This window comes from Vicugna pacos, chromosome 33 (assembly GCF_048564905.1).
Source record: "Vicugna pacos chromosome 33, VicPac4, whole genome shotgun sequence".
In the NCBI taxonomy this organism is placed as follows: domain Eukaryota; kingdom Metazoa; phylum Chordata; class Mammalia; order Artiodactyla; family Camelidae; genus Vicugna; species Vicugna pacos.
The window spans coordinates 10,126,190-10,267,767 of NC_133019.1; the positions used below are offsets into that span (position 1 = coordinate 10,126,190).

The 141,578-nt window shown below is 49.9% G+C and overlaps 3 protein-coding genes and 1 non-coding gene across 13 annotated transcripts; all 4 read right to left on the bottom strand.

The window, feature by feature from the left end:
* Positions 1 to 321: 321 nt before the first annotated feature.
* TLCD5 (TLC domain containing 5) lies at positions 322 to 8,380 on the bottom strand. 5 transcript variants are annotated; one of them, XM_072953941.1, is made up of 3 exons: positions 8,320 to 8,380; positions 5,833 to 5,947; positions 322 to 3,709 (listed from the first exon to the last, which is right to left on the bottom strand). In XM_072953941.1, exon 3 carries the CDS (start codon positions 3,603 to 3,605, stop codon positions 3,171 to 3,173), a length of 435 nt encoding a protein of 144 aa, XP_072810042.1. In that variant the 5' UTR covers positions 3,606 to 3,709; positions 5,833 to 5,947; positions 8,320 to 8,380; the 3' UTR covers positions 322 to 3,170. The 5 variants fall into 5 exon arrangements, with proteins under 5 accessions (XP_072810042.1, XP_072810041.1, XP_072810040.1 ...); XM_072953940.1 differs by having other exon boundaries at positions 8,179 to 8,380; XM_072953939.1 differs by having other exon boundaries at positions 5,833 to 6,007; positions 8,179 to 8,380.
* Positions 4,925 to 5,031, bottom strand: LOC116276791 (U6 spliceosomal RNA). Its single transcript, XR_004186295.1, has one exon. It is a non-coding gene; the product is annotated as a U6 spliceosomal RNA (small nuclear RNA).
* Positions 8,381 to 13,718: 5,338 nt separating the features above from the next.
* POU2F3 (POU class 2 homeobox 3) lies at positions 13,719 to 88,183 on the bottom strand. Of its 6 annotated transcripts, none has more exons than XM_072953760.1 (14): positions 87,955 to 88,183; positions 81,568 to 81,636; positions 59,456 to 59,490; positions 35,132 to 35,197; positions 32,584 to 32,688; positions 31,284 to 31,386; positions 28,951 to 29,033; positions 26,410 to 26,592; positions 25,832 to 25,973; positions 24,041 to 24,177; positions 22,372 to 22,533; positions 17,174 to 17,240; positions 15,921 to 16,056; positions 13,719 to 14,977 (listed from the first exon to the last, which is right to left on the bottom strand). In XM_072953760.1, the coding sequence occupies exons 1-14, from the start codon at positions 87,980 to 87,982 to the stop codon at positions 14,938 to 14,940; spliced, it is 1,356 nt and encodes a 451-aa protein (XP_072809861.1). In that variant the 5' UTR covers positions 87,983 to 88,183; the 3' UTR covers positions 13,719 to 14,937. The 6 variants fall into 6 exon arrangements, with proteins under 6 accessions (XP_072809861.1, XP_072809860.1, XP_072809863.1 ...); XM_072953759.1 differs by having other exon boundaries at positions 23,996 to 24,177; XM_072953762.1 differs by lacking the exon at positions 35,132 to 35,197.
* A 9,969-nt stretch (positions 88,184 to 98,152) lies between these two features.
* On the bottom strand, positions 98,153 to 115,724 carry OAF (out at first homolog). The gene is made up of 4 exons (XM_006207813.4): positions 114,931 to 115,724; positions 101,405 to 101,539; positions 100,377 to 100,557; positions 98,153 to 99,216 (listed from the first exon to the last, which is right to left on the bottom strand). Exons 1-4 carry the CDS (start codon positions 115,201 to 115,203, stop codon positions 98,951 to 98,953), a joined length of 855 nt encoding a protein of 284 aa, XP_006207875.3. The 5' UTR covers positions 115,204 to 115,724; the 3' UTR covers positions 98,153 to 98,950.
* Positions 115,725 to 141,578: the final 25,854 nt, after the last annotated feature.

Consider the following 141,578-nt stretch of genomic DNA (forward strand, 5'->3'; position numbering starts at 1 on the left):
ACACTGTTCCAGGCATGGGAAGCAGTCTGAAGAGAGCCAAATGCCCTGTCCTCATGGACCAAATGGGACGTCATCAAGGCAACTGCTCAAACAGGTGGCAGAATATGAAAGAAATTAAGTTCTTCCTTCCTCTTTTGGCAAATTTTTTTCTGTAAGTAGACTGTTGCCTCCAAAAGTAAACGGTATTAGGAAGGTGGCTGATAAGGATAGCGAAGTGGTATTTCACTGTAAGTCTAAATATAGGTCAACATTTCTACAGGCCAAAAGCCTTTTTTAAAACTTCTTGGCAGAACTACAAAAATAAAGATATAAAGCCAGACACTGGGTTGATAAAAAGTTGTTTATTTTTTATAAAATTTAGTACAAATCTTATTGAAATATAAATCCTTCTTGAGCAGTGTTAATAATTATTACACAGTAATCTAAATGCAGATGAGTACATTTGTCTGACCATACCACATAGTATTTAGCCCTTCATTTTCCTGTCATGTAAAAACTCAGCATCTGCACTGCTGAGTCACCTTCATTTCACATTTTTCTCTAGCGAGATTCCTTCAGCGTTATCAGCTACAACATCAAGAAAAGCTGAAATGAGGGATTCTCCTTCCCTTACCATTATTAAGGTTTCTCGAAACTCAAAAAAACCTACGTACCTTCCCCTAAAAGAGCAAAATCTGCAATCCCTTCACTTCTGAGGAATAAGGAGAAACGAACTGGTACCAGATTAAGTCTATTCATTTGTCTGGTATGGGACAGGCTGCACTGTGCCAAAACTCAAGAGCTGGCTTTTTCCTTTTCTTTTCTTTTTTCTTTTTTTTTTTTTTTTGTTCCAAGCCACTCCTTTTTTTTTTTTTAAACTAGGGTTTTGCTAAAATCAGCATTCCCCAGCATCCTACTTTGACCACAGTTTTGTTGGAAAGAAGCTAACCCGCATTTCAGGGATACTGATCATAGGGGAAAAAAGATGAGATGCTACTGTCAGATTATTCTCATGTCCAGCAAGTCTCCTTAACCAAATGACAATCATTTTAAAAGACCTATGGTTAACATGCCTTTAAAGCTGCTTTTCCCAGAGAAATGATGACCTCATGCGGTTCCAACCACTCCATCGTGCCTGGCCAATGACATCTATTTTCAAGACTGCTCATTAGGCCAGGATTACCAATGACAGTCAAATGGGCTGACACTTCCTACTGACCTCCAGCCTTGACTTCAACAGCCCCGTACCTTTGCTCATCAACAGAGCTACTGGGTCACCACTGGTCTCAATAACACAATTGAATGAATAAATACTCAACAAACAAACAAACAAATAAATAAATCTTCCCTTTTTCCCATAAAAGCCCTACATTAAAGACCTGCATTAATAAAATGCCATCTAATGTCTCTATGAAAATGCAATGGGGTATTTCCTTTATTGACAACAGGGTTTGAACTGAACCAAGGAGTAAACAAGTGACCTGTCCAAATGATCTGTCAGGTGAGTAGCCAAATTAGTTCAAAGAACCCTGGAATTCCGTCTCAATTCCTAACCTCTTGTTCTACACTTAGCTTTCTTGCTCTTCCTATTTGAGATGAGAGACTATTGCGCTAATAAGTATTTCTTTCCTTCTAAAATTGGCCTTGTCATACTTTGTCCAGAGAGAGTGGCACCTTTTCCAGATTAAAAAGTAGTAACGGGACGAAGATAGAATGTATCTGAAATGGAAAAAAAAAAATGGCCTCTCACCCTGCGGCCAGGACATTTGGTCTTTGGTTCTAGTTTGCAGTATGTATAGCAGCACTGAAACCTGAACTGGCATCTCAAGTCCAGTGGAATCCACATGGTAAGTCCCTATGGAATTCAGTCCCAGCCTCTCATGCCTTGGAGATTAATGCACAAAAGCCCTGAGAACTGGCATAGTTTTCCTGGTAGGACAGAACCCGTACAACAGGACTCGGTAAATCTACCCACAATTCATTCATCTCTCATCCAAAGCTCTAGCTCTATGGTTTTTGTGCAGGAAGGAGTTAACATAGCAGGCCTGAACTGCTGTCCGTGGAAGGGGCTGTTTGCAAGGTTGGCCCAAGGCCAACATCTGGAGACTTAGATGCCATCGGGAGGGCATTAACTCTAACATTAACTGATAAGACTGGCTCACTGGGCCTAAACTGTTTGTGCAAATGGTATGGTTCATGCTGAACACCTCCTTTCCTTCTTGGAGTCAGGGTAAGGCTGACTTCTCCATACCGGGCAAAGGCTGTCTACATGACCAGCCCCCCAGTTAAAACCTTGGGCACTAAGTGACTAATGAGCTTCCTTGGTAGACATTTCACATATACTGTGAACAAATCATTGCTAGAGGAAATAAGCACATCCTGCGTGATGCCAGTGGAAGAGGGCTCTAGAAGCTTGGGCCTGGTGTCCCCTGTACTCTGCTCCACGTGCCTTTTCTCTTTGCTGATCTTTCGTTATACACTTTTACTATAATAAATCAAAGCTATGAGCACGACCAGGTGCTGAGTCCTGCGAGTCCTCCTCGTGAAGCACCAAGCCTGAGGGTGGTCCTGGGAGTCCTGTATGATATATACAAAGTACATGGTGCAGGGAGGCTCAGTAAGTAACCCCCCAACACTTCCACAGTTTCACCCCCATCCTTGTCTTATCTGTTTATCCCCCCATCCAATTCCCTGAGCCAATGCTCAGAATGCCAAAGGCATGTATCTTCCTGAGAGTTCCTCACTTTAGAGTAAATGGAGTGCATGTCTTTAAGCTGCTACATGAAAGCAGGAATAAGCGTTTGTTGAAGGAGCCCCTTCTCAAAGGAATGAGGAAGAAACAGCACTAATCTTTTCTGAGTTCCTGTCTAAGCTGTCTGATTGTCAAGCCTCCCGGGGACCAGAGGAGCCAGGATCACCACAAACTAAAAGGAATGCAGCGTGCTCACCTCACAGTTCTGACTTATTCACAACTACTGCTGGGTAGCCTCACTTTCTACAACTGCACCACTGTAGAAATTCGTGTCTTAACACTGGAATGTGCTCTGCTCGAAGACCGACCAAACTGATCGATAAATGTAGCCCTTTTCTGAAACCTAAGTTTGTTATAAGCATGATTCCATAACAGCCATATGTCCAACCTGGTTCCCAAGGCTGACTTCACCCAGTCACTGGTCTGGAGTAAGCCTTGGCTAGTGCGTCTTGAGATGTCCATTATGTTTCAGCTGCCACTCCTCATTCCTCCTGCTTCTCCAGGCATGGTACTTCTTGATGCTTTTCCTCCACGCAAAGCGCCAGATGCTAAACATGAAACACCAAGACACACCATACATCGCCACTCCCCCAACCTTCACAAACCACTTGGGCTTGGGTGAGACCATTTCACAGAAAAGGAGGCGAGCCCCTACACCAATCCTCACTCCAGTGAACAGAGCCACAAAGAGGAAGTCCACCACGTCTCCAGTGAAACTGTGGTAACGGCCTGTTTCACGGAGAAACCAGCGCATCTGTAGCAAGGGGTTGGTGATCTCACTTCCGAAGAGGACTGCATTGACCTCTGTGCCTGACTCTCCGAGCACCAGGGCCAGGATGATGCCCAGGATACTCAGTGTGTGGTGAGCCAGCATCAGGGCACCCTCAGACTGGAAGTAGATGCACCAGCCCAAGTCGAAGATGAAGTAGCCCAAGGTGAGACACAGAACGTGCACTTGGAGAGGTGTGTTGGGCGAGCCTGAAATAAACCAAGACAGAAGCAAATTGAGTGGCTGGGAATTATGCCACCTTACACAGGGATCCTATGTTGCTGTTTCTCAAACCTTTCTTGAATCACTGAAAACAAACACAATGGCAGACACATACTTTTTAAAGATAACTTAAAAAAAAAGACTTAAATCTAAACCTTTGGTCTATCAACCCCCAACAATGTTACAGGCCCCAGGAAATGCTGTTCTGATGAATCAGATCTTAATGAATGATTCGAGCATCCACAATTATCTCAAGTGTCCTCTCTGTGTGGCAACATAAAATCAAATTATTTTGTTCTTTCAATTAAAATCTTACACAATCTCTGTCTTTTCTTTTCTTTTTTTTTTTTTACCAGCTAAAGATCTATTTCTAGACTCCTTTAGTTATTCTGTCCCAAATGTCAGATTAATTTCTTAGCTTAATGGGTGAGGTTATTGGACACTGGTGGCCCTAGCCTGTCTTGAAAGTGGACTCTGGAAAGAACCCCAGAAGTTAGTATGTTCCCAAGTCCAAAAATATAGGGTGCAAGGACCCGACAGGTTAAGAATCTTCATATGAATCATAAGGCTTAAGAGTTGCTTCCTATCAGTTTGACAGTTTGAGGGAAAATTCAGAAGCTCAATATGGGAATTTAAGGAAACAAACAAAAAAAGGTTCTAAGGGATTTTTAAAAACATCACAGTCTAATAGAAGGGACTTATGGACTGAATCATGTCCCCCCTCAAATTCATATGTTGAACCCTTAAACCCCAGTACCTCAAAATGTGACTGGGTTTGGAGACAGGGCCTTTGAAGAGGAAATTAAGTCAAAATAGGTTGTTAAGGTAGTGTCCTTATAAAAGAAGATTAGGACACATGCACAAAGGAAAGGCCATGTGAAGACACAGCAAGAAGGTAGCTAGCTGCAAGCAAAGGAGCAAAGCCTCAGAAGAAATCAAAGCCAACATCACCTTGATCTTGGACTTCCAACCTCTAGAACTGTGAGCAAATCAATCTCTGTTTTTTAAGCTACCCAGTCTGTAATATTTTGTTATTATTATAGCTCAAGCAAACTAATTCAAGGGGATACAGCTTTTGTATTGTAAAGAAGTTAACACTTGTACATCTAGCAGCTTAAACAAAGAAAACCAACTTATTTTTTTAAACATTTTTTATTGATTTATAATCATTTTACAATGTTGTGTCAAATTCCAGTGTTCAAAAAAATATGGAACGCTTCATGAATTTGCGTGTCATCCTTGCGCAGGGGCCATGCTAATCTTCTCTGTATCGTTCCAATTTTAATATGTGTGCTGCTGAAGCGAGCACTAAAAAAACAACTTACGCTTACCAAGGGGGAGGGCGGTGGGAAGGGATACAGTGGGAGACTGAGATTTGCAGATACTAACTAATATATATAAAATAGATAAACAGCAAGTTCATACTGTATAGCACAGGGAACTATATTCAATATCTTACAGTAACTTCCTGTGAAAAAGAATATGAAAATGAATATATATGTATGTTCATGTATGAATGAAGCATTATGCTGTATACTAGAAATGGACACAACGTTGTAAACTGATTATACTTCAATAAAAAATATATATATAAATTTTTAAAAGTTAATATAGCTGCCCCAAATAATGAAGCATCAGGTAAATAAAGGATGGTAAATACATACAACACAGTATTATATAACAATTGAAAAGAATAAGGAAGATCTACATGGACATGGAAAGATGATGTCCTTTGAATATATAATCAAGTAAAAATTGCAGGTTACCAAAAATATGCATAATACAGTCCACTTGTGTCTGTTGCAGGGGTAGGGGTGGAAGATGGTAATATTGGCTTTATATTTTATACATTTCAATCAACTGAACTGTAAGAAGCAATTAAAATTTGTTTTAAAAATAGAGAGTTATGAAAAGCAGAAACAATAAGTGACACATACAGTATCAGAGTTAACAATGAAAATGAATAAAGACTCCCAATATACATTGTAATAGTAATTACGGTTAAATATTCTTCAGTATTGTCCAAATTCTGTGGAAGAGTCCCATCCTTCTAAGGCTGCCCCCAAACCATAAATCCCTAAGGGAAAATCCTCTAAGGTCTCCCACCTACCTGGGTGGGTAAAAGGCCAAGGGCCATCAATGAAGCCAATATAAGCTGAGAAACCGATCGAGAGGACTCCATGGGTGAACGTAACCAGTCGGCAGCTCCACTCATAGCTTCGGTGCTTATTCAGGTGGCAGAAAGAAACGTAGAGTGAGAGCCAGCCCCCCAGGCTGCACAGCACCTGCAGACACAGAGCTAAGGCCATCCTACGATGAAAAGACCAAAACCAGAAAAACACAAAGGATGCACCCCAAGAAAATAGCATTGGGTCATTTTATGTATATGTCTTCATTTCTACGATTAAAACAGTACAAAAATATTGCCTTCACAGAAACACTTCTTTCTTATCTACATAACCAAGACTCTTCTACTCAAGTATGGCAGTATTTCTGATGCCGTGTTCCTTTGAGATAACTGGTAAAAGCTGTAAATTGAAAAGCAGAAACTGCATTCTGAGTTAGTAGACAGTCTATATAACATGTTGTTATGATGAGTGAGTGTCAATAACCTCCCAGTGATGCCTGACCTTGGACTTCAATACACAAATAATATATGTATTAGATAATGTGTAAGTATTTCAAAAATCCCAATAAGAAGCTCTCACAGAAAAACATCTCCACCACTTGTGGTTTCTGCTCAAAGTCATATGACACATAGAAGTTTCATGTGGTTTTAAGCTGATACTAAACTCAACTGAAGTTTGGGTTTGGATCACGGGTTTATCAGTCAAACTCAAAACTTGAGGTAAACCTAAAGAGAACTAAACAAAGAGCTCAGATATTTTGGAAGGGAAAAAAAGAAAAAACAAACAAACAAAAAAAACTCCTAGGTCTACTTAGTTCTGAAATCCAACTCAAAGACTGACCAAGGGGGGAAGCAGAAGGATTTTGAGGTACAAGTGGGGAGTTTTTGTTGAGCTATAAAAATATCTTTAAGGCAGTTATTTAATAAAAAATGAAACAACATCAAAAAGCTACACTTGGGAATTTTTACTGGTGATAAATATAGCAGGATGAGAATGAGTCAATATAACCAGACAGGACTAAAATCTGAAAATAACAAAGAAATCCTTATTAATATTCATTAGCTCCTCTACTGAAAGTACAAATAAAAAAAGTAAAAAACATTTCAGATATCTGCCTCATCTCAGCAGGAATTTTCTGCATGGCTACACTTACCACTTAACCCTATTCTGACAAGTGAAATAGTATCTGTGGACTAACACACTTCAATACACAAGCCACTCCCAAGAATGCTATCCAGAGAGGGCCTTAGGAAGGTCAAGTGCTGTGCAACTTTCATCTGAAATCAGATTTCTATTTGAGAAAACAGTAGATGTCAAAAAAAAAAAAAAGAAAAGAAAAGAAAGGAAAAAGAAAACAGTAGGTGTCAATCACTGACCTGAGTTCCAATTCTGTCTCTGCCCCCAGCTAGCTATGAGTGTGGGCAAATAACTTTCACCTCTTGAGCCTCAGTTTAAAAAAAGAAAGAAAGAAAGAGAAAAAGGACAGGGGAAAAAGAAAAGAAAAAAGGATTGAAAAAACTCTATAATCCGGCCTAGTTCTGACAAGGAGTTCTGAGATAATTTTGTAAACCATCTAGGCCAATTTTCAGAGCAAGGGCCAGAAATACAAAGTAGCCAGAGTGAAAAGAACTGTCCTCTCATTTCCTTTTAAAGGCCAGGGTCACCGGCCAGTAATGCGGATCAGCTCATTTGGATATGCCGATTAGTATTTTTAGAGTCCTGTCCCCTGAATCCTAATTCCCTAGCAGAACAGAGGAAACAGTAGCCCATTTACAAACACTTAAATAAAAGAAGTGACATTTGTAAAGGGCAGATACAACTCTGTGACCTTGGGAAAGTCACTCCATCTCTGCGTTTAGGCTTTTTACTCTTGGGTGAAAAAATGGAAGGGTACTTAGATGGCCAATGGCCGTTCCAGCTCAGAATTTCAAGGCTCCGGTCCTCGCTCCTCCCGTTCCAGGACCAGTTTCGGGAGGAGGAGCGCTGGGCGGGCCCACCTGGCTCTGGGCCTCTGAGCAGGCGTGGCTGGAGCGAGCAGCAACCTCGGAGCCTGGCAGGCACCGCGAGCGCATCTTCCCGGGACTTGCCTACCCACTGCGGCCACGCCTGGTCGGGCATACCTGAGCAGGACCGTTACACTAGCATCCCTCCCAGCGCCCGAGCCGGCGCTCAAAGGCCTCCAGCGCCCAAAGGCAGAAAGAGGCTCCCCTCCCCCAGAGGCCAGGCCAGGCCTTCTGTCCGCTTCCTTCCCCTGCAGCTGGCCGGGCCATCCATGTCCAGAGCCCAGCCCGGCCGCGGGAGCTGGGCAGTTCGCGCCGCGCAGTTACCTGGCCGAGCGCCCCGGGAAGCCTCGGGCGCCTTGGCCCCAGAGCTCGGGGCCCGGATCCCGGGAGCAGGAAGCAGCGGAAAGAGGGAGAGAGGGCGAGGCTCTGACGGCTGCAGAGGAGGAGCTGGGGGTCTGGGGGCACCTGCTGGCTGGGAGGACGGAGCGCAGAGCCAGAGCTGGACCGGGGACGTTCTGAAAGCTGGCGGGAGGGTCCTTCTTCTTCCGCGCAGGCTTAGGGGGAAGGGAGGAGGAGTAGGGAGGGTGAGAGGGTGATAATGACCTAGCGGTGACGTGAGACCTGCAGGCTGTTGCCTTAGCTTATTTGTTTGTTTGTTGTCCGTGTGTTTGAACAATTATCCACCCCCACCCACCCAGGATGGGACTGCCCATCCAATAACCAGTTGCAGAACACCAAGTGCTTGCACCCCTACTAGGCACTGTGGGAGACATAAGACCAAGTCCCTGCCCTTATGCATGAGTCTAAGTTGTGAAACAAGCACACAAATAACTAATTTCCAGAAAAGTGCTCAGGCCTGAAAAGTAGAAGCTATGTATTCCTTCTCATGTCAGCCTGGTCACCAACTTGGCAGGAGAGTACAAGGCTTAAGAGTACACCTAGCTTGGTTATTGAGTGTGTATCTTTGGGTAAGTTAGTTAACTTTTCTGTGCCTCTGTTTTCTCATCCATAAAATGGGGATAGAAATAATAGCTGTCTCATAAAGTTATTGAAAGAATTTTACACACTCTACATGTGTAAAGTGCCTACAACAATGGCTGGCACATGGAAGTCATTATATAAATGTTAATTGTCATTGCTGTTACCTCACTTTGGGTAAATCTTTTCTCCTCTCTGGATCTGTTTTAATACCAAGGGAAGTAAGTTCAAAGAGATGACCAAACATAAATGTGGAGGTGGAAATGGGGTGAAGTGGGCATCTAGCTTGATTGATCTGGACAAGCAGTGATGGGGTGCTGAGAGACCCAGACATTCTTAAAAAGAGAAGACCTTGAGCAGCGGTGTGAGCTTTTAGGCCACATCTGGGGAATAATAAATAGTCTAGTTTCTTGCCAACCTCTTAAGAGTAAAGATCACACTATTTTCATCTTTGTTTCCCCAGTAACTCTTTCAGAGGCAGGGGCAATAAATGTTCTCTGGTTGAATGAATGAGAAATCAGCCTGGAAATGTTTATTGGAAGCATATTGGGGTTCCTAAACCTTAATGATCTTCTAGACCATTTGGGGAATGTTTTCAAAATACCCTTTGTACAGGCTGCCGTTTGAAGATTGGACTTTAGTAGGCTTAGTGTGAGGCCCGGGAATCTGGATCTTCTAAAAATCTGCCCATGTATCATTCAAATGATTAGTCACATTTGGAAATCAGGAGGAGGCATCTTATTATATGGATAACAGAAAAGCTGTGATGATATCGGGCAAGGGAATAATTTTATCATGGTCTCCAAGTCCTTGCTACTCAAAGTCTGGTCCAGGGACCAGCAAAATCTGCATCACCTGAGCGTTTGTTAGAACTACATAAAATCTCAGATCCTAACCCCAGATCTACTGAATCAGAATCTGCATTTTAACAAAGTCCCCAGTGATTCTTGTGCACATTTGGGCAGCGGTTCTCAGCCTTGACAGCACAATAAAATCACTTGAGGAACATTAAAAAATCCCGATGCCTGGGCCACATGCCCAGACAAAAGTTATCTGTGTGGGTGTCATTTTAAAAAAATTCCCCAGGTAATTCCACTGTGCAGCCAAAGTTGAGAATCACTGCTATACAGATACTCAGTGAAAATCAGTATAAGATGAATTGGAGAAGACAACCTGTTACAAGTGGGTTGGAATAGACCAGATAAGAGGTAATAATAGCATGAAGGAGGAAGACAAGGAAAGGTTCATTTCACTAAATGAACAGATAGTATGCATATCTCAAACTTTTCCCCATTTGTTTTTGTTGCAGTATATATATTTTTAATCTAGTATCCAAATCTGAAAGTATCTTCTTGCAGCTACGATTTCCCAGGAAAGGACAGAGTATGTATTAAAGACTTCAGGAGTCTTAAGGCTGAGGGGGTAAGGGAAGGTGCTAGTTTTTCTAGTGGAACTTTTATTGGGCCTTTATCCTAGGGTAACAATGATTCCAGTTCAAGTTCCATTACCTAAACTAAATTTTATTCATTTACATCTCTTTGGCCACAAACCTTGTTCTGCCAAATTATATGCTTGTCAACAGTGGCACCCCACCCCATGAAAATTCTGGGCTGTTAGAGAGAGTAGGGGATAAGAAGCTCTCCACCAACTTATTTGAATAACAATGATAATAATAGTCATCATCATCATCATCATCATAACAGATAACACTTATTAATGTGTTAGGCATTGTTCCAAGCACTTTACGTGTATTGAGTCATACAATTGTTATTCCCATTTTATAGGTGAGAAACCGAGGCACAGAGCTGTCAGGGAACTTGCCCAAGATGATGTGATTAGTAGGGGACAGATTTGGGTATGAACCCAGGTAATATGACACTGGAGGTCATGCTCTTAACCACCAAGATAGGCTGCCTCCACTCACCTAGATTCTCCTACAGATGGTACTAAATTTTTCTATATTCACAGCTCCTAAATTCAGTGAAGGGCATTAAAATTGTTGAGAAGTTAAAAGAAAGGATTCAACTTAAAAAAAAATGCATTGCCTGTTATGTACCAGTCATAATGCTAGTCATGGAGATACAGAGAAGAAGAGACAGACCCAGCTACAAGGAGCTCCCCACAGTCTAGCAGGAGAGGCAGAAGAGTCAGCAAATGTAGTGCATGAATACAGCAGGGGATGCAGGGCACACAGCGAGGAGATGCTCTGAGCCTAGGGGCTCAGGACAGGATTCCAAATTTGAGCCTGCAGCTCAACTCATTCTCAGAGTTGGACCAAAAGTCCTTAGTTTTAGGAGCTCACAGCTGGGCCCATCAGTCTTGAGTCAACTAAAGATTGAAGTTTGAAAATACAAAAAGCGAAACAGAAACAGACTGTCAGATTTAGTAAACAATCTAACGCTTAATGGTTAAAGGGGGTGGGAGGGGATAAACTTGGGAGTTTGTGACAAAGCAGCTAAGGCAAATACAATGAAACAAAGAAAGTGTCTTCAACAAATGGAGCTGGAATCACTGGATATCCATGAACCTAGACAGGGACCTTACACATCACAAAAACTAACTCAGAATAGATCACAGACCTAAATGTAAGATGCAAAACTATAAAACTCCTAGAAGATAACATAGGAGAACCCCTAGATGACACTGGGTATGATAATGCCTTTTTAGATACAACACCAAAGACAGCCCATGAAAGTACTAATTAATAAGGTGGACTTCATTAGAATTAAAAATGTCTGCGAAAGACAATATCAAGAGAATGGGAAGAGAAGTCACAGACTGGGAGCAAATATTTGCAACAGACACATCTGATAAAGGGCTGTTATCCAGAATATACAAAGAAGACTTAAAACTCAACAATTAAAGAAAAAAACAGAAAACAACAACAAAAAACTTGATTAAAAAGTGAGCCAAAGACCTTAATAGACATCTCGGCAAAGAAGATACACAGATGGTAAATAAGTGTGTAAACAGCTACTCCACATCATGTCACCAGGGAAATGCAAATTAAAACAACAACGAGCTACCACTACACACCTCTTAGGATGGTCAAAATTCTGAACTCTGACAACAAAGGCTGACAAGGATGTGGAGCAACAGGGACTCTCACAACATTGTTAGTGGAAATGCAAAGTGGTACAGCCACTTTGGAAGACAGTTTGGCTGTTTCTCACAAAAACTAAATATACTTTTACCATACAATCCAGCAATCACACTCCTTGGTATTTACCCAAAGGAACTGAAAACTTATGTTCACACAAAAACCTGCATGCAGATGTTTATAGCAGCTTTATTCATAATTGCCAAAATTTGGAAGTAACCAAGATGTCCTTCAGTAGGTAAATGAATAAATAAACTGTGGTACATCCAGACAATAGAATATTATTCAGCATTAAAAAGAAATGAGCTATCAAGTCATGAAAAGATATGAAGTGCTTATTACTGAGTGAATTAAGTCAACCTGGAAAGGTTATATACTATATGATTCCAGCATGTGACATTCTGGAAAATGCAACACTATGGAGACAGTAAAACAAGAATAATATCAGTCGTTGTAAAGGTGTAGCAGGGATAGAGATGAATAGGTAGAGATTATTGTCAGGGCAGTGAAAATATTCTGTATGATACTATAATGATGAATAGACATCATTATAATTTGTCTAAACCTGTAGAATGTACAACACCAAGAGTGAACTGTAAGGTAAACTATGGACTTGAGGGGACTGTGATGTGTCAGTGTAGGTTCATTCTTGGTAAAAAAAAAAAATTACTTTCTGGTGGGTGATATTGGTAATGGGGAAGGCAAGGAATGTATAGGGGCAGGAGGTATCTGGGAAATCTCTGTAGCTTCCTCTTAATTTTGTTGTAAACCCAAAACTGCTCTTAAAAAATAAAATATTTTTAAAGGGTCAAATGGATGAAAAACAGCATCACAGACAACGCAGGACATCAGCTTTTAGCACTCACCTGAACAAGATGTCAAGGTCGCCAGGACTGCTGCAGGAATGCGTCAGCTCTGATGCCCATTAGCATACAAGGAATGGTGCACAGAAGGCCTCATGGGTGGCAGAATAGTTTCTTTATACGTTAAATTATTGCTGAAGGCTCCTCTTGTTGTCTCTGCCACATACCCTTTTCAACTAGATCTTTTCTTGAGAAAGTAACCACTACCAATAGGCTTCCTTCCACTTCATGACATGAAATATTATTCTTAATGTGAGCCCCATCCAAGCATCAGAAACAGTTAACTCTTGGTTCTTTAGGCATAGATTTACCCCTTGGATATTATTATTTGCAACAAATATTTAATGCCAAATTTAGAGGGTTCCCTCCCTCCCACTTCAGTCACTACATTTTTATCCCCCACAGGTCAATGTTTGCCTCAAGAATGGTAAGTAGTTAAATTTTTATTAGCCCAAGAGAAACCACAAGGATAGCTTCCTTGCTCCTCAATCCCCTCATCAAAAGTCACAGAGCAATCTGAAGCCAAATATGTTTGATTTTTGAATTACCCCTTTTCTTAAATATGTATCGCTTTCCATTGTGAGTAATGAACAATTGACCTTCAGGATGTCTGAGATAGGTATTAGCCTCAGCCTCCATCTCTTAAGTCTCTGAATGACTTGACCTTAAACATTTACCATTCTCCCACTTACAAAATGAGGAAACCCACCTCTTGCTTACTCTGTCCTCCAAGTTGTCCTGTCAAAAAGAGTAGAAACCCTGAACTCTTAAGAGCCCTGCATTAATCTATGTCATCTTTAGCATTGATTTGGGGAGTAATAGACTTAATCCATCAATGAAACATTTTCTCCACCCCGTTTCATCATATACACTCACATCCCCCCTCCCCACGACAACAAAAGACACAGAATAATCTAAACCTCTTCTTATCAATAGTGAAATACTTTATATAATCACTATACAAATTTATTTAGGAACAGAGAGATTCCTTTGAATCTCAACATTTTCTTGGATATGCAGTCTTAAAAAAAAGTTACCATTTCTGGAATGGCTTCATGTTACATGTCTACACACTGGCCCACAAAGAAGGAGACTCAAGAGAAACTGTTCCCGCAGAAGTCAACAAGGATTCCCAGCCCGTGTGGGAACTCCCGTGGAAGCTAGCACAGTATTTCACACTTTGGTATTTTTTCCTTTCTTTTTTGTTAAAGAAGATAAAATATTACAGAGACGTTTTCAAAATTCACACCTGAGTTGAACATTTTGCTGGAAAATTCCACATTAAAGAGAGAAGAACATAATACAAAAACAGGAAAGGGCTATCCATAGGAATTTTGCCAGCATAATCATTGTCTGTTTGCTTTTGTGTTCTTCCTTCTGCACCAGGAGAAGGGAGAGAGGACAAGAGAAGGAGAAAAACACAAGGAAGGAGAGAAGGGACAAGTGTTGTTCCTAAACTCTGGGGCAGATGGAGCAGAGGAATGTGCCCAGGGGACTGAGGATGGCTCAGTCTTCTGCAAAGAGGCGGGAACTTGGAGAACGCAATCACCAATAGAGTTGGTTCTAGGAAAGGGGGCGGGGCTAAAGAGAAAATGGAGTGAAATGAAGATTCAGTCAGAAAACCACTGAACAGAGAAAAACACCAAGGCTTTGGTGGAGACATCAGATTTAAATCTTTTCACAGAGTCCAGAATCAGTTCAAAGATCGTGACTAAGTTCAGAGTCCAAACCATTATCTCCCCTCTGGTAGTTTGGCACCAGGCAAATGGCTGTGCCCAGAATGAGCTGGAGATGCGCTGGCGAACAACGGCGAGAGGTCCTTTCTCTGAAGGACCACTGCCGCACTGAAGCCGTCTGAAATAGTAAGGATTAGACGATAAGGGCACAGGCAAGGAAGGTAAAAATGGTAAACTCCTTGGAGGGGTGTGCATTTCAAGAAAGAGCACAGGATCCTCAAAGGATTCAATCACAGTTTGGATCCCCAAAGGCTCTTGTTCCTGAAGAAGGCGAGAGTTTGGGCTCATTGATAGTGGGGATTCTCTTCCATCTCCTGAAAGCAGTCTGTCCGTACAGAGAAGTCATGACTCCCTTCCTTCCAGTGGGGAATACAGGGCCAGGCGGAGTAGGAGAAACTTTTTGGTCTCAGTGGAGGTAGGTGGGATGATTCCATCGGTACCAAGATCTAGACGGGAGAAAGAAACAAGTCAGTCGGACGGCTTCTAAAGATGAGGGAGGATGGGAAAGGGCAGTGAGTGTTAGCAGGTATGTCTAGGGTTTCTTTCTGGGGTGATGAAAATGTTCCGGAATGAGATGATGGTGACAGTTGCACAACCTTGTGAAATACCAAAATGCACTGACTTGTACACTTTAAAATGGTCAATTTTGTGGAATGTGAATTATATCTCAAAACAATTATTAAAAATGTACGTTATATGGCTTTCTCTCTTTTTCTGATGAGGAGGTTGAGAAGCTGTACAGTAACTGGCCCAGAAGAGCAGACTGCCTTGCTGAATGGTCTGGGTTTGAGCAAGTGGATTCATTTCTAACAAGTTCAGGTCTTTAACCAATCGCCTAACTTTCAAATCTCTGTTTTGTTCTGAATGGGGGAAGACTCTCTCAAGGCATCCGCATTGCAAACACTTTTTAGAGTAGATTCTTTGGTTTGTAAATCAAGGCTCCAGAGGCTACTTTTCCCATTGGACCCCTGGTGGGAGCACCCCTTCCCTCTCTCAGGGTTTCAGTCATGCTGGAAGCTCGGGCTGGGTGGAACACCCTGAGAAAAGGAGAACCGGCATGGAGGGGAGATCTCCTAAACCCAGTGAAGGACCTGGCTCTTTCTAACAGGAGTGTTTGGAAATTTCCACCCTCCCAGTGAGGATGGAAATTTTGGCTTTGTTGACATCAGTTCCTTGCCAGAACTGCTCACTGGCTGCAGCTTCTCTTTTAAATCCCACTCCCTAGGGATAGAGTCCAGTCTGGCTCTGCACCCTGTCCCTTCCCTGCCACCCCAGTCCCCTTTTCCAACCCCGGGACAAGCTTTCTTTCCCAAGATACTGACGCAGACGCAGCTTCTCAGTGCCCCTCGGGCCTGCTGGGGTGTCATTGTGTTCTCCCCTCCACCTTACCCTGAAGAGTTAAAACTGGAGGAGGAGTTCACGGCTGCTTTGGAGTTATTTTGAGATGCAGTGGGGCTGCTGGCGTGGAGTCCTGCGCCAGGAGACGAAGGCCTGCTGTTGTTCCCAGGGGAACAGGATGACGTTACTGAGAACCAGGAGCGGCAAAAACAAGGGGGAAACAATGAGGCTGGGTCCTGGGACCTCGTGACATTCGGGCATGTCTCCCCCAAGGGGTCTCACCCTCTCCCCATCCCCCACCCATCTGCCCACCTCCTACCATGTTAGCATCAGCACCCAGCCCCAGAGAGGGGCCCTCCTCATAAATGTTCTCCTCAGCCCAGGCCCTGGAGAGTGGCATGGCTGGTTCTGCAAGTCCAAGACTTGCCAAATGCAGGAAGGACAGATGCCAAAATCATCCTACTCCGGGACACACCCTGGGCTGGGCATATGCAACCCCAGACCAAGAGGCAGGGTGAGAAAAAGAACAAGAAGCCTCAGAACGGAAAAGAGGAGGAAAGAAAGAAAAGTGCACAGGGAGAAAAAGAGAAGCTGAGAGCACAGTTAGGTTTTGCCAGCCTCTCTGGTGTTCCCATCTCCAAGTACGTGGTCTTCCAGAAAGAGCACAACCAGGAGTGGGGAGTCCCAGGCCGTTCACTCAAAGCTCTGTGGCCTGTGGCAACTTGCTTCACTTCTCTGAAACTCCTTTTTGACCTCTGTAATATGGCAGCTTTGGATTAAACTGAACGCCTGTATTTGGGTTTCCCAAACAGCGTTCCGTGGGTAAGGTGACATACATTTCACCATCCAAGCTAGGGTACTTTGAAAGGTGGAAGGCAGTGGTATTGACAATTATGTCAGGACAAGAGGCAGACACTGGGACCGTCCTGGGCCAATCCAGACATACAGTCACCCTATCCAGTCCTTTGAAATGCTGTAGGTACTTTTTGGAAAAATAGAGTGCTGTAAAAACTTAGTTTGGAAGACCTTTCCTTCCACACAGCTCATTTGTATGTATAATGCATTTGAGGGCTGAGAAGTGTGGCAATTAAAACAAAACAAAAACAAACACTTGTTCAGACTTTGCTTACTTGGCATTTCCCAAACTGAGTTGATCATGGAAGTCTTTTTCTCTTAGCACAGATTTTAATATCCTTTGAAATCCATTTTGGGAATGCTAACTTAGGTAGGTACCCTTCAGTTCTCATATTCCATTATTTAAAAGAATTCTGATATTATTCAGAAACCTCCTTTTTAGAGCTTACCTGTTCCAGGCATGGTGCTGTGGATGGGAGGGACAGAGAGGGGGCCCAGAGACCCAGAGGGAGACACCTGAAAGGCAACAGAAGCTTGTAAATATCTGCTTCCGCCTTCTTCTCCAATCTCTGGTGCTTCTCCCAGGATGCTGGGCCCCAGACTCTGCAGAGACCAGGGCTCAGCTTCCTGGATGACTTCCAAACCCCAAACCTACACTCTGTGCCCTGTTTCATAGGTAGGCCTCTGGACCACATACAGCATCCAGCTCCAGCCTTGCCCTGCTCCCACAGCTCCCTGCTGCTGACACCAGGCCCTGCCCTCCTCACTGTGTGTCCCCTGGCAAGGTCTCTCGGGCACGGTCAGGTGGAAGCTGCCTTGCTCGAGTGCCCTGGCGATGAGAGGAGCGTGCCTCCAGGGCTCTGCTGTGGCTGACACTGCTGGTTGCTTGCCTATTTTCCAATCCCCCCTTTTTCCTTCTTAAAAGACTCCTGCTCTTGCTCAGGGCAGCAGGGAGCCAACCCTCATCACCCTGGTTCAGGATTCCGATCCCAATGCATGAGTGGACCCTCCCCTCCCCGGAGGTAACTGGAGGAGATGAACTTCGGTCTCTGAAGCTTTTCTTCTTGCCCTGGAAACCTCACAGCATCATCGACCCTGAGTTTGGAAGGGGCCTGAGATAATTTAGTTTAGCCTCCCACACGGTTCAGGAATCTGTCCCTCAGTATTACTATCCTAGCACAACCAGGAACAAGATGTAATGGGAAGAATGGACACTGGGGCCCAGCAGATGCGGGGGTGAGGCCTGGCTCCGCCACTATCTGTGTGACTGGGACAAGTGACCTAGCCCTGCTGCGACTGGGTTTTCTCATCCGTAAAATAGCAGTAATACCTCCTTCATATTTTCTTTTAATTAAGATTTAATGAGATAACGTCCACAAAGCTTCCAACTCAGTGCCTGGCAAAGAGCGCCAGGCTTGTTAAATACCAGTTCCCTTCCTTCCTGCAGGAAGCTGTCAACTCCTGCGTGGCTCTAGAAGCTGTTTACTTCTTCATTTGAGCTGAACTCTGCATATTTCCCACACCCACCCACCTCCCCATTCTCCTCATCCTGACCTGGGACACTCAGATCCACTTTTTCAAAGGACATTGAAAGGAAGTCCTGCTCAGGGAGCTGTGATCGGCTACACCTCCCCTCCCCAGCCTGGAACATCCCATCCCGACAGGACGCAGCATGTACTCATTTCCTAATTCATCAGCAATGGTTCTTCTGCTTTTATTACCTGCCCATTTACAAGGAGCTTCCTCAGTAGGCTGGGGGCCCACGAAGGGTGGAGACAGGTGTGGGGCAGCGTGGTAGGAGATGTTATCAATAATCTCCCTCCCTCTTCTCCTCCACCCCTCCCAGCTGACACACCCCAAGAAATTTGTTGTTGTTTTAAAATAAATATTTAGTCACTGTCACCAGCTTCTTCTGTTTCCTCCTAGAGACAGGCTATCTATACACAAGCAGACGCAGATACGGTTCCCCTCCCTTTAAATGTTTTATATAAATGGTAGCATTCTGTCCACACTGGTCAGAAGAAACTATGTCCTAGTCCCAAAGAGACTGCCCCGGTGAGACGGAGAAGGCAGGATCAGAACATTTTCACTAGCCTTTCCTTCAGGACGTCTCAAGTATTAATGTGATTATTTATTTAGCGTCTTTCTCCCCAAGTAGGCTGTAGATTTCATCGGGACAGAGTGATGCCCGTGTGGTCCACTGTGTTGTCCTCAGTGTCTACTACAGTGTCTGGAACTTCGCAGGTGCTCAGTACACATGTGTTGAATGTATGATGAGAACGAATGACACACTTTCATGGCTCCTCCGTGCCTCCCACCACTTTCCTCCAGGATGTTGGTGTCCTGGGTTGGGACTGAACCAAACTGATAACCTAATTCTCATCTATTCTAAACAAAGCCTCATCTTGAAAAATTCCAGCTCTCTTATGACATGGTTCAGTTTCCTTAATGTGGCCTACAACGCCCTACATGATCCAGCCCCCGCCTACCAATCCCAGTCCAGCCTCTTCATTCACACAGTGTAACTTCCCCGGTCCCATTCCAGCCCTCTGGGCTTCCTCTCCCACCCATCCCAACTGCAGGGCCTTTCTACACTGTTTCCTCTGCATAGAATGTTCTTCACAACTCTCTCGCCCCTACTCTCCAACTCAGACTTTTCCCCCATCCATGTCTACTCTTTCTTCTGCTGTCAGTTACAGCACCCTTCCTCAGAGAAGCCCCTGACACCCTGGACTAGGCTAGGTCCCTCAAGTACCCATACATCTTCTCTGCAGGCTTCATCACAAACTGCATTTGTTTAATGTCTGTTTCCTTCACTGGACTGAAAGCAGGGATCACAAGGATCCTGTGCACCACCGTGTCCCAGTGCCAAACAGTGGATTTTCAATAAATATTTAAGAAAGGAATGACTATCACGTTGCCCCAGCTGCAAATTTTCAATGGTTCCTCATAGCTTTCAGGGTAATTAGCACCCAGGGCCCACCATGAGCTAGCTCTCATCAGCCTCTCTGTCCTAGTCCTAAACCCTTAGCTCCAGCTGGACCAAAATGCTTGTGATTCTCCCAATGCATCATGCTGTTTTGTAATTCCATGCCTCTCACAGACTGTGTCTTCTGCCTGCTATGCTGTTCTTTTTGCTAACTCCTAATCTGTTCCCCACACAAATTAGGGGCTCAACCCTCCCACACCCCATTCTGATTTGGTGCCTTTCATCTGTGTTCCCATAGCACTCTGGCAGGGCTCCTCATATCTGCTTCAACCCTCACACTTACTTCACTGCAATCTCTTGCCATCTCTGGTTCCTCCTTCTCAGTTTCTTCCCTTGCCCATCCCTCAAATGCTGGTGTTCCCAGGGCTGAGATCTAGACTTTCCTCTTTGCTTCCTCTGTACAAACTCCATAGGTGAGCTCCTCCCTATTCAGGATCCTGCATGCATATGACTCCCCAATCTGTCTCTATCCTGGCCTTCCTTCCTGACCTCCAGACCCATTATTCCAAGTGCCTAGGGAAATCCCACAGGCCTCCCTGTATATCATAGTGATGCAAAGAACTGAAGTCATCACTTTTTCCTACTCCTCAGTGAGCCCCTCCCGCTGTTTGACTGATCCATCAATGGTACCATCACCTACTCAATCAGCCCAGCCTGAATGCTGAGTCATCCCAGAGTATTCCCTTTCCTTTATCACTCTCCCTGCCCCAACCCAATTTTCAGTTCACTGAGACCTAAGAATTCTACCGTCTAATTATCTCCTCTCTCTCATCCCCCTCATTCTTACCAAATGGGTTTGCTTCACCCCTCTTCATGTCTCTGCTGGATAAATGCAGTCACATCTCCCTGAAACCAAATTTTGTGCCTCTCAAACCACCCTTTATAACTGCAGTCGGAGTGATCATTCTAAAAAGCAAGTCTGACAGTGCCAATGTCCTGCTTCAAATCCTTCAGCGACTCCCCACGCCTTCACGTTCCTTAGCACTGCACACAATCCCTTCGGTCTGGCCTTCGCTGAACTATCCAGCCTCATCTTTCAACATTCCTCCACATGGAAGCACCTGCAGTTCCATGAATGTGCCCTGTTCTCCCTGCTCCACACCGCTGTTCTCCCTGCTCCACACCGCTGTTCTCCTGCTGCCCCTTTGTGGGAACCCCCTCCCCCCTTATTTGCCTCTTCACTCCTTGTCTTTTTAGACTTAGCTCAGGTATTAATTATCTCCTTGGGGAAGCCTTCCATAACCACCGCCTCCCAAGGTGTTGTTAGCTGCTACTCCTAAGTTCTAGAGCAATCATCATGTTGTTTATCATTTGTTTATTTGTCTGTCTCCTCTGCTAGGCAGTAAGATCCTCTGGGACAGGGGACAAATATTACTTCTTCGTGCCTCCCCAGGACTCAGCACAAAGACCAATATGTTATAGATGGCCAACGAATGTTTGGTGAAGGAACAAACAATAGTATAGTTTTATGAAATAGGCATGCCCTACCCAAGACAAGGCTGAATTTTACCCATCCTTAAGTGCTAAAATATGTGAGGACACACCACTATCCCTAACTCCACTGACCTTCAACCATCACCATCCCCAGCAACGGAGAAGAAACTTCTCATGCCCACCTTCCCGGCAGACCTCTCCCCTGGATGGAGAGGACACCTCCTGCACTCCAGACTTCCCAGTCTGCCTGAACTTCAAGTTATTCCCAGCCCTGACTTCTCCCCTGGACGCCAGAATGACAGATGCAACTGTCTACGTGATGCTTCCTCTTGGATGCCTAGGAGGTAAGTCTAACTTAATATGACCAGCTCCAAGTTCTTAGTATATTTTCCCCCCTCAAACCTGTTCCTCCTGCAGATTTCATCATCTCAAAAAATGGCAGCCCCTTCCAACCAGTTGCTGAGGTTAGAACACTTGAAGTCATCTTGGCCTCATTTCTCATACTCCTTATCTGAGCTAACGGCGCATCTTGTTGGCTCCATGGTTGAAATACATTCAGAATCAAACCACTTCTCCTCATCCACCAAGGCTACCACCTTAACCCAAGTGGCTACCACTCTCAGCCTGATTACTGTCATTCTCACAGCTGATAACCTGCCTCTACACTGATTATTCTCCATACAGCAGCCCATGTCAGCCAGCTCAGGTTTCTCTGCCAGAAACCTCCAGAAGTTTCTTATTTCACTCAGACTAAAAGCCAAGGTCCTTTCAATGGCCACCAAGACCTTGGTGAATGGCTCCCTGTTTTCTCTGACTTACTCTCCCACTTCTTGCCTCCTTCCTTGCTCTTCCCTGGCTACACTGGTTTCCTTGCTGTATGTCAAACCTCTTGTTGCCTGGTCCCTCTACCTGGAACACTCCTTCCCCCAGGTATTTCATTCCCTTGAAATATTTAGAACTTTGCTCAAATGTCACCTTATTTGAGAGGTCTTCTCTCACCCCTCTATTAAAAAAGCATCTCCCTGAATCACTTTGCTGTACACCTGAAACTAACACAAAATTGTAAATTAACTATACTTCAATTAAAAAAAAGAAAAAGAAAAAAATGGGCAAAAGGTCTGAACAGACATATCACCAAACCTACACACAGATGGGGAAACTCTTTGCCCTCCAGGCTTTATCTCCCCCGGTGCTTGGCAGGCAGCTTGGCTCCTGGCCACTCACCAGCCGGGAACCGTACATGGGTGATTTGATGGGCGTGGCCACCGGGCAGTTGATTCGCTTCTCCTTTTGGCGTCGGTTGCAGAACCAGACCCTCACCACCTCCTTCTCCATGGACAACTGCTCTGCAATCATGGAGATCTCCTCTGAGCTGGGCTTGGGGTTCTACAGGAAGTGAAGGGGTAGAGTTGTCAGGAGGAGGAGGAAACAGGATCAAGAATTGCTGGTGGGGGACAGATGACCCAAGGAAGCAGGACAGAACGACAGATGGATGGAAAGCTTTAGAGTTAGACCTAGGATGGAGTACTGTCTTTAGCACTTCTGTGGCTTTGGGAGACTTTCTGAACCTCTCTGAGCCTCAGTCTTAACGTCTTTGAAAGGAGAGTAATAATGCCAACCGTATAGGGATTACTGAGAATATTAAATGAGAAAATGTGTGTCAGCTGCCATGCACAGGCCCTGACACAGAGGGGAGGCTTTTCTCCCACTCCTCCAGAAGTTCTGAGAAGAGGAGCCCAGTGCTGAGTGATGTGGGCAGGCAGACTCCCCAGATCCCATGCTCCATCCTGTTCTTTCCTCATCATCTGACGTCCTTCTCTCATGTCATTTCTTCCTGTCTATATCAAAATGGGAAATGATAAAGTTAAAACAAGGGGACTCATCAGGACTACAGAGGGGATATATATATATATATACCTATATATACTTATTCAAATATATATTCATCACTCCTTTGTTCTGACCCTTCCCATCCCCAACCCAGTCTGTGATCTTAGCCCCTTTCTCTCCCTTCTACACCCTCCCTTACTCTTGCTGCTCTAAGAGACTTAATCAGAAGGAAAAGCCAGCTCTTGTCATCCTGCCAGCAGGATGGAGCCATCAAATTCTGAGTCAGAGGCACTGGATGATGTGCTAGAGGGGCAGATTGTCCTGGAGACCTGGGGCCTGCAAGGGGAACTAGGCCACCGGCCCATCCTTTGGGACCTCTGTGGTGCGGATGGAAGCTCTGGAGGCTGGTACCTAAGGGATCCTGATTAGAAGCTGCTCAGACCACACCTGTTTATTTCTGATCTCTCCCTCAGCTCCCAAGGGGCACAAAGCTGGTCTTCTTAGCTTCCGCATCCTGACTCAAGAATATGTTTTTGCTGCAAGTTCAAAAAAATGTACGTATGTAATATGATCACAAGTATTTAGATGTGCGTAGGAGAAGGAAATAGAAGGTACATATTCAGACGGCATTTGACGGTGGACGTTTTTCCTACTTCCCTATATTTTCCAAATTGTTTGCAATGAGCATTTGTTTCATTTACAGTTTGAAAAGCACAAAACAATGCAAAAAAAAAAAATTTACATACAGTGTCCTGGGTTTGCTCCCTTTATCTCAGCTGGACACAGAGATAAGCTGTCTTCTGAGACTCTATACCCCATTCTTTGAATCTCCCCACGGGAGGGACAATGGGCCCCAAATAGATGTCAGGGCAAGAAGGGTCAGTGGGGGAGGAAATTGCTGGAACCCAGCCTTTCACTCAGACACTGGGCACCTAGAGAGGGAGTGGGTCTCTGCTTTCTACCCTCTCCCAGGGCAGGTGTATGGTGCCAAGGGGCCTGTGTGCACCTGCTCACCCACCTGTGCAAGTCGGCCTGCCCACTCCGACCCAGAGGAGCCACTCACATCTTGAAATCTCTTCTCCAGAGTCAGGCGGATGTTGGTCTCGATGCTGGTGCGCTTCTTCCTCTTCCTCCCAAACACTTCACTGAGGGTGGGGTAAGAGCTGGGGGCGCTCACCGAGGGGTCTGATGGAGAGGATTCTGTAGGGAGGTGAAAGAGCAGAGGAGGCTCAGAGAAGGGAAGGGAACCAGCTCAGGCTCTGCCTTGTCGGACCTGAGGTCCAACGACCCTTCCCAGTGGGTTCTGCAGTGCCGTTGTCAGGACCAGCCCCCTCCCTGCCGCAGGGGAGCCAGGACAGACCAGGAATCCTGCTTCTCCTCGTTGCTCTGGGCAAAGGTCCTCCATGCCTCCCACAGCAGTGCCTCCAGTGTTTGCGGTCATGGTTCAGGGACACCCAGACATCAGCGGCATGTGTGGGTGTGAGGGGGTGCAGGCAGAGCTCCTACAAGCAACACTCATGAGTCTGTCTTTTACAAGTATGCCTGGACGTGAGTAGCGAGGAAAAGGGGAACTGGTATTCTGAGCTAAAAGCGATGGCACTTGGGGGCCGAATGTTGGTGTAGAAGCCACTTCCTTTCCCATGTTAGTGTCGGAGCTGACACTGTCAGACGGATAGGGAGGGATGACCCTCAGGAAGGATTGAGGCACAGATAGGGGACCGCACTAGAAATGACCTGAAAGGTCCTTTCCCAAAGATTGGAAGACCCTCTGATCATCCTTTTCACTTCAGAGCTCCAGTAAAAGCTGCCTAAGGGACAGTCGGCTGAGGGGAGCTTCCTCACCCCTCCCCTGTTTCCACGTGGAGGGACTTCCCAGAGAGACACACCCTTGACCAGCTGCCCCCGCTTCCCTCCTTCTCCACAGTAACCACTAACCCACATGTATGTCCTGACTAGAGCCCAGCCCTGGCCCTGGCTCTGCTCCCTCCCTCTCCACCTAGACCAGTGGTTCTCCACCAGGGGCCATTCTGTACTCCCATCACTCCTCCAGGGGACATTTGGCAGTATCTGGAGACATTTTTGCATGTCTCAACAGGGGACAAGCACTACTGGCATTAAGTGGGTAGAGACCGAGGATGCTGCTAAAATCCTGCAAGTCATAGGCCCTCCACCTTCAACAAAGCATCGTCTGGCCCAGGACACTGAGAACACCGTGGTTGAGAAACCCTGTCCCGTGCTATTCCATGACACCAAACTCTTTCACTCATTATTCCAAACGTTTTGCCCTTGGCTTTGCCCCTTGACCTCCTGGCCAGGCCCCCACACCTGACTGAATCCTCCTGCAGACCCCACTCCTGCTGTAAGCCTTTCCAGCCAGCCTAGCTCACAGTAATTCCCTGCCCTCTGAAAACGTCCTCAAGAATTAGCCAGATAAAGATCTTGTGTTGTGCCTGTGACTGCTCCTTCCGGCCATGAGACCCTAGAGAACCCACTTTCCTATCCCCTTTACCTAGATCTAGTCTAGACAGCTACCTGGGTGAGTGGGTTTGCTTTGCAGACCCAACCTTGTCTCTGGCGAGCTGTCCAAAGGTCTGGGCTGGGTGGGTCTGGCGTAAGGTAGGAAAGGGGAAGGTCTTCATGGCCACGGTGTAAAGCCATGTCCTCCATGGTGTTACCAGTAGTGGAGCTGATACTCTCGTCTCCACTTGCTTGTCTCCTGTGTCTTATTCTCAGTGGGTTCCAGACTCAGGAGGAGAAGAAAGGGGGTTATGTGTTGACAGCCTAAAGCCCCAACACAGACAGGTCACCAGGCCCTTCCCTGCAGACCCTCCACCCTTGTGTCGCTGAGGCCCACCTGCATCATTCAGCCACTTCTCCAGTAGTGGCTTCAGCTTGCACATGTTCTTGAAGCTCAGATTGAGGGCCTCAAATCTCGAGATGGTCGTCTGGCTGAAGTCATTGCCATAGAGCTTTCCCATCGCCAGCCCCACGTCCCCCTGCGCGTGGGGGTGGAGAGGGAGGAACTTGAGAGGCAGGCTCCTTCTCTTCTTTGTCCACATCCCCCACCACCCTAGCACCTATCACACACCCAGCGAACCTTTGAGCACCTGACCATCACCCTGGCTCCCGTCCTGGTTTTTTCTCTCTAAGATCAGCATTGGTTTCTTTCTCTCCCTAGACTCTGCATGGGCTCTGAGTGGGCTGTGCCCATGTGCCTAGCACCTCGCCTGGTTCTCATTCCTCTCCTCTCTGCCAGCAGTGTCCCTGGTCTCCCTACCAATGGCAACTGTACCTTATCCTCAGGGACCACAGGAACACGATGAGCTTGCCCCAAACACAGTCAGTCTTACTTGCTCTTGAAACCTACACTCAGGAATCCCAGTCTCTACTCACTCAACCCGATCTCTTCCATCTCCTGGCCCCAAACCAGACCTGTGTGAAGCCCAGCTTAATGCGCCGCTGCTTGAAGGTCTTAGCAAACTTCTCCAGCTCCTCCAGGTCGCTGGGCTCATCCGCCCCTCCAGAGCTGGGGAGGTGCTTGGGCACTGGGAGATGCTGGGACGCTTCCAGATGGGGTTCTAAAGAGGATCCTGGCAGCCCAGGGCGCCCAACTGCCTAAGAAGGGACACACCAGGGAAATCCACAAACAGTCAACAGATCAAATGGCAATTTCTGATATTTTGTACCAATAGGCCCACTTAGAGGATGACAGATTAGATACATTGGGTTCCTATTATTTCAATGGTGTGAAAGTGGAAATTGGATTTTCTATGAAGGGACTAGCCAATAGCTAGAAAAGCTGGGGTAGAAACAGTAGGAGTGTGGGACAGGGAGGTGGTGGCCTCTCTGGGTTTTAGTCTATGACTCACTGTTTGACTCTGAGCAGGTAACTTCCTCCTTTCGTTTTCCACCATAAAAGGAGCTAGCAGGCTTGTTTACAAAGATCCCCAAAACAAATTTCAGAATGGGATGAGGAAAAGGTTGTTTGTCTTGTCTGTTCTTTTCCACAAAGCAAAGTAGCTGAGGTGTTCAACGGGCATTAACTGAAGATAACAGAGGACATCTGAGGCTCACTACATTCGTAGAATTCCATAAAATTCCAGACTCTGTGACTGCCACTTTACTTTCTAAACCATCGTTTTCCTTCATGTGAGCATTTTGTCTTTTTTTTAATAATCAAAGCTATTCCAGTGCTACCTAAGCTCACCTTGATCTCATTTGTGGTAGTCAGGAGATAGTCTTTCTTTAGTTTATTTTCATAGGGAAACAGACCCTTCCACCTGGGATCCCCGTTGTGCCCATTTGGGGTCAGGAGTAACTCCAGCTCATCAACAAAGAAGGAACGGAACCCAGGCATGGGGTCCTAATGGACACTGTGTCCGGTGCAGGGGCCGCTGCTCAGGTGGATAATGTGACCTAAGTCCACCTCCTCTCTCCTTCCCAGTTTACTCTTTTCCTAGCCTGGGATTAACTTTATTCCCCTCTTCCAAGATACTCAGGCTTACCATTCAGACAGGCAGCCTCGTGATGACCAGGGAGGAGTTAGAGACTCTTTTTCCCCAGTGGAAGGCCTTTTAGAACAGAAGGATTTGAAACCATTAGGATTTGATCCTGTTTGGTGCGGAGTGGGCAGCACAGACCAGGCCCTTAGGACAAAGCCTCCGTCCTCTCTGAGGCTTCCTTTCACGAATCCTTTTGCTCTTGTGTCTGACAAATATTTATTGGATTCTTTGCTAGCCATTCTCCCTCCCCACTACACATTCAATCAGGTGCCACATTGCATTGAGTCAACCTCCCCAAACATCCCTCAGTCACCCCCTCCTCCCTATCCTCATGGCCACAGCCCTAAGCCGGTCCCTTTACTACTGCCCACGATGATCTCCATACCCTTCTGAACAGTGTCTCTGCTTCTAGCCTCGCCCGGGCTCTCATGTTACAAGACGCGAGAGTTGATCTTCAGCTCTAAGATCTCTTCCAGGTCTAAGTCTATGAGGATGAGACTCTGAGGAGAGCAGTCAGGAGGAAGTCCAGGAGCTCAGGACTCTGGCGTCCCCATTTCTAATAGCCACTAGATGGCACCCTCCCCTCTTCCAGAGGCCTTCAGTGGCCTCTCTAGCCCTGTAAAGCCAGGGTCCTTAGTGGTCCGTGGGGATCTTAGCACAGAGAAGGGACATTTGGATGCCTGTAGTCATTCCCAGCTCTCCTACACATCCGTTTCTGCAGAGCCAGCTCATGCAGCGATGCAGGTTATTAACTGCACGGGGGGCACCGAGATGAGGGGAGGGGCAGCAGCTACAATACAGCTCCTGCTGCTCTGGCCAAGCCACGGTCTCTGGCAAGAGGCCACATCTGGCCAGAAGAAGAGGTGCCTTTTTTTTCTAATTGGCAAACAGGTGCTGTGTGGCACCCTGGGGTTCTGCAAAACTCTGCTAATGGCCCTCTTGCAGACCTCAGTCCTCCTGACCCACACACGTGTCCCTGCAGGAGGCAGTCTAGAACAGTGGTTCTTGAGAGAGGCCCAGAGAGACCCTGGCTTTGAGTTCTTGGGACAGCAGGCCTACTGGATGGTGGTCTCCCACTTAGGGCTCGAGAGCACCTGGGCAGGGCTGGTGGTCACCATGGCATCCCTGGAAAGCTGGCTGAGCCCTGGTTCTAAGAGGAGTGACGCTAGGGTCTGATCAGGGCTGGAGTACTCGGAGTGCCTGCGTTACAGAGCAGGCTAGCCCGGGAGCTGGTATCTCTGGGTTTTATTCTGGCTCCACCACTGGTACCAGGTCAGTCATTTCCCCTGGCTATGTTTGAATTTCCCCATGTGCCAACAGGGATAATCCTCTGCTATCCCCTCCTCCCAGAGGGGTAGGCACACCACTGAGGAGGTGGGAAGAAACCAAGGAGGTGGAAGAAACCAAGGAGCTTAACTCCATCAAGAGCGGAGACATTCCTAGAGGAGACAGGAAGAACACGGGTGTTTACCTGGGACGTCAGGCCAGGCCCAGTCTGCGGGAGGAGGAGCGAGTTTTGCTGCTGTGGAAAGGGGAGAAGATTTGGCTGCAGACCTGGGTGAAAGGGGAGGAACAAAGGAACAACTAAAATCCAGGCCAGTTGAAAGACATGCTCTAGAGCTTCGGAGCCACAATACCTGTCCCCACCCCCCCACCTAATCAGGTCCCTCCAACCCACCTCGAGCCCTGTAGAGAGGCCCCCACGGGCACTGGCAGGATTGCCACACAGAGGTGGAGGTGAAACAGACACTGAGACAAACAGGTGTAAACACTGGTCCCCAGACCAGTCCTTCCGCCTGCCTGGAGTGGTGCAAAGGCTGAGGAGGGTCAGGGCAGCTTGCTCTGGGATCTGATAACTGGGGCTGAAGAAATCCAAGAGGGAAGGAGATATGGGGTGACTCCTAAGAATTCAAGCTGGAGCTGAGGGTTTCCGTTTTGCCTGCAGAAGTAGCTGGGATGGCTACAAAGGTCTTGCCAAATCTGCAGGGTGATCAGATCAAGGAGATGGTGCCATTCAGCTCCAAAGGGCAGTGGACAGATGCTGGGGACTCTGGGCAGAACCCAGACATTTTACACTTGGGAGGAAGGGCGGAGAGAGAAGGGAGGAGCGGGGCCAAGTCTCTGGAAACTTGAGCTGGTGGTATGGACTATACTTGCTCGTTGCACTGCCTCAGGACCGCTTTCTCCACCCCTCTCCAGGAAAACTGCCCTTGAAGGGCTCTGCCTGGTTGGTGGTCGTGACAGTGGCCCCGCTCTGGGAAGAGCCACAGCCAGGAATTCTCCCTGTCACTGTGGGAATGGGGCCATCACACTACCAGAGCAGACACGGGGGCAGATCACCCCAACCACGTGGCACAGAGCAGCACCCCGGGGTCTCTGTTGTCCCTAAGCTGTTCTGGGTCACTGATGTGCAGCCCCTACTGATGCAGTCATGCTCCTCAGTCTAAAACAGCCAAGGCTTAATTTTTCCTCATTAAAGTACGTAGGCAAGAAAGCTCTGTAAGGAGCCCTGTACCGGGAGTCGGAGGCTTCAACACTAATAGTAATTGAACGTTCACACTGCATTTTGAAATGGACAAAAGCCCTTTGCACGCATGATTTCCAATAACCCTCAGTAACCTTGTGAGGTAGAATTTCACAATAATTCCATTGTTAGGGAGAAAACAGAACCTCAGAGAGATTAGATAAGTTTCCCAAAGACACACAGCCAGTACATGACTTTTTTTTTTTCTTAGCCAATGAGTTTTTCTGATTCCAAACATTAAACTGCTTTCTCCCCCGTGTGTCATACACTGATCTCATTGGTTATATGCCTGGGCAATTTTCACATCACCAACTTTTTAAAAAGAAATAGAATGAACTGTTATCTTCCCTTTCTCACCCCAGGAATATGCTATATATTGTGTAGCTAACGTAGATGCTTAAAGGTTCACATATGTTCTCATTCATCACAATCATAACACTCCAGGGTGCCTTGGAAGCTACGGATAACTATAATTTGGGCAGGTGCGAAGGACAGAAGGCAGAGCTGCCTTTTATTTAGATCCTGGATTTCCGAAGTGTCTACTTGGGATGTGTATGATGGAGAGAGGCTTCTATTTCCCGCATCATTTTCAGCCCGAGTTGGTGGAGAGGCAGCGCTTCTAGGTGAACCCAGGCGCTGAGAACGTGGGTTTTTGACAGTCACGGAACTTTCTAGTAGGTCACCGGAGACATAATGTGACCACCTACTACGCAAGGTTATTTTGAAAGATGTCAGAAAACCACTCAGAAGAGCTCCTGGCATATCACGCTCAAGAAATGTTAGCTCTTGTTATGAGTATTGTAATCTGCTCTTGGCTAAGGAGATCTCTGGTAGTAACGTCCCCGCTAAAGAAAACCTGAAAACCCTCTCCACGGCCTGTGGGTGGCACTGCCACTCTACCCAAGTAGAATTCCAGGCAAGCTTCCCCAGGTTAAAAGTCTGAATCCGCATTCTCGTCCTGGGAAGGTTTCCAAGGAACTGGGACTTCTCTGGACTACATTTCCCAAGGAGCCTCTCCTTCCTTGTTCTGCCCCAGGCCCTGCCTCCCTGGCAGCACCTTCTGTCTCAACTGATAATGGCTTTGAGGAAGATGGGAGAGGGAAGCAGAGGAGGCTCAGCCTGGAGGGGCAGGACCAGGTCCCGCCCCTGGGCCCTGAGGTGGACAAGCTGCTCATAATACCAGAGGGTGAGCCACTCACCCACGCCCCACACTTGGGTCCCAGCATGCAGAGCAGTACTTTTCTGCACTTGGTCTAGGTGGAAAGCCCCAGGGTTCTTACCTTGCTGCCCAGGTTGGGTCTGAGATAGCAGGAACTGGGAAACAGACTGGAGGTGTCCCGGAACCAGCACGAGCTGCTGGAGTGGATGGAGGGAAGGCACGTCCTGTCCAGAGAGGGGCAGGGAAGGGGGAAATACGCACATCACAGAATTTACAAGCCGGGAGTTGAAGCTCCATCTGCCCGCTGCCCATCTGTCCCATGGGGCTCCGGACTCTGACAGTTTGCTGCAGGGACCTTGCCCTGAGCCTCTGGGTATCCCTGGGTACCCCCTGGCACACAGTAGCTGCCGCATGAATGCTGGTGGTGTTACTGCTCCTGCACTCAGCCAAGCGTGCCTTGCAACCTGTTGTCACTTAAACCTTGCCTTGCTGTTTAGCATTCGTGTGTGTCAGTCCTGTCTCCCAACTAGTCTGTAAATGCCCCGAGGGCACAGACTATGGATATTACCCTTCTCTTAGAGGTTTACCCTAGAAATGACATGCAATCTTAATTGTCCGATTAAAAAAAAAAAAAACTCATGTCACTTGATTATGCTAAAAGCCATGTCCTAGCCATTTCCTGGGCCTGAACCTTTCCTGGAAGAAGGGGCAAGTTACTGGTTTTTAATAAAACCAATCTGGTTAAACAGAAAGTCCATTTCCCCTGGGTTCCTACCACTAGTCCCTCAGAGAGTAATATCACTCTCAATACTTGGGGGACCTGGGAATCCTCTGTGATCTAGATTCCCAGGGTTCTGGGACCCCACAGGGCTGTACACAAAGAAAAGGCTTGGTAAACCCTTGGTGAACAAAGAAGTGAAGAAATAATGCATTCCAGGGAAGGCTCTTTCTTGCCCGGGGAATCCAGACAAGAAAAGGGCTCTCTGCGTGGACACCGGCCCTCAGACATCTGTTGTTACTGTTCCAGGTGCCTCTTTATTCCCCCACCAGCACTCCGCTCTAGTTTGGCAAAACCTTGGGGGAGGAGAGTGGGCTCACTGAGGACAGAAACGCTGTAACTGCAGCGGAGCAGTCATCACGGGGCTCCCCTGTACGTGGCTGGAAGACGCCAGCCCGTGAGCTGCTAGCGCCATCATTTTGGCACAACTGGCTCCTTTTTCTCCCAGAGAGGTAGAGGATGATTCTGTAACCCCCACCGCAGGACTCTGAGTCTCTTTTTCACAGTCCCTGCAGGGGGTTCTTTAGCCCAATGTGGAGTCACTGAGACCTAGGTCTAGAGTCAAGCATTTTGCAGGAGGCTTGACCTACACTCACTGGCCCACTGAGACTAGTGGGGCTCCCTGACACAGGCTGGCATTTACCCCAGACATTTGGTTCCCAGGCATCATGGCAGGTCCTTGACTCAGGTGGCATGGCCGATGAGAGAGGGTCTGCTGCAGGGAGTCACTGAGGTCCTCAGTTTTAATCTGTGAGCGGAGGCAGGAGGAGAGCATTAGTTCTGGGTCATCCCAGGCAGACTGGGACGGAAACTCGGGGAGGACCGAGGCGGGAATGAGTGACAAGCCCAGGGTGTAAAGAACTAGCTCCGTGCCTGCCGGGCTGCAGCTTGACTTCCCTGCCTGCGGTGCCCTTTGGGCCAGGGCAGCTTGCGAGAGACAGAGGTGGGAGGTGCTCTGGAGCAACCGTCTTCAAGATGGGGACTCCACCTGGATCCCTAGTTCCCGAACACCATTCCGGGGCCTGTGCTGGTACATAGCACAGTCTATGCTCTTCCACATTGAAATCCAAAAAGATAAGGATATTGTAGTGACTTTAAACATTTCTTTGAAATTCTGAGGTGACGGTCTTTTTTTCTTGTGTGTGGGGGGGGCAGTGGTGTGTTAGAATTTCTTTTACAAAATGATGGTGATCTTAAATGATATTTTCAAAACTCCCCAGCTCACAAAGTAAAAATAAAATTGTCAACCCTTTACCAATCTCTCTTATATTCTGTTTTTGTTTTGTTTTGTTTTGTTTTAATTTTCCTGGACCATGAAATCCCAAAGTCTGGGAACCAGTTTCACCTCCATCTTCCTTGTTTTCCTCACTTTTCTGTCCTCTGGGTGCTGAGCTGCCTTTGCAGCTAGCCTCTTTGCCCATGTGGCTTGGTGACAGTCCTCGCCTATCTTCCTACAGGCGGGGACATGTCTTCTCCACAGTCACTGCTGTAACTGCAGCCTGAGGGGCCTGTGGTGGTTTCTAAACTCTCTCCAGCCTCTACCACCCTTCAGTGACAGCACCAGCCACCCACCTGTGGGTTTTCCAGGTGTCCAAGGGCAGGGCAGGAAGCATTACTTGTGCCCACCCCTCCTCCCACCCTGAGAACAACCACCCTCCTGCAGCTTTTCAGGAAGTTCATTGTGGGGGGGGGGAATAGGGAGTATACAAGTGCCTTTGAATTCATATAATATGGCAGGAAGCATGGGATCTAGACCATACTTTATTAAAAAAGCAGTGGGGAGCCCTTTGATGGAAACTCGTGGCCATAGGGACCCTGGTTTAAACCATTTTCTTGGTCTATATGACATCCTAGAATTACTCCTGTCTGCATTAGTCTAACCCAATTAAAAGTTCTGACTAACAACACTACAAATGCTTAATCACTGTGGAAAAATGGTTCTTTGCGTAACTAAAGAAAGTGTTCTCTTGGGGTGGGGAGTTAGGAAGATTCTGTCGAGTGACAGAGAAAGAGGAGGGAGCAAAAGTCCTAAATGCCTTGTACCCAGTAGGAATGAACGCGTGTTACTTGAGTAAAACACACAAATACAGTCCATCTCCCCATCCTCTGGTGGGGAAATACACAAGGATCCAGTGAGAAAAACAGTGAACAGGGAGCTAGAACTCATTTCCAGTCCTAACTCTGACTCTAAATTATGATGTAACCTTGAGTAATCATTTTATCTCTATGAGACTTGGTTTCCCCAGCTGTTACATGATGCTGCATGATTTCTCTCCCTTTCAGTCCTAAAGTGGAATTATAAATTCCAACTCCATAGTGCATTGGGCAGACTTGGCTAGTCCAGGTTGCTGCGGAGTTCTTAGATAAGGCAGATCTAAACAGCACCAGGAAGTCCTGGTGGCACCAAAACTGGGAAGAGGACACTTCTTTTAGGGACAATCTTTACAAATCACTCCTCTCTTCTCTCAGCTAAGTAGACAATTCTGGAGGAAGGGAGGGTGACGGGGGTAGCATGGTGAGGGGCAGAGTTAGACATTCTGAAAACTTGAAAGGTATTGCCACCCAGGACTGCTCTCCAGTGCCCCATCTCTACTCCCAGTGCCCTTCAGCTCTTCCACCCACGCTTGGCATGTCCAGATAAGAAGCTCTGGTGTCCTAGTTCTTCCCCCAGAAATTAGAGTTTTCACATCCTAGATTCTGGCGGAACATTTGTTAGCAGGTTTCAAAAAGCTAGAAATAGATGATAAACTACTTATTTCAAACCACCACCAAGCTGAAGGTTTGCTCTGGGAGGAGATCTCGCTCAGGCAGAGAGCCTCTTTGTCCAGCCTCCCTTCCCCACATTTCCCCTCTGTAGCCCCCTCCTGCCCCCGGGGCATCCCTCATCCCTGACCAGGGACAGGTGAGGCAGGATGGAGGAAGGGGGACAGAGAGAGAACACGGAAAACTGGAGCTGAAGCACGCTGGTGGAACCACCGCAGGCAGCCTGGCTCAGCTCCAGCTAGGAGGCAAGTGGCAGGGTTCCTTTATAGACTCATTATGCGCAATGGGGAGATAAGGAGGTGCAGCTATGACGGAGCTGGAAAACATGTGCTTTGCCTCCAACCTGAGTGCTATCTGTTAGAATCTGTGCCAGGTCTTCCTGCAACACTTAATTTCAGAAACCAGAGCCATCATAAAAGAAAACTCACCCTTTCATCTGCTTCTCGGATCAATTGCCCTCCGAAGTCTTGCAGGGGCACTGCCGACCTCCATTTCTGAAAATGAAGTGCCTGATAGCCCCCAGATTCCCCTGGGTGTTAGCCTGGCATGTTCGGACCACTCTGTGCGTTATTCTTGGGAGTTTTTTGCTTTATCGACCTCTTACTCTATAATTCCTCACCCCTTGGCTGTGAGCTGCTGACGGTAACCCCCGAAGAAGACGACCCTAAGCAAACAAATCTGAAAGGCAATAAAGCAGACGACTTTTTCTGTGACAAGTTCTGACATCTCTGCTTCGGTCGGTGGGTCTCCGAAAGAGCAGAGCTGGACTGGGAAGGGAAGAAGACACATCAGGAACTCTTCCTGCCTCCGGGACACTTCGACAATTCTCTGAGAGTTCAGGGGCTAAGCAGCTAAGAAATTAAGAAATAAAGTCCCTTCCAAATCCAAAAAAATCTCTTTCACAGCTGTCGAATGGGTAAGATTGGAGCCTTTCCAGGCAACTGGGTGTTGGCTGTGGATGGGGAAGATGAGAGATAGAGAGCATTCTGTTGGATCCCACTGACTTCAATGTGAGAACCGGAGGCAAGTTGGATGAAAACCCAATTTCCCCTGTACTTGTGAAAACCCAACCAAACCCACAGCCTGCCTGGAATCGTGAGGAGTGTCTCCAGGGTCCCTTTGGTGCTTCTTCTCGTGCAAGTGGAATTTTTCTCCAGGCCCTGTTTGAGACGGACTAACCCCTGGGGTCATGGGCCGCCCCAGAGGGCTCTGCCCGGTCACAGCCGTCTATTATCCTGCCCATCTATTAGACATGATCCTTCAGCTTAGGATCGTTTCCACCCACTGCCTGTGCAAAGGTGTTACATTGAGTCTTGGGCAGTGATCAGGAAGGTAAAAAGGTATCAAGGGTGATTATCTTCTCTAATCCCAGCGAACTCCCTGACATCACCTGCTTTATAAAGCAACTGCCTCCTTCTGGGAAGAGAGAGCCCCTTCTGAGGAACTGGAAACCTTTCATACACTCCCACCTTGGCTTCACCTCCCAGCCAGGAGGTGAGGGGACAAGTGTTTATCTTCACATTTCACAGAGACCAGGAGTGCTTCAGAGATAGGTGTGAAGCTACGTAACAAGACACGAGCAAAAGCCCGACAAGGGGACGGCCCTCTGGCTGTCCCTGGGTGCTCTTTCTACAAAATAATACTACAAACACCCCAGGGATGGGAGAGAGAACAGACCACAGGTGACGGAAAAGGCGATGTTCGGGCCCAGACACCCACTTGGACCTCCTTATTAACCATCTGTTTGGGGTCACGTGATGGGGCTTGGGGGGCTGGGGTACTCAGCCTTAGCCGCCTCCCCACGACATTTCAAATGGCCCTCTCTCAGGGGGGAAGACAGCCCAACACTAATGAATGTATCGCTGGCGAGGAAAATGATCAAAGCTGTAGTTCCAGTTGCATAACTCGTTTGTGGAAAGTGTTTCATAAACATTTCACAAGAAGGAGAATTTCAAAGCATGAACGTCTCCCAACCTGCCTTCAATTACAGGCAAGATTTTTTTTTTCTTTCTCCCCTACTTCTATACTTCTCTTTAGCAGTGAAGAAGAGCTTCTGTTTTGTAACTGATTTATAAAGGGTTGGCAAACATATTGTTCATGAAAAGATCCTAAAAATATATTCCAAGCAGTGGAATGAGGCAGGCAAGTAACTCATCTCAGGTGAGTAAGGCTGAGAGTCCCTTAAGAGATACCGGCTGTATTTTCGCTTGGGGTCTCTCCTTTCTCCATGGCTCTTGGTATATCTTTGGACGTCTCTGGAATGTACCTGGGGAGATGGCCTCGTCCAGTCCCTGGTCTCTAGTCAGACCTACACAGACCAGCCTAGACGTATCTTTGCCCACACGCACGGGGACCTTCTCCCCGACAGCATCAAACTTCTAGACAAAGGAGCGATGGAAGCCAGGACACATGGGTCTCTGGGGCCATGCTGAGTTGCTCCTTCCCCAAAAGCTTTCCAAAGAGGCATCCTTGTTTTTCCTGCTTGCACCTTCTCTGGAAATGCAACAAGCTTATCAGGGATGTTATTTAATACTTTGTCTTCAGTTCTCAGGACACAGCATTACTAGTGCTGACACAGGTCTGAAAAAACCCCATCATTTTAAGCCCATAAAACTTTTCCTCTCCCTCTGGCGTATAGGTCTGCGAATTCGAGTTTAAAGACTCTAGGAAGGGGCTGTGCTGTCTTTGAGGACACATCCTCACAGGTGTCTTATGGTGCCCAGGGCTTAAACAGCTTTAACCATTGTACCGCTCTGCAGTCGTCTAGAGACGCCAGTGGCATCTGCTTCCGGTGGTGAGCTGGATGGATGGCAGCTCTCTTTTTTGACCTTGTTCTCCTGGTCGTCTGCCTGGTAGACGAGAGCACAGAGCTGCCCTCTCTGGTTCTTTGGCTGGGAAGGAGCAGATTACTGTTGATTTGCTCGCATAGGCGACTGTTCTGCCCCCCAGTAAGTGGAGTGGCAGGAGGGAGGGGTGGGGTGGGGTGCGGTGGGGGGAGAAAGGCTGAGCATGGTCTCTGAACCAAACTCTGCAAACTGTTTGCCAGGGGCTATTCTTGGGAATCCTCTGGTGTGTGGATGCTGGTTGCCATCACTCTGGGTTCTCCTGCACACCTCCGGACTGCCTATCCTGGGAGGACTTTGCAAGCTTTTTCAGAGCAGAGACATGTGGGGAGAAATAAGACATCCAGGAAATAAGCACAAGGCTCAGAATCAACCAGGAGACCTGACTTCTGGCTCCATCCCTGCCTCTGAAGACCTGCACGATCTAATATTTAGTTACTTCACTCACCTCTCAAGGCCTAGATTATTCCTCCACAAAAGTAAACTAGCTGGAACCTACTTAAGAAATATATAATGTATAAAAGAGAGAAGGGGAGTAGGTGTGTGAGCAAATGAGTAGGTACATTGTGTCAACAGACCCATTTTACAGATGAAAAGACAGAGGCTTGGAACTACTAAGAACCTTGTTTAAAGTTACACTGGTGGTAAATAATAGATCGGGGATTTCAGTCCAAGTGTATCTGATTCCATAGTTCTTCCACATAAACTTGACCTCTGTGTGTGAGAGACTCATTGAATCACAGACTCTTCAAGGTAGCTTAGTGCAGATCATGCCAGGTGCGTGGCAGACATTCAACGAGTGTTGGGTCCCACCTTTCCCCATTAGAACTGGAAGGAAATGTAGTATCATCTGGACCAAATGGCTCGTTTTACAGCTATGACTCCTAAAGTCCAGAGAGGAGAAATCACCTGCTCAGGGCAACACACTAGAGTTGCAGCCAAGCCAGGCCTGGAGACTAAGCCAGGGCCCAAAAAGACAGGTCTCCTATCTCCCCACCCTGCACTCGGTCTGTTCCACAGCCCTGCGGCATGGCTTTGTCTTCTATTTCTATTAGCTAATGATTTTGCCTCTTTTGCCTCCTGTAGTAACTGAGTAGTAACCCTAATCCCATCGTGCTAATAAGATTTAATCTCACTCCTGATTCAGAGCTCTCAATTACTCCACAGGGTAAAGTTTATATACAGATAAAGCACACATCTACTTGATGTGTAACCTAATACGCTGGGTTTGGGAGCTAGCATTCTGTGTTCCCTTGACTCTCACATGTACGACTTAACTCCAGGGCACTGATATTTGCTCTTTCCCTCCCTCACCATGAGAAAGAGAGGTAGACAGGGCAAAGAGAAGGCTCAGTCATGCCATATAATCCCCATACCAGGGTACATTTCACTCTGAGGTCCAAAATAGACTACTGAAAGGAAGGACCGATGCTGGCTTGTCCTGGACACACATGCACACGAGCACACACAGCACCGACTTCTCCTTGTGAAGCACCGCACAGATTAATTCCAGAAAAAGTGACATTTTAAAAGCACTTTTGAGACTAAAAAGCACCTTCAAATGTATTTTCATATATTCTTCATGATAATTCAATGAGGGAAATAATCTTGTCAAATCATTTTTACAGATGCACAAAACGGGACTAGGAGACTTTAAGTAACATGTCCCATCACACAGCCAGGCAGAGCAAGAGCCTGACTTTCTATTTGGGTCTTTAGCCTCTAGGTCCCCCTCTCTTGCCTATACCACTCAAGACAGCCCCAGTGTATTCCCACCCAGAACTTTCCACCTGAAAATGAGCTTGTTTTCCTCTGTCTGACTTACTTCACTTAGTCTGATAATCTCACTTATATGCGGAATCTAAAGAAAAAGACACAGGTGAACTTATTTACAAAACAGAAACAGACTCACAGACATAGAAAACAAACTTATGGAAAAGAGGGGGAGGGATACATTAGGCATTTGGATTAGCAGATATAAACTGCTATATATACAATAGATAAACAACAACGTCTGACTGTATAGCACAGGGAGCTATATTCAAAAGCTTGTAATAACCTATAATAACCTATATATATATCTGAATCATTTTGCTGTACACCAGAAACTAACACATTTAAATCAACTCTACTTCAATTTAAAAGCAAAACGAGCTTGTTGACCTCTGCCTCCCCTGCAGGCCATGCTGCTTTCATGTGCGGTGCACAGTTGGTGAAACATTCCCACAAGTGTAGCCTGGGACTTGTACATGTATGTGGGACCTACATAGTTATTGAAAGTAAACTTTGAATGGGATTCTTTTTGGCATTCTCTGGGTGACTGCCTGTGACCTGGAAGCCTATCTCTGAAAGCCTGAGCACTGGCCTTAAATGCATGTCAATGGTTTTCCCTGGTAACTTTCATAATTGAGAATAATCTTCTAAGTAAGGTTGAGGTCCCTGGCTCTTGCATTCCTGGGGCACCCTAAACAGAGCGAGGCGCCTCTGTGGCCCTCTGACAACAGTTCTGCTCCAACAGCAGTGGAGAAGACGGTCTTCCATGTAGCATGCTTTAAACAGAGGTTTTCCTGTCCCCTAAAGTTCCCCTTACTCGGTTTAGTTCAATAAAATTTAACATGCACCTATTGTACACCAAGAGGAACTGGGACACAAAGATAAATAGGGACCTCTTGGACTAATTAGGAGGCAGCAACTAAAGAAAGCAATCACCTACAGTGCAGTACTTATAGCAGTGAGAAGGAGCTCTGGTGGTCTCATGGAGAGGCTGGGATTGGCTTTGTCAGGGCAGAGGATCGCTAGACAGAGGGCAATGAGGTAGGAAGGCTCCACAGAAGCCAAGTCCCTCTGAGCAGCCCTGAAGGATGAAGAGGGGTTCACCAGGAGAAGGTAAAGAAGGGTGCGCCAGCAAGTGGCAGCAGTGTGTCCAAAGTCACAGATGGTGGAACAGGGCTTTCTTTTCAGGAGCCACAAACAATGCAGCGCGACAGCAGCGGGGGGGTGGGAGAGACCTGGGCCAGCAGCCGGGGCCTGCCGACAGAGCCCCTGAGGGTCATGCGAAAGAGTTGAGGCTGGACTCGGGAAAAGCGTAACTCGAGTAAAGGGCAGTGATGTGGCGAGATTTTTGTTTAGTTCGATTATGCTAACAACTATATGGAATACAGATTTGAAAAGAGGACAACTGTAAGCCGGGCAACTAGTGAAAAAGCTGTTGATTTTAATACTCTAGGTAAGAATAGATGAGGACATGCCTGAGGCCAAAACAGCAAGAAGAGAGAGGAGGAGGCAGTAGGGAGAGTTTTTAGGAAAAAAAATCAATTTCCACCACTAAAGGTTTATCCCTTACAACAAAGGACTATTTCAGGAATTCTCTGCTGAATGCCTGTAGGACTGAAAGAACTAACACAGAAAAACTTCTGAAAGACCGTAGCCACTCCAGCTGCTAATAAAAGGTGGAGTGGAAGGTAGTTAGGGCTCCAGAAGGGATCCGCTTTCTAAAGCAAATATTTCCGCAAGGTTCACAATGTTAAAGGTAAATGCTATTTTAAATCAGAAAAAAAATTAAGATTAAATACAGGCACTCAAAATTTCCTAAGTCTGTATAGAAGTTTTTAGCTTAGGAGGTATTCGTGTTAGTTATAGTTTCCTCTTTCACCCAGTGAAAGGGAAGTCTTGAAAGGTTTAGGGGCACATTATCTAAATAAACACACATAAATGCAGAGATGCATGCTGTGTGTGTGTGAATTTTTTTTTCAGCAGTAATGGGGAATCCATCTCCTTCCACCACATTTTGAGTCATTGTCGCCCAGCAGGCAACACCTGGATGTGGCGTACAGACCTCACTTACACCCTTCCATGATATTCTACAGTTTACAAAGTACTTTCAATCACATCATTTTGGCTGATTTTCAGAATATTCCCATGAGATTGAAAAGGCAGGTGATGTTATTCCTGTTTTACGGCTGAGAAGAACAAAGTTTATGAAAGGTAAGTGATTCAGCCAAGGAACTTGAACTGGTTAGCAGCAGGAGAGCTATGACTTGAACTCAAGTTATCTGATTTAAAATTCAACACATTTTTCAAATTCCCAGGATTTTCTGAGGAAGCCTTCCTAAATGTTACAAAGATATCACAAAAAGAAATTTATAAGTCAATATTTACTGATGAACATAGATGCAAAAATCCTCAATAAAATATTAGCAAACCAAATCCAACAATACACTAAAAAGATCACACGGCACAAATCAAGACTTATCCCAGGGATGCAAGGATCATTCAATATCCACAAGTTAATCAATGTGATACACCACATTAACAAACTGGAGAATAGAAAGAATCATATGATTATTTCAATAGATACAGAAAATGCTTTTGACAAAAGTCCACGTTCACTTATGATAGAAACTCTCCACACAATGGGCATAGAGGGAACATACTTTAACATAATAAAGTCTATATATGACAAGCCCATATCTAACATCATACTCAGTGACAAAAAGCTGAAGGCATCTCCTCTAAGATCAGGAACAAGACAGGATGCCCACTCTCATCACTTTTATTCAACATAGTATTGGAAGTCCTAGCAGCAGCAACGAGACAAGAAAAATAAATGACATATCCAAATTGTAAAGGAAGAAGTAAAACTGTCACTGTTTGCAGATGACAAAATACTATACATAGAAAATCCTAAACACACCACAAAAACCTGCTTGAGTTCATCAATGAATTCGGTAGAGCTGCAGGATAAAAAAATTAACATACAGAAATATGTTGCTTTTTTATACACTAACAACAAACTATCAGAAGGAGTAATTAAAACAATCCCATTTAAAATCACATCAAAAAGAATAAAATATCTAGTAAAAGACCTAAGGAGGTAAAAGACATGTACTTAGAAATTATAAGATACTGATCAAAGAAATTGAAGACAATGCAAACAGATGGTAAGATATACTATGTACATGGATTGAATGAATATTGTTAAAACGACCAAGGCAATCTACAGATGCAGTGCAATCCCTATCAAAACATCAAAAGCTTTTTTTCACAGAACTTGAAGAAATAATTTTAAAATTTGTATGAAAACACAAAAGACCCTGAATAGCCAAAATAATCTTAAGAAAGAAGCATAAGCTGGAAATAGCATGCTCCTTGACTTCAGACTATACTACAAAGCTACGTAATCAAAACAGTATGGTACTGGCACAAAAACAGAAAAATATATCAATGGAACAGAATAGAGAGTCCAGAAATAAACTCACACACTTATGGTCATTCAATCTATGACAAAGGAGACAAGACTATACAATGGGGAAAAGATAGTCTCTTTAATAAATAGCGCTGGGAAAACTGGACAGCTACATTTAAAAGAAATTAGAACATTTTCTCATCATGTATAAAAATAAACTCAAAATGGATTAAACACCTAAGTGTAAAACTGAAAACAATAAAATTCCTAGAAGAAAACAGAGGCAGAACACCCATTAACAAATCGTAGCAATGTTTTTTGGATTGTCTCCAAATGCAAAACAACAAAATACCCAAATCAAAACAAACAAAAAATAAACAAATGAGACTGAATAGAACTTAAAAGATTTTGCACAGCAAAGGACACCATCAACAAAACAAAAAGACAACCTACTGAATGGAAGAAGACATTTGCAAGTGATATGACTGATAAGGGGTTAATATCCAAAATATGTGAACAGCTCATACAACTCAATATTAAAAAAAAAATCCAAAAAACCTGATTAAAAGAAGAAGGCCTGAATAGACATTTTTCCAAAGAAGACATACTGATGGTGAACAGGCACATGAAAAGATGTTCAACATTGCTAATCATCAGAGAAATGCGAACCAAACCACCTGTGAGATATCACCTCACACCTGTCAGAATGACTATCATCAAAAAGGCCACAAATAACAAATACTGGTGAGGATGTGGACAAAAGGCAACCCTCATACACTACTGGTGGGAGTGTAAATTGGTGCAGTCATTGTGGAAAATAGTATAGAGATTCCTCAAAAGAACTAAAAATAGAACTACTATATGATCCAGGAATTTCCCTCTTGGGTATACATTGGAAGAAAATGAAAACACTAATTCAAAAAGATACATGCACCTCAATGTTCATAGCAGCAATATTTATAATAGCCAAGATATGGAAGCAACTGAGGTGTTCTTCAAACAGATGAATGGGTAAAGAAGATGTGGTGTGTGTGTGTGTGTGTAGTATATATATATATATATACTACACACACACAGACACACACATGATGGAATATTACTCAGCCATAAAAAGAATGAAATGTTGCCATTTGCAACAACATGAATGGACCTGGAGGGTATTATGCTTAGTGAAATAAGTCAGACAAAGAAAGACAAATACCGTATGTTATCACTTATATGTGGAATCTAAAAAAAAAAAAAAAATGAATGAATATAACTAAACAGAAATAGAATTGCAGATATAGAGAACAAACAAGGGTTACCAATGTAGAGGGGGAAGGAGGGAAGGCAAGATAGGAGTAGGGGATTAAGAGGTACAAACTACTGTGTATAAAATAAACATGTATATTGTACAGCACAGGAAATATAGCCAATATTTTATAGCTTTAAATGAAGTATAATTTATAAAAATTGGGAATCACTATGTTATATACCCAAAACTAATATCATATAAATCAATTACACCTCAATAAAAAAAAAAAAACTCAACACATTTTTCAAAATCCTAGGATTTCCTAAGGAAACCTCCCCCAAATAAGTGGATTTTCAGCCACTGAAATCGGTCCCTTGCAGCTCCAAAGCCTTTATTTCAGTTTTGGATAGATACTTACTGTTTTCATTTTTGAAGAGATCTTGCTAAAAAATATTTTATACATCTCTACTTTCCCTTAAAGAGTACCTGGAAGATAATTTAGTCAATGACTCAGTGGTAATTGTGAACTCTTTTTAAAAGCAATCATGCCCTTGGGGACACTGAAGTGTTTGGTCTCTGTTGGCAGTAGCACTAAATGGCCCCGAATTGCTTTTTTTTTTTTTTGTCCCCTGCAGCTCTGCTTTTTTCCAGGATTTTTGCCTCCTTTCTCACAATCAGGTTTTTATCTGCTACTGTTGGTATGCTTATTTCTAGTAGCCCCCTATTCCAGCTCAAATGTGCAACATTTATTTGCTAAGGGCTAGAAAACCCAGATAATTAAGTTTGTTAGAACTGTTCCTAAAATTAAAAGTTGAAGGCTCAGAGAAAGCGTCTGGCTTGAGGTCTCATTTTGCTTCCTTCTTATTCTCAGCTGGGTTCTAAGTAGGCAAGGCTGCTGGCTCTCTGGATAAGTGAGGCACTGCAGTGGCTCTGTGTAGCTCTGCTTGGCATGGGGTTGCCTCTTTGGTTCAATTTTTATTGAGTACATATCTATCCTGTTACCCCTATTAGCCTGGGACAGGGCTCCAGGCACAATCGTTGGTTGAACCCACACAAGTGTGAGTAAATTCTCTAAGGCTGAGGAGTGGTTACCAAACGTGTTACCAAAAGGCTGAGTGAACTTGAGCCAAGGACTTTCCGACAGCCTGTTTCCCTACTTACGAAAGGAAAGTAACCTGTGATTCTTATTCAGGTCTCAAGGATTAAGGCTCACATGTTCATAAAACCTATTCTAAGAAAGACTTTCCATTTTTTTGTTGTTACCAAAACAATACGAAGATAATGATTCTGCAGATTTATCACCTGGGACACCTATCTTGCTGGCCTGTCACTTAGTAAGTGCTTATTAAATACATGAGGAATTGATGCAAAAGTACTTTCGATAATCCTACAATACAGGAAACTGGGTCTCAGAGAAGTCAAAAGAGTTCTCAAAAGCCACACAGCTGGAAAGTGGCAAAGCTGGAATTTGACCCCAGGTCCGACCAGATCCAGAATCAACCCTCTTTCCATCGCGTCACACTGATTTAGAAAGTCCTGCCAAGCTAGGCTCATTTCCCTTTATACAGTGGTCCTAGAGACGAGGATCAGGCGAATGCTATAATTACTGTATGCACACAAGTATCCGGAGGTCAGGATGGGGTCACAAGGGCTGAGATAGGGTTGATTAAGGAATCACTGCCAACCAGGAGGGATGTCTCCAATGGCATGTCATGGGGCTCTGCTCGTGGTCCAGTCCTGCTAAGAATGTTACCAGAACCTTGGATGAAGATGTGCGTAGCCTGCACACTTAATAAATATCTGTATAAGGAGCAGGCTTAGCCAGTTCCTTGCACAAAGACATCAAGGCTTTAAAAAAAAAAAAGTCTTGAAAATGTGCAAGGAAGGGAAGAAAGTAGTATGATAAAACATAAGAACAAATGTAAAAATCCTTTACTTAAAATATGAAGATTGACTGTACAAGTTGAGGAAACAGCCTGTATTTAAAAAGATGTGAGAGGCGTTAACTGACTCTAAGAACATGTAAGCGAAGAGTGTGGTGTAATTATCTTTTTAAAAGTCTGTAGGATAAACTGTACTGTCCTAGTAAAGGAGGACGTGAAGGGAGGCTCCCCTACTTGACCGTCTAAGTTCCATGCGGACAGGCCTGCCACTGCCTTATCTGGGCTTGGAATGACTGGGATCAGGGCACAATAAAGATATAATCAGTGCTCAACTAAATTTTGTCGAATGAGTAAATGGATAAATGAATGAGCTAAGGGTCCCACTGTGCTCTGGCCTAGCCAGATGTCATCAGTATTGCATGTTGTACACTCGTAGATATTATAGGTAAAGAGGGTGATTGGCAGACCCAAACCTATACGGGCAAAGGCATTAAGACACAAACAAGTTCAAGGCATTCATCATAGCCTTGTACAGAAACATCTGAATCAACCTAATGTCCATTGACAGGGCAATGGAACAGTCAAATTACATGGAAACAGTAGAATATTAATATAGTCATTAACAATCATCATGATCAACTCTGTAGGTACTGCCATGAAATAATCCAGTAATCTTATTTTTAAATTTCAAAGAAAGTCACAAAAGAATACATACAGTATAATTTATACAGACATACTTATGTACATATATATGCATTTTTTAAACTCCACAAACATTTGTACATTTCCATTTGTACCCATATCCCTGCAAGTACAGAAGGATGAGGCATTTGTAAACCCCACACGGACAACAGAAATTCCTGCTAGGAAGAGGGCTGAGACTGAACAGGGAGCAAAAGTCTCCTTGTCTGTCTCTGTTATTAAATATTTTTATACGAAAGTACTCATGGACTATGTGCGTAATTGCTTTAAGGAAGGCAATCAGAGACCTGCTCTGTGGAATCGCTGAGGGAACTCTGGATGTTTACACGGAAGGGCAAAGATTTAGGGCTGAGAGCTCTTCTCAGATAGTGAAGGGCTGTCAGGTGAAGGGGATACCCTCAGGCCCTGGACCCGAGGCAGACAGAGTGACGACCACAGGAATGACCATCACAGGGAGGTCGATCGGGGTCTAACAGGAGAAAGAACGACCTAACATTGCAACCTGCTCAGATCTGGAGGGGGTTGCATTCTGGACAGTGAGGAAAGCTTTGGCAGAGATGTGGGGCCAGGGGCCATCTGTCAGGGGTTTCAGAACGTGTGCCCCAGCAGGTGCGTTAGGCTGGAATCACTAGTTCCTAGGCTTCTGCGGTTCCTGACAAGTGAATCTCTCTCTTTTTTTGCAGAGTTCTTAAAATAAAAGACAGTGCTCCTTTATGTTACCAAATAAGATATTAAAGTAACCAGTATCATTTAGTCAGACCATCATTTCATTATATGCCATTCATATTTTAACACCAAAAAATGCAAAATCTAAGACTGCTAAAATTGAATACATTTAGCTTCATAAAAATTTGCTATGTTTTCTTCTTTTAAAATGTCACTGCAGACAGTGAAAACTTAGTGGTAAGATGTTATATTATGAATAAATCAGTGTATCGACACGTAGGATAGGAGGAAGGAAGAAGGGACCCTGGTGTTAGACAGCAGGCATCTACGGATCCCTTCTGGGAACGGGGAACAGGTGACCAAAGGGACGCTTTCTTTAGCTCTAAGAGTCTGTGTGTCTCTGACTCACTCTAGAGTTGGAAGCTCAACCCAAATTTGTCTCCACGGTTGATCTCGGGTGTCTTTGAATATCCCCAATCACACTTTCCATTGAAATGGCCAGGAGAAGGCAGTCTCTGGCGAGCCTCAGTCCTCCCTAAGGGGCTTTGTAAGGGGCCTCTTCTGGCTTGAGATACCTAGCTTGGTGTTGAACTCTCACCCTCAAAGGGTTTAGAAAACTGGGTTGGTCAGAGTCCTGTGTGCAGACGCTGGATCCCTAGAGGGTAGGCCCTAGCACCCAGCACCCACTGAGCAAACAACTGAGATGCCTCGGCCAACAGGTCCCCGGGGCCCAGCCAGCAAGTGGCAGAGTTGGAAAATATTTACCAGAGACGACTGGATGGAACCCACTGCACACTGACACCCAACAAGCTCACCTTCCGGGGAAAAGGGGTGAGTTTTTGTGGCCCACTGGCTGGGAGAAAGGCGAGAGGGAGCAGAGGAGCACGAAGAGCAGAAGTTCCTGAAGGCAGAGATGGGGGTTCACGGCACCCAGGATGGAGGGGTGGGCAGACAGGTTCACTCCAACTGTCCATCAATCCATTTACTTAGGAAACACTTAGCAAATGTCTGCTCTGCGCCAGGCACTGCTCTACTGTAATCAATACAATATAGATCCTTTCCTTACATATTTCTCAGTCTGGTGGAGGAGGGGCAGACCCACACAGATACAGGAGGCAGAGGAAATGGTCCTAGAGGGCTACCTGGAATACAGGACATTTGAGCTGAGTTTGGAAAGATGAATGAGAGCCTGGCAGGTGATGGGGAGGGAGGGTGCAGGTCGGGGCCAGTGTCAGGGCTCAGTCAATATGGAGCGGAGATGCCTCCCTCTTCCTCGGCTCCTCCCTACCTTCAGGACACTTCCATCATTTCAAAGAGGATTTCCATTGCTTCTTATGGGCACCTGGGCAGTACTTGGAAGTGCTTAGGACCTGGGAAGGAAGGGGCCTGGATGGAGGCCTCCTGTGAGGTTGGACTCCCCTAATCTTGTTCCTTCAGGGCCCTCCCCACGCAGGAAGGGGCAGCCCACCCTGAGAATGCCGGGACCCTGCTGAGTGGCCAGATCCTGGGCAAAGTCCCGAAACCCAGCTCCTGCCGCTCCCCACCCCGCTTTATGCCAGAAAACTGTCCATAGCTCCCAGGCCTCGGGCAAGGCCAGGCTTGGGGGAGTGCCCTGCTAGCCAGGAAGCTGTCCTCTGTGCCACCAGGCCAAGAGTAAGGGAAAGCACCAAATCCTCAGAAAGGAAGTTGGTTCTGGTTCTCTCTGAGAGGAAGGGACTCCTTGTCTCTGCGCAGCTGCACTATTTCCCTCTCCCAGTGGTGTTAACCCTTTCTGGCCTGGGGGCTCTTACCCTAGCGGCCATTCCTCTTGGTGAGGAAGGGAAAGAGCAAATATTAACCTCTGGGAGTCAAGTTATCCACGTGAGAGTCAAAGGAACACAGAATACTGGTTCCCAAAGCAGGGGTCGCAGCCCGCGGCTAGGGGCACGGAAGCACTCCGCCACTGGCCCCTGCAGGAATCAACATTACCCCCAGGGACCGAGTGTCCAGGTGTCTCTGGGCCTCGGTTTACCAGCTGCCTGAATGGACTTCAAAACCCATTTCCAAGCCCTCAGATGAATCCATCCACAGGGATGGGGGTAAAGTTTAAGAATTTCCCTGCTAGGATCACCCACTTTCTTTGAGAAGATGTCATCAAGGGGAAAAGTCAAATTAATATATAACTCACTTTCAGCAAACCCTGTGATATTTGACTCCAACTGACCTAAAAGGGCATTCGTTGTTCTCTGAAAACATTCAGTGTAATATTTCTTTAAATAGCAGTCTCTCAGTGAAGAAAAGTTGAGATTTCGTTTATAAAGCTTTAACTTGTGTACGCGGTGTCGGGAACCACCCTTTTAGGTATGGTGAGGCATGCCCGTGTTTACCTGGCACCAGCTGAGTCTGGCATACATTTCTTATTATTCCTCTGGTAATGGGCTGGGTCAGGTTCAAGGGCACAGGGAAGAGCATTCAGAGGAAGGCCAGCAGTTGGAGGGAGTCTGAGCAGAACTGCCACCTGGAAAAAGGTGACGCTCAAGCCTCCAGGGCCTCCCAAGGGCAGAGCTAAGAGGAAGGGCAACCTGGAGCCAGGCTGATGTGAAACAGGACAGCTGGAACCAACACTGCGGCAACAGCAACTGTAGCCCAGTTTATTGAGTGTTTACTGTGTCCCAGACAGTCTACACTCAAGTTCTCACTGACTCCTAATTATTTACTCCTCCTAATATTACTATTAGGTTGGTGTTACTATTTCCGTCCATTTTACAGAGGCAGCAACTGAGGCTTGGGGAGGGTGAGAAACCAGGTTTCACAGCTCCTGTTGGCAGAGCTGAGATTCAAATCCAAGGTCTGCGTGACACCAGAGCCGGACCTCTGAGCACTACACCGTCCTCCAAGCCTAAAACCAGACACCCTGCAGGGGTCCTCGCCAGCAATGTCTGCGGAGAAAATGTTAAAAGATGCCAATGCAGGGGAGGGGCTGCCAAGAAAGAAAAACAAAACAGGATGTGAGCCAGGTAGTTGGGACCAAGGGGATTCTAGCGGCCTCGCAGGGAAGACAGAGGGGAGTCTTGACACTGCATCTGAACACAGAGGCCCAGGGGTGATGCAGACAGCTGCTTAGTGGAACAAGCTGGATTTGGAGACAACAGACGAGGGAGTGCTGGACACAGTGCCCGTCATCAAGTAGGCACTGAATAAAGGTAAACTGAATAAACCCCAGCTCTGCCACTCAGTTGAAATCACTTTCTCATGCTGAGCCTCTGTTCCCTGGTCAAATGAGAATGACAACACTCGCTCTACACAGCTGTTGTGAGAGCTGAAACCTATTGGCTTAACAGGGTCGCCTGTACGTTGTGGAGCAGAAGGGGATGTGAAGTGGGATGTGGCCCGGGAGGGAACCGAGCAGGGACTTAGAAGCAGCTCCTGGGCTCTGAGAGCAGCCTCCAAATCCTGGACTAGGGGAGGGAAGTTTGAGGTGGAAAAGCTGATTTTCCTCTGCAGCTGTGATTCTGAGAGAAGGAGACTCTCCTGGTTCCTGGAGCTGCCTGGACAGCCCTCTGACTGGGGGCAAAGAGAAAGCCAGGTCCCACCCCTGCCCTGCAGGTACACACATATGCAAACACCCCTCTCCTCCCTGCATTCTTCTCACGCACAGGCCCAGGGAGGCGCTTCTCCTCCTGAGGCGAGGGGAACCCTCTGGGTGGGAGCCCTGCTTCACCCCACCCTTTCCCTGGCAGCCTTCCCCGAGCCTGCAGATAGCATCTCTACCGTGCAAGCTGGCAGGCCCCAGCCGTGAGAGGTCTGCGGGAGTCACTGTGAGTGAGAGGGCTCGGGACCTGTGGAAAAGTACCGTGCAGATGTCAGTGAGGGGCTCTGGGCCATTTGCGGTCACACTGATTTGCAGGATCTCTCTGTCTCTCTCAAAAGCAGCCTGCAACAGTGTAGAGTCAGACAGGCCTGTTGTATAGCCGAGCTCCACCTTGGCTAGATTACTTAGCCTCTCTGAGCTACATTCTCCCCAGCTGTAAAATGGGAATAACAATGCTTACCTCACCGGGCTGCCATAAAGATTAAGTAATATCAAATAAGACATGATTCTATGTAAAGTGCCTGGCACACCCCATCATCCTTGGTTTGAATCCTGGTTCCAAGCAAGTCCCTTGAACTTTCGGAGACTTAGTTTCCTCATCTGTAAAATGGCGATTCCAAAAGCTACTCCTCCAGGTTGCTGTAAGGTTTAAATGAGATACTGCATGTGAAGGGTGTGGCCCAGTGCCTTTAAACTCAGGGCTGAATAAATGTTATTAACTTCTGTCACTGGGGCCAAATCCAGTTTCGTTTTCAAGACCCCTGCTCCAAAGAGACTCCTGCATGAGACGGGGGAGAGCTGGCTCTGATTTTAGTCTCACCAGAGTCTATATCCACCAAAGGCAACTCACTGAAATCTCCAAAGAAAACCCGCTTTTGGATCCCTGCAGAATCAGGGAGCGGTCCTGAAGCTTTCCTCTTCCTCTTGTGTCCTCACTGCTCTCTACCCACACCTGAGCGGAGAGGAACGTTCGGTCTCCACTCCCTTTCCAGAGACACCCCCGGGCTTCCGTCTGTATTGGAGCCCGTATGTGCTAGGCCCACACCCCATGCCCCGAGGGGCTTTGTGGTGGTGTGGAGGGCAGTTGGATAAACCAGGGTGTTCTAGGGACAGGAAGAAGCCCCGAGAAGCCCCAGCTGCTCCCGTTCCTAGCTGCTTCTCACAGTCCTGCTCTCAACAAGGTTCAGTCCATCCATTACTGGGGCTGCTGTCCAGACCATACACAGGAGACAACTGACATCTGAGCCTCGGGCCAAAGAGCTGAGCATGGCTGGCAAAGGAGGACAACTTCCCACCTCTTTAAAAGCAAAGATGCTCACCAGTTGCTTCCCACCCGAGCTTGGGGTGGGTGGGGAGGCATAGACTGAGAGATCATAGATCTCAGAACAAAACCACCTTTCTAGTAGCATCCACAGCCCACGTAAACTGTGCAAGCCCAGTGTAGCAACCATCCAGGAAGAGAAGGGGAGGAGAAAATGATGGGTCCTCGTATACCAGACAGTCATGGCAGCTAATACTTACCGGTCGATTACTGTATGTCAGAGCCTGTTCTAAGTTACAGATCTTCACTGTAATTAAACCTTACAACACGCCTGGAAAGTAGGCACTAGGACTGTTCTCATCTTCGGATGAGGAATGTGAGATGCAGAGAGGTTGATCCAATACGGGCAATGGGCTCAACCACTCCTTGGAACCATCTCGTCCAAGATGAGCAGCGCCAAGGAGTGGGACAACCACGGGGGCTGGCAGGCCTGGCTTTAAATTCCCCACTTCTGCACGGAGCGATTGTGGGAAAATTCCTTAAGCCCGCAGTGCCTCAGTTTCCTCATCTATAGAATTGGAATGATCCCAGCTCCCCCGCAGGGCTGCTCTAAGTATTAAATGGAACAGTAAATAATAAGCATGTTGCACACAGGGCCCGCACACAAGCAGGATCTGATAAATATTACTATTGCTATATTATCTTGACTACAATGGGGAGATCACTTTGGAGAAAGGAATCGTTTTTATCTCACCAGTCATCTCCTACCTGAAAATTCTGCTCCACGTCTACCTAGTCACTCAATAAACCCAGATTACTCCCTCCTGAGGCAGTGCGTATCCCTTGTTCTGACATTTTTAGGGATTTTTCAGACCTGTCTCTCTGTTGGGTAGCAAGTAGGTTCTCTGAAGGCAGGTCTGTGTGTGTCATTTGGGGGTGCTTTTTCCCAGTGCCAGGGGACCTCCATTTCCCACAGCCTTGTCTTTCTGAGTGGAAGGACCCTCTCACCCTCTGCCTCCTGGTAGAAGTGACCTATGTCCCCAGAAGGTCTAGGTCAATTGTCCTCAGGAGGGGGGACAGCAAACCTGGAAGTCGCTCTCTGAAATCTGTGGGGTGTTTCTTCCGTGTCAACAATTAGGAGGCTCTATTTGCATTTACCAGGCAGAGGGCAGGAGACAGTACCAAACAAGAGACCCTTGTTCGTGTCCCGCACAACTCTCAGGCGCCCACCGGACATTTGTGTCAGTAAATAGCCTGCCTACAGTCACGTGCGCCTAGGACCCAATGCAGTCCTTATGCAGGCAGCATCTTTCACACACTTTTAATAATATGCACTGACTTTTTCCAAGGATGCCATTTTCTGTGTAAACTGAGGAAAGATTATATTTTATTTTGCTTGGATGTTTACCAAGAGTTGTTTAACGTTTTGGAAAATCATGGTTTTGAGCTGCCAGTATAGCATACTATACCTGTGTCTGTCACGTTCATATAGGGCAAGCATCCTATGATCTCATGAAACTCCCCAGGGGAGTGCGCCCAAGGATGTACTTGTGAAATACATATTATTAAATTTGAAATCATTTTTCATTTTCCTGTTATTCAAATTAGAGTATCTTACCAATTTTCAAATACGGTTTCTATAAATTTCATTCTAGAATATTAAGGGGGCTTTACAGGATCCTTGTTACAAGGGACATCAGATCTGATAAGGCTGAGAAGTGGGTGTGTGTGATCTGGCCCCTTCTGGGACCTGCCTGTTGGCTAGGAGGGTACTTTAAGGTCTGTTCTCCACCAGCTCTACCTGTGCTGGGGTGGATGTATTTAATTCTGGAGCAAGGTCTTTGAAAGTCCATTGTGGCTACACATCAAAACCATGTCCCCACTGCAGCTCTAGGTGTCAGGCTCCTGAATCTATTTTTTTAATTGCTTTGGTACCTTGAAGGGGGAAAAAAGTGGGGTGTTACATACCAACACTCCAAAACTCAATCCCACTTTTTAGGTCTGAGCAAAATGTGGTTTGCTGGCTCGTCAACCTCTTCTCTTAGTCTGCTGGTCCACCCCCAGTAATCCTGCCACCACCTGGAAGTGTAGGACCAGAAGCTGGATCTTGAAGCTGAGGACTGAGAGTTTCGCCAGTCTTAATTCTTACCCTCTACGGTCTTTCACGGGGCCTTTCTCCCTTAGGCTTCCTGCACCACTAACCCTGGCTCTATCCATCTGTCCGGCTTCCTTAGACTCCCTGAACCAGCCCCATGGACATTATTACAGCGCAGGAGCGCTCCCTCTCCTCCGCAGCCTCTGCTGCATTTTCCCAGCAGCTGGGAGTTACTGTGGGCAGGGACCATGTTCTGGCTCCTCACTACCCGGCCAAGCACAGGTTGTGGAACTAAATGGTCAAATGCATCAACTAGTTCCCGCCCTCTGGCGCTCAGCTCCTGCAGTGATGGCTCTCAGGCTGCTCCCTGGGTGCCTGGGGAAGGGGCTCACTCTGCCATCACTGCAGACCCTCACTTGCTGGCTTGAGAGTCTGGTCCTGCCTCCCCTGTGACTCCGTCATGGGTCTCCCTGAAGAAGCCTCCATCATTCAGAATCCTTAGAGACCTTTCCTTAGACTGAATTTCGTTGATTTTAGAGAAGATGCCCTATTGACCTGATTAAACGCTACAATTGATGTGTGCCGGCAGCAACCAGAGAAACAACGTAGTTCGTAGGCAAGAAAACGAGGAAGGAAAATTCCATCTGATTCAAAATTAAATGCTCTGTGGGGGCAAATGGGGCCACTGCTCTGGAGTGGATAGTATGGGTGTCCTGAGAGAGGTACAGGAGAGCCATGTGTCGCGGGAGCAGGTGAGCTGAGAACACTGCTAGGTCTGGGGCAGAGACAGAATCCCAGGCCACTGGCTCTCAGCTTTGCGGGCAGGAAGCTCAGGGACAAAGATACTTGTCAACCTGCCCCAGACTATGAACTGGCCTCAGAGAACTTTTCTGAAGGCTTCTAGCAACACGGAATTCAACAGCATAGATGGAGACATTGCTCTGATGTGTCTGGTGTACACAGCCCTGGGTGACAAAGGGCCCAGAAGTCACCAGGACAGAGCAGGGTGAAGTTCCCCAGCTGTGCATCTGTCATTGTGGGCTCTCCAAGCCCCTTTAAGCCAATTCTACTTTCTAATGTTCTTCTGAAGTTAGCTGTTGGTCCAAAGAGCAGGAAACGGAAACAGAGAAACTCTGTGACCAGGAGGCTCTCCCTGGGGTTCCTGACCTCACTGACAGGGCACTCAGCCCTCCCTGCCTCTCAGAAGAGCCCTTCTCCTCTTCTAGGCTAACCTCTCCACCCCTGTACTCTCTCTTCTGTCTCCTATACAGCATCTCCTACCTCTCCCCAGGCCCGCATCCCACCAGTATCCCTCATCCCCCAAAACCTTCTTCTTACACTTTCTCCATATTAGGCCAACATCTTCATCCCTTTATCATCAAGTTCTCAAGTCCTTGTCTACATCATTCCTTTTTTTTTAATTAAAAAATTTTTTGTTGAAGAGAAATATTTGCAAAATGATGTGACTAACGAAGGTTTAACTTCCAGAATATATAAACAGCTCATACAACTTAATAACAAAAAAACAAACAACCCAATCCCAAAATGGGCAGAAGACCTAAACAAGCAATTCTCCAGTGAAGACACACAAATGGCCAAGAGGCACATGAAAAAATGCTCACTATTGCTAAATTATCAGAGAAATGCAAATCAAAACTACAGTGAGTTATCACCTCACACCAGTCAGAATGGCCATCATTAAAAAGTCCATCAATTCTTAACCTCTCCTCACCCCTCAACTGCATTTGCTCTCACCATGGACACTAGAAATGCTACCATGAGGCCATCACTGCTCATGGCACTGCCAAACCGTGGCCGCTTTCAGCGTGGGCTCCGCAGTATCTCTGCCTGCTCTGATGCTGTCTGCTATCCTCACCTTCATGAAAATCTCTCCTCTGTGTGTGTGGTTCTCCTCCTGTCCCTTTAACTGCTCATTCTTAGTCTCACCTGTGGGTACCCGCTCCCCAGGCTGTCTCTCCCATGTTCCTTCTCCTCCAGGTCCACCCTGGGTTCTCATCCCCAGTCTGCACAGCCTCCCTGTGTGATCTCCCGACCTCCCATCACTTCAGTTAGCACTATTTGACAGTGACTTCTCAGTTTGAGTCCTGACCTGTCTGCTACACTCTAGATTCGAATTTCTCATCGTATATTGAGCATCTATAGCCCATTATCTGTCCTTCCTCCTCCTCCCATCGTCTGGACAAACTGGCTCCACCTCATGTCCTCTTGATCTCTGGCTGCAGTCCCACTAATGCTCAGCATCCAAGCTAGAAATTTAAGAATCATGCCTGACACTTCCCCTTCCTTCTTGTCCATGTCCAACCTGTTGCCAAAATCCTTCTGATCTTATACCAGAAATATCCCTTGAATCTGAGTCTCTCCATGCCTACTGACATAGGAATAATAATGGCAACATAGGAGTCATAACAGCAAATGCCTCTACAGTATGCAGGTTCTCGACATTGTCTTAAAGGTACATGTGTGCACGCGTGCACACACACACACACACACACACACACACACACACACACACACACACTCACAACAGCCCTGTGAGAGATGGACCATTATTCTCTCCACCTTACAAGTGAGGAGATTAAGGAACATAGACGTTGAAAAACTTGCCCAAGGGCCACCAGGTAGTGTTGAGACCAGGATTCAAACCCAGGCTGTCTGGCTGTACGTTTGTGTGCTTAATCCTTCTTCTTGGCATTACCCACTTCCTTCTACCTCAATGGCATTCCATCAGGCCTCTCTTGCATCGGTCCTTCATTCATCCTTCCTCCCTTCCTCACCCAAACCCCCTTCTAATGCTCTTCCATTAAATGAAATTGGTTATGCTTGAAAACACCTAGTGGCTCCCTACTGCCCACAGGATAAAATCCAGGCTTCTTCGCTGGTCATTCCAAGTTCTACGTAATCTGACCTGGCCTCATCTCCACCATCACATCCAGTGCTGATCTTCCCAGAGTTCCCTTTTACAACAGTGGGCTTCACTCCACTGTCTCCTATGCCTGGAATATTCTTGCTGCCTGTTTCTGCCAGTCGAACCCCCTACTCTTCCATTGTCACCCACTTTGGACAACATCTCTTTGGTGGCACTGTCAGGCAGCATCCCAGAGCTTGGTACTCGTATGTCTCTTACGGAATTCCCTGCAGAATGCATTGCAATTTATCTTCTTACAAATGACATGTTCTATCCAGCCCTTAGGAATGACTAAATACTCAAAGAGTGAATGGGTGGCCCCAGATCCAGGCTGCTGAGTCCTTCTGTCTCTGCCCCTTAAATTTCAAAGAGTCCTTTCACTGGATCACACAAGATCATAAAGGCTGGAAAGATTCCATATGACACACTCTTCCTCACTCTCTACAGCTCGGGGTGAAGAAATGGACACTCATCCCCATTTCACTTCAAAGAAAAACATGAAAGGAAAGTGGAAGTCAAACCAAACAGAACACAGCATGAGAAAATTGAAGGGACCGTACCATACACATTGCAGGGAACTTAGAGATGATCTCATGCAAACGTCTTCATGTTACCATAAGCAAACTGAGGCCCAGAAAGGAGAAGAGGATTGTATAGAGTCACAGCAGCACTGGTACACAGGCCTTCTGACTCCCTGTCCAGGGATCTGGGCGTAACTTGTTGCCTCTTAGCTCTGTCTTCTCTTCCCTGGGGACTGAGGGTGGCCCAGCTTCTGGGCTCATGGGTCGCCTCACAGTTATCTCCCAAACAGGCTCAGGCTGCTTTCCTGGGACCAGGAAATGAACAGGCTCAGCATGAAACTTCCTCATGAACCAACTTCCCTTGTTCCTGCAACCTCAGGATGGCAGATCACCCAGAGCCTGACTGCAGTTCCCAACTGCACCCACTGGCTTGGGGCCTTCCAACCCGAGCATCCCCAAGGGCAGCGGCTCATCCTTGGCTCTCCCGTGACTGCCACCCGCTTCTCTGTATCAGACACCGAGGCTGCTCTGATACAACACTCTTTCCTCCCCTCCCCACGCCCTCCACCTCCTATTCCCTCCTAGTTAGTCATGGTGAGGTCACATTCAGCAGCTGGCTCCCAGGCCTCTCCCTAGGGACAGGGGGAGGGAGCTGAGAGATTGCAGAGGAGGGTGCGGCAAGGCATCATGGGAAATGGGAGCTCTGCAGCCAAAGAGATGTGGGTTCAAGTCCTGGCTCTGCCGGGTGACTGATCGTGTGACCTTCGGCAAATTACTTAATATCTCAAACCTGTTGCCAAATAAGGTGGCGCTGCCTGGGAGGCAATTTCCTGACCTGTATAAGGGGGATAGTCATGCTTGGTGTATAGCGAGAAGAAGTAAATGAGATAAACTGCCCAAGCACTGTGCACAGAGCCTGGGGGTCTGCAAACGTGGGTTGGTCTCCCTCGCTATGAAGTGTGAGGGCGTCACTGTCAATGCAGGGGCCTGAGAAGTCCTGGGTGCCCACCTGCAGGCCGGCAGAAACGGGACCCAAACCCAGGCCTTCTGACTCTGTTTCCAATTCTCACCTCTCTGCTGCACTCTAGGGCCCATTGTTGCTTCTTGCTTGTTTCCAGGTAAGACTTCCTTCTCCCCAAAATCCTCCCACTGGCTGCTTCTGACGTCACATCCTTTCCTAGCCTTCAGCCCCCGTCTTCCCATCAGCTGAACTTTCCTCTCCCTCCATCACCCTTCTCTTTACCCATCAACATCCATCCAACCTGCAGTCCACCCAGCATCACCTTCCCCTGCCTTAAGCCCTCTCGGCTAACTTGAACCTCCCAACTTGCTTTCGTTTAAAGGCACCAAGCTTGTGTCTACATTGTCCTACTGAGCTGGTTTTTGCCCTCCTTCCTGAGCTCTTTCTGTTCTGTTTCTCCTGTTTTGTCTTCTCTCTTTTTCTTTTAAATCAGGAGTTCTCTGAGAAACCCAACCCTCCATCCTCTGTACCGCCATCAATTCCTTTACGCACAGCCAGTCCGCGCAAACAGACTTGCCCAAGAGGCTGCTCAGCTTTGATGGGAAAAGAGCTGTTGCCTTAGACTCCGGACCACACCTGGCATACAGCTAGTCCTGCACAGGTGCTGCGTCGCCAGCTCTCTTCTGAGGGCATAGTGAAGAGGTGGCCCCAACATCAGATTATGGGTTGGAGGAGGGGTTGGATGAAAAGGCCCTTGAAAGGCCCCTTCCAATCCTGAAAGCTATGAGTCTATGAACAAGCACCCTTAAATTTGCCTTAATCTTTTTTGTGTCCCCCACACTTGACATAATGTAAGTGACCCCCAAAATCTACAGAATAAAGGCTTTCTTCTGAACGTCCTTACCTGCCTGTTGAAATCTAGGCCGTTTCGATCATTTCCTAGAAGAGATGAAAAAAAGAAAACATTAGCAGCTGGCAGGATTGGAAGAGACTGAAGTTCGAGGAAAATAGGATGCTGGGACGGGCTCATCTCTATTTTGAAAAAGAACACTTGCTTCCTGCCCTGTGGCCAGACTCTTCCTGCTTATCCTGCTGCCTGGAAAAGTCCTTGGAAAATCTCCTTCAGGGAGGTAGGTAACCAGGGAAAGGGGAGACTGACTTGTCCAAGGTCACACGGTGTCTACTGGGATTAGAACTTGCTGCCCCAGAGTGCTTCTGCTGAGCTGCCTCAGACAGAGGCTGTGACACACGCGTTTATGGAAAAGCAAGGAATGACCAGCCATGGATCCTAAAGTAACTATCGAAGGCAAGAAGCCCTTCTGCTATCCCAGCCCTCCAGAGGTGATGACACTTAAACCATGTCAGGTAGAGTAGACAGGTGTCACTCCTGTTTCTATCCCCCTCTCAACTTTCATTCTGTGTTTTGCTCATCTTTTTCCTTTCAGAATAAATGTTGGGTTGAAAAAGTAAGTGTGTGCTTAATAGAGAAAACTGTTTGGTACAGAAAAAGCATAAAGTGGCAAAAAAAAAAAGTCAATCTGTGGAGAGGTAGCTGTAATTAATATTTTTGTATATTTTATGGTCTTTTTTATTCTTGTTTTTCCTCATTCCACCCTATATAGATTTTTATTCTCATTTTTTCAATGAACATCATAAATCTTTCTCCTACACAATTAAGGAGCATCATAAATCTTTCTCCTATGCTTGCAGAGATCATTTTTAATGGCTACATAATATTCCATTTATGGATATACCATAATTTGTTTAAACATATACCTATTATGAGGGAAATTGCTTCCATTCTTTGCTATAATTAAGTTTCCTATTCATACAGCTCTTTAGGGGAGGAGCTGCCAAACAATCTTCCTTTCTGCTCCATGAATTATTGGCTCTAGAATGGCAAGAAAATGATATTGAATACCATACACCCAGAGCCTAGCATGGAGCTTAGCACATAATAGGAGTTCAAATTATATTGGTTGAATGAATGAATACGTGAACATGTGAATGAATTCAGACCCTTCAATCAGAAAATTCTTCTGCTTTCCATTGGTTCTTCAGTAGCTTTGGAATGAAGTCCAACTTTCTCAGTACAACATATAATTCCCTGTGTGACTTGGTTTCTGCCTACCTTCGCTGCTTTGTCTTCTGCTTCTCAGGATCTCACCTCCCTCCCTCCCAGGTACCCTGTGCTCCAGCCTCACGGAATGCTCGCTCATGTCCAAACATGCCACATTCTTGTGTTTCCAGGCCTCCATGCACTGTTCCTTTTTACAAAGTTGATCCCCCTCCCCTCTGGTCCTGAAACCCTCTCTATCAGCCACATGGCATATGTCATGTCACTCCTTATTTGTCTGCACAATTCTTTCTCCCTCTAGTCTATGATCTCCTTGAAAGCCAGAATGATGAAATCCATTTTTGCGTCCTCAGTGGCCACCACAGTTCCTAACATGGGTCGGAGGCTCAAGAAACGCCCGATGGATGAATGAATGGGATCCAAGAGAGTCCTCTGGAGCTTTCACTTAAGCCCCCCTCCCTCTGCTCTGTTCTAAACGATGATGGGTAAGTGTGGCCCACGCCTGCACGATTGGTTGTGAGGCATCCCTAAGAGCAGCTAGGCCAGCAAGGTGGCAAGAGAGACTGAGGGATATGGGCGTCTGAGAAAGAGGAAACTGGAGAGACAGGAAGTCATCTCTGAAGAGCAGCCTGATTTTGAGATGAACTAAGACTAAATATGTAATCGGTGAGGGGAGCTAAAGATGGGAAGGGCCCACAGATTGAAAATAGTTATGTTAGAGGGTAGACTTAAAGATAAAATAAATATTAGCATTTTGGGTCTTCATCTGTCTGGGTTGAGCATGAAGAAGAAACTGCTGCCTCAGGGGCATTTTCAGCACAGCCAGGATTCAGACACTTGTGATACAGACCCCAACACGAGCTGGAGACCCCAACACCACCAGGCTGGGGCGTTGTGTGTGATTTTTACCCAATATCAATGTAAGACTACTGAAGGAGTATTTCTGAATAGTATTGGCTAATGGATTAAGAATTCTGTACAGTGCTAAGGCTTGGTGTGGCTGGAGACCAGGAACAGATTGTCATGAAATGCTGTTTCTTCTTCCTTTTCCTCCTCCAATTCATGCAATGAATGTATTTCCAATACTTAGGTATTATTAAAACAAGTGACGCCTCTTCAGGAGGTATTGTGATCTGTTAGATCAGTTGTCTATACTGCAGTTTGATGTAATACTGCCTGAGAAGGAACCCCCCCCCCGCCATCGGTCCCTTAACGCCTCTTTCTCTGTGACACGGTGAGGCCGCTCCTGTTGAAAGGTTGTAGTTTATAACCCCAGTCAGAGGTGAATAACTGATCTTTTTGCTGTTTCAATGAAATTAATTTATGAGAAAAAAATAAAATATAATAGAAATACAAGATACATATAAAACTGCTTTTATATTTAAAAAAAGTCTGTTCATGACATTGTAAAAGTGACCTAATAAGGAATAATTTTAAAATTTAACAAAAGAGCAAATTCATTCATTCCACAAGGATTTGCTAAATACACTCTCTGTACCAGGCTCTATTCGAGGCACTGAAAACACAACATTGGAAAAGACAGACAGAAGTCCCTGACCACATGGAGCTTTTTTTTCTGGTTGAGGAGGCATAAAGGAATAAGAAACAAATATGTAATTTTATATATATTTTTTAAACTTAAATTTTATTTTGTGGGGGGAGGTAATAAGGTTTAATTAGGTTTATTTACTTACTTATTTTAGAGGAGGTACTGGGGATTGAACCCAGGACTTCATGCATGCTAAGCATGCACTGTACCACTTGAGCTATACCCTCCCCCAACAAATATGTAATTTTATTTAGAAGCAATTACTGTGGGGAATAATGCTACATGATCAAGGTAAGAGTGTGTCAGAGGCTGTTCATAAGCAGGGTCTGGGGAAGCCCATTCCAGACAGCGGGATCTGGACCTGAGTGAGGCGAGAGCAGGCTTGCCTGCAGAGGAACAGCAATGAGGCTGTCACGGGGTGGGGGGGAGAAGTGGATGGGTGTATCTGGGACAGATGATGTGGATCTGGCAGGCAGGTTGTGGTGAAGATGTCAGCTTTCATGCCAAGGACATTGGGAAGTGATCAGAGGGTTCTGAGCAGAGGAGTGACACAGTCTGACCTACGTGCTTACACCTGCAGTGATGAGCTGTAGAGGGGAGAGGTGGGAAGGGAGCACAACCAGGGGGCTATCAGACTGGGTCAGGGGAGGCAGGGCAGTGCCCAGGCTAGAAGGGCAGCCCTGGAGGGGGTGAGAAGGACCTGGATTTAGAATACATTTTGAATAGATAGCCGATAGGACCAGCTGATGGATGGGAGGTGGGGTGTACAGGAAGGAGCGGAATCAAGGATGATTCCTAAGGTTGGACTTTTTCCATAGAGAGAGTGGTGGCACCATCCCCCAAGATGGCGGAGACACAGGGAGGAGCGAGCAGGTGGTAGAAAATCAAAAGCTATGTTTGGGGACGTGTGAAGTGTGAGATGCCAGTTAAATATCTCAGGAGAGGAGAGGAAATGTGTATGGACTCAGGAAAGGTGTCAGGTAGGAAGTACAGGGTGGGTAGTTATCAGCCTAAAGGTGGTATTGAAGGATGTAGGACTTGATGAGTTTACAAAAGAACCGAGTCCAGATGAAGAAGAAGATGAAGGTCAAGGTTGGGAATGATAAGAAGGAGCCAGCAAAGGAGACTGAGAAAGATTGGCTACTCAAGTGGGATGAAGCCCGGGCAAGCATGGTGTCTGGGAGGCAAGAGAAGGTGTTTCCAGAAGGAGGTGATAAGAAACTCTTGAATAAGACCCAGAAAGGAAGAAAAACACTTGGGGGCCAAAACAGCCTGACTTGAAGGTCCTTAGGGCTGTGAACAATTTAAAAAGGTCTTTGCTTCTGATTTCTGTGATGCCATTAGAATGTTGTTTGTGAGAGCCACAAAATGTAAACACGAACAAGCAAGTGTTCAGAGAGTAGGTTTAAAACTCACCAGTCAACAAAAGTAACAATTTCTCTTGCCCAGGAGTGTTTCCATGGCCTTTCCCCAGAGGCCTCTCAGCATGAGGACGCGCCTGCTGCACCTGGAGCCTGAAGCTGGGGTTCCCTGTTCTCTGTATCACTGCACCAATATCACTGTCCAATCTTCCTAGAGTCCCAGGCTGACCACATGGCTGGCCTGGAGGCGCCTGGGCCGGCCAGGGCCTCCCCTGGGGGACCAGCCCCATGACACCCCAGGAGAGCAGAGAGTGGCACTAGCTCAGCGCTGGACACTTCGTAAGGGCTCGGTCCCCCAGAGTGATTTCAGTTCTGACTCTGATTCCACTGCTAAGCAGGTCAGAGTGTTCTCAGGAGACATGGCTTTCCCCAGGGCCTTTGGCCCGTGAGAAGGAGCTCAGAGCATCTGGGGGTCTAGGTGGAGACACGGTGGCATGGTCTAACAGAGGCATTAGCTCATTCCTGTTGAAATTGTTGATTCTCTCTCCAGATCTGGCTGGGGGGAACAGTCTCAATCCTCATTTTACTGCTGCTTCTTCCTGCTTCTCTCCCATGGTCCACGGGACTAGTTCCACCTGGCACCTCTCCCTGCCCAGCCTACAGGGAGGTGGTGCCTGGGAACGCTGGACCAAGATCAGGCTCATAGGGGTTCTGCTGCTGCCCTAAAGCTCTAGGTTGAGAGTTGACTGACGAGCCATTCCTAGGACTCAATTTATTCATCTGTGAAACAGGGAGGAAGGCAACCCTCTCTAGAGAAAGGAAGGGATGCAATTACTATATTGTGGGAAATACTGATCCACTCTTACCAGAAACCTCTGTCCCTTTAAGGTGTGGTGTGGAAGACCAACAGGGCATCCTTGAAACAGTCCTGGACTTGTAGTCGGAGGATTAGGGCTCAAGTCCCAGCTCCATCACTTCCAAGCTGTGTGACCTTGGTCAAAGTAGGAAGCTTCAGAGTGTGGGGCATCTCAAGGGCAAAATAAGGTCACAGTTCCAATCCCACCTACATTCCAGGAATACGATAAAGTTCAGCTGTAAGCTGGACGCACTGTCCAGCAGGGCACTGGGCTCCAGATGTCCTGGCCACTCCTCAGTCAGGCTGAGCCTGCCTCTTTGTCAGGGATTTTGCACATGCTGTTCCCTCTGACTGGAATGCCCTTCCACCCCTTAGAAGGTAAGCCCATCCTCTAAGACCCAACTCAAATGTCACAGCCTCATGAAGCTTATCCAAAGCAAGAAAAGGATTTCCTCATCTGTGTTTGCACATCTTTTACTTATATCTCTTCCAGCATATACCACATATTTTAGAATCAGTGTTTTGTGTGTCTGTTTCCCTCATGAAATTGTGAGCTCCCAGAGATCAGGGTTATTATATCTTATTCCTTTTTGTACCCTAAAAGCCTAACACAGTGTTTCACACCTAGTAGGAGCAGACTGACTGTGTGTTTAACTGACCTAAATTACTAAGGAACCGCTGTGAAAACCAGTCTTTTATTCAGATCTATGAAACCACAGGCACTACCACCTACAGAAACCTGAACACATTCTATTTCCACGTTGTGTCTCCCTCTTTGGAAAATGGCAACCATCTGCAGGAAAAAAAACCCCCAAAACAAACAAACAAACCCAAAAAACAAAGCAGGACAGACACATGGGGCAGGAGCATTATTTTTAGACCTGGAAGGACACTGAAGCCCAGCCTCAGAGGAAAGCACCTTGGGGTGGTCATGCAGCCTCACAGACCCTAAATTGGGACTAAAGCTCTGAAATCTCAACTCTTATACTCACACAATTGTCCCAATAAACCCACTGCATCCAGAGTCCAACACTGAGAAAACCAAGCATTAGATTTTAATCAACAGTTTAAGCAAATAAACAGGGTAGATACTGATCAAATTTGGAAGTGCTTTTAAACAGAGCAGATTAATCCAGGCAACTAGATGATGCAATCAGGTTTAGAGAATATTTTGGTTGATTCTAGTAGGAGCCCCAAACCAACAAGATAAAATGTAACAGGAATAAGTGTAAACCCTGCCTTTAGGTTAAAAAAATCAACTATATGAATAAAAGATAAGGGAGGCTGAACTCTACACTTAGAAATGATTAAGGGGGCAAATTTTGTTTAAAGTTATGTTTTATGTTTAAAATTTATGTTGTATGTTTTTTACCACAAAAAAAAAAGAAAAAAAGAATTTTTTTTAAAATTAGGGAGGTCTGTTTTGACAAATAACTCTAACCCAGAAAGCTACTTTTCTTCTTCATACTGGGTGATCAACTTACGTAGTCAAATTGCACAAAAGCATCCCCTACCTTTAAGACCATCTGCTACATGTGATCTGACAATCCTGCTCTACGTACACATCCAAAGGAAATGAAAACAGGATATCGAAAAGCTATCTTCACTTCCCTGTTCACTGCAGCATCAGTCACTATAGCCAAGATAAGGAACCAACCTGTGTCCATCAGCAGATGAATGGTTTAAAAAAAAAAAGCGATAGAAACACACTGGAATATTATTCAGTCATAAGAAGGAAATCCTGCTATTTGTGACAATGTGGATGGACCTTGAGGGCGTCATGCTAAGTGAAATAAGCTAGACAGAGAAAGAGAAATACTACAAGGTATCACTTATCTGTGCAATCTTAAAAAAAAAAAAAGTCAAACTCATAGAAACGGAGAGTGGTAATGTGGTTGCCAGACTGGGGGTGGGAGTGGGGTGCAGAAATAAGGAAAAGTTGACAAAAAGGGTACAGACTTTCAGCTATAAGATGAATAAGGTCTGAGGATCTAATATATAACACGGTGACTGTAGCCGATAACACTGTATTGTATAATTAAAATTTGCTAATGGAGTAAAACTTAAATGTACTCTCTCACACACAAAAAGATAAATATAGAGGTGATGGATATATTAATTAATTAGACAGTAGGAATTCTTTCACAATATATGCACATATCAAATCACATGATGTACACTGTAAATATCTTGCAGTTTTATTTATCAGTAATACCTCAATAAAGTTTAAAAAAAGACTACGTGCTACAATGTGGAACATACTGAAGTTTTTTCAACAAATACCAATAGCCAACCTCCAGCTAGAAAAACAGAAATAATCTCAGTGAATATATACAGTGATTAAAAATTCAGGTATACACAATTTAAGATATCTGACCATCAAAATATGTATACTCCCTTAAAAAAAAGTTTCTTCTGTACAGCACAGGGAACTATGTTCAATATCTTGTAATAACCTTTAATGAAAAAAACATGAAAATGAATATATGTATGTATATGCATGACTGGCGTATGGTGCTGTACATCAGAACGGATACATTGTAACTAATTGTACTTCAATTAAAAAAAACTGTACTCTATATTTTATATTTTCAAAGAGGTTAAATCTTCTAAAGAAATATAATATACCTCCCTCCCAAAAAAAGAAAAACAAAAACATAAAATGACTCTCATTTCTGTTTATTGGCAGACAGTATTTAGAAATAAACATACTGTAGTTTCTTGTGGGTGGTGGGGGAAAGGTGGGGGGGCGCTGGTGTTAGATATCTCACGTGAAACAGAAACAAAAAAGGGAGAATTTTAGCTGACTGAAGCTCAGTTTTGTCCAGAGTGTGCTGCGTATGTGTGGTGTAGCTTCTTAAAAAGGTGCTGCTAACCTGTGCGTTAACAGACAGGCAGAGCGTTGCAGATCTCTGCTGAAAGCATCACGCCCAGTTCAGGGTACCATTTTTTAAAAGGGACCCTGATGAACTGGGCCATAGAGCATGAGGACCAAGATGGTAGGGGACCTAGATGTCACAGCAAATGAAGGAAGGATGTTTAGCCTAGAGAAGAGAACACTTGCCTTTAGATCAAACCTTCTTCCTAGGATTGCCATGAGAAGTAAATGAGATTCGTTTTGTTAAGTGTGATAATAGAATTGTGGTTAAGAAGGGAAATGTCTCATGTTTTAGAGATGCATACTGCCATATTTAGGATTGAACTGTTATAATTTCTACAATTTACAAGAAAATATTCCAGTGACAGGAGTGGCAGAAATTTGACGGTTGTTGGGAGGGTAGGTAAAGCGTATATGAGGGCTCATTGGTTTAGGGTCTACTTTTGTGTGTGTCTGGGGAAACAGGTTAAAAATCAAATATTTTCCCCCAAAAATGGATGAAACAAATACGGCAAGATGTTAACAATTATTAAATCCAGGTGATGGCTATATGGCTGCTTATTAAGCTGTTTCCTCTCTTTTCTGTATGTCTGAAGTTTTTCAAAATAAAAAATTTTAAGGCAGTTCAATGAGGGAACATTTGAAAACACTTGTCACAGTGCTTGGTGTATAGTAAATGCTTAAGTAAATGTTAGTGGACTTTTCCTTCCTCCCCAAATATTGGCATGGATGTGAAACAGGCTTAGCCTGCAGCTCCAAACAGTAGAACAAGAGCCAGTGGAGGAGGCTATTGGGAAGCCGGCCTCACCTCAGTATAAGAAGGAATTTTGTAAAACGTGGAATTGTCCAGCAGTGAGACCTACCATTTCACATCAGCTGAGCTAGGAATATTCAAGCAGAGTTTGCTTATTTCAGGGATGTTAAAGAAGTGATTTTTGAATTGAGGGGCAATTTGACCACATCACGAGGGGGATCTCAGATGATCTCAGGGGACTGAAAATTCCTTCTGTCTCTGAAGTTCGAGGATTCAATGCAGCTGATTGAAATGCACCAGGGCTTTTCCCTCCCAGAAGCTGATCACCGTCTGCAGCATCTGCAGACAGAGGCACAGGGAGGACCAAAAATCTCTTACCATTTCCCTCTGTCCTGTTTGTTCTGCCTACAGATAAGAGGTAAGAACACAGAGGGAAGGGATGGAGCAGAAAGGGCTCACAAAGGAAGCTTCAGAATCCTTTATTTGGGTGTCTTGGGGACAAATGGGTAAGATCTGTGTTAGGCTGGAAGGGACATCAGCTAAGTTCTCTCCAAGCCTCTTTTCCTTCTCATGGTCTCCTGGGAATCTCTGGGCCAAGAAGCTTCAAGCAATAAAGCAAGAAAGCAAGTGTCTTGGAATTCCGGCTCACAGGACTGGGAGGGACCTCAGGAGATCATCAGGGCATGTTCTCTGCCTTTGGGAAGATGAGCCATTATTATTCACCCCATTTTACAGGTGAGAAAACTGAGTCTCAAAAAGGTTAAGTGATATGTACAACTGACAGAGCTTTAAAGTATGGGCATGTGTATATATAAGCCATAGGGGAAGACAAGAATCCATATTTCCAACCTCACTGTTCTTCCCACTCAAGCATGACTGCACTGTTAAGCATCGCTTAAACTCAGACAATGTCTGAGAGCTCCACCCAAACCCCAGCTTCGATGCTCCAACTCCAGCATCTCCCTGGTCCCACACGGTACCCAGAACTGTTCATCTATACCAAAGAGGTGCTGACAAAGTAAGAGGCTGAGGCTGCAGTTAGAGGAATTTGGGATAAATATGAAGACAACATCCCAGTCCATAGTAAATGGGATTAAGTGACTGAAAGAGAGTAAAAGGCACCTTGAATTGTGCGGGAGCCCCAGGATTCTGCTTAGAATCTCCTCAGGCCAGGATGGCCGTAGTACCCAATGAGGTCCTGACGAGAAAGGCCAAGGATCAGCCTGTCGGAGGCGCCTGGGGGTCAAGAGCAACTCCCACCTCTGCCCCTCCTCCCCTGGCATCTGGTGGGAACCAGGTCAGCAGTGCAAGCCACCTGGCAAGGACCCTTGCCCTATGGTAGACGGGAGGAGCTGGCTCCGGCCCTCTGCTTTCCCACTTCTGAGCTGTGGCCTCGCAGGCCCGCTGATTTGCATGCTTTGGCAGCCCTGGGATGTGAGTTTGCCTGGGGAGCAATTCTCTGGGTGAGGGAGGTGGAAGTACAAGAATGGAGAACTGTTCCAGCAGGATTTTTCACTTCTGCCTGGTAAACATGCAGGGCACAATCTGCAGCGAGGCTGCGCCTCTCCTGTTTCTGGGCTGCTTCTCCTCTCACCAGCTCCGCTCCCAGCAGAACCCAAAGACGTCCAGTGTCACTTTATGTCCCCTTGACAACCTGCAGGCACTTCCCAGATAGCAATGATTAAAGTAACGAGGACCTTGGAAGCACTCCTGGGCCACCAGCCACCAGAGCAAACCAAGAGACTTCCCAGTGAGGTCATTTAAACCAATCAAAACAGTTTTCCCCAGGACCCCACAGATACTATGCCTACCTTTTGAGATTCCTCCAAGGAACTGGGGACTGTTGCCTAATGGTCAGAGTTCTGGACAGAGAACACAAGGTAAACTGAGCTTGAGGGTAACTTCAAAGGCTGTTTTACGTTGGACTTTGGGCAAGTGGCTTAATCTCCATAGCCTTCAATTTCCTTTACATATTAAAACAAAAAATTCTGTCTGTATTCTGGCCACTTTCTTTGTAGGAGCCAAGAAATGCCCAGGAGGACCCTGCGGGTGACCCCTGAAGCCACCTGAAGAACAGGACACAGGAGGACCTTGATGGGCTGTGGGAAGAGCCCCGCCTTAGGGGCTGGGAGATCTGAGCTTCAGTTAGCTAGCTGAGTGTCCTGGGCTGTGGATAGCAGATGCAGAGATGCACCGTGTGTGCGTGGGAACCACGCTCAGGGCAGACATCACTAATGGATTGCCGCAGTCACTTCCTTTTCTTAAACTCAGTGTGTACTGACCACCACCAATGATCAGAAGCAGCTCTCCTGAAGAAAACTGCTTGTTATCCAGGACAGGGTGATCTCACAGCATCCCTCCACCTCTGACTGTCTGTGGATTTGGGGGTTTTCATGATTGAAAGCTTCTTCCTCTCTAGAATGGCAGAGTAAACATGATTGACCTCAGGGCTTCCTTGTGACACAGCTTATGTGAGTGTCCCAGTGGCTTTCCCCACCTGCACGGTCATGAGACTGAACCCTGGAGCCTTGCTCTCTAGCCCCTCCCCACAGATGTCAGGAGCCTGGGGCGGGGTCCCTGTGGACGGAAGGGGCTCTGATGCCACCTTTGCTAAAAGGGCAGCCCAGCATCCTGCAACCTCCCTTTGTTATATGCCATGTCATTCTTTAATAAATGGAGGTCTCCTCCCCAGGCTCTTCTAGTTTTTTAGGAAATATAATCTTCATTTTTCTCTCAGTCTGAGCTGTAAGTGAGACTCTTTGGGGCCCCTGCATTGACACTGCTCTCCCTGCTCGCCACACATTGAGGCCGCAGTCATCACTCGGGGCCCAAAGTGGGCAGCATGGTCAGACTCTAGGCTGAAGGAGCATCTGGGCAGATAGATGTGCCAGGTTCCAGAAAAAGAGGCCAGGAACTCAGGCCGCTGTGGCAAGAAATGGAACCAAATGGCCAGGTTCCCCGCCAAATCTCCTCTCATAATCCCCAATCCTGGAAAACAATAAAAATCCAACTTCAAAGAAAGAATTCTGTTAAATAAAGCCAGGATTCTGGTCGTACCTGAATAAGCACAGGTTAGAGAAGCACCTTGGCTGTTTTTTTTTTTTTTCTATCAGAACTTTTTCACTTTCTAGGGGACCACAGAGAATCCTGGTGCTGCACCCACCATTTACAGGTGAAGAAACTGAGTCCCAGAGAGGACGTGTGGTGAGCAAAAGGTCACACAGGCAACATGTGACAAAGCAGGAACAAAGCAGAGAGCTCCGATGCCCAGACTTGACTCTCCACCACAGCCCAGGGGTTCCTTAAAGGTCACCTCCAGACCAGCCCCCGCTCCCACTCCTCCCTAGCCTTGAGAGAGAAAGGTTCAAAGAGGTTTAAGCTTGCTAAGAGACACTCTGCTGCTCCTTTCCCAGGGCTGAGTGAAGTGGGGATGAGAAAGGCGGGAGGGAAGAGCAGGAGGTACTGGGAAGGGTGTGTGGTCCAGCTCTAGTCTTCACATGGGCACACAGACATCCTTCGTGCGGCTCAGGGGGCATGTGTGCAGGAAGAAAGCTTAGACGGGAGATGCTAACTCGCATTTGTAGAACAGCACACACTTCCAGGAGCTGCCACAGATACACTCTCATGTTATTCATACCTCACAACTCATTTCACAGATAAGGAAACTGAGGCTGGGTCATGGCGGTGCCCAAGCTAGAAGGAACGAACGTGGATCTCAGAGCTCTGGCTGCAGGGCCAGTGCCCCGGCTGATATGCCTGGGGTCTTGGGAACATGTACTATGTTTGTTCCTTTCTGTGCAGGGCATGTTCATATCCAGTCCTTATTTGAGCCTTGCCTGCCTGTGAGGTCTGCAGGGCCAGGAGTCCAGAACTCCTGGTTCACCAGAGAGTAAACAGAGGCTCAGAGAAGCTGGGCTTGTCAATGTCACACAGCAGTCTTCTGCATCGAGACACCATGTCCTTCCCTCACACTGAGTAAAGCCTCTTCCTCTCCTCTGGGGCCTGTGCTCCTGGGGCTGGAGCGGACACTTCTGAGGGAAGGGGGGAGGGGAGAGGGAAGGCTTTGTTCAACAAAACACACACAAGAAAACCAAAGGACAGAGGACTGCCTCTGGGGGTGGGGGGAGGGCTTTTAAAAAGCAGGGATCTCAACCCCCTGCTGTGACCTTGGGAAAACCATTCCCCTTTTCTGACCCCAATTTCTTTCCCCATAAAATAGGAGAATGGGACTAGATCAGAGCATTTTCAAACATTTTTGGCAGGAGAACACTGTTTTCAAATGATAGGGATTAATTAATAGCTGACATTTACTACAAACCAAGCTTTGTATTAAATATTTTATACAGTGGACAGCATTTAATTCTCACAACCATCCTATGAGTAGGTTCTCTTATCCCCATTTTACAGATGAGGAAACTTGAGGCTTAGTGAGGTTAATCAACTTGCCCAAGGTTACTGATTAGTAAATTGCTGAGTAGAAACAAGCCCACGTCTGTCCACCAGCCAAGACTGACCACACCACGGTGTGCTATCTCCAAATGAAAACACACATGCAGTCACCACAGAAACTTGAGCAAAAAAAAAAAAAGACCTTCAGATTTTTCCAGAACTGTAAATGTCATCTAGTCTCCTTGAATCTCTCCCATCTCTAAGCAGTGGATCCTGGGAGGAGGGAGTTTTTCCACCAGCTCCCTCCCTTTCTTCCTGCCTTTTCCTGTTGACCTGGAGTCAGTTCCTTTGGGGGCCCTTTGCTAAGGCAAGCGTCCCTCTCCCAGGCGCAGGTGTCTGTGACAGTGTGTTGGCCATGAGTGAATGAATTCACAGGTCGGTCTACTCAGGACATTTTCATCTTCCTTAACGAGGGTCTCTAGATTGGCTGTTGGGTCACTGCCCCATCCTGTGGATACTTTGTCCTTCTGATACTGGGACTGGCAAATAGCGTTAATCTGTGGCAGGCACTGCTCTAAGTGCTTTACAAATGTTGGCTTATTGCACCCTCACAGCAACACTGAGAGACCTCTCTCTATTATTACCTGCATTTTACAGACTAGGGAACCGAGCAGAGAGACATTAGGTAACCAGCCCAAGGTCACATAACCAGTAAGTAGAGAAGCTGGGATTTAAATACAGACTCTGGCTCCAAAGTCTGTGCTCTCAATGCCGGCACCTCGGGAAGCTGGGGGCAGGGGTGCCCTTCTGAACACATCAGTGGAACTGAGGGGTGCGACAACCCACAGCTTACAAATAATGACTGGTGGGCAGAAAGGGTCAGCGTGTGTTCACAGATCTCAGCATCTTAGAGCTAGAAGTGACCTTAGAGACACTCCAGTCCAGACCCTTCATCCGATGCACAAATTCAGGCCAGAAGATGGAAGTGACCTGTTGGCACAGGTTTGTGGTAGAGAAGAGTCCAGAATCCCTCTCTTCTCACATCTCCCCAGCCAAGCGAGAAGGTACAGGCTGTTTCTCCAGTTTCACTGATAGAAAAACTGAGATGATCAGTCCGTTGTCAGCAGAGGGAGGTAGGCCTGACCTGAGAACTAGAACTCACTCAATGGTCCTCAGGACACCGGAGGGTGGGGGAAGTGGGGTAAACTGATCCTGGGGCAGGAGGGGATGGGGACCCAGTCGGTTCTCCTAGGAGGCAGAGACCACTAAGACCCTGCCTAGCCAACCACCCTCAGGTGTCCAGGGGCCTATGGGGACAGAGACAGGGAGGGAATGGGCCAGTCCAGTGTCGTCTTCCTTTGATACTTTGGAGCCCAGAGCAGACATTTCCCAGCCAGCTTAACCCCTTTAGTCCGTGCTTCCCTCCTCAAGAAAATCTTAATCATTCTCATTTGAATTTCAAATGAACTCTCCCCTCTTCCCTTCCCCGCCCCAGCAGGCTTTGAGGCAGGGATATGGAAATTCACCCTGCAGTATGGAAATCATTGCCCTATGCAAATTGGGCACTGGGACCCCATCGTCATAGCAACCATGGGGTTTTCTCTCCTTTCGGCACCTCTCTGGGCTCTCTGACTCAGATTTTTTGTTCCTCTTCCCAGACCGGATGGGTACGATGGGTAAGCCCCCTACTGGGGGGCCTCAACAGGCAAGTGGGGTGTCCCTCACTGAGGCGCCCCACGGGGCCCAGACCTGCTAGGCCACCTGCCTGCTTCTCTCCTGTGAATCTGGACCCAGCACACCCAAGTGAGACCAACTGCTGGGTTTTTTTTTTTCCCCAATGCTAGCATACTCCAAGGATGGGGTCTTGATGGTGGTGAGGAAGTTCTGGAGTCTGGAGGACCCTGTGGAGATGCCCCTAGAGGGGGAGAGGGGAGAGAGGGATGGGAGGGTGGGCTTTGGTGATGCCAGTGGCAGGAGATGGAAAGCAAGGCACAGAACCTGTATGTAAAATGCCATGCAAATCAACACCTATTATTTTTTGAGTCAACAGCATGGATGCTTTTTGGGAGATGATTGCAGCTCTGTTTCCCATGCTCCTGGCTTAGCACAAAGGCCTGCCCTGAGTCTCCTGGCCCATGCTGTTACCCCGGGAGCTCCCCAGAGTGAGCTCTGGCCCATGCAGGAGCCAGTGAGGGACTTCGAGCTGTCAGTGGCTAAAGTCCCTAGAAATGAAATTCGGCCTCCTTTGAGGGCTCTGGTCCTTCTGTGAGCCTGATCAATCCTGCCCCACCTGACCCTCAGGCTCCAATGAGGGGGACAGCAGCCCCTGCTGGGATATAGCTTCCCTTTTAAGGGAAATTGACTTTCTCCCCTTGGCTGGGCGGTGGGGAGTGGTGAGCGAGGGGATGTAAGGGGAGCTGGACCCGCATCTCCCCTCAGCGTCTCTTCCTAAGGATGGGTATTCTTGGGACCTACTAGCAAATGCTGGTGGAGACTCCAGCTTCGGCCTCCCCTGCCCCTCCTCTAGCTTCACAAACCCCCAGCCACCCCAGCCTGCCTTCAACAGAGCCTTGCCCAGAAATGAAGACTGCCAGTGGTTTCGCTCTGCCCACCTGCCCTGCCCCGAGGGCCTTGGGAGGGGGTTGTGAGACTGTGAGCTGTGTGTGTGTCTGTCTGTGTGCTCGGGGGTGGGGCGGACTGAGTATCACTGCATCTCAGTTGCCTGGATGTGAGCTGCTCTTCCGGCCCCTAACACTTACCCTAATTTGGCTGCCCATTTCTCTTCAAATTCTTTTCCCACTTGTTCAGCACTTTTCCATACCAGGTGTTTATTGCCCTAATTGTTTCTTGAGGAGGAGGGTGGACCCAAAAGACCAAAAGCATTTATGCACAGCTTGTAGGGGAGAAGGGTTGCAATTTGGGTACCTCAGTGGGTACCGCAGCCCGGAAACTGCAGTGGTTCCAGTCTTTGCTGCTCCAGCCCAGGCTCCCAGCCTGTGGGGTGTGGGGGGAGGTGTCATTCTACCCCTGTGAGCAAAGGACACGTGGGACCTGCCTCTTCTGCTAAATCTCCCGACCATCATCCCCATGACAGCCACAATGGGAGTAGGAGGGATGCTAAGAAGGTCATAAAATGTGGCCCTTGGGATGCCAAAGGAAAGGACCATTCTTACACACATTCTCAACCTCTAGGGCAGGGTACCTCCAAGTGTGGTCCAGCACCCAGGCTGGTCTGTGAGCTCTTCATTAAGGTCCAAGACCAGAAGCATTCTAACACAGAGAATAAGAATTTAAAAGTGTCCACAGCACCCCCAAGCATGTGATTAGTGGGCACTCCCTGTGTATGCGGTGTAGACCAGCTTGGGCCCTGCTGAATGTGTGTGGTGGGTACGAACTGCATACCAGTCCTGCAAGGTGGGACCGCAGACTGGTCTGTGACAGACTGGAAGTAAAGTGATTGGTCCTGCAACCCACATTGTTTGAGAAGCAGGGCTCTAAGGAATGACCACTGAGAAAACCAGGCAGCTCTCTGGATGGTAAAAGAGCACACAGATGCCCCCCTGCCCATCAGGCCCCCTCGTTTTGTCCCCTCTTAGGTTGGAGAGAAAAGGAGGTCCGTGTTCTTCCGGGGGCTACAGAGATGGGAGCTGGGGAGGGGCCACTTCCTTAAAGAGACCTCCAAAAGGAAGCGACATCGGTGCCAGGCAGGACTGGCCCAGCTACCCATCATCTGAGCAGCCTGGCCCTGCCCTGTGGGGTTGGGTTTGGGAAGAGATGGGTGAGGAAGTGTCTGTGAGTGTGGGGCATGGCACATGTGTGAGCTGCTATTGTAGCTGTTTTATTTGCTAAGATTCACTGAGTGTTAGAGGCAGATAGATGACTCCTGACACCACCGGCCGCTCAGCTGAGATCTCTGGCACACAGAGCCACAGTATGAAGCCTGGGTGGTGAATTAATATCTTCTAATCTCCTTGCCACAGAAACTGGAAACACGATGAGTTGGAAGCCACTCTGGTTTGAAAAGGCCAGAACGAGAGGCAATGGGCTTAAGCTGCAGCACGAGAGTCGTAGGCAAGAGATAAGAAAGGACTTCCAGGAACTGAGGATTGTGTCCTACAAGAATAGGTGGTCAACAGAAGTGGGGAGGAGTAGTTTTCTTAAGGATGGAGGATAAATGAGGGAAAAATATCTCTAAGAATAATAAATTCTTTTATTTTCCAGGGATGGTTTTGAAATATCTCCAAAGGAAGAAAGAAGCATGGACAAGATATCTTCTCAGAATCCTTACACCCCCAGGAATTCATATTCGTTCCTCCCGGACACCTGGAGGGGCTGTGGCTTCATTTTTCTCCTCCAGAGAGGTATGGGATAGAGTGAGTCCCATCGAGGCACAGGACCAGAGTAACGAGGCTTGCATCCTACAGGTCACCTGGCCCACCTCCTTCATTTTACTCCTGCAGTCCTCTCCTCCCCACATTATGGGACTCCCCACGAGTCTTGGACACAAGCAGACTTGTCCCACATTGCACAGTGACAGAGCTTTGTCTTGTCTCCTGAATGTTTCTGATAATGATCAACCTAATGATGGATTGTATTTGTATGGTGGCGTACACTTTGCAAAGTGCTTTCACACCCACTCTGTCATTTAATCAAAAAAGTGTGTGTGTGTGTGTGTGTGTGTGTGTGTGTGTGTACCCATGTGCCTCATTTAGAAAGGACTGACAATAGGAGACTCTTGCAATTTCCCTCAAGTCTCACCCCAGCCCCGGTACTTCCTAGACTTCTGTCCTCTCTGTCATTGAAAAAATAGTCTTATTCCATAAATATTTGGATAAAAAATATACACATCCCTAAAAAATCTTCTGCCTGCTTCTGTCTGGAACCTCACCTCTTGGTTGCAATGAGAACGGTTTCTTTAGCCTCAGCTTGCTTTCTTGGGGACTCAGGAGGGTGGAGATGGTGAGACCCCAGGAATGAACTGACAGAGAGGGGGTTTCTCATCTTGGGTCTGTAACTCATTCTTTCTTTGGGCCCTTATGAGACACACTAACCTCTCTTGGCTCCCCTATATAATCCTGTCCATTCCTTCTTAAAACCATGCAGAAAGGTCCCAGAGTTCAGTGAAGAGACCCTTAACTCTTCTGCAAAGTGTGCACACACAGCTAACTCCCCTTGATGGTCCTTCTGGAGGGTGGGGCACAGTTGGTGACTTTGCCTCATGGGTAGGCAGTTGAAGCGGAGAAGACGGACAACAGGAGGGGACGACTGACAAAGCCCTGTCCCACCCCTCGCTCACTTCTAGCCCCCCCTTTCCTCCCCTGGGCGCCCCTCATAGAGTCCTTCCTTCCCAGATCTCTGAGCAGGACAAGTGTGCCAAGACATGTGCTTCACTGTCGTCTGGGTCTGCAATCCCCACCCCCGCTGCACCAATGACAACCCAGTCTGCAGATTGCAGGGAGCCGGGGCTGCTGCATTGGTGAGGATGATTTGGGATGAGAGAAGAGATGGAGAAGTTCTCCCTGAGGCTAGATTCTCACCCTCCACAGTTCACCAAAGGGAGCAAGTGGACCCCAGCCCTTTCCCTCTCTTCTTTAACAAATAGTTTTTGCACCAGGCAGGACTTCCGCCTCTTGGATGAGAACAACCCACCAGCAGGGGCTTGGCTCCCCTCCAGCCCCTTTTGCTGGTGCCACCCTCCATAATTTTGTCATCTCCCTGGTGCTGCCACTCTCTTGTGTCCCCTGTCCCTGGTTCCCTATGTTGGTCCCCATCTTTGGGGTAAAAAGTCACTAGAAAGACCCAGGTTCAGTTCTATCATTTGCTGGCAAAATCAGCTAACCAGCCTCAATTTTCTCATCTGCAAAGTGGGCTGGTAACATCTACCTTCATGAGTTGTTTTAAGGGCCAAATATATTAAAGTGTTTGAACGTGCTCCTCCAGACACGAGTTTGACTCCTGTAAGAAGCTGTGTGATCCTGAGCAAGTCAGTTTCTCATTCTGAGCCACAATTTCCTCACTGATAAAAACGGGGATTGTAAGAATTAAATCACATGATGCGTGTAAAGTCGACTACATGTGCGTGGGTGTGGGAGGGAGGCCCCATGAATGTAACTGGCCGTTCCCTCCTTCCTCCCAAGCCCACGGTATTTGTCCTCCCCTGTGTTGAAGGCCACGCTGTGACCAGTCAAAAGTCTTTAGGTTAGCTGCAGGGGTGCTTGAGGGTGGTCAGTTACAGAGCTGGGGGCTTTTGAAATGTGGGTAAGGCTATATTCTTACCAATCGTTCAACTGAGAACAGAAAAAAATGTTGTCAGCCTCAAGAATGAAGGAAAAGTGAAAACAGATAGGGAGATAAAAGGAAGGATAGCAAAGCTGGTAGATCAGAAATCTAGAAACAGCTTGGCTGCAGTCTTCTGGGGAGTGTGGAAATGGCACTGGCCAGGGGATCAGGAACTTTCTCTGGTCCCTAGTGCTGTCACAAACACTCTGTCCTCTGTCCCTCCATGTCTTGGCTTCCTCACAGGCAGAAGGAAAGAGAAGGATGAACTGCCTTGTCTCTGCCAACCAGGAGGTCTGCGTCTGGACCAGGGGACACTCTCCTTTGCAGTCCTGGCAAGTGTGGATGGGGAAATTCACTTCCCTTTCCCAGCTCCTACCTTGTGCCCATTGGGGATTTCACACTACACAGAGGGTGCTCTCAGGGAGCTGGGGATTTTTAGGTCACCTTTGTTTGTAGTTCCTTTAAAACCCAGGGACAAACCATCCCTTAATTCATGCACTGCTGGGAAGGGGAGTCTGCCTATTAAAAATCCAAAGGAAGCCATTAAACCAAGTTGGTAACTACTGTGACTCATAAAAAGGTTTCCTCGGTAAAAAATGAGTCAGAACGACTTTCCAGGAAGTTTGGTTACTTTAATTAGCTACCTCTTTTTTCTTACCCTTAAAAACATGCAGTAATTTGATGATCATGTAAGGGTGGATGCTACCAGCCACCAAGCTGAGCCCCTAGAAGTGCAGGATCGGAGGGTAGAGGCATTCCAGACAGCATGGACTCAAGTGTCTCCTTGGAATCAAGGAGGAACTGCACAAAATGCTTCCCTGAATGGCGCAAGGAGTATAACCAACCTCTGGGGCTGACCCACCTGGTTCGAGAAGGGCACCCCAGCTACCTGCAGCCCCCAAACACTTAGCAGCAAGGCTCACTGTGTATATTACAGAATCACAGAATTTTAATGATGCCGTTAGATGTAATGATGGCCACAGCTGTCATATGCCAACCATGGTGCTAAGGGCTTTAAACATCTCAGTTAACTCTCAACTGACTCTCTAAGATGGACATTAATTGTCCTCTTTAGAAGAGACGAGGCTAAATTAACATATCAGATCACATGACCAGTAAGCGCAGAGCTGTGATTTTTACCCCAGGTCTGTTTGATTCTAAATCCATGCTCTTCAAAGGTCATCTTTTCCTGTCCCCTAGGAAAGCAGAATGGCTGGTCTGAGGTCACATTTTGAATTGGCAGTAACTGGGTTGACAGCCGTATTCTGAAAGTCAAGTTTATGTCCAGATTCTCTCTCCTTCAGCCTAGTCTGTGCAGAGCTCCCCCAGTCCCAGATAGGAGGCCAGGACTTGATGAAATTGTTCGTAACACTTTAACCTTCCTAATCCTCACCCAGGACCTGAACCTCCTCCCTAGCCTGGCTCACTTTTCAAGGTTTTACGTAGCTCCTTTGCACTCCCAGCACAGTTACCGACTCGGTCCCGTAACTAACAGCAGGGCACCCGTGCTAGTCTGCTAAGTGTGGTCTTCCTTCCACGTGGACACTCTCTACCCGGGGCAGTATATCTGGCCCAGGTGAAAAGTGTTGGCTCCAGCCCGCCTGCTACCTGCCGGGAAGAGGTGACCTGACTTCTCCTGAATCATACCTTCTGGTCCTTCTCTAGAGAAGAGTGTCAGAGCAGAGCTATGCCTGTTACTTTTCAGGTGAGCTGATCTGAAAGCCTTGATCGAATTCTAGAGACTAAAGGGAGTTTTCTTCTCAGTTGGGGAAAACAGATGCCCCACTCCATAGACCTTCAGTGAAACACACTCAGCTAATAAATCAGTTGACAAATGGTTGCAACTGGCCCACCTTCTCCTAGCTGTCCCCATACAAAGCAAAATATAAAATCTGTAGCTCAACCTGTGCAAACAGACACTGTTTCAATACTAAATTGGGGGGCAGAAAAGTTTTTGGTAAATGCACCCTGCAGATGCCTCCACAAGACCCCCAGTTATCTTGTCCCTGATCCCGAGTCTTTTAGCTTCAAGAGTGGAACTAGACTGCACCTGAAGGCTTGGGAAAAGATTTTAGCTCTGGGGGACATCGATTCTCTTCCACTTCTAATTTCTACGCCTCTAATGGTCCAGATGAAAGACTAATTGAAGTCTTGTTGGGATGCTATTAAAGTTATTTGGTGGTGTTACAATTTATGCTCATCTTTCTTTAAGTTCTTTTTAATTATATGGAGCTTTCAAAGTAAGGCTTGGACTATGGAGTTAAAAGCAGAGAGCTATGAAACTCTCTTCTCAATTATTTTTTCTATCCTCTTTCTCTTATTCACAAAGCAAAGTCATCACCAGGCACCGAGCCTTCCTTTCTGGGTCTATTTACCACCCACATGCATGTAATTTGGAAGAGGAACACCTGTACAGGGGGCCTCTTTGGTTAGTTCCTTGGGTAGGACTATTGAGAAATCTCTGGTCAAAAGGCCTTAGTCCCCATCTACTAATGACGGGTTCTGCCTTCTGCCGGTCTGTCAGTCAGTTGCAGCTGGGAACACAGCCTGCTGCTTCTAGGGGTGATGGAATGACATATCAAGAAGTGAATCTCCTCCCTAACTTCTTTCTTTTTAAGGGTCTGGCCCTTTCCTAGCCTAGTTCCAGAGGTTTTGTTCCACTGTAGACTAAGGTCTACTGTTTGAAGGCTCCAGGATCCCATCCCCTGTCTCTAGGGAATCCCTTTATGTCTTACGTCTTAGCCTTAAAGACCCAGTGGGTCTGACTGACTGAAAGGCCAACCCAAAAGAGCTACCACACTATTTGACGAATCCCAGGAACTCTCTCCTACCCTGATTTTTCTGTCTCATTCCACAGAAGAGAAGACCCTTACCTGTCTCCACCTGGCTGAGAGCACTTCGAGCATCTGTGGAATCTGCTACATCCCCACTCATCTTGATATCTGCAGGGAAAACACAACTAATTTTAATAACAGGTCACAATTCTTCTTGCTATGACATATGTGGCTTTAACTAAACAGAGAAGATGAATGTGTAATTACAACAACCATCAGACTTCAAATTCCTGATTCCTGAACATACAACCATTAGAATATTCATAAGCTTGGTGCACATATCCCCTCCTCCCAGGCTGGCCTCCTTTCTCCCTTTCTCTAGGGCTACTGCAGGGTCTCCCCCCTTTGCATCATTCATCGCCACTTCCTTCTCACCAGGCTCAGTAGGTAAAAATTTAACAAGGGGAGGGGTACAAAGAGGGTGGGGGATGGGGGGAGAATGCTTCTCAGTCTCCATTCTCATTTCCTTTGGGATTTGGAATGTATGTTATTTTTTTTTAAAGCAGCAATAGAAATGTCCATCTCCTGTCTCCCGTTGTAATAACTCTACCCTGGGAGGGAAGAGTACCCTTGAATCAAGGCTTGCCCTTCTCATCTTTCTTCCCCAATCCTGCCTCTGTTTTCTGTCTGTCTCAGAGATCAGCCCACTGCCTGCGGACTGCTCTAGCTCCTGTGTGGCCTCCTTGGAGATCCTGTCCTTTGGGGACCCTTACCTTCTCTCCTTCTCCTTCAATGTTCTCAGGGAGAAAGGGATGGTGGGCGGGTCAGTGCCCCGCAGAGAGAGAAGACCGACACAAGGCCCCCTGTCTCAGCCCCCAAGTGCTGCCAGTCCGGCCTCTCTGCCCTGCTTCGTTTCAATAAATTAAACATTTACCCACAACAGACAGCAGCCACCACCTAAGAGGCCCCTAAGTCTCCTCCAGTGTCAGCAGAGAGAAGCAAAGAGGCAACTTTGAACTAACTCACTCTGTCGGCTCCTCTCCTTATTAAACCACCCAAATACTGAAGCCGTTAAAGACGAAGAATATTTTATTCAAATTGTGTTGACCGCCCCCCCACCCCCACCCCCACCCTCTTCTCTGGGGCAGCATGTTAACCCTTTCAGACCAGATAAAGTCTTGGTGAGCCAATTTGCATACCCGGCTCCCCAGCCAATCCTGGGTAAGCAGGCAGTCTTAATTTGCATCAGGTAATCAGGCAGTTGGCAGTCTGGACGCCTGATGTCTGGAGATGATCAGGATGAGGGAGAAGGGTGGACCTCCGCCCCAGAAAAAGCGGGAAGAAACCTCCCCCCCCCTTTTTTTTAAGGGCAAAAATGTGTGTGGCTCTGGCAGAGATTTAAACTGGGACCCCTGGGGGTGTAGTGATTGCAATGCAGGAGGGGTGGCTGCCATGCCAAACAAGACAGAGACGATGGGGAGTCCACAGATTCTCCAGCCCTTGGAACACCCCAGAAGCAGTGGAAGGAGTAAGCAACCTTGGGAGCCACTGTAATTTGAGGAATATTTTTGAGACTGGACAAAGTGATGACTTTCAGGCAAATACATGGCGCTCCATAGAACCCTCCCCAGACATCCACACCGTCCTGTCCTGCGTGGTTACAGACCTCTAGGGGAAACCCTGCAACCACACCCACCACCCCTCCCACTGTACTGCATTTGGGAAGGCATTTCTTGAGCTTAACCGAAGTCCTTCCTGCTGCAGTTTGAAACTTTCTGTACAGTCTGTCATGCATAAATATGCAGAATAACTAGTGGGGGCCACCTGGGCACATCTGCAAAGGGCTTCTACAGCTGCTTGGCTGCCGCTCCCATGGGGAAATGGGCTTCGCTTCATCCCACCCATGAAGTCTTACCCTGGAGCTGGGCATCGCCTATTACAGATCAGCTCAACCACATTTCCCCATAGGGATTCTTCAACAGTGCTGATTAAAAATCAGAGGGTGCCTGACGGGAGGGAGCAGGAGAGGGGCGAGTTCTCACCCTTGGCGGGTTTTTTAAACCTGCTTCACTAGTGCCAGGAATTCAGTTCATGGGTTTTGACAGCAGACAGACCTGGATTTAATCCCAGTGCCATCAAAACTAGCAGGGGCACCCTGGCCACATATGTGAACCTCAATTTTCTCAGCTAGAAAAATGGAGAGAAAGATATTTACTTCCCAGGGTTATTGTGAGGAACAAATGAGATGCCTGGCACAGTTCCTGGCGCAAAGGAAGCACGTGATAAATGAATTAACTAAAGAGATACTTAAGCTTCCTTGGTAGTCCCTTCCTCCCATTTCAATAAACAGCTTTGGTTTCCCGTCTCACACTGTTGTAATTTGTCCTTTATGGGAAGCCATCTGCATTCTCCAAATTCTGGTTTCATCGGAAAAATGCTCATGGGGACAGGAAGAGTTTAAGAAGGGGCAAGGCTGGGATGATGATCAGGTATTCTGAACCAATTCATTTCAAACTCCTCATGTTTAAGAAGGATAACGCTTTACCTAAAGCATAATTTTATGCCTCTAAACCACTCTCCTCCAGTCCCCATTCTGTGCACCACCCTTAATCCACCCAAAAGCCGTCTCACTGATCCTTTACGTTAGCATAAAGGTAGTCCTAATCATATCTAAAAAATAACTTTTGAAGGTTGAAGGTCCCACACTCTTCCAGGACATCTACTCTTTTGATGTACCCATTATGGGATCAACATTGTGACACTTCAGGGTTGGATGGTGATTTGAGTCTGAATGGTGAGGCAGGCTAAGATGAACTGTAAAGGCTCTTGGTAAGTCCCATAGGATGCTAAGATACTGAGAACCTGTCCTGTTGGGTAGGAGGCTGAGGCTGATGGGTGGGACGTGCTCTTGGGTCTCAGCCTAAAAATGGGCCAACACCGAAACTCCCTGAGACGCCATAACCCTTCACCTGTCGGACAGCAGTTGCCGCGGGTGAGAGAGGTGCGGGGTGGGGCCAGGCTTCTCTGCTGTTCTTATCTCTGCCGGTGACTGAGTCGGCTCCTTGCCATCACTCCCTCCCCTGAGGAGGCTCAGTTGCTCTGTGTAAGAACCCTGATACCAGACACACAGCCCCTCATTTGCCTCATGGGGGTCACCACACGCTGAAGCTGGGGCGAGATGTTGGCCGCTGGCCTTGCTCTCCCCGTGCCTTGGCATGACCCAGGAGTGGCCCCTCCTTGCACATCTGTGGCCCAGGATGTGTGCAAGGCTGCAGGAGCAAAGTCCAAGAGACAGCACCTTCCCCAGGCTGCAGACGGACAGGGCACAGCGTCTCCACCTCCTGGGCCCAGGCTGTGCCGGAAAGCAGAGCCCTCTCTGCTCTCTCCTACTGTCCATCTCCATCTCTCTGGAAGGGATTGGAGCTCCCTCCTGACTTCTCCCTCCCACACTCCCTGCTGGGGGCACTTCCACCAGAGGGAAAGCAAGGGGCTCACCAGTCCTACTTCTGAGCTAGCCATGCTCCAACTCTCCCCTGGGGGAGACGCCTCTTCAAGAGAACTGCATCTCCTCTCGCAGTGAGACTTTCCACCCCAGTGCTATTCCTGAGCTGTGATGGGTATCATTCTGGGAGACCTGATCCTTCTTCCCCAGCCCTGATGGGGAACAGCTCACAGTGAGGAAACGAGCACAAAAAGAAATGACTTCAGACTAACCAGGTGCCCCCTCTGGCTGGCTCCCCACTGTTTTGTCTCTTCTCACCCTCCTGAGCTCTCTGACTCTTGGCTAACCCCCCGCCTATTCTGGGCCTGGGAGGGGAGGAGCCCCTCCTGGGCTGGGGTGCCCCTGTGTCTGGTGACCCCGCACCTGCTCAGGTGTTTGTGCTCCCTCCTCAACAAAATACAAAGTGTTGAGGCCCCACGGCCGGCACCCAGGTTATCAGAGGGAAAAGATGGGCTGATTCAGGAGCAGCAGTGCTCATGGAACTGTCCGATGGGGGGCCCAGAGCGAGCCTACACCCCACTTTGTGTGCTCCTGTTCCTCCCTCCCCCACCCAGACTGTTCTGGTGAGTCAGTGGAGGAGGAATCCCCAAGGGCCCAGGACTGGGAGTTCGCAGGGGAAGTGCTGTTTATAGAGTCCATTGGATGCAGGATCGCTGGGAAGGGAAAAATAGCGCTTAAAAGAGACCAAATTTCTGCCAAGAGGATCCCAGACTGAGAGACCCTAGAGAGAGTCCCCAAGGAGACACCCCATAGATGGGCCCCACAGCAGGACCCTCACTGAAAGACCCTACAAAGACGGCCCAGAGCAAAAAGTCCACTGAGGAGACCTGGCAAAGGGAGTCCTCACATGGAGACTCAGTCAGAGAAGCGCCACTGAGCGATCCCTTTGAGGTGCCGTTTAAGGAGAACCAGACACCACAGAGGAGCCAGGAAACCTCACAGGGAGGCCAGACAGCCCTGACGGGAGGCTGACTGCAGGAGGGGCTGGGGAGCCATGGCAAGCAGACGCAGACAAATGAATCGATAACCCACCCAAAGTGGATAGGGACCCCACCATGGATTTAGCTCAGTCTCCCTCTTCGTGTCTGCCAATACGGGACAGGGCTGGGTGGGGTGGGGTGGGCTTCTGCAAAGCATCAGCCCAGAGCCAGGCATGGGGGCCTTGGCCCTCTCACCTCAACCTCATCCTCTCTCCTGCTCTTAGCTAGATCCTTGGCTGCCTCCCTGCCAGGTCCCAGCTGTCCCACCTCCTCCCACTTCCCCCAGAGCAGAAGCCTCCACAAGACAATGAGGTGGAAAACCCCCAGGAAGTCTCTGATCTTGGTCCTAAAGAACTTTCCACTGGGGGCCCCTCTTTCTGCAGTCTTACTCCTATGCATACCTAGGCCTTCTTGGTGGTAAGTTAAGAAGGAAAGTCCGGGATCCCCAGCTACAATCGGCTCCATGTTGGTGCCACGGGATCCGGAAAGAGACTTCCCCCAAACATTGGATGATATCCAGTTGGTTGGTTCCCTTGGCATCACCTAGCCCTTCCTGACATGTCCTGGCACCTGGGGATCCACTCACAGTCAACACCTCGCTGTCAGCCTGCTTTCACGCAGCTCTGCCAGGACTGCGGCTGGGGAACTGGGGCCCCTGCGTCTCCTACTGCTGCTTGATTTCAGGACTGGTGGCTCCAGGAAGGACCAAAGCCTCTAGCCTGCTCTGCTCCTTGGGAGATAGGTCAGGAGAACTGCCTCCCCTACTCTTCCTCCAGAAAGGAGAGCAGATAACCAAATTCCCTGTCAATTGACCTGAAGTCCTTAATAAAGGTCATTCATTGGGTGCCGCTTCATTGGAGAGGCAAGCTGCTGGTTTGAAACGGCCAAATCATGCTTATCTGTCTCCACTTTGAGTCCGTCTCTGCTCGAGCGCTCAGACCTCCAGCAAGCCCGCCCTGACACCAAGCCCCCAGGATTAGTAGCTTCTGTCCTTGGCCGGCTGGGGAAGGAGGGATCTGCAGGCTGAATGGAGGGGCCTTGGTTCACTCCACACCCGCAGACCCTTCACTCAGGGAAACCGACTCTGGGCAAAGCATTTCCGTCTCTTAGGTCCCAACCCTTGAGGAGAGGAGGGCTTGGTTTCTGAATCCATGCGACATGGGACATAGGGGACGTATCTTTCCCCACGCCCTCTCGGACACAGGTGGAAGTTCCAATCCCACAGGCCCCTGTGCAGGCTGCTCCTCCTGCAGGGTCCCAGGAACTGTCGCCCAGTACCTGCGCACAGTCTCCCCAGCTCCACCACGCACTGAGCCTACAGCACCACCTGACTCACAGAGCAGGTGAGCAGGTACGCCTTCACAGGCAGGCTCTGCTCCACCTCCTCTCCCAACACACATGAGGACAGGTAGACTCACCTCTGATACACATGGACACATGCTTCCATAGGCCCTAATCAATACATGGGTGGCATGGCACCTGCCCCCGGTGTGCCTCTGTAAATGCCCTGCTCCACTCCTTCTAGGCGCCCCTAGACCTAACAAATGTCCACTTTGTCCTGGCTTCACAAAAATGCCCCGGACACCAAACCAGCAACATGTGGATACATGTATTTCCCTCATTTCTGCACTTGCAGGTCCACACCCCTGGCTGAACGAATGAGCCACCCTTCTGAAATCGGTGAACAGGACAACTTCATGGAGACTACAAGCCGCTCCGCATGCCCACCAGGTCCCACACAGCTGCCGCTCTCCAGATGCCAGGGCTCTCCAGATGCGAGGCGTCGGAAGCCCCCCAACCCCCGCCACTCCGGTAGCCCCCACCTTCATTCTTCCCTAAGGTCCCCCAGACGTTCTGGCGCACGCCTGCTCCCCCGGTGACCCGCTGTCCACACTGCCCCCTCCTGGCCGCTGGGGAACAAGACCCCCCAAGAGCGGTGCCCCTTTCCTCGGCCCTTCCCACGCGCAGTGACACCTGTCAGAGCTCGCGCCCTCCGCCCCTCACCTGGGTGCATGGGTTCCAGATTCACCATCCTGCCCCAGGCGGGGCCAAAGCCAGCGCCCCCCCAGGCCCCGCGCGTCTGCCCCAGCCGGGCCCCCGGGGAAGCCAGGGTCTCCTTCCTCCCGCCCCCGGCCGCCGCCGCCGCGGGAGCCGCTGTCGGAGCCGTCGCCGCCGCCGCCGCCGTCGCGCGCTCCGCCGCTCCCGCCCGGGCAGCACTCGGCGCGGCCGGGATTGCCACACTCCCCAGGTGAGCACGCGGCGCGGCGGGGCGGGGGCCGCGGGCCACGCCCCCTGGCAGGGCCCCCGCGCCTGGCCCCGGGCCCAGGCAAAGCCGCGATTTGCATTCGGGGGAGCTGGGGGCGGGGGGCGGGGGCAGGCGGGGTTGCCGGGGCGGGTCCCGACCCTGCGGAACACCTGTCTGCCCCGGCCAAGCCGTGGGCCTCTCCCCACCGCGCCGGCCCGCCGAGACCCAGGCTCCTGGTCCAGCTCGCCCAGCTGAGGAACCCCTGGCGGGTTATCCGGCGCGGGGCTGAGCTTCCGTCTGGACAGAAGTGTAAGCTCTGCAAGGAGCCTGGGGTATTTGGAGAGGCCGTGCGGGTGTGCTGGAAAGGATCTGGTTTTGGAATCCTGCCTCTCAGCCGCTTACCAGCTGTGAGATGTGAGACAAGGCTCACCACCTCCCTGAACTCAGTTTACTCATCCATAAAATGGGGCAGGCGCTAATCTTAACAGGCATCTCTCTGTATGGAGTTAGCAGGTGGCCAAGCTCACCTAGCCCCCTGTGCATTCTTACCACATCCTGGGATCTAGCTGTCACATTTTCCAGCTGAAGACCCTGCCCCTTGTCCCTCGCACCCAGGTCCCAGGTTGCTGTGAGGCCCTATGAGAGAATGATATGAAAGTTATACCAACGTCAGAGGTTGTGGGAACAAGTGACTTGTCCAAAGGTACATAATTCTCTAGAGATGGAAGGACCCTGGCTGGAATCAGGTCTCTGGACTCCTACTACAGTGCTCTCTGCAGCACCATCAGAGACTCATAATCTGAGCTCCCCCAACCCTTCTTTTCCACTCTCGGTCCTAGTAAGTGGTGGCAAGGCCAAGCAACCACCTGCTTGTAAGCCTGGAAAACCATGTGCCAACAGGAAAGCAGACCTCGCCTTCCTTTCCAGACAGGTCTCCCTATTAACCCTCCCTCACCTTAGTCTCAAGGGCTATTTCCTGCTCATAGAGCAGGTCCTGGACTTTTCTGCTTCTATGCCTTGTTTGCAGTGTTCTTTCCCGCTGGTACTTGCACTCAGCATTCACTCCATCAATCCCCATGTTAATACCGAGCACTTACTGAGCTTTCACTGTGTACCAGGTGCTGTGTTGACCGACACTGGAAAGGCATCCGACCTTATTTAGTCTTGGACTCTTATTATTTCCATTTTACAAATAGGAGGAATGAGGCTTAGAGAGGTTAGCTTGCCCAGTGTTACACAGCCAGTATGTATCAGGGCTCCTGGTCTAAAGCTCCGCAGACTGCTCCCTCCATGCACAGTTCAAATGCCACCTCTTTTCTGAAGCTGGAAGTGATCTGCTGTGTTACTAAATTACTGTAACACTTCAAAGTTCCTAATAGCCCTTGTGGTTGGTTCTGTGGGACTTTTCTTATCCTATCTCTTGGTTGTTAACTGATTGGCTGCCTCCACAACACCAAACAGTGCTGGGGACATAGCAGGTGTCAGAAAGGGCCCAGTGGGTGCCACTGTCCCCCAGGGGAATAGAAAGTGCTTAATAAGTGCTCCTTCTGGTCCATACAAACCACTCTTCCCCAGTCATATCATCCTCTCTTCCTCCCACTCTTGGTAAGAAGGGAGGAGATTTTCTTCCTGTTTCTGACTGGGGGAAGAGGTCAGTAAATGCTTTTTGGAGGCCTAGTGAGCCCAGAGGCCACCCCCTTGGGACACTGCCGGCCTATCCCTTCCTTTCTTCTTCTTTCCCCTCCTTTCCCTCCCCTTTCTCACTTGAGATTTGGTCCCAAACCTGAGGCCATTTCTTATCTACAACTGCACCTCACCCGCCATCATCCTAGAAAAATGCTTGCACATAATTTATAGACCCCCGTTTGCTTGCAATTTCCGTATCTCTATTTGCATAGTATTTGCATGGCCCTGTGCACCAAGGGTCTGATTCTCTGATCACCATTATCTGGAACCGGTTTCTCTTTTCCATGTGCAAAGTTACACACTTTTAGTTTTTCCAGAAGCCAGAGGAGCAGGTACCTATGATTTCCAAGGGTCTTCCAGCTCTAGCAGCCTAGGATTCTGGGGTCCTGGGGGTGGGGTGAGGGTGCAGCTCTTGGGAATGAGTCCTTTTGGGGAAGAGATGGAGCCTTATGGGTTCGTAGTTGGAAGGACAGCTTTGGGTTCCAGATGGGGTGGGAGGGCGGGAGGGCACAGGGAGTAAGGTGGCAGACAGTACTCACCTTCATTCATTTACTCATTCATTCAATAAATACTGATCAAACGCTTCCTACGTGCTAAAAAAGTGCTACAAGCTGGACAGGAACCTTCTTGTTTATTCAGCACACCTTTAAAGGAACATACTGTTTTCAGGTTCCTTTTACAGATGAGGAAACTGAGGTTCTGGGAGGTTCTGCAGCTGGTAGATGGCAGAGTTGGAATTTGGACCAGATCTGCCTGACTCCAAAGCTGGTGCTTATAATCCTGCCCTCCAGGGTTGGAGCCTGAGTCTCCCCTTCTTGTCTCTTCCCTCCCACATTGAGGTGAAAGGACCCTAGATATTCCTACGAGGGACAGAGGCCCACAGGGGGTGGGAACTGCCCAAGGTCACAGGGCAAGTACTGGCAGAGCAGAGACCCTTCTACCCTCTCTGCTCCTCTGTCATATGCTCTTCCTGGACACTCAAAAGTTGGGTGGGTTTGTGGCATGTGTGTCTGTGGGAAGGGGCAGGGTTGGACAATTTTTATTCCTTCCCTCTTTGTCTTGCTTGATAATCATTTCAACTAGATAAACTGGAACAGGAGCACAAAAGACCCCTTTATCCCTTGCCCCTTCGTGGACCCTGTGAGTGCTTCTGTGGAACACTCACAGCCTCCATGAAGTTGGCTCTTTGAGTTCTGGGCAGATGGGAGGTGGTGCGGAAGGTGTCAGCACCCAGGGCCTAAAACTCCCTGTCTCTGTTTAGCCTGGGAGAGGAAAAGCCGTGGGGGAAAAGGAGAGAGATAGGGAGTTAGTTGCCTGGAGGTTAGAAAGGGAAAAAGAAGCAAGGACAGGAATCTTCAGTGCCTTTGGACATCAAAAGAGCCACATGCAAATGACATGCAAATGACATGCAAACAACCCCTGCCTTCCTCCTTACCCCTACTGTCTCTCAACAGCTGGAGGACTTTTCAGAGAGTAGCCAAAGCCTCACTCCAGGATCCTGTTGCCGACAAACTGATCAACTTGAACCCATCCTAGAATCGTTCTGATCCTGCTGGGATGACATCTGATCCCCTTGGCTGCACCTCTAGGAAGTCACTGGCTCTCTAGGCCCCATTTCTACTTGAGCAGGTGCTCACCTTCTTTTGCTTCAAGGACAGAAGCCTCCCCTTTCAGACACATTGCTGGAAATGGGCCTTAGCCCTGGAGAAGGTGCTGGGGAGGGAGGTGGGCCCCCAGGCCTGTTCCCAGCCTCAGCAAAGAGAAGTGGCCTTTTTGGCTGCAGGCCCTTCTGTGTACTCTCATTTCCTGTCATGTCAGCTGGATTGAGTTGTCAGGGCTGGGAGAAGGGCGGAGAGCAAGGCATCCTGGAAGGCCACCAAGCAACAAGTCCCTTCTAGCTCCTTCTGTCTGCCAGATGGGCTGTAGGGCCCGGGGTGTGGGGCTGCGGGGTGGGGGTCAGCTCCCTGCCTTGGGGTGACCACAGGGAACAGATCTCCAAAAGAGCAGATGGAAGGAAGGTAGAGACCAGTGAGAACTTCCAGGCCTCCTTTAAAATCACACCTCAGAGTCAATCCTCCGATGGCACCATTGTCAGGAGGAATATTGCAGAATGCAGGTGGAGGGGGTGAGTGTCTGATGATGGGAGTGAGGTGCTCTGGGAACCAGAATAAAGCAACTGTTCCTGGGAGGTGGACCCAAGAAGACATAGGGGTCAGGACACAACTCTTCCCTGCCCCTGATATCCCTAAGGCTGAGCTCCAACCCCAGACATCCCACCCCACCTGTACTCAGCCCCCGCTCACATCTAGGGGGAGTACACACAAACTCATTGCACATTTCGCACTTAGAAGTTTCAAATACTAGATAATAATATATGTATTTAATTTTAAAACAGCGCAACAACTCTGTCTTCCACTGAACTCTTTTGATCTTGGGGCCAACATCGGGCTGGGGTCCGGCCACTCTAATTACACGTTGGCAGAGTGCTGCCTCAGTGAGCCCTTTCCTGGCTCTCCCTGCCCATCTCTGACCAGGTAAGCCTCCGTGTACGGCAGCACGCTCAAGGCAAGTCTAAGCCCAGGGCGCCCTCTTCTGGTGATGCGAGTGTAACCCTGAATGGAACGCCTCCACCTGCAAGCAAGACTGTTGAAATCTTACCTCTGCAGTGAGAGCCTTTCTGTGGCTCAGGGAAGCCCAGGTGAGGGCCCCAGGTCCAGGTTAGTTGGAGATACTGAATACTAGTTTCAGGGTGCTGTTGGATCTTCTAGTCCACGCTCCCCACCGGAGGCCAGACATTACTATGGAAGCCCAGCTGGAGTCAGCCAGTCAATGCAGGGACAGGAGCCCCCAGCCTTGTCGGGCTGTCCGTCCTGTTGCTGGACAGCTCTGATGGATAAGATGTCCCACCTCCCACACTGCCCTCTGGAGCTTCTGAGCTACATGGCAATCCTACACCCCTACACATAGGAGGTCGGCAACATTTGTCCATCCATCCATTTGACACATGTATTGAGTACCTACTGGAGCTACGCATTGGGCTGGGGCTGGGAATGGAACAGAGACCAGACACTGCCTCTGCCCCCAGGAATCTCATGGTCTAGGGATGCTTGCAGACCAGCGAACAGTAAGTCCCTTATGCGGTGGCCCGTGCTGTACCAAGGAAATAGAGGGGACTGTAGGGGCCCACTGTGGGGCTCGCCTTACCTGAGTCTGGGGGTTCGGCATGAGGAAAGGCTTCTTAGAGGCAGGGGTGTCTAAGAAGAAATCCCCAGCAAAGAGGAAGGAGGAGGAAGGGAGCGTAAGCCATACAAACCAAGGGAACAGTAAATGCCAGAAAGGTGCATGGCACATGGGGGGCCCCACACAGTACAAGCCGGCTAGATCACAGAGCACAAAAGGTGAGACCACAAGTGAGTGAAGGTGATGACATTTGCATGGGAAAGACCTTGAATCAGGCCTAACTTAGGTGGAAATGGTTCACCAGGTTCAGGAGCAGGTGGCTTTTACTGGTTGCCACATGCATAGCCTTGAGTGCCACGGCACGGGGTTGGGAACTGCTGGGGAGGAGGAGGAGTCTGGCAAGAAGTTTGACTATGAGGGAATAAGGAGAAATAGGGCAGAGGTGGAGCGGGACTTGGGTTTGAGGTGCTTTTTATCTTGTTTTTTTAAATGAGAAAGATTTAAACCCTCTCAGGGTACCTGGGCAGGAGGCAGGAAAGAGAGGTGAAAGGGGAAGAGAGGGGACAACTTCTCCAGGAGGAAGGAGTGGGGCTGGGATCCGGAGCCTTGAAGTCAGGAAGAAGGGGCACGTCCCCATCACCAGGACAGGAGGGGGTCCTGAGAGGCAGGTGCAGATGCAGCGGATAGAGAGGTTTCTGCTTCCCGGGATGTAGGAGAGGAGGGGCTGTGAGTGCAGTGTCCCTTCATCCTGCCCTTTCCCCTGGGAGTCAGGACATGTTCCCAGCAGGACACGTGCAGTGGGAGTCGGGCCTAAAAGGTGAGATGGCCACCTCCTCCGGGGAGGCGGAGGCCACTGCCGAAAGGATCTGCAGGCTTGGGTCCTGAGTTGCTTGTGATCCTCCGTTTCTCCCTTGCCTGACTGGAAGCCCCTGAGGTCTGGACCTTCTACCAGGGAGAGAGAACACAGAGTCCCAGCTTCATGGGCTCATGCTGTCCACCTAACTGACCCTCTTTCCCTCCGCTGTCCGTTCTTCTGGGTTGACTGTTGTCGGGATCTCTAGGAAGAGAATCAGCTCGATTCAGAGTGCCTTCTATGAAGGATTGCTTACTCACAGAGGTGTGAGCAGGGGCAAGGGACACTGAGAAGCTAGGGCTGAAGAGGCAAGAGGAGGAGCAGTGATCCTGGTGTCAATTTCATGTGTCCGCTCAGCGGGGCTATGGTGCTACTTGTTTGGTCTAACAATAGTCTAAGTGTTGCTGTGAATGTATTTTGTAGAAGTGATTAAACTCTATAATCAGTTGACTTTAAGTAAAAGGGATGACCCTGGATACTGTGGCTGGGCCCAAGGAGGTCCAGAGCCAGAGCTGTGGTCTTGGGAAGCAAGGGGTGGGGAAGCCAAGCCCTAGTCTCTCTCATCCCACTCTTGGACTGCTGGTGCTTCTCCTCTGTGAGCCAGAGGTGAGGGAGCTAGGTGAGGCCCCTCCAGAGCTTGGTGTTCTGGGGCACAGAGCAGGGCAGAGGAAGGTGGAGAATGCATGAGGGATGGGAGGGGGCACAAATGAGCAGCCAGCACAGCCAGTTACCTGGCTGTAGTCAAAGATTCTTATCCAAGAATAAACCCTAGAATGCTTGGATGTTTCTCACAGTCAAGATGGCCAAGACTTGGTAATAATATAAAGTGATGGCAGGTGTGGTGGTCAATTTTATGTGTCTGCTCAGTGGGGCTATGGTGCTAGTTGTTTTGTCTAACAATAGTCTAAGTGTTGCTGTGAAGGTATTTTGTAGAAATGATTAAACTCTATAATCAGTTGACTTTAAGTGAAGGGGATGTCCCTGGATACTGTGGGTGGGCCTCATCCAATCAGTTGCAGGCCTTAAGAGCGAAAAACTGAGGTTTCCTGAAGAAGGAATTCTGCCTCAAGACTATTATAGAAATCGTGTCTGATTGCCCAGCTGCTGCTGACCTGCCCTACGATTTTCAGACTCAGGACGGTCACACCAACTTTTGCATAACCTGCCAGAATTTGACCGGCTAGATCCCCAATCTCATGAGCTAATTTCTTAAAATCAATCAATCTGTGTGTGTGTGTGTAGGGCTGACTCTTGAACAACATGGCTTTGAACTGCGTGGCCTCATTGATCCATGGATTTTTTCAACAGTAAGTACCATAGTACTACATGATCTGCAGTTGGTTGAATCCGCAGATTCGGAACCGTGGATACTAGGAAGCTGCAGGTATGGAGAGCCAACTATAAATCAGGCTCACACTTTTGACTCTGGAGGGTTGCTCCCCTAATCCTTGCCCTGTTCAAGGACCAACTGTCTATGCGTAGGATCTGTTTCTCTAGAGAGCCCTGGCTGACTGATACAGCAGGAATGTGGGGGAATACGGTCTTTCATACACTGCTAGCGAGGGTGTGAACTTGGACAGTGCCATTTGTCAGTATCTCCCAAGTACCAGGCATTTCAGTTCTTCGTTTTCACCACCCCTGTACAGCGGGGCCCGTAGGAGCCAATCACGGGGAACAATTGAATTGTCCATCAGTAGCTACATGGCTAATAATGTGCACTTACCCAGTGAGTGCCAGCACTGGGGAAGACCTTAGAGATGGGCTAGTGAGGCCCTCTCTCTTAGTGAAGGATGGAACTGGGGACTTATAAGTGGAGGGACTCACCTGAGGTCGCCCAGAGATGGGACAGGGCTGGTACCTACATTCCTTGTATGCGTTGTTAGCCTCAAGCTTTGCTTCTGGGCAGTGGTCCCTGCCCCACTGTCTGCCAGCCTCCTGGGCGGCTCCACTCACCCTATCCAGGTCCCGTGAAGACCCTGGGCAGAGGGGCTCCAACTGTGGGGCCCCACATTCTCCCCACCTAAGATTTCCCTTGACTAACAGATTGCAGGGAGAGGAGCCTGAAGAAAACCCACAGAAAGCACAGGCCCAGGCCAGGTTGGGTGATCTGCCCAGGGCGGCCTGGCACCACTTTAGTTTCCTCTGGCTTGAAGAGACACTGGTGAAGTCTGGGCTCCTGGGCTCCCACCTGAAGGCCTTGCTTACCTTGGCAAGGGGGACAATCAGGAGCCTGTTCCTGCCAACACCAGGTGTAGGGGAGCTTTGGGAACCCCCCATCCAAGTGCTCAATGACGCTACTGCGGGGCGCGGGCCTGCTCTCCTCCCCAGTGAGCGGTGCTGAGGTCCCCGCTGGCCCATCTGAGAAACTCCTTTGGGCTGTGGGTGTGCGTGGAGTAAGAAGGCCGGGGACTGGAGCCCAGCTCTGCTCTCTTTGTCCAACCTTGGGTGGGTCCCACAATTTCATAGGTGAGGGACATCCATAGAATGTCACAGCACTGCTACAAGGGGCCAGGGAGCTCATTTATTTGAAGGCACTTTGCGAACCCTGAAACAAATGAGTGCCGTTGTAGGTGTGGTACCCCTCCCACGTGTTCTCACACGTCCACAAAGGCCTTTTGAGGAAAGGAGCACCTTGTCTCTCAGATAGCTGACCGTCTGCATCTGTTTAACGAGCTCTAAGTGATTCTGCTGCACGTGAACTTGACGTGCCCAGTTGGAGGCACCGTGAAAGAGCCAGAGCTGGGCTGGGGAAGCAAGGGGGTGTCGTTTGGAATGATAAGAGGCGTGGACCTCATCTGAGTCTCAGGGCATCCTCATCCTTATCCACATCCCTAAGAGCAAGTACGAGCCCCAGGCGGGGTGGTCTGAAGTAACAGTGTCCAGAAGCCCCCGGCCTGCAGGGGACAAGTAGGCTTGGAGGGGCTAGTCACTCTGAAGGAAGAGCAGAAAAACACTCCAAGTCTTGAAAACATTACTTATTTTAAAAAATATTATTCTTAGCTACTTGGAAGTAAGTAGGCAAGGTATATGACTGGGGGACCCCCACCTCCAGCAATAGAGGCACACACATAGGGTGGGAGATGCCTTTCCAAGGAGTCCCCTCCCCCACCCGGAGCAGGGGTGGGGCAGGAGGTGAAGGAGGACAAGGCCTGGGGAGCAATGCCTCCCTTCCTTGCCCCCCAGCATGGCTGAAGCTGGTCCCTGAGAACAGGGTCAGAAAGAGCATGCCCACCTGAGAAGGATGTCTTCCCCTCCAACCGCTAACTCGACCCCAGCCAAGCCAGCCTGGCTCCCACCGCAGCCCTCTGGGCAGCACAGTCCAAGGGGCGGCAGCACCTGTTCTGGGGGTGCTGGGGAGCAGAGTAAGGGGGGGCTGCCCTGTAAGCCGCTTCCCTCTCCAAGGCCTGTGAGGAAGGATCTGACTCCAGCCTCCTCCCTCCCAAGAAGTTGGGACCCCTGGGACTTGCCCAGCTCCTGAAACACTTCTGTCTCTGCCCTGTGCTCACACAGTCCCCTCCACCTTGCCAAATTCTTACCATCCTTCAGCCTCTTTCCAGGTCCCAACGCGCCCAGGAAACCTTCCCCACTCAATTCAGCTGCACATCCTTCCCTCCTGGAAGCCCTCCAGCGCCCAGCCCAGCACTTCACACCATAGCCTCTTTGTGCTGGAAGATACCCTTGAAGTGAAGAGGCCTTCACAATGTCTGGTTTAGTTGTGTCCGGTTTCTAGATGAGAAAATGTCTGCTCTCTTCATTCACAGTAACAATACTAATAACAGCCAACACGGTGAGCACGCACTATGCCATGTAGGCGTTCACTGAAGTCTCACAATGAAGCTCATTTTGCGGCTGAGAGAGCTGAGGCACAGAGAGGTCAAGTAACTGACTCAAGGTTGCACAGCAAATAAGAATCATGGTCAGTATTTGAACCCTGGAAGTCTGGTTCTGGAGTTTTCACCTTATCTCTTGCTTCAGTCTATCTCACACTCTTGTAATGCCTGGCTTGCTTACCATCGTATGTCTCATCTTCTCAAGTGCACAAGTTTTGGCGTGTCCTTTCCTGGTACTAACCCCCACTCCCCCATCCTCTCCCACCACACAGGCCAAGCACTCAGCAGGTGCTTTAGAAGTTGTCCCAAGACTGGTCTCTGATTCAGCACAGGGACACTTCTTCTGACACCAGGTGGCAGCATTGGCCAAGAGTTCTCCCAGAACTCCCTGTCTAGAGCTGCTGTCAGTCAAGTAAAAATTTAAACTTTTATTTCTGGTACAAATGATAAATACTTTGCATTAAAAATCTGGAATTCAAGTCTTCCTCATACTTCATGCTCCCTCCCTGCCCCAGAACCTTACAAAAATATTTCTGTTTTAGGGGAGGGGGGAAGCCAACGCCTGCTCCGTGGCAAAGTCCAGGTCTGAGGAAAGGCACATGTGGTCTGTCTCAGGGTGGTGGGGTGGGGGGCACCCACCTGTCCCCCGGAGGGTGTTGGAGGCCAGGAGTGAGAGGGACGCACTGAGATCTGCTGTAGGGGCTGTGGCATCTTCCCGACAGATAGCCCCCTCTCTGGGGCAATGACCCCCTCGTTGCTGGGCAGCGGGAAGGTGGGGGAGGTGCACCTTCCGGATGGTAGGGCGGTGGTGGGTGGGGGTGTGTGGGGAGGTGGGTGTAATCAGCATAGACACCTTCCACGGTCTAAACCTTCAAAGAGTTAAGCAGGAGAGTCACAGGCCATCACATTTTGGTGCTTGAAAGAGAACACTTCAGGCGAGATGAAGGGAGGGCCACACTTGGAGAGCCCCCTTCTCCCTCTGTCCCCAAGGAAGGCACTGGGTGGGGGTGGGGGCTGCCTTCATGAGTTAACCCCTGCCCTGCCACACCCGTTTTCACAGTCGTGAGTGAGGGGGTCAGGGGCTGTGGGACTAGAGGAAGGGCGGAAGAGCAGGAAGGCCTCTTCGGGCTGGCCCCCTCCAGCGGCAGGGGGCGGAGCAGCCGGCCCAGAGCCGTGGCCCCAGGGACCACCGCTCATCCGGCGGGGCTAGGGGTCCTCGTCCCAGAGGCACAGCTGCCTCTGGGGCACGTAGAAGTCGAAGCTGTAGCTCTTCTGGCAGCTGCGGATGCCGCACTTGTAGGGCGCAGGGCGGTCGCGGCTGTGGCAGTACTTGAGCATGCAGGGGTACCAGGCTAGGCTCAGGCCGTAGCGGCACACGCAGGGCTTCCCGCGGTCCCCCGCCTGCCCGCAGCGAGGCAGCCACGTCTGCTCTGAGGCCTTGGGCAGCGCCTCGAACACGGAGCTGTCCACACCTGGGGGAGGAGGCAGAGGTCAGGCAGGGGGCCTCCCTGCAAGGCTCCTTCGGGCATCCCAGCACCCCTGTGAGCTATGTGTTATCATCCCTGGCTTGCAGATGAGAAAACTGGCCCAGAGAGGTTTAACGTCTAGCTGAGGTCACACAGCAAAAGTCAGGACTGGACCCCAGGGCTGTCTGACTCCAAGGCCTCCATTCGCCCATGCTGCCACCCTATAAAACGTCTCTATACTGGGACGTGATGGCATAGAGGTGTGGGGAGAATGAGGAGGTTGTACTGGAGCAGGGCCAGGCCAGGAAGGGCCAGCACAAACATGCTGGGGAATTCAGGGAGGCCAGTGTGCGGGGTATATCGGAGTGTGCACGTGAAGGTTGCTGGGGGGACACAGCAGTGACCTGGCCCCAGGTTTGGCTCAGTGGCCACAGAAGGGACTAGCCTCTGGAGGATGGCATCAGGTTTGCAGCTCGGTTTGGGAGGCAGCCCACTGGGGACAGGGTGTGTGTGGAGGGCATGACCACAGCTCTCCTGGGCATTTCTAAATCCAGCGCTGCCCTGGGAGGGCCAGGCATTTCTCCTATGCTCAGCCAGTTGGGCAGAAGGACCAGGGACCTGGAGTCAGAATGGTGACATCTCCTTGTCCCTTCTACAGAGAGGACCTGAGGACAGTCCTGGGAAAGGTACCCAGAGATGGGCCAGCAATGAGGTCACATGGCCGGAAGCGTAGGGACCATGCAAAGATGGGAGGAGTTCTCAAGGATCCTGGAGGAGAGATGCTGGCACCAAGGAGGGTGTGAAGGGAAGGAGAGGAGCTGATTTCTGAGAGGTGGCAGCAGAGGTAGCTGGTGAAAATGGGTGTTCGGGCTCCATCCAGAGCCTGGTGCCTGTGCCCCTCTCAATGACAGAGGGTCCCATCTGCGTTCTCACTAAGGGCAGAGACGAGGTGGGAGTTGTCTGGGAATTCCCTCCACAGGGTCCAGCAGGGTCTCAGTTCTGTATGTTCCTACCTGGGAATTGGTCCCTTTTATCTGGCTGACTCTTCTCACTAAAGAACCTCACAGGCACCACTTCCTCCAGGAAGCCTTCCCTGAACTCCCATATCACATCATTGCAGCCCATCATATCTGAGATGATACAGCAGTGGGCAGCACCCAGCTGACCTTGCTCCAGCCAGAACCGGACGTCCTCCTGGCGGGTGTAGATGGCATCCGCGGCCTCGGCACACACATTGCGGAGATGGGGGCTCAGCAGGCCCCCCTGGCTGAAGTTGACGGCGACATCCATGTGCAGATGCTCCAGACCCCGCACCTCCTCGGCCTGCCGCACCGCCCGTGGATTTTTCTGTGTAGAGGAGACGAGCCACTCTCACTGGGCCTTGAAGGCTCCCTGCCTGCTCCCTGCCCACTCCCAGGGGAACCCTGGTGGCTGAGAGTCAGACAGGCCCAGGCTGGCTGTCTTCAAATCCTTGGGGCCATCTGCAGGGTGGCAGTCAAGGGGCACCCAGGCCCCCTCCAAATGGGGCCACCCTCTGGGGCCTGATGGAGAATTCTGACATGCTGGGGGTGGTGCAGGAGGCGGGCAGGCTCGGCAAGCTGTCGCAGGGTCAATGACCTCTGGGTCCCATACCTTCCAACATCCAGGGAACTGAGTCTTTCTGGCTAAAGCAGGCAAAAGAGAGGGGCCTAGGACAGGTCCTGTGGATAGCTGAGGATGAGGCTGGGGAGAGGCCCAGGGTCCAGGAAGGGACTGGGAGCAGGGAAACAGGTTGTGGGTTTGCAACACTACACTGAACACTTTACATATTCCATCCCACCCAATCCTCACTATAATGCATCTCTCAGTGCGAAAATAGGGGCTTTGAAGGTGAAGTGACTTGTCCAGTGTCACCTGGATGATGAGTGGTGGTGCTGGGTCTGAAGGCAGATCCGACTTGCTTCCATCATAAGTGGGGGGGAGCTCAGCTTAGGGGACTGGAAGAATCTGGGAGCTGGGGGCTCAATGCAGACTAGAGATCTGGGGCTCTTAGGTCAGGTTTGGCCTGGGACACAATCAGGGAGTTCAGGATGATAGGGCGAGAGGTAGGTGCCAGGGAAAAGGGCTACGGTGGGTCAGGGACTGGGTGGGAGACTGAGGCTGGGGTGGGGTGCAGGCTGGCTGCAGGGGTGGGGGCTCTGGGGTGGGCACTCACCTGTCGGAGCTTGGCCATGGCCTCACTGGGAATGATCTCATTGTGGTGCAGCCGGGTGACAAAGCAGAGGGCCTGGAACTGACTCTGCCCCTTCTCCAGCTCCCCCAGGATCAGGGCCCGGAAGATCTTCACGTCCTGATGGGGAAGGGCAGATGGATGGGGACCAGCTGGAGTGGGTGGGGCCTCCTCACTAGCCACGACCCCAGAGCTCAGCTCAGGCCCTGGAGAGGACACGCCTGGACACTGCCCTGCAGTAGATGCCTCCCTCCTGCTGGCCTGGGAATTTTGATCTTTCCCATTTAAACCCCGTGACTTAAGAGAACACACCCAAGATGTTCCAAAGCCTCCTGGAAAATTCAGAGTGAAAGGCTAGAAAGCTTTTCAAAACAAAACTTTTAAAAGTACAGAACTTCACCTTGAAAGAAACAACAACCCGTTTTGGTACCTGGCTTGTTCACAGCTGATGCCCCCCACTTGGGGGGCACCCCAGATCAGGGTGAGTCAGGGCCCCTACGACCACCTGACCAGGGCATCGCTGGGGAAGGGCAGCACTCTTCACACGTACAGATCCCAGAGTTCCTCTCGCCGACTTTCCGGTTCAGTAGTTCTGGGAGAACGCCCCTGATGCTTCTGGTCAGCCAGGCTCCGAGCCCACCCGCACCCCAGATAGAGGCATTGGGGTCAGGACCGGGTCAAGGGCAGACACAGCCTCAGCTGTTGTGGGCTTCTGGCCTGAGGGAGCCGGGATGGCTCACCTTTCCCCTTCTCTCTCCACTTCCCCTTTCCCCACTGGGGTTACTAACAGGCATTCTCAGCAGGTCAAGGGCTCCTTCCTGTTAGTGACTCACTGCGTGAATCAAGTCAATTGGGAGGCCAGGGGTGGGGGCAGAGGGAGAAGGGAGAGGGATGGGGTCCCTTCCCAGTCGGGCTGCCAGAACCCTGTGTACCTGTGGTGGTCCTTGCTCCCACACATCTCTGTGCCTTGGCTCACTGCTTCCAGTGAGAAGTCAGCAGGTCCCAAGCCTAAATCTGTCAAGACCTCAGCCTGCCCCAGAGGGACCCCAGCCACAAGGATGGCTCTCCTCCAGGAACCCCGATGGCCCTGCACCAGTACAGGGGGCTGGGGGGTGTGGTGTACAGCTCTGCGTAACTTTGCATCCATCAATGTCCACGCCCTGGCCCCACTCACTAAGAGCGCCCCCAGCTACTGAGCACTTACTGTCCATCTGCTGGAGTGCAATGTTCTGAGAACAGGGTCTGAGGGTACCCCCTAGATTCTGGTAATGAGGCAATGAGGGGCCCAGGGTTCCTCTCCAAGTCTGCAGTGTGTTGGCTGGCCCCCAGGCATCTCTCTCAGCTTCTCTAAGCTTCATTCGTAAAATGGGGATGGTGACACTCTTACCTGGCAGGACTGTGGTGACAACTAACTGGGTTAGTGTGGAGGGAACACAGCAGAACCCGCCCGGAGGAAGTGCTCAGCGGTGAAAGCTGTGACCATTATCACCAGGCAGGTGACCAGCAAGTACTGCCGGTGATCTGAAACTGCTGAGTGCTGTCATCCCACAAACCCCCATGCCCTTTGGAAGCCCTCTGACTCTGCAGGGACACTTCCCTACTTCCTGTCGCTGTAAATGCTCTCTGAAACAATGAGATGTGGGAGTGTATGGGGAGATTTTCCACCAATATTTGCAGAAAGGGAAACTAAGGCCCAGCTGGTGAGAAGGGTTCTGTTAGGTTCCTCGTGGCCCCAGACTTGCCAGGAAGGTGAATCAGAGCTCGGGCAACTTTAGCTTCCTCTCAACAGGAAATCCGTCCCGGGGCCACGAGGCTGGAATCTCCTTGCCCAGCCAGCCTGGGCCACACGATCTTCCCCTCCCTCGGGTCAGCTGAGGGGAGAAGGGAGGCCGGTACACTTTGTGCATTTTCCACTCCGGGCTCAGTTCCTGCCAGGTTAGACTTGATACCAGACTTCCGTTCCCTGGGGCTGAGTCAGGCAGATGTCCCTGGCAGGACCCCCAGGCAGGATCCAAAATCCATCCCCTGGATTTTTAGCAATGACTCTTTAAAAGAATCCCATCTGGGACAGTCACAGCATCCTCTCCAATACCACAGGCACGTGCCATAGCCTGTGGTCTGCTGGCCCCGAGTGGCTTCATTGCTTGGACATTACCTTAGCAGGAGACATCCTGCTTGGACCTCCACCATTAGCAGGAGAAAGTATTTGAATTTTTGGAGCAGACCAGGGGTGAAGGAAATCTGTTGGAGACTTTTTTCCCTGCTTCTGTATTAAATACCAATGACAATAACAATGTTGTCAATGACAACAACAAAATGCCACAAAGTGGGACCCTGACTAGGGGTGAAGAGAGGGGCTGACTACTTTTTTGTTGAGATAGATTTCCTCCATATCTCCTATTTGTGTGTGCAGGACAAAAATTTTTGAAGTCTGTAACTTTAAGGGACAAGTCACTGTCACCATGAGTCAAAGAGGATATACCATCCTGTTTAAAATCTTTACAACACAAGGTTGGAACTATGATTATTACCGAGTTTAGAAAGGATAACTTGCTCAAAGTCATGGGACTAAGAGGAAATGTAGCTGGAATTCTAACCCAAGCAGCCCGACTCCGGAATCTGAGTTCTCACAACCACAATGCACAACTGCCTCCTAGGCCAACGAGTCTGGTGTCCCTGATGCCCAGTTAAAGAAACTGAAGCTCAGGCCCAGAGAGTGAGTGTGTTCTGCCTCAGGTCCCACAGCTGGTGAGTGGCTGAGTCAGGATGGGAAAGCAGCACCCTCTTCCAGCCGTGCCCATCTGGCAGTGGTCTGTCTGTCCTCTGCAGACCTGCCCTGGGAGTGCGGCGGCTCCTATTCATGGTTCTGCGTGACTAGTGACTCACAGACAACAAACAGCATCTGACACAAACATGAGGATAAGATGACGCAGGACCACCCTTCTAACCCGCCCGCTTGCCTGCCCAGCCCAGAGCCTCTTTAAACCCTGAATTCTCCAGGCTTCTTAATCCTTTCTTCAGAAAACCACATTCTACATGCTGAGCCCTGGGAGGGAGAGGGCAGCCTGAGTGCCTGGATCATTTTGGCTCCATCATGGCTGGTGTCCTGCCTACCTTCTACTCCACACACCTCAGAACTCACACCTCTGTTTTAGGGACCCCTTTCCCTCCAACACAGAGGGCAGGGCAAGGGCAGAGGTCCCCCTGCTTCAGGGAACCTCTGATCAGATGCTAAGCCCAGGCCAGATGGGAGCCTGGCTCCCAGATTGCCCCCTTGCCCGAGAGTCCTCTGGGATGATTCACTTGGATGTGGCCAAAGGCCCAAGGCAGATGACACAGCGGGGTAAGAGCCCATGGCAGGCTCCTCAGGTCCAGGGCTCAGGTTAGGGCTCCCGAGATGGGCAGTTTCTGTAAGTTTCCTTCTCCCACGAGCTCCCAGGAACCTCCAGCACACCAGGAGCAGGCTGCAAGGGGGAAGTGGACTGTATTGCACCAGGGTTGAAATCTGTACCACGCAGAGCGTGCGACGAGCGTGCAGTGGAGCTAGTGAGTGTCTGCTGAAATCCTTCGTGTGTGGTTTTCAGGAGCAGGCGCAGGCAGGCTCTTGGAGAGCCTGGTAGTTAAGAGCAAAGGTTCTGGAGACCCTGGTAGTTAAGAGCAAAGGTTTTGGAGCGCCTGCTGCCCGCGTTCAAATCCTGGCTTTGCTGATCTGAGCCACGTCACCCTGGGGATTTACCTCACCTCCCTGTATCTTCATTTCCTCATGTGTCAAATGAGTGCAGCTAACAGTGCCTGCACCTCAAAGGATGACTTGGGGGGAAGACGAGTGAAAAGTCTCAGGACAGAGTGGGCTAAACTCTTTAAGTTTCTCTACTATTGTTGTAATCCCTGGCCTTGCTCCAGCTGTGATCTCCTCCGGACCTGCAGAGGCAGGAGTGAAGAACTTTCTCCCAGAGACGCACCTGAGGCCCAGAGAAGACAGGTGACTGCTGGAGGTAATCAGCAAATCAGTGGGAGAGCTCTGATTAGCATACCTGGGGCGGGGCCATCACAGGCATGAGGAGGGGAGGGGCCAGGGCAAGATGAAGGCCAAGGCCCCTGTCTTCAAGGGGCTCATGGGGGAGGCCGACTTACAACTGAAGTCAGGGCCCCATGATAAGGCCTAGGGTCGAGGTTTATGCTAAGTGCTATGGGGCAAAGGATGGATGAGGGAGCGCTTCTGTCCTGTTAGGGATGGGACTGGGAGGGGTGGAGGGAGGGAAGACTTCCTAGAGTGAAGGACATTTCAGTGGTTCCGGATAAAGAATGGGGGGCATTCTAGCAGAGAGGCATTGACAGAAGATAGGGAGGTATGAGGGTCTCTTAATGCCCCCACCCCATGCAACCCTCCACGCTGCTGTCATACGATCTGCCTAATGTCTTGCCGAGGCCCCTTTTGTCCTTGCAAAGTATACCCCCCAGAGGCTGGCATCCAGATCTTTGATGACAGCTCTGAGCTTTGAGCCAAAGAGCAGGCAGTTCCCAGACTGAGCGAGGAAGTGTGTCCTTCCATGAGGTCTGTGCATCACCCCTCAGGATTCAGTTCAAATGCATCCCTCACCCCTGGCCTCACCAACCCTCCAGCAGAGCTGACCAGGCCCGGCCCCTAACCTCCACAACACCAATGCCACTGTGTTTGCAATCATCTCGTCCCTTGTCTTTCCTTCCAGACTCAGCTCTTAGAGGCTGGGATAGTATCTTATTTGCATATTTGCATGTTGTGTATCCCTGTCCCCTAGAACACAGCAGGTGCTCAGTAAGTACCCGGTAATGAATAAGTGAAGGATGGAGGGAACAGACAAGAGCAGGCCAAGGTTCTGGGGAAAGTGAGAGTACCTACTGGGGAGGGGAGGGCAATGAGTGTTGAAGGAAGAGGCTGGCAGGAGGGGCAGGGTACAGGCTCTGAGTGCCCAGCCAAGGAGTCTGAGCTTAATCTAGTAGATCACTGGGAGTCACCGCTGAGTTTTGAGCCTGGATGTGACATGAGTGGAACTCTGGCTTAGAGCTGAATCAGAAACTTGAGCTGTGCTGCGCCAGTGTGCATCTGATCTAAAGGCTTCGGCAGAGGGCTCCTGTCCTCATGTGGCGTCTTCTGTCCAGGCCACAAGTCAGCCAGGCCCTCCGTGCTCTGCTCCTGGCTCGGGACGGCGGCTCCACCTTATTTATGCCATATCCTCAGTGTCTGCCGGAGCACGACACAGAGCCCATTGAACGGATGACCGCTCTGGGGCCTCCATCGCCCCCCCTCCTCCAACAAGAAGACTGCTCTTTCTTCCTGGGCTTCATTGCAGCTGGGCTCCTGTGGGCTGGTAGTCCTACAGCTGCGATTTGGGCTTCTAGAGGTTGAGGGGATCATTTAGTTCATGCTCCAGTGAGGTCCCAGCAGGGGACGTGGCCCTCACAGGTCACACAGCTGCAGAGCCAGGACCAGGAGCCCAGACCTCCTGACTCTCGGTCCCGTGATCTTTATGCGCTTCCAAACTCCCCCGAGCCCTTGTCCAGATAGCTGCTCTTCTCTGCGTCCACTCCCTGCCCTGCTGCTTGTTGATTCTCTGTGTCTCACAGAGAGACGTCGGTCCTGGGAAAAGCAGGGGGCAGCCCTCTGCACTTCAAGAGCAGACACCCTGTGCCAGGCCCTTGATGCTGCCTTCCGGGGGTGCTGGGAACAGGAGGGAACGTGCCCATGCATGCAGAGCACACCGGAGCGCTGATGCCTGTGGCGCTGTCACACCAGCCTCTGGCTGGCGACGTCCAGCCTTGGGTAAGACTGAAAGGGGAAACGAACTTCTCTCTTGCTTCAGCCGCTGTGGGGTTTTATGTTACTAGCAGCCAAGTTGAATCATAACTGTACACACAGACGTACACCTGCTTTCCCCATTCACGGGCCACATGTCCATAATCTTTCACCCAGATCTGCTGATTCTGGAACAATCTCCCAACCCCCCACCCAGCAGCACCCAGGCTTCCCCAGGCCCCCTTCCGCCCGGGCTCGCACTGTGGCTCAGCTGCGCAGTCCCTCCTCCCTCACATGTGTTGCTCATATGAGCACGTTTCCTCCCTCACAGCCTCTCCCCGGGAGCCTCCACCTCACCCCCATTCTCTCAGTCACACAGAGCATCCCTCACAGATAGTCTCGCACGCCTATCTTCTCCCCAGCAGTCTCTCCCACACCCTCCCCACCCTTGAATTCCCCTAAAGCCTCACACTCCACATCTCACAGTCCATCTCGCATACACGACAGTCGAACAGCCTCCGCACACATGCTGTCACCCTCACCTGCCTCCAGCAGTCACACCCTCTCGAGTGCAGCTCTCTTCACACACAGCCCCAACCGGGCCGACCTCCTCTCCTCCTCTGCCTTCCTGGCCACCTTCCCATCACCAGCCCCCCACCCTCCAAGCCCTTCCTCAGTCCCCTTCTCCTCCAGCCCACCCTGGGGAGCGGTGGTGAGGCTCTCCTGCCTCAGGCCTCGCTGCCAGCCCAGCCTTCCGCCACAGGGGAACCGAAAACCAAGAAGGCCAGAGGGCGGAGCTGCCCCTCTCTCAAAGCCTCCCTCCTAGCCCGCCTCTGGACCACGGTGCCCGTGTGGCCCAGGCTGGAGGCCATCTCTCCAGGGTCCCTGTGGGGCACCAGCTCCCCTCTCCTCCTGGCCCTGGGACGGCTGGCGCTGTCTCCTGGGAGTTTCCTCTGCCACTTTGGTTTCTTTCCATTCACACTGGAGTGTGTGACTCTGAGGCCTGGGCTGAGCCAATCCAAATATTTATTGCTCTGCTCCTGGCTGGGGCTGCTTTATGGCTGGAGAAGGGCTGGGGAGGTGAGGAGTCGGCCTGAAGGAGCAGCCAGGGACCAATGCCCTCCTAACCCTGTGCTGGCTGCCCCGGGGCAGACACAGGAGCACCCCTGCGGCTCTGCCCAGGCTCCTTGAGCAGGAACAGAGGTGACTGGAGTTAATCCAAAGCCAGGCCAAGCACATTCCCAGGCCGGTGCCCAGGGACGTAGGCTGCCCCCATCACCAGCTGCCTGCAGACCTTCCAGAGCCTCAGGCCTGGGCCCAGACAGAGGCTTCTTGTTACAGGACATTAGCACAACCACCAGCTGTGGGTAGCGCCCCCTCTCTCCCCCCCACCCCAGTGCCTCCAGCGCCCCGTCAGCCAAATCCCAAAGGTCACCACTGTCCTGACTGCCCCAGAACAATGTGAGACTTTATGTGGATCAAATGCGCCCCAATGTCCCGCTGACTCAGCGCTCCTGAGATGGGGCTCTGTGCTCCCCGCTCACCCACATTCCCAGCCCCCTCGCTCCCTGCCCTTTATCCAAACCCCTAGTGGCAGCGGCTTCAACACTGGCCAACTGAGCCCTAATGAAGCTTTGGTCCCTAGAGAAGGGACAATGTGTATAAGGGCGGCGGCGGCGCCGGCAGCGGGCGCGAGGAAGGAGGGCTGGGGCAGACGGGAGTGGAGTCGGGGCGGGAACTGCGATTTTGCCTCTCACGTGCCTTTGCCGGCCTCTGCTTCGCTAAGGCCCCTTATTCACCTCTCACAGCACGCCTACAAGCATCGCACTGTTGTCCCTGTCGGGTTTGTGTCGTGTCTGAGCCTGGGGCTCAGAGAGGTTAAGGGACTTGTCAAGTCACACAGCTGGTTAAGGGCAGAAGATGTACAGTGAGCGCTCAGGAGTATCTATGAGATCTTCTAAAAGTGGCTCCCTTACCCACTCCGTCTCTCCAGAGGCCATGGCGGGAGGGGAAAGGGGAGCGTCTCAGGCACCAGGCTGTGAAGGGAAGGGGTCAAAACTCAAAATTTACAAAGTGGGGTTGGCAGGGGGTGGAGAGGGTCGTGATGAGCTTGGGGGAGGGGCCCAGCCCATCTCTAATGAGGAGCGTGTCTCTGTAGATTTGTTCCTCTGCACCAGAGCTTTTCTCAGCCTCCTTCTTCCCTTTTCCTTCCCCTTTTCAGGTTTCGCCAGCCTTCTGGAAGGAGCCCATCCAGATGCCGCAGTAGCACAGGCGGTCAGAATGTGGTGGGAGGATCCCTGGGTCCCAATCCTGGACTGTTAGCTGTTGATCTTGTCCAGGTCACTTCATTGTGCTGAGCCTCAGTGTGCACATCTGCATGTGGGATGTAGGGGTGAGGGTCCCAGGAGCCCAGTGTGTGAGGTGAGTGACTGCTCAGTGCATGAAACCCAGGGATACGTGATTCTTAGACAAGGCTGGCCTCTGTACCTTACGGAGCCTCACAGGAAGAACCTCACTTCTGCCTCCCTCCACCTTCCCACCAGGCCACCCACTTGTCCCAGGTGGCGGTATTCACAGCTCCACCTGGGATCTTTGGCTAGGACTTCACCTGGGCATGGGCATTCAGGGATGGGAGATGCTTGCCAGGCTCCAGGGAGCATGTTTGAACTTTAGGGCAGGGCCACTGATCCTTGACTAGGGGAGGAATTCCTTAGACATGGCAGAGGGACCGCTGTTAGACCCGAGGGCCCCGTGGACATGAGCTGGGTCATTCTTCCTGGTGAATTCTCATAAACTCCCATGGGGAAATGCCCTGGACTCCAAAAAGGTCTGGGCCTCTCCTGAAAGCACCTATGCTGCCCTCTGTTCCCTGAGATGTCCTCTCCATCACATGCCTCTAGTCCAAATCACTGAATTGCAGGGACCTGCAGGGACAGAACACAGACAGGGTAGGGGGAGACTGGACCCTGAAGGCTCATCCTGTCTGACATCTGCATGATCTGATATCCTGTTAGAACAAACAGCCTCAGGCAGTAATGTATTTGCAAATTCCACATCTTCCCTGACTACCTCTCACAGTCTGCAGCTGCTCCGCTGACCAAGAAAAGGAGCCCTCAAGGCAGGGAGGCTGGTGCTATCTGGACTGTTCCTTCCTCTGGCTCCCACTCACTCCCCCATCGGGGCCCAGGGCAGGGCTCAAGTTTCCAGTCTCCCTGGGTCCACTGGAGAGATCTTGAGCTGACCCACCCTGCCACAGGGCTTCCCTTAACTTTGGCTCCAGCCCACAGCCCCTCACGACCCCTCCCTCCACAGGTTTGGAGTCTGTGGCTCCTTCCTCCCCTCTCCAGCTGCAGCCAGGATCCCCGCCATGCAGCTGCACATGACTTTCTCTTATCTTTTAGCCCCACCCTCCCCATCCATCTGGTCAGCACCAAACCAAGCACCAAGCCGCTTGAACGTGACTCATCCCTTCCTGCAGCTTTTGGACACTCACAGCGGGGGACAGAGGGGAAAGAGAACTTGGACAGGGACAGCAGCCTGGCGGAGGGGAACCAAGAGGGCAGGCAGACCAAAACCGAGTTAGATACTGGGAATGGTGACACACCTGCTATTAGATATGCCCAGTGAGCATATACATTGGGTATAATTATATATAAAGGATTTGGATTATAAAGAAGAGCATTGCCTATTAAGAGTGTATTATGAATTCGAGTTCTTGCGCTGAGGGCATAGAGAATTAGGCCTCAAGTCTATATATTGCTTAAAACACATTAGGGTTATTGTGGGTGAATGACAGGTTTCAAATAGGTTTGAATAGGAGTTTGGGCTCCATCTTCATTTAACAGTCTAACCTGGTCCCTCCTCCAAGTCCCTCCTTCCCTGGAGCAGTTATGCCAGTGTCTTCCAAACCATGCTGCTTATTGGAATCGCCAGGGGCCCTTTAAGAATAGTGCTGCCTGGCTCCCTCGTCTGATGTTCTGACTTAAGTGGGATGGAGGGCAGCCCAGGTGTGGGGTTTTCTGAGGCTCCCCAGGTAATTCAAATGTGCAGCAAAGGTTGGGAGCCACTGAGCTGCAGCATTTCTTTGAGAGCTGCAGCTTGATCTGCCTGGTGGTCAGCAGCCCTTGGGCAGGGCTTACAGTAAAGTGTGATGGTCAGTTGATAGCTCCAAGCTGTTCATTGTCTCCTTTGCCTGGGCTCCAGCCTATGTGTCCTACAGCAGGATGATTACTATTATTGCTTTGCCAGCTTTGGGTTCAGCGTGGCAGCGTAGGGGAGCCAGGCCACGTTTGAGCCCTGTCTCCCAGCAGAGCCAAACAGAGAGGGTGGGAAGGGCTAAAGAGAGGGGGCTAGAGAGGATGAGACCAGCTGGACAGAGGGCTGCACTGCCCCCAGCACAAGGGGCCGTGTTGCTGCCCTGAGTAGACTGACAGGACAGGGCCGGCTGCTCCCTGCGGAGGGGCTGCCTGGCAGTTTTGGAGTGTGATGGTTAATTTCACTACCACTGGGTGAAGGGAGGCCCACACAGCTGGTAAAATATTATTTCTGGGTGTGCCTGCGAGGGTGGCTTGGGAAAGAAAGCATGTGAATCAGTACGCTGAGCAGAAGGTGGCCCTCACCGAAGTGGGTGAGCATCGCCCCATCCACTGAGGGTGTGAACAGAACAAGAAAGGTGGAAGAAAGGCAAATTTGCTCTCTCTGCGTGAGCCAGGCCATCCATCTTCTCCTGCCCTCAGACAGCAATGCTCCTGGTTCTCAGGCCTTTGGACTCAGGCTGGAATTATACCAGCTTTCCTGGGCCTCCAGCTTGCAGATGACAGACTGTGGGACTTCTGTCTCCATTCTCACGTGAGCCAACGCCTCATAATAAGATCTTTTTCTATTGATTTATACTTCTATCCTGGTATTTCCACTGTGCGGGGGAACTCCGACTGATACATGGAGCTTCAAAGACAAGGTTATGATTTGGGACTAAGGCTTCTCCAGGCTCAGGGCTGATTTTCCGTGTGACTTTGGGTCCGTCACTCAATCTCTTTGACCCTAAGCTTAGCAGGGAGGGTCCATGCTGAAATGCAACGTGAGCCGCGGCTATGAAAGTTAATGGCAACTATTTCTGGAGCGCTTAGCACAGTGGCCGATACACAGTGTGTATGTCATACGCATGATCCTGTTTAGTTCTCACAGTAGGATTGGTACCATTACTATCCCCATTTTACAGATGAAGAAATTAAGGCTTGGAGAGATTGAGTGGCTTGCCCAGGGTTAAACCAAGTTTGTCTCCCAAAGGTGATAAAATGGCCAATGTCATATTCCCAAGTGGAGTAAGGGCTATTTCCAAACCACCCCAAATGTACACAAAACAACAGAAACACAAAGTCCAGAACTTTTTCCTACAGGAAAAGTCTAGATAGAAGCTTCTCGTGGAAATCTGCCAAAGACTTTGAGGCAGAGACTTTGAGGACTGGGTGGGCAATAAGAGAGCCTGGATTCCGTATGAAAGCTGCTTTGGCCAATGTAGACAGTAGACCGGGGTGGGGATTCCAGCTTAGCCTCCCACAGCTCCACCCCGCCCCAGGCTAGCTGAGAAACCCAGAGTTGGAGGGGACCTCGGAAAGCTGGTTCCCTTTCGGTGCCTTCTGCTCCCAATCCCCCCCCCCTCACTTTGCTGATGAAATTGGAGATGCCAGGGGCGGGTGTGAAATGCCAGCTTCTGGGTCAGAGGCTAGCCTGAAAAGCAGACTTTGGAAACCTGGGTGGAGGTGAACTGCTCTGGGGATTAAAATGAGGCTCCTATACTCAGCTCCGAATGTATTCTCTCCCCCACTTTACCCTCAGCCCCAATCCCTAGTCCTCCACCCCACTGCCACCTGGGCTCTCCTCTCCCCTCGCCCTCAGGGTAGAGCAATAAAATCTCATGCTACAGCTAGAGGCTATAAAAGCTGAGCCCTACCTGCTCACTCTTTCACTGAAGTCCTAGCCACAGCCTTGGTTGCTGGAGCGTCCCGGGGTGGGGAAGTCTCTCTAGGGTTCCAGCACAGCCACAGAACAACGGGCAGCTGGCAGGAAGGTGGGAGATGCACAGGCTGGCCTGAGGCTCACTCACAAGGACAAAGGGCTTCGAAGGAAGGTCAGAGGGAAGATTCGATCCCTGCCTCCTGAGGGTTCTAGCCACTACGTGGGTTTTCCAGCAGAAGAACATACTTGACAAAATTCCCATGGAGTTTAGGTGGAGAGGCAGGAGGTGTTCTGACCCTATCAGATTCCCTCTCTCCGCACATAAACTCACCTGCCCCTACCTGAATTTGAAAACCTAGTTTGGGCCTGCTGAGGAAGGGAGGAAGGAAGGAAGGACCACAGAGTCCTGCCAACTGGGACACTCAACCACCCCTGGCCCCATCACCCCCCACCTTCCTGCAACTGGTCTACCTACACCCCTTGTCATGACAACTCAATAGTCCTGGGACTGACCAATAGTCAAGCCCCGCCTCCACTGTCCACTGGATCACCCCCACCTGCCTGGTGCTATGGATGGCAGTTTTGCTGGGTCCCTAGCTGACTCCTCAAACTCTGCTCCAATACCTCTCAAGCTCCCAGTCTCTAAGAGGAAGGAGAGAAGTAGCTCAGGCAACAGTCCCACAGCCCTGGGCTTCCCCAGCTGCCCAGCTATCTAATCGGCCTCACCTCTCCACTTCCCCAGAGACAGCCTCACAGGGCCTCTTTTTATCAAGAGAGGGACTTGGGGAGGGGGGCTTTAGGAGATCAGGAGACTCCCTTTGAGTACCTATAGCTCACCCACTCTTTCCCTCCAGGATTCCTGCTACTGGGTTACCGTTAGTCACTCACGGCCCTTCCAGGCCCACTTCCTGATAAACTCCCAGCACCTCCATTCTCCAACCCCCACCTCCCTGCCGCCATGGTCTTGGGGGCCAGGCCCACCTTTTGGTTCCCTCCACAACATACAGGCACGCTGAGGAGAGGCTGGTCTCTACCCCACACCCTGCAATCTGGGCCAAAACTGGGGGTTGGTAAGGGGTGGCGCCTCTCAGAGCACAGGAATCTCATCTAGGGCCTCTCCCAGGTCCTTCTGCAGCAAGTCTCCCAGACTTCCAGACCAAAGAGGAGAGGTGGCTTCTCCTTTGTTTGGGAGGGACATGGGACAAGCTCTGCCCAGAAGCCCCCTTTCTCAGCCCAGGAAAGTGAAACAAGGAGAGGTGGTTCAGAGACTCCAAGATGTCAGGGCTGGGAGGCCTGGAGTCACCTTTTGTCCTGTATAGGGGTGAGAAAGTTGGCCCAGAGAAGGAAAGGGACTTGCCCTAGGTCACACAGCAAGAACTCAGGTCCTCTGACTCCTGGGCCAGGCCTTTTCCCTGTTAGAGCATGAGGAAATTGCTCCAAATAGGGAGTTGGGGTCGTTAACATCAGCTCCCTTGAAGGTCAGCACCTGGAGGGCTCTGGGAGAGCTGGAAGAGGAAGTGCGGAGCTGGTCTGGGGGCCTGGGTACCCAGAGCAAACAGGCGAATGGCTGGAGTGGTAGTCGGAGGGGCAGCAGAGCAGGGGAGAATGAGGGGCAGGGTCTGGACGCTGGGGAGCCAGGCAAAGAGACGTGGAGAAGAGCTAGGGATGACATTGGTTAAGACGCCTCCCTCTCCTGGCCCAGTCTTTCTGCAGGCCTCGGTGCCACGGGGATCCCGGGGCGCTCAGGCTAGCAGGTCCCCCAGGGCGAGCGAAGGAGCCTCACCTTCCTGAAGTCGGCGGTGAAGGAGACCAGGGTGCCGTCGGGCTTGCGCAGCTCCAGGCTGATGCTGTCGGCGTCGCTGTCCGCCTGCAGGCTCTCCTCGGTCACCTGGCCATCGGGCAGCCGCACGCGGACCCGCAGCTCAGCAGGCGCGCCCGCCCCGGTCCCCGCGCCCACGCCGCGCGGCACCCCCAGCGGCGGCACGAGCAGCGGCAGCAGCAGCAGCAGCAGGGCGGGGGGCGCCGGGGGGACCCCGCGGCGGCCGGGAGGGCGCATCCCCGAAGACCGCTGCCGCTTTCGCGGTGCCCGCGCGCCGCGGGCGGGCGGGGAGCGCAGCGGCCAAACTTCGCTCAAACTTGGAGGCTAGTTCGGGGCGCGCGGGCGCGGCTCCCCGGGGGTCTCAGCCGCGGGGCGCCCGCGACGTGGCGCCCACGCCCGTGGGCTGCCCTCCGCCGTGCGCCCCCCGGCGGCTCCGAGGCGGACACCGCGCTCCCGGGGCCCGTCCGCTCCCCCGACCCCGGCCCAACGCCGCGGCTCCCGCGGCCCCCCGACTCCGGCGCTGCGAGACTCTGTTTTGCACTTTTCATTCAATCCCACCCCCCGTCACTTCCTTCAGAAAACAGAAACCACCAGGACCTGCCTTAAAGAGACCGCGCACCTCTCGGCCCTTAAAGGGCCCGCGGCGGCTCCCCGCGCTCGGCGGCGGCCCGGGCGGGGGCGGGGCGGGCCGAGGGGACCGGCGCGCGGCGGCTTTGTGGGAACAGGGCTTTCTCAATCCACCTCCCTCCCCGCCGCGTCCCGGCAGCGACCGGACTGGGTCAGGAATTGGCTTTCCCGGCAAATCCCTTCCTCCCAGCAGGGGCGGGACGGGTGACTCTTCCCCCGCCCCCCCCTTTTTTTGGCTTGTTCTTGTGCCACGTGGATGAAAGAATCGGGCTTGGTGTTTTAGGGGTTTTGTTTGGTCTTTTAGTTTTTCTCACGTAGGGAATTTCTACAAAGTTTCAGCAAAATCGGACCTCACCTCGCATTCAGCCTTGAATGTCCCAGGTGGGGAGAGAGGGGCTGGGGTTCTGCCCGCGTTTACATGCGTCAGGTGTGAGCTCTTGATCAATCAGGCCGCCCCTCTGGACGAGGCCCTCAAAGCGTCGGCATACTGAGTACTTGTGCAACTTTTCTTTCCAGGCTCGTGGCCCTCACTTCCCCCATTCACGACCTTTCCTGAGTCCTGCCCACCTCCCCAGATTCCCGTTCTCTCTACCAGCAATAGACTCAGCAAAATCAGGGAAATGTGAGATTCCAGGCCATTCTGGAGAATGTCCAGGGACTCAAGATGCGCTTGACCATTAGAGGCTCTCCCGCAAGCCCCAAGAAAATATGAGGGCCATGCCGTGCGCCCCACCAATGATCTGGGTGAGGGCAGGAGGGAGCTGGGTTCCCTCTTCCTCTGAGTAGCAGTGTGCATCGGGCACATTTAAAAACTTCTTTGGATCTAAGTGTGTCCCCCTGGGTATAATGGGAGTTGCTGAGACCTACAACGCGGTCCTGCCAATCCTGTGGAAGAGAAAGCCCCAGGGGCATGCTCAGAACCCATTGTTCACTGATGTTCCCTTCACTTCTGTTTATTCTAGGTCCCCTACTCTTTGGGAGATCTTGATGGCAGGGCATGAATACCCTTCTCTGTTCTGCAGCCTCCTTCCAGTGTAGGCTTTCCCCAGCACAGAGTTCTTATTAGTACCAAAGATGACAGCAGGTACCCAGACACCCAGGCACTGTGAGGGTGCTGATAGCAGAGCCAGAAGCCCTTGAACGGCAGGCGCGGGCCCAGAACCCACCTCCTTACTACCAACCCAGTTCTCTTCTTACTAAGCTCTGTTGCTTGACTTTAAGACGAAAAGGGATTCAAGAGATTATCTAATTCAGTGTTTTCCAAATTTGCCTTATCAAAAGAATCGCCTGGGTACTCGTTAAAAACACAGATACCTGGATCCCTGAATCTAGACAATCAGACTCCCTAGGGAAAAGAACTGAAATTTTGCATTTTAAACAAACACCCCGTATGCTTGATGTTAGGGTTTGATAGCTGGTACTTGACAGAGGGTTAAGCCTAGAGGATCTAAAACAAACAGCAGCTTTCTTGGAGAAAAACCCTGGCTCCTAAGGAGTTTATCTTCTCATTAGGGAGATAAGGCAGGCTGTCAGAGAACAGTGGATTAGCACAAAGACTGCTCCCCTAGGGCCTCCCACCCTGAACTGGCAGGACTGAAGAGGAGAGATGTCCAGGGTCTCAAAACTGGCCTCCTGCCTGACAGGATACTCAACTCAACTCAGGATACTCAACTCTTCCCATGTGAGTCAGCCCACACTGTTGTTAGGGCCTCACCCACATTTCTTAACTTCCTCTATTTCAGGTCCTGTCCCCCATCCATCATCAGCTCTGCCCCCAGCCATGTCCCCTTGTCTGTGAGATCACAGAAGAAGTAAGCAAAGCAGCCCTGTGTGTCTGGTTTCTTTTTTAGGTCCCTCAGGCTGTCTTTGTCTCTATTCAAATTCTGGGTTTGGAAACAGGGATAGAGAAGACCTCATCTCTTTCCACTATTTCTTCCCCATAATCAGTGCCCTTCTTGAGTTCCACCACAGATCAAACTAGATTTTTCTTTTAAGATAGAGAATTTGAAGTCTCACTCCACTCTGTGAGCCCTACCCCGTCCCTGTTCCTTCCTTTTGATTTTACCTGATCGGCTCTCCAAGACCCAGGATAGAACTCCAATTTCCCAGGAAGACTTTCTCAGCTACTGACCTACAGCCCCACATTGTTCTCTCCCCGCTCTGGACTCCAACAATAACAATTATTACAGCAGCTCTCAATTCATTGTATCCTTATCATGTCCAAGTTCTGTGCCAAGCACTTTGCATGTATCATCTTATTTAATTTTCATGGCAACCCTCCAAAGTAGTTTCTATTCTTAGCCTCTTTTTACTGACTAGGAAATGGAGGCTTCCAGAAGTTAAATAACATACAAGGAGGGGAGCCAGCAGGGACTCAAACACAAGGCCACCTGACCACAAAGTTCTCGTTTTTTTAAACCACAGTAGCATCTGTCTGCTTATGGCCTTTGCTATCTTCCAGCACCACTCAGACATACATCCTGTGCTATCTTCTCTTGTCATCTAACGGTTCTGCGTGTGGCAATCTTGAACCCCAGTGAGGTCGTCAGTTAGTTCCAACAGGCCAGCTCCGTGCTGGGAACAGAGAGTGCTTCCGCTTAAGCCAGCCAGGCATGGAAGCATCCCTTCAAGGCCCTCCAAGAAAGAGCTCTAACAAGCCCAATTATTCCGACTACAACCAAACAGCCCTCATTGTCAGAACATTCTTTGTGTCTAATCTCAAGCCCTGTGCCACCCCATAAACTAATTTCCTTCCTTTCTGATCTCTAGCCCTAGGAAAGCAGTTGTGAGTAGTGGTTCAAAGCAAGCGTGTCAGGATCTCAGTCCTGGAGCTTGGCCACTCACGAGCTGTGTGATTCAACGAGCCTGTTTCTTCATCTGTAAAATGGGGGCATACATGCTTACCTCACTGGGTCGTTTTGAAAATTAAATGAAATATTACATACAAACACCTGTTTGGCACACTGTAGAGGCCCAAGAAATAGTGGCTGTTATTATTTAAAACAGATTATTTTCCCCTTTTATATCCAATGTTAATGTCGGTTTGACCTACACGTGCCCCCCTCCTCCCCTGGCCCACCCTCCACACACACTCATGCATGATTCTTTCAGGAACACTTTTTCTGTTTATTCTCTTTTGATCTTCCAGTTTTATGCTGCTGAGATCTCTGAAACTGGGAAGTGGGCTGCCAGACCCTGGCAGGAACCTCCCCTTTGCTTTTCGGTCTTCGTGTGCCACAATTTAGAGGGAAGAGAAATGCCACACCATCTCCCAAACTGTGACTAAGAAAACAGGTGCTGACAGAGCCCTGTAGAAAGGGAAACTGAACAGGTGAGCTCTCTCCGGAGATGGGGAGAATGTGACAGGGCCCCTTCTTTGCAACAGTGGAACGATTTTTCTTTTCATTTCTTTATGTGACTGGCGTTTGGCTTGCGTTACGGTACAGTTCCCAGTGCTGGGCCCTTGCAGATGGGGCTGGCTCCTCATGCTTTGAGTCTGAGGGGGAACTGGGGATGGGGTGGGGTACTCTCCTCTGCCCTCAAGGCCACGGCAAAGCTCCAGTCACTTCCCTACCCAAGCACAAGTGCAAATTAGTTTTACAGCATCACACAATTATTAAGGTACATAAATCCAAGGGCGTGGTGGGAAAGCGGACTGGAGAGGCAGCGGGCTGGGCTAGAGCAGAGAAGACAGACAGAGGGCAGGGACTGCTGAGTGAGCAGCCATTCTCCCCTGGCAGAAAATCAGTCTGAGGGGAAATTTAGATGGAGTTGGGCTGAATCAATGACTTTTAGGAAGGAATAGGAAGACTGAATGATCAGAACTGCAAGAGAAGTTACATCTCCGCTCACTGATTCCAGACCTGTGGCCCTTACAGTTTCCAAACATAACCGTCTTCTTCTCTGTGCTCGCTCTTCCAGGAGGCCTTTCCTGCTCTCTTACCTGGATACTCAATCATCCATCTCTTCATTCATTCATGCATTCATTCATTCATCCAATCTGGCAACCAGTTAGTCATTGGTGAGACACTCTGCTAGACGCTGTGGTCACAGCAGTGGAACGAGGCAGAAACAGCATTTCCTTATCCTGAGATGCAAACTACAGCTGCTAGGGGAGTAGGCCTTACAAAGGCATTAAAAACTGCAGAGATAGATATTTAAATTACAATTATATGGAATACTACTCAGCCATTAAAAATAATAAAATAATGCCATTTGCAGCAACATGGATGGACCTGGAGAATGTCATTCTAAGTGAAGTAAGCCAGAAAGAGAAAGAAAAATACCATATGATATCACTTATATGTGGAATCTACCCCCACCCCAGGAAAACCAAACACACTTATTTACAAAACAGAAACAGACTCACAGACATAGAAAACAAACTTATGGTTACCAGGGGAGGAAGGAGGTGGGAAGAGATAAATTGGGAGTTTGAGATTTGCAGACACTAACTACTATATATAAAATAGATAAACAACAAATTTATACTGTATAGCACAGGGAACTATATTCAATATCTTGTAGTAACTTATGGTTAAAAAGAATATGGGAACGAATATATGTATGTTCCTATATGACTGAAATATTGAGCTGTACACCAGAAGTTGATGCAACATTGTAAACTGACTGTACTTCAATAAATATTTATTAAAAAAATTGCAGTTGTAACTGGAACCATGGAAAATTAGAGGAGACTCTAGCCTAGACCCGCAATATCTAGGCTGACTTAAAAAATGAATCAGGATTGACATGCAAAAATGATACCCTAGGCAGAGGGAACAGCTTGTGTACCGGTCTGAGCCTGGAGGGCTTCTCAGAAACTTTGCCACGTACCTGAGGGGTGATGAGGGGAGGAGAGCTGCCGGAAGTAACTCAGGACCTTGCAGGCAATGTTAGGATGTGAGTTTTGTTTTGTTTTGTTTTCCTAAGAACAAGGGGCAGTCACTGAAAGGTATTATGTAAGGGAGTGACATGATCAGACTTGTATTTTAAAAAGCTCACTCTGGAAGTGGGTGGCAGCCGTTCAGAGAAGAGATAATGGTGGCTTGGACCACGGTGGCGGCAGCAGATGAGAGTGTTGGAGTTCAGCCGCACTTTGGAAGTAGAATTTGGAATCAGAATTTGATGTTTCTTTGGACTCGGGGGTGAGTGAGAGTCAAGGACGACTTCCTGGTTTTGGCTCGGGCTATTGGGTGGCACCATGGACTGAGATTGGAAAGCCTGGGGGAGAAGCCTTGAGGTTACTTTTCGGGTAGCTTTTTAGGTACTTTTTACCCTCTGCCTTTAGTGTTAATGATTTCACAGCATTTGTGTTTGAACCAGAAGTTATGAAAGAACTGAAGCCTGCTGTTAGTGGCACTGCTCAGATTAGAAGCCTGGCACTCTGCAGCCAGCCTTAGCTTCTTCTACGATGCCACATGGGTTTTCCATTTCATGGCTTGGGGTGGGGTGTACTGGGTCTGGCCCATCTTTGTATCCACCTTGAGCCCAACATAGCATCTTGTACACGGAAGGGTTTCAATACGAGGTTTTCTGTAGCCGTGTGTACCTGACACTGTACTGTGCAGGTGAGGACCTGAGGCATAGTGCCTGCCCTCAAGAATCTCATTGGTCATGTGGTCCACAGAGAACAGGGCCCCCCCCTGGGTAGCAGGCTGGGCCACCTCATCAAAATGGAAGACCTTAGCCCATTTGCAGAGGCTGAGGCTGCTCTCTACCTCTGGAAAACCATAAAAGATGTAGCGTATAGCACAGACCATGGGTAATATAGATGTGTGTCCCCAAGAGCGTCCTGACCCCTCATGCACCAGCAATTCCATCACCATGGGGCACTCTTGGAGACCTTGGAGAAGAAGGGCCTTGCCCCTGCTCTGTGGAGCCATGCTCTCAACTCCAGCAGGGACCCTAGACAATAAGCCTGCAGCAAGAGCAGGGGACCTGGCAGGGCTGTATGCCTTGTGTTGATCACATTTTTCTTGAGTAAATGTCCCTTTCTTTATGCAAAGCCCTGAGGAAATTTATTACTAAAAAAAAATTCAGTTAGATTTTTAGCCAAGCTTTTTACTGCTTTTAATAATGAATGTACCTATTATGGCTCGGAATGAGAGGTCCTGCTTCTCATCAGGAAGCTGAGTATGAGCAAGTTGGGCCTGGACAGAGGCCATTTCTGACCTGAGCCATCAGCTTTTCCCATCACAGGTGCTGCTTGGGGCCTTGAGCATCTCTGGTTCTCTGGCTTCTATTAGATGGGAGAGAGGAAGGGTCAGGTCCTAGATGGGGCCGGAAATGGGGGTTACATCTCTTCTTGACACAGTTCACATGTCATTCTTAATAGTTACAGAGCATGCCATTGTCACAGTTGGTAGTTTACTCTAATCATTTGTTATCTTTTTTGTCCTGTATGATCTATCTTGTAGAAAAGATTTCAAAGGAGATATGAATATGATTCTAATATGCATCTCTATAATATAAATAATAACAATGCTCTTTGCAAAGGTTGACTCTCTGGGTATATGCTGTAATTCATGTCTCAAGCCAGGGCCATGTCTAGCAGGCCCTAAAACAGAGTGTCCCATCTCCCTTTTAATGTCTGTGAAGGGAAAGGATCCTACAGTGTCCCGAGGGGACTTATTTACTACCGTGTAAATACAGGAACTTAGCCAGCTTTCAACTAGAAAGTTCTTTCTCATGTACAACACAAATCTCCTTGACTTGAATTAAGCTTTCTGCCTTTTCCTCAGCGAGGACAGTTTCTCAGACCTGCGCATAGCATCCCAATGCAAATCAGAAGAATACGATGGTAATAGGAATCATTTATATGTGCTAATATTCTGCTGGAGAATGTCAGAGACTTTTCGTGAATTTTCATCAAATCCCGAACAACACTTTGAGGTAGATACTATTATGATTTCTACTTAACAGATGAGAAATGAAGATGATTCAATCAACGCCCAGCTTTTAAAAATGGTTTTAAATGTCTCCTCTTTGGAATTTTAAATTACTCCCTCCAAATACCCCACTTACTAAAAATGAAGTGGCAAGAAGCGGTGTGACTGTTCATCGACGGCTTACTGTGAGCCTGGGAGCTTTGGATGCATTTTCTTAATTGTTACAGTATCTCCGGGAGGCAGGTATTATTACTCATTTAATAGGTGACGAAACTGAGGCTTGGAGAAGTGAAGGTACCTGTCCAAATTCATACTGGAAAGGAGTGGGGCTTGACCTGGAACTCCAGTTCAGCTCTGAGGTCTTGGGCTTCATGCTCTGTCCACTGTCTTCCTAAATATCCTGACATCTGTCTCATCTACACAGAAACTAGCTCTTCATTTTGCTTGTAACTTTTTGCTTCCTCCCAGAAATTGGGAATCTGGAAGTCCCTGTGTGTGTGTGTGTGTGTGTGTGTGTGTGTGTGAGTGCGCGCGCGCGTGTTGCCCAAATGCCCTTGAACAAGTCAGAGGAGACTAAGCCAGCCTTCAAACCCAAGACCTTGGGTGGTTGAGGGTGGAGGGACCTGGTCATGTCCATCAGGGCGAAGGCAGAAGGGGAAGAATCTGGTTCTCTCCATCTGTTTGGAACGTCCCTCTCATTTCCTGCAAAAACAGAAGGAAACCTGAAAAAGGACTGTCGGTGGCCACAGAGGACAGAGAGCAGAAACTCTTTCTTGGGAGCAAGTGGGTTTGCAGTTTGAGCCCATCCCAATCCCATGGTTTAGGGGGTTCCCAGCTTTGAAATCTTGGCACTTCCATTTACTGGCTGTATGAAATTGGCCTAGTGGTACCCCGGCCCTGCCCAGTGAGTCTCTGCTCCCTCACTTGTGAAAAGGGGATATTAATTCCTGCTGGCAGGTTATACCGAGGATGATGCTCAGTCAGCCCAGGGCCTACACCAAATGGAGCTCAGTAAAACTTCTTTTCCTCTCCTCTCTTTACTGCCTTCCCTGTCCCTTGCGCCCTGAAGTGTGGAGTCTCACTTTGTGACACTCTTGGGTCACCTCAGTTGCTTCCTGCCCCATGTCTTTCAGACCTCCAGCCCTGGCCCTGCTGTCCGGGCTGCCCTTCAGCTTTCCTGGAGAGCCAGAGAAGGGAGGAAAGAAACCCAGGCCAAACCTTGGCTTCTTGCCCCGGGGGCAGAGCCCTGACTGCCTCTCCCTCTGCCCAGACACTCCTCCGGGTACTTGGCTCACCTTTGTCCAGCTCCCTGCAGTAAAGGATGACTCACAGATCAAGGAATCCTTAACCGCGGATAGCTTCAGGGTCCAGAACTCTGGAAATTATAGGCACACCTTCCTGTGTATTTGCATTTTTCTGAAAATAGAATCTTCAGGGATCCCTGACCTTTTTGGTTAGATTTGAGTGGGAAAAGGACTCAGTGGGGTTCCTTCTGCGGGGACTAGAAATTCCCTTTGAACTTACATGGCCCGTTTGCAACTGGAAGAAGTCTGGTCCCAACCACAAAAGGGAGTGAGCCAGGGATGCAGGGCCCACTCTTCCCTGAGGGAGGGAATTCCTAGAGGAAGGCAGATCTTTGGTCTAGATCCTACAGATATTCTTAGCCTCTTTCTATTCTGCCAACTCACTCACTCATTCACGTTTTTTCATCAATCGGCATTTACTATTGTTGCCTACTGTGTGCCTGGCTTTGCACTAAGTAATACTGGACATACAAATGTCAGACCAGTGTTCCCTAAAGTGTGGTCCTGCAGGCCAGCCTCATTAGCATCCCCTGGGTACTTGTTAAAAATACAGGTCCCTGGACCTCAATGCACGGAAGGCATTGCCTGGGACTATGCATTTCAAACAAACTCCCTGGGCTCATTAAATTAGTTGACAGCCTTTGCCAGAGACTGGCATCCTCACAGCCCTGGGCATTTGTACGTCCGAAGTGCTCGCATCATGGTGGCACTGGGAGTGCTGGTTGGCCAGAGAACATGGTCCTGACCCTTTTTTTTCATAGAAGATAGTAGCTCCGACCCTACCTCTTCCCTGGGTTGCCCTGCCCTTCTCACATGCTGGGCCCCATGAAGATGAGGGAGGGGAGGAGCTGCCTGCCCATCCACCTACTGCCGCTTCTCTGGGGATGAAGTCTTGGACAGATGGTGGACCCCAAGGGCAGGAGCGTTGTCACAGCCCGCACTGCTCCATCCTGACTGGGCAAAGATCTGATGGTACCAATTAACGTCGACAAGTCTCCCTCACTGCCTGGGCCTGTCCCAAGGCTTTGCTAATTAATGCCTCTGTCGTCCCTTGGGTCCCTGGGATGAGAGGTTTGGGGAGATCTGGGAAAACTGCAATGGTTTCATCCAAAAGGATCTTTCTACTTACAATAAACATAAGGAGACTGAAACCAGAATCAGCAGTGGCATGAAAAATGGAATCTAGAACGGTAACAGCTAACATTTCCAGAGCACTCACTACAAAGACTTTAAGTACAGCATCCTGCTTGCACTCCAGGAGATAGGAACTATGCCCTCCCCCTCTTTACAGGGGGGCAATGAGACACGGTGTTCTGTCCAGGGTCACACAGCCAGTGCAGCTGAACTAGGGCCACAGTCAGGCCATCTGATCCAAAGTCTGGGCTCTTTTATGCTCTCCAGGGCCTTTTGCCTTTGCACGGCTTTGGGTCCCACCCGAGCCATGACCTCTTGACCAGGACGAGGTGTTCCCTCTGTGCTGGGTCCCACGTGGGGCAGGCAGGGGTGATGTCCGCGCTGCTGCGGCCCTTGGCTCCTACTCCCAGCTCAGCCTTTGGACCTGATCATGGATTTCCTGTTCCTGGGGAGGATAAGGCAACAAGGAACTGGGGTAGGGCAGGGACAGGCCCTTCCCTCTCCAGGGTCAATGGCCTCTAGGGGAATCTATACCCTGGGTCTTCCTGGACTGCGCAGCCGCCCTCTCTATGGCCACTGGCGAGAAGACCCCATCTCCCAGGAGGGCACAGGGGAGGGCGAAGCGGGCTGGAGCATTCTAACACATGGCCAAGGGCTTGCTTGCCCCTGGGAGCTGGGCTTCAGCATGACTTGGGGGCAATTCTGAGCCAACTTCAGATTTCTAGGAATGGGTGGGCCTTGGGCGAATGCCGTAGCTCCAAAATGGGTACTAGAGCTGGGGCGGTGGAATGAGACTGCCCTGGGTCTGAACCACAGTTCTGCTGTTTTCTAGCTGTGCTGCCTTGGACTAGTGGCTAAACCTCAAAGACTGAGCGCCTCGGTTCTTTGTCAGTAAAATGGACTTGAGAATTCCCATCTCATTGGGTTGATGTGATAGTTAAATGAACTACTGTGTTCAGTGGTAACCCGACCCTCCACCCCTGTCTCGTGGTCAGGGCCTGGCCTTGGCCTCCGCGCTTGGGTCTGTGGCAGAGGTGCTGGGCAGAGGGGAGGTCCACGTAGCTGGAGGCCCAGGCTGCACAGGCAGGGCTACCTGGTAAGTGCTCTCCACACCCTGGCAGTTTTTCCATAGCTGCTTGAGCCATTGGCAACATTGCCTCCTATCTATTAACTGAAGACAGTGGAGGCCAATTTGGGGGGACACTTTTAGAGCCCAATCAGGGGGCACTGAGATCCAGAAATGATTCCAGGGCATCTCTGGTGTTCCTGCCAGGAGTTCTGCTTTCCCAGTTCCCCCTCCTTCACTCCCCTTCTCCCTCCAGGCTGGCTGCCAGGGCCCCTCCCTCCCGCCATCCACATCTGGATTCAACTAGAGAACAACAGGCTTTCTGTGAATGCCTCCACCTTCCTCTGCCCTCGGTCCTCCAGTTCAGAACTGGTTCTCACAGGCGTGGATGGGGGAGAAGGGGCCGGAAAAGCCAAGCGATCTCTTTTCCCAAACCTACAGTGAACACACGGTCCCCCTCCAACCCCCCAGATTCTTAATGTTCCCTGTTGTCTTGATTCTTACTGCTCTCCATTGCTCAGGATCCACCGAGGAGCCTGGAGCCCTGGTTCAGAGCTGGGGCTGGCTGTCCCCAGGCAGGGGGCCGGGGTGGCGGTGGGGCTGGGGCGGGGGCAGCGTTGGGGGAGCTGCAGTCCTCCAGCCTCCAGCCTCCAGCCTCATCCCAGGCCCTAGCCCAGAGCACAGCCGCCCCTCCCTGCCAGGGAGAAGTCCTGCTGGGCTCCTGGAGGCGAGGCCATCAGTCGGAATGCAGCAGTCACAGCTGAAGGCAGCTGCAACTCTCATTAAAGTGACATCAACCCCACCGCAGGAGGATGCTGTAAATCCAGGGAAAGGGGGCATTCATCCAGGAGGAACCGCAGAAGCAAAGAAAAAAAACCATAAATAGAGGAGACGTGGTGTCTGGAACTAATGGTGGGGCCTGGCCCAGGGCCGCGCTGAACTGGGGGTGGGGAGGGACTCCAGGCCAGAGGAGGGCGTGGGGGTCCTGAGGCAGGCGCTCCGCCTCCTGAAGGGTCAGGGCGCAGCTAAAGCCCCTCCCTGCAGTTCTGTCTCCTCTGCCTTCTCTGCACATTCCGGGGCTAGCTCTGGGAGCAGAGCTGGCTCGCGTCCCCGGGAGAACTGCCGGGGACATGTCGCTATTCATGGGCTTTCCCAGGGACAAGAGGAGCTGTAGGCATCAACCATTAAGACTTTTTTCTGCGGGAGAAATCAGCCGTGGGTCAAGCTCTGGGCTCGCAGCTGGCCACCTGGGTCCAAATCTGACTGTGCTACTTACTTCCAAGCTGTGGACCTTGGGAGAGCGGCTTCTCCCTTGGGAGCCTCAATTTCCCTCCATCAGAGCAGCGGACACAGTCACCCCTACCACACAGGCTTGGGTGTGGATAAGCTTGTGACCCTGTCATGTCGTCTGTACGTGCTGTTTGTCGAATGACTGAACAAATCCCTGTAACCTCAGAGGCTGGGGTTTGCTTTCGGATCCATTCCCTCCTGCCTGAGTCTGGGTTCAGCCATTAATTTCTTAGAGACTTCGGACAAGTGACTTGACTGTCCAGGGCTTTGGGATTTTCTCCTGGGAAATGAAGGGGTTGTCAGAGGTGGACTCGGGTGGACGGTGCCACATCAGGCAGTAGTTGTAACTCCCCTTTGCCTGGGGTCTGTGGAGCGGCCCAGGTCTCCAGGCCCCTGTGAGCTTTGGGCTGCATTCCAGAATCTTCCCCCCGGGGTCCTTCTGGACTCCCTTCTCACCAGCTGCACCAGGAACTTTGGACACTCTGCCACGCCCACCTCTGCCCTCTTGTCCTGGTCTCAGTGGCGCTAGTGGCCTGTTCTGCAGAAGGCAGAGGCCAACCACGTTCTCCTGAGCTGGATGAAGGGGGCTCCCGTGTGCCCTGCAGTGGGCGGCCCAGTCACCTGGAGAGCCTGTTCAGTGACAGGTGGCGGGGTCTCCTTCCCCAGGTTCTGTTTCAGCAGGTCTCAGATCGGGCCTGAGAATTTGAACAAGTTCTCAGCTGCTGCTTGCTGCTGCTGCTGGCTAGAGTGGTCTTGCCAGAATTCAGGCTTCCTTTTCTTTATTAAAGCAGCTGAAGCCAACGGGTGGCTTAGGCAGACTCCAAGAGGCCGGTGTGCAGGCTTCCGAGTCGCCTGGGACCCTGTGAGGCCAGCATTCACAGATGCGCAAAGAGCTGGTGTGGGGGATCTTAGTGGAACACTGACTTCACACCTTTAACCAGCTCCTCGTCCACAGAGGGCACTGCTATTGGAAATTCAGTTTCCTTTGATGGCCTCCCTCACTCTTCTCCACCAAAAAGACTTAGAGAAAAAGGGGGTGAGGAGAGAAAAAAGTAGGCATTAAATCGGGTAAAATGGTTTAGGGGGAGGAGTCGCACCAGCGCAATCAGTTGAAAGGAAAAGCAATGCAAGCCATCTTCTGAAACACCCAGAAATGATCCCCAAAGCTGGGCCTGGGGGAGACAATGTGACTCACCTCTGCGGAGGGCCAGACCCACACGGAGCAGGCAGAGGCAGCCTGCTGATTTAAAGGATGCTTCTGGGCACATCTCACCCCAGGGAGGGAGGCTGGTGATGGATGAATGCGGCAGCTGTGACTTCCTAAGGGTCAGGGGCCGACCAGGAGGGCCACCTGCTCCACCACCAGGACGTGGTTTAACAACAAACGAGCCACTCAGAGGAAGCACCCCAGTGCACGGCGTGTGCCGTCTCCAGTCCAGGCACCCCCAACACTGTTCTTCAGCCCGTTGGAAAAGCCAACCCCCTCATCAAAGGTCAGTGCCCTGGGGCTCAGACCCCTGCTGTTGGCACGCCCGCCCCACTTCCGGTCCCGTCACCAGCAGCTCTCTCATTCTGAGGCCCTCTGGGTGGGCCATGGCTAGGGTGATCCATTTTCCTCCCCTCACAAAAGGGACATCCAGCCTGACAGGAAGGAGTGGACTTCTCAGGGCACATAAGGAAACAACTCGAATTAGGGCTGACTTTGCATCGATGGTCTGCATGGGGACCACGCTGTGACAGTCCCACAGGTTTCAGAGTATCTCACCGTTGCATGATGGCCTTCTGAGCTCCTCACAACCCCCTAAGAAAGGCAGAAAAGTGATTAGATCCTATTTAAAAATGAGAAAACGGAGGGTAATGAAATGAAAAAACTTGCCCAACGCCCCACATCTAAGAGTTTGGGCCCAGACAGGAAGGACAGCTTTCTCATTCCCAGTTGGTGTCTCTGTTAGAGTGAATTTAACTCACTTCTTGGAAACTGGTATTAGGCTTGGGGCAGGAGGAGCGAGAGAGGAGAGGTTGTCGTACCGGGTGCTGGGGTACACAGCCCAGAGCCCCCTTCAGGATGGAGGCACTCATCACTGTCCAGAGCGGTGTCTCTGCAGAATTGCCCAAGGTTATGCCCCCTCCTGAGGTTGGGGATAGCTTGCATCCAATGACCGGTTGACGGGGGTACAAGGCTTGGCCCTCTTGGCTCAGTGCAGGACATCTCCAGCTCCAGAGCTCCCGGTGGGGTTGGCCTAGACCTTGGTGGCGACCGCGTTGCAGCCCAGCTTCTCCCTCTGCCCGATCCTGCTTCCCTCTCTCCCCAACCGGCTTCATCCCAAGAGCACCTCAGTCAGGGCATGCCATTCCCTTAGCGTCTGTTTCTTAGGAACTTAAGATGGAAGAAGAAGCAGACAACATCAACGGGGTGCTGTTCTGGTTTTTTTCTTTTTCCAGACTGTCTCATTTGATACAATACATCTGTGAAATGATATTTTTGCTATTTCATTGTTAAGGAAAGGGTGAAAACGTTATAAAGACCAAAGAGTTTGTATTGGGCAATGCTGGGAGTCTAAGCCAGATCCACATGGACCTTGAAAGCGCCCACAGACAGATGCCCTGACCCTGACCTCTGGGGTCTACAGTGGAAAGAGCTGGTTGGCCAAAGACCTGCCTATGGTGCTCAAGTAGGGATGTAAACACTCACGAGAGGGGCGTTCACACCTGGGGTACGACCTAGGGGAGCAAGGTAAGAGGAACAGTGGCCGCACGTGGCCGTCTTGATGGCTAAGGGGGCAGCAGGCAGCTCTGGTGCAGGAAGACTCAGGCTGATTGAGGGTCCTGGAGCCAGAGCCACAAACTCCGCCAAGGTCCTGCCGGTAGCAAACCGCAAACCCCCTCCCCACAGGCTGGGCGTAGTGGGGCCTATTGTCTCTGCACATGGGATTACAAAGAGGGGTCACCAGACCCAGGCCTGATCCTGTCCCAGCCATCTCTGGCATGTCTCTGGCTATTTGATGCTCTACCTGGTCCCTACGCAGCTGAGGACTCCCGCAGCCTGGACTCTGGGGCCGACCTGGTTGTAATCAGGGACAGAAGAGGGAGTCCCAGGTCAGTATGCTGCTGCTGCAACAGGCCTGTCAGAGACTTTCCCTCGGGCCCCAGCCCCTGCGCATTCTGGAGACACAGCGGGTAATGGATCTTCCCCGAACACTTGTCTTTTGAGACCTGGTCCCAACTTTTCTTTTTTTTCTTTTTTGATATATATGTCTTTTATTCTACATTTCATTTCCATATTTCAATGTATCCATATTGTACATAGTTATAAAGCACTTTATTGTGGAGAATCTTGAAAATATACAAAAGTGGCCTGAATAGTATAATGATATTCCACTTCCCAGTTATTTCACTTCTATAATTATCAGCCTGTGATCCATCTTGTTTTATAGAAACCCTCCTTCACTTCCCCCTCTCCTAAATTATTTTTTGAACAAATCCAAGACATTGTATCACTTTATCCATAAATAGTTCAGTTTTTTCAGTTAATAAATTGTGAATATTTTTTCATGTCACTAAAAATTTCCCTATTACTTTATTTTTAATGGCTATGTAGTGTTTCATCATATAATTGCTTCATTATTTATTTGGACAAGCCCCTATTGTTGGACATTAAAGTTGTTATTGGTCCCAACTTTAGAGGGGGGTCTAAAGTGAGAGCCATTCCCTGCGGGACAGCAGGCCTGGAACTGCACCCGGGAGGAGAGCAGGCACCGCGGGGCCGGAGGAGTTTCTTAGCACTCATTGGCAGCTGCTGTCATTTGGCATCTGTCTGGAGAGAGGCTCGTGTGGGCCCATCCAGTTGCCTGGAGATTCTGAACGCTTATTTACAATTCATAGTCATAGAAACAAAAATAACTCGTGTCTCCTCCTATTAACCGGGTCCTTCCACTGTAAACATAAACTGCAGACGACACAGCTCTTCCTGTGTCTGGAAGTGACACCTGCTGAATGCACCCTCAGGAAGTGGAACTTTCTGGTTCCTTCAGTTGCTTGACCCATGCGTGCAGAAGTTCCCCATCACCTCGGGAGCGGAAATGAGTGCCTTGAAACGAGAAGGCACTGGGTCCGGAGCTGCGGTGCGGGATTTGCATGCTGGTCAGTCTGCACCCAGGATGGAGTGGCAGCAAGGCCCTGCCCTGCCCAGCACCGGGCTTTGGTTTTCTCACCTGGTGGGGAATGTGCTTTCAGCCACCGAGGAGGTCTGTTTGTGACTGCTGTCTTTTTCTTTTTTAATCTTTGTGAGGAAAAAGCCCGTGGTGCCCCTTGCTTCCTCTGAGCCGTTTTGTTAGTTGAGGTGTTTGCATACTGAGCTGCACAAACTAATATTTTCCTCTTCAGCAAAACATTCATTATCCCACCCAGTCACCTTTCTCTCGGGCATTTTTTTTTTCACCACCCCTGAGCTGTTGGGCACCGAGCAATTTCTGTATTTTCCCATCATCGCAGCAAGCCGGCTGCTGGTCTGGAGCGAGTTGTCCCATGTGGCTGGGGGCAGGCCCTCCTTGTGCCCCAAGGCACCTGCTGGGGGCTGTTCCCCCAGCCCTTCTGACACCCGGGGAACCGTCTGTTTACATCTTTTGTTTCCCCACACAAGGCTCTGAACGTACTCACTTCTGTATTCCCCATGTCCAGGATGGTGCCTGGCATGTGCCAGGGTAACAAATAAGGTTCCCTTTTGCCATCTGTCCCCCACTTACCTCTCTCGCCCATCTGCACAAGGAGCTCTTGAAGGCTCACTTCTGGTCCTTTGCTGTCCCCTCCCCTGCGTCACCCGCAGCTATTCTCAGCTGCCAGCCAGCCAGCCGGTACCTTCTCTGGGAGCCCAGTCTCCTCTCCACCAGTCTCCCCTTGGCTGAGAACAAGAGAGGACAGAAGGGAGAATTCTGGAGTCTAGGGACGGAGGGATCAGGGGACAAATGCAGACCTTAGCGGTCATCTGGTATGAGCTTCTTCTCTCCTAGTTCAAGGGTAAGGTCTAGAATGCTGAGCTGTCTGGTTCAAGGTTACCTAGCTGGTGAGTGTTGGAGCTGGGACTCAGACCCCGGCAGATGCTGAGAAACAAGAGCCTCCTAATTAACTCTGGGTGCGGGGCCTTCCAGTCCCTCCTGCTACCGCATCCTGTGAGGAAGGGAGGAGGGGGCGGCCTCATCTTCCCCTTGTGTGCAGCACAAACGACTTTCTTCTCCTGTCTCCTTTGACCCACACAGCATCCCTCTGAAGCGGGCAGGGCGGTGATGGTTATCTCCAGGTTACAGATGAGGAAACTGTGGTGCAGAAAGGGGAACTGTCCTGCCCAAGGCAGCAGAACTGGTCAGGGGCAGAGGCGGGCTGAATTTCCTTCTCTGGCAATGACTTCAGGGTCTATGCCCTGACCCACCACTCTGTCAAGTCCGTTCTGCTGCTCTGACCCTTCCCTCCAGGACCCTGGGGCCTCTGAATTGACCTGGCTCCAACAGAGAGGCGAGATGCCCTGCTTCAGAAGGGAGCCCAGGGGGTCAAGACCACAGCCCAGGATCCCTCCTCCCTGCTCAGGGCCAGGCTCTGCAGACAGTGCGGCCTCCCCACACAGTCCTGATGCTCTCGCCTCTAGGATGGGGAGCTGGGGGGCTGGTGAGTCTCTGGTACACAGGACAGCAGCTGAAGGTGCTGAAGGTTCTGAAGGTGCTAAAGGTGCCGTAGGGCACCCCTCCCACACCTCCTGGCCTTCCTGGATATTTGCTGAGATAAAACCTCCCTCCAATGGGAGAGAGTTTGAAGTGAAACTACCCCATAGTATTCATCCTGCCCCGCTAGGGAAAGTGGGCAGGTAGCTCGGGAAAGGATTCTCTCTCAACATCCCCTACCTTTTTGGTTCTAAAATCAAGCTGTTCCCCAGCAAGAGGGAGACCCTGTGTGCTGGTGGTCCACACTCTAAAGGGTGGAAGGGGGCTCCTAGGAAAGGGTGAGTAACTAAGCCACGGTCCTCTCAGGCCTGTAGGACCAAGCGCTCCTCCTGCACTTGGGATGAAGGCAAGCGGATGGCGGCTCCGTATACACATGTTTTCTCCAGGACCGGACTTTCGCATCATAACCCATCTCCACCGAGGACTGATTTCTGTCAGCTGGTCTGAGGGAGACCGCTAAGGAGAGAAGACTGATCTGAGTTTCTTTTGTTTATCTGACGGTCTGTTTCCATCTCACCCCTACAATGTAAGTTATAATGCTTTAATAGGTTTATACAGAAATCTGATGCTAAAGGTCATACTCTTGAATCTTGTACTACACGCAGTTTACCTATCAATTAGCTGCCTCTGAGACCCCGATGCGCCATAGTCAAAAGCATCTTGCACTCTCAGTAGCTGGCTAGGGGCCTGTTCACATCGGTGCCCTGCTCCAAACCTAACGGCTTCCACAGCCTGGCCTCCACGGCCCAGCATTAGCTTCCTCCTTCCTCACTGAGCTTCGTGTCCCGCACCCGGCACGAGGCTCTCTCCTTCCCTATCTACCTTCCTTCCATGACTTAAAACCAGACCCCGTTCTTGCTTTCACTTCGCTAATATGGGGTGGGGTTAGATAAAAACAGATATTCAAATACGCAAGGTAAACCCAGATAAGTGCTATGCATGCGATAAAGCAGGGCGATGTGCTAGAGAGTTCCGTGGGGGCGGAAGTGAGATCAGATTCTTTGACCCACCCCCACGAGGGGCAGAGGTAAATGCGGGGCATTGGGGGAGGCCTGTCCACATGCCACTGCCCCAGGATGCCCACCTGCACTCAGGGGCTGGCTGTGTTCTCTCCCACCTCTGGACCTTCCCCCCCGTTCCTGGCAGGGTGTCATGTGGCTTTAGTGCAGTCCAAGTCCCGTCTTCTGCTGAGCTGTAAGCCACCTATGGGTAGAGAAAGCATCTCTGTCAGCCTCAGGCCTCCCACTTGCCCCACACATGCCAGGCACAAGGTGACTGTTCATGAGAATTTGCTGGCTAGGTATGCAAGGATCTCTCCCACCTCAGAGGACGAAGGGCAGGTGGGGCCCAGTCTTGGGGCCTTTGGCTCAGAAGAGAGGCACTTCTGTGCCCTGGACAGGGACAAAAAAGGGGCATAGTTGAATGAGAGGACTCATCCCTTGGGGGAGAGGTGCTTTAAGCCAACCCAGGTAATCGTGAGACAGGAGCAAGTCAAATTCTTTTAAAGCTTTAAATAATTTGCGCCGACGAGGAGCCTAAGAACAGTATCAGCCCTCTTCCCTGGCCTGGAAAGGTCTGGAACTGTGTATGGGGGTGGGGGAAATTTTTCTGGCACAGGCACTTTGATGAAGAGTCCAGGATGGTTGTACAGAATCACTGTGGGGGTGGGAGTGTATGGTTTGGAGTTTGTGTGCGGTGGGGGTGTTTGTGTGTCATCTGTGACTGTGGTTCTGAAATATTGGCATAGGATGTGAGGGAGGATGCGTGTGTGTGTGTGTTCAAATGTGGTGGTGATGGCGTGCGTGCGGTCAGGTGTGGTGGGTGGCGGTGCCGTGGTGGCTGGGGCACATGTGTGTTGTGTGGTGCGTCCCAGGCACGCCGCCCATGGTGTGGAGGATGGAGGGGATGGAGGTGTGTTGATGTGTTCTCACAGAAGGCAGTGGGGCACTTGTCCAGGAGAGGGGGCAGGGAGAGGCTGAGGGGCGGTGGGCTGGGTGCTGGAGGTCAGCAACCCTGGTGTCTGGTATGTCGCTGTCCCAGGTAGTAGCCGGGGTCATGTTGAGGACCCCACAACTGGAAGCCATCAGACCCCCTGGCCCCACACTGGCCTTTGGGGGATGGTCTTGCCTCCTCAGTTTCCCTTTGACCTGCGGTCCCTCTGTTTTGAAGCCCTATCCTCAAGCCCCAGCCCCACTCTCTATCCTACTGCCCAGAGCAGACACCAAAATATTTCTGCGTTTCCTCTGGAAAAATCCTGGGAGGTCTGCTTATGACTGCAGCAAAGCAGCCCACATCTGTGCACAGCTCAGCTGGGACAGCTAGAAACTCAGGAACTGGAGTTGGCTGGAGTTTGGAGCACATCAGTGTTTCCCCATCTCTGCACAACCAGCATAGAGGAGTGAATTCACGTGCCTCCAGATGTAGCTCTTCCTGGGTCCCCGTGCGCGCACACCCACACGTGCAGACACGCTCTCGCACGCGCTCGATTTTCGTAAGACAGACAGAGGCCGCGCCAGGACACACAAGCACGCAGGTGAGCCTGCACATGCTGAGAGCCATCTCAAGCAAGCTTCCTCAAAATATAGAAGCTGGCACCCTGGGGCCTGTCCCACACGTAACGCCTGCCTCCCCAGACACGCAGGGCAACGCACGCTGATGCAGCACACCCACACGCGGACACGCAGCACACGGGAAAGTGTGATTCACCCCCAGCCACCTACAGAAACCCCCCACACCCAACCTCAGGCAACACCTGCCCTTTCAGGTAACGGGACAGGCCCGCCCTCCCCTGGGAGAGCCGGGTACTCCGGAGAGGGCAGGTGTCTCTGTCCTTCCCTTTCTCTGCCCTTGCCCTCTTCTTTGGCCCTGGGTGCCCTGGAGCTCCTACTCACAGGTGGTCCTGAGTGGCCTCAGCACCTGTGTGGTCCTCGGCCTCAGTTTTCTCCTCGTAAAGCAGGGGCTGGGCTGGAGGGCTGCTCAGGCCCACCCAGTCTGTCACTGGACTCTCGGCCTGTTTCTCTAGGGATGACTGAATGGGGAACAGCCCACCGTCCCAGGCCGAGTGCTCAGGCCATCCAGGGAGGCAGGAACTGCCAAGCTCTCTGAGGACCAGAGGCAGGGGCCTGCCTGTGTGGAGGAAACTGGAGGAGTGGAGGGGTCATCCCCTAGGAGCTGGCTGGGCAGGCAGAGGAGGGCCACTGTGTGTTGGGATGCTAGGCACTGTGCGAGACAGGGGAGCTAAAACCAGAGGAAAGCTGTCCAGCCGTGCAAGGGTTAACCTGGGCTGGCGGGGAGGCATGCAGCCAGCCCTGCTGCTGGGGCTTCAGACTGTTCTCAGACACAGTCCCGGAGAGGGTGAGGGCCCCAGCAAGTGCCGTGTGTTCGGTGGCCGCCATGCCTGGTGAGGCCCAGGGCGGCCTGTTTGCCGCTAACTTTTCAGCCTGCCCCTGGCTGGGCCCCTCTTCAGGACTTTTGCTTCCCATGGCAGCCTAAGCCAGACGCCCTGGGGGCCCTGAGCTGGGACTGTGGGCTGGTGTAGCGGGAGTGCCTCCCCAGCTCTCCCCCAGCCATGGCCCCCTCTGTAGGGCAGGGCAAGGGACCTGAGTGCCCCTCATCCTGCGAAACCCACATCTCTCTCCAAAAGCCTTGTGGCCTCTGGGACCACTCTCTCCCCAGCCCCTCTGCCCCTGCCAGGAGCTCATCTCCCCCCATTGCTAACCCCTCTTTCTGCCCCCCTCACTCCTTCAGGCCTGTTCTTGGATCGGCAATGACTGCCTCTTCTCCCTTAGCCAAACCAGGCCTCCCAGATTCCAGCAGAGCTTCCTGGTCAGGATAGGAATTTGCTCTTCAGGGCAGACAGGGGAGCGGGGAGCAGGCCCTGGAAGTGGGGAGGGGGAGAGGGCAGATGGGAAATAGAAAGTGGAAGGAGACAGAAGAGAACTGACATTTGCTTAGGTGTAGGAAGGAAGGAGGGACGAGTTTAGTGTGGCTGCAGGATGTCCAGCAAGCGGGTGGCGGGGGGAGGTGTGGCGGGGACAAGGATAGAGTTTCCAAGTTCCCTTGTTTTGCTGGGCAACCATTTCAAGGCCCCAGCAGGCCCACATGGGGACGAGACCTATGCCTTTGGCCTCTCCAGTAATGTATCCCAAAGGCCTGACCTTCTCAGGCCAGATCAGGAGTCTCTGGGGCTCTTAGAGGGGTGTCTTGGGCTTGGGGTGCTCTTTAACACCCCTCCATCCATACACAGGGCCATCTTGGTGGCCTCTGGGTCCAAAGGCATTTCCAGCCCCTTGGGACCCTCACTGTGCATACCAGCCCAGGCTGCACACAGACCCTCACTCTTCTCTGAGCTGGAACATCCCAGAAAGTCTCAGCTCTCTGTCCATACTCTGTGAATAATTCTGGAATTTTCTAATCTAATCATGGGTTAAAACCCCCCTCAAACTCCACTGGAAGCCTCAAGGCATTCTCCACCCTTCATATCGTATTTGTGAGATCTGGGGCGAGTTTGCACCTCAGTTTCTTAAAGGCAACATGGGGGCCCCCCACCCCCGCACTAGGCCAGTGGTGAGGTCAGTGTCTGCTGGGTACCCAGCCCGGTGCCTGATAACAGTGGGAGGCCCCTGATCAATGTTAATTCCCCTCTCCTTCCCCTGCCACCCCGCTTACACTTCGAACACTATTTAAACCAGAGGAGAGCAAGCTGACCTCACTGCCCTGGGACAAAGGAACGATGGCCTCCATTCAAGGGCAAAGTACAGGAGTTTTTGATTAACTCAGGAACACCACTGCCTTCCAGCTGCCCAGCTGCAGCGGGGCGGGCGGGGTGGGGTGGAGCGGGGATGTTGCTGAGGGAAAGTGCAGACAGGCGATTGAGAAATTCAGAAATCTAGGGAGGACTTGGGGGCAGGGAAGGCTGCGGCCAAGGCCTTCTCCCACCTCTCCTCTCCAGCCTGGGCAACGCCACAGCCTGGCCAGCACCTGTCTGAGAAGGGGGACTCCCGTGGGACTGAAAGGGCTCTGGTGTTCCCTTCCTCTGCCCCAGGCTCCCTCCCCTCAACCCCAAGTGCGTCAGATGCGTATCTTTCTGGACTGGGCTGGGGCGAGGTCACGCTGGCTTTGGAGGGGAGGAGCTATGCACCCTCTAAATCAGTGCCCCTGTGGACCAGGGACTTGGCCAGAGAGCACTGGGGGTGAGGAGGAGTATGGGGGGTGGGGGGCCCAGAGCAACGGGGGACAGTGCTCCCTGAAGAACCCCACTGTGCTCACATCAGAGGGTCTCCCAGGGATCAGGGGCCCCTCCTCTGCCTGCAGGACAAGGGGCTCCCCGCCCACTCCAGGAAGAAGGCCAACCCTGTCTGTCCTCCACACCGAAAATTCCACGTGGTGGCCATCCTGCTCTGCACACTCTTCCTGATTTCTAACCTGAGTCTTTCCAGCCAATCTGATAGAATCCTGGAGGTTTCATGATACCAAGTGAGCAGCTTGTTTTGCCCACTGAGGATGAACCAAACTTTGGGAAGATTCTAAATGGCCCATCTCTACCCTCCATCCAGCTCCCAGCCTCCCAGCCTCCTCCCCACCCAGCCACATGGGAAAATCCCCAGTTAGCCCTCCCAGATCTATGTGAATGAGGCCACGAGTCAAAGGCAGTGGGCAAGAAGGAGGCCACCCAGAGAAGCCCGAAAGAACCAGTCCTTTGTGCTGGACTGGGGTCCTTGGGGGATGAGTGCATTTTTGGCGTATTTAGAAAGATTTCTTTTTTTTATAATGAGCAGCAGAGGGGGAGAGGGGAGGGAGGGAGAGGCAGAGAGGCCCAAGGCAGGACTTGGGAAAAGAGAGGGGAGGAGGAGGGGTGCAGGCTGGAGACAGAGGTTGTAAGAGCACGTGGAAAAATTAAGAGGAGGCAAATTTCGAGAAACGGGGAGACAGGGATGAGCAGGGCAATTCTTAGGACAGATGGAAATTTCGATGTCACCTGAATGGAGATCTAGAGAAAGGGTGCTAATGTTTGGGCACAGAGGGGTGGATGAAATGAAGGTGGAGAGAAAGAGGTTTACTTCCATCTTACACTTGGGAAAAACAGGCCTCGAAAGGGATGAAGACACTGGGAGCCAAGCTGACCGAGCTTCTGCCTGGACTGGGCACCGTACCAAGGGCTTCACAAACCGCGCCTGGTTTAATCCCCACGACAACCGTGTGAGGCTGCGGGTCTATCATCATCCGTACTCTGCAGGCCAGCAACCTTGAGAAGTTGGGCACCTGCCTGGTACCTAGTGTGACATCAGCCACTAAGAAGCGGTGGCCTGGTGCTGAGCCCGCAGAGCTCACGGGCGCCTCCTGCTCCTGGGTGAGGCTTGGTGCAACCAGGGGAGGCAGAAGCGGCAGCCTCCTGACTTGAGAAGATACATATATTCTAGCTGTAGACACAGGTCCTTCCTCAGGGTCAGTTCAGAAGGTCCCAGGTAGCCTTCCACACAAGGCACCATCTCCTTCCTGCCTGCGAGCCCGGCCCCCCGCCATCTGACTCCTTTTGAGAAGAGGTTGTTTTTCTCTTTCATCCAATACCCTGTGCCCTCAGGAGCCTAGGAAACTACCTTCCTCCTTAGCATCTTTGACGCCTCCCCCCTCGTGACGCTGTCCTCTCACGCCCCTGTTTTCCCCTCCGCACGCCTCATTGCCAGTACTCTGGTCACACATTTGTTTTACCCAGGGACTGCCTTTACCGGAAGCCCGAAACCTGGCCCTGCGCCGGACACAGCTGAATGACAATGCAGGCCTTCCATAAATACTCAGCTCCCTGCGTTCACCGCTCCATGCCTGGAGCATGCAAGGGGCTGGGGACAAGACGTAGTCCCTGTTCTTGGGGCACCAGACAGAGCTGGGGAGAGGGGTGAGTGAATCAGTGATTACACAGCCTGGTGATGGAGATGATGGCGGAGGCCCCAGTGAGTGCCGAGCCTGGAGGTGGGGCGGGTAGAGGGAGGAGTGGCAAGTCCCCGAGGGCTTCCTGGAGGAGGTTTGAACAGATAAGAGTCTTGAAGAGAGATCCTCAACTCCATCAAGTTCTGGAGGATTCTGGTTTGCTATTCCCCCTTTCCCCACCCTTACCATACATTTTTTTTTTTAAAAAAAGAAATAGTTCATTCATTTGTTAATTCATTTGAAAAATACTTACTGTCTGCCTGATGTGTGTCAGGCACTGAGTTAGTGCTGGGAGCTCAGCAATGACTAAGACCGAGTCATCGCCTGTCCGGAAGCTCCCAGACAAGTAAGTGCAAGCCGACAAACAGGCGAGTGATGACCCCTGGGGAGACCACCTTGGAGCCCGAGCCAGGGCACCCTCTCACTTGACCCTCCCTCCCACAGCCATTTGACATTGGCTGGTGGCTTGCCCAAGGTCATGGGGCAAGTGAGTAGGGGATCTGTGACCCCTCCTCAGCTCTTAAGTTCTGAGCCCCTGTTCTGGGCTCTTACCAGCCTGGTCCCTGCAGGAGGTGGGTTTGCTGCCTGGGGGTGACCGCTCGTGGGGTTGGGCTGCTGTCTCTCCCCTCAGAGAGCGGAGCGGTGCCCCTCTCCTCCTGGGCTACCTGTGAAAGGTCTGGTGCTCATGTGGGAAGGGCTGGAAGGTGAAGGCTGTGGCGGATACTCTGTTCCCTGGGGCGTGGCTGAGCGGGGCCCCTCCTGCACCCTGTCGCCTTCTTCCTCCTCCACCTCCTCCACCTCTCCCTGCGCCTCCCCTCTCCTCCCCTCTCCTGCCGCAATGCTCCCCCCACCCTTTCCCTTCCTGCCTGTTTTCTACCCCCACCTTCACCTCCTCTTCTTCCTCCTCCTCCTGCTTTTCTCCTTCGAACTAATTGCTTAAGGGGTGAAGACCAGGTCGACTTGTGAAAACTCTGATCCATCGCCATGGTGATGCTAATTCAAGCTGAGTTCAAAGGAAATTGTTCCAGTTAAAACTAACAAGCTGGAGCTGGGGCCCCAGGAAGGACCGGTGCCAGGAGGCGCGAGCCCCGCGCCCGCCTGGAAAAGTAGGAGAAACATGCCTGTCCATCACTGGCTCCTCATCATCACACTCCCTCCAGCTCTGCTCGGTCCTGCACCCGCGCTGGGCCTTCAGATCTGCCCCAGCTGACAGGGAACCTGAGAAGTCACTGTAGGGAGCCCCCTGCCTCCAACCAGACTCCACCCAAATCATCAAACAGCCTGGCTGCACTGAAGCCCTCCAGTGAAGGCCTTGCAGGTCGCCCTCCCTCTGCAATTGGTTCTGGGGTTTACCCACCCTTGTTCCTGGGGAGTTCTCCGTGATTCCCACAACACTGCTCATCGCTTTCTAAGAAGTGCAGATTTCTAAGAAGCGCAGATTTGAAAGCACTGGGAGTAAAGCGCCCAGTACTCCTGAAGTGCCTGCTCTGGGCTGGGCTGTTCTCAGACTTCACCCCTGCTTTTCGGGTTTCCCAGCATGAGAAAGCTCCCGGAGGAGGCACCTGCTTGACATGAGCTCAGCCAGGTCTGGTTAGCTCAAGGAATGAGACTTGAACGGGGGCGATACCCAGCAAAGGACCCGGGAAGTACGAGTGAGCAGCCCCTCTGC

Coding starts and splice junctions, on each gene's coding strand:
- TLCD5 (XM_015242135.3), bottom strand. CDS start 6,031: ATGGCCTTAGCTCTGTGTCTGCAGGTGCTGTGCAGCCTGGGGGGCTGG. Junction 3,710..5,832: donor TTGGCCTTTTACCCACCCAG/GTAGGTGGGAGA, acceptor GGTTTATTTCAG/GCTCGCCCAACACACCTCTC.
- OAF (XM_006207813.4), bottom strand. CDS start 115,203: ATGCGCCCTCCCGGCCGCCGCGGGGTCCCCCCGGCGCCCCCCGCCCTG. Junction 100,558..101,404: donor CCATGGCCAAGCTCCGACAG/GTGAGTGCCCAC, acceptor TCCTCTACACAG/AAAAATCCACGGGCGGTGCG. Junction 99,217..100,376: donor CCGGTTCTGGCTGGAGCAAG/GTCAGCTGGGTG, acceptor CTCCTCCCCCAG/GTGTGGACAGCTCCGTGTTC.
- POU2F3 (XM_072953759.1), bottom strand. CDS start 87,982: ATGGTGAATCTGGAACCCATGCACCCAG. Junction 32,689..35,131: donor TCCGAGAAGCAGATGAAAGG/GTGAGTTTTCTT, acceptor CTCCGCTCACAG/ATTAAAACTGAGGACCTCAG. Junction 31,387..32,583: donor CTGGGAACCAAATGTCTGGG/GTAAATGCCAGC, acceptor CTCTCTGGACAG/GACGTGCCTTCCCTCCATCC.